The sequence below is a fragment of the Pipistrellus kuhlii genome, unplaced genomic scaffold (genome assembly GCF_014108245.1).
Source record: "Pipistrellus kuhlii isolate mPipKuh1 unplaced genomic scaffold, mPipKuh1.p scaffold_m20_p_56, whole genome shotgun sequence".
Lineage (NCBI taxonomy): Eukaryota > Metazoa > Chordata > Mammalia > Chiroptera > Vespertilionidae > Pipistrellus > Pipistrellus kuhlii.
Window position 1 is genome coordinate 690,412 of NW_023425558.1, and position 133,667 is coordinate 824,078.

A 133,667-nucleotide genomic window follows, 5' to 3' on the forward strand; every position below is an offset into this window, starting at 1 on the left:
AATAATGAACATATATAAATAACAGGAAAATGGAAGCACAATGACACAGGTGACCACCAGAATAAGCACAGGAGGGGTAATACCCATAGACCAGTCTTCTTTGTGTGAAAGAGAAAGGGTTACCTACCCTTCACTGAAATCTGTATGTCATGCCCAAATCCATTCCTGCGGAATTAGAGAAAAGAAGTTACGATATTTTTGTAAATGACCTGAGCTTTATTTATGTCTTCTGTCACAGTCATTCCTGATGCAATGACGTGGGATTGTGCCACTGTTTTGAAATCTCACTTCCTGTGAAGGCGTAGAGAGAGTCCATACTAATGTGGCCCCCATATTCTTATGGGATATTAATATCTTTTGGTAGAATAATAGCATATAGAGTGGATTACAAAGAATAAGCAGTAATATGAGATTGTGGTTGGTTGGGTATGTTTCTCGAAAAGTATATGAGTAAGATTTTTTTTTTTAAATCTAGGTAATGCAAAATAAGTCAATAATTACAATATGCAGTTTTCATATTGTAGATTTCTTATGGAATTCGAAGTATGAATTTTTTCTTATGAAATGTAAATGTGGCTTTATTATACAAAGTTGTTTTAAAACAACCTTTATTAATTAAATGCACTGAGATCCTGCATTTCACTTATTCCCACGAATTAATAATATTTTGTCCTAAGTCTGTTCAAAGGAGTCCTCCTTGGAGTTCTTAATACATATTTACAACTGGTTTTGTTGTTTCTGCAGTATCCTTGCTGGTGCAGTGAGGGTCTTTGGAATAAATACATTGTTGGAAATGCTACCATATGCTATTTAGTTCTTTCCAAAGAAGTGGAGGTGAGAGTCATAATTGGATCCAAAACTGTTCATAAGTAGATTGGCTAAATCATGTCTGAGGCTCAGACAGAGTTTTAAATCCAAACAACTCTCCCTGTCAGTGTTGGCGAGCACTCTTCATCAGCTTCAGGTGGATTTAATACCCACCCTAAACTGTCAGAGCAAATATATTGTATCCTTAAATCTGGCCGTTGTGTCTTTGTCACTTAAAATGGTACCCAAAGAGAGACTCTTAAGGCCTGGTCATATCAAATTGCTACAAAAATGGGAGCTGGGAAGTTCCTATAAGAAGGGTTATTTTTATTTATTTATTTATTTATTTATTATTATATATTTTTAAAAATATATTTTATTGATTTTTTACAGAGAGGAAGGGAGAGAGATAGAGAGTTAGAAACACTGATGAGAGAGTCATCGATCAGCCGCCTCCTGCACACCTCCCACTGGGGATGTGCCCACAACCCAGGTACATGCCCTTGACCAGAATCGAACCCGGGACCTTTTAGTCCGCAGGCTGATGCTCTATCCATTGAGCCAAACCGGTTTCAGCTATTTTTATTTTTAACTTACTTTTATTTTGCCGAAACCAGTTTGGCTCAGTGGATAGAGTGTCGGCCTGTGGACTGAAGGGTCCCGGGTTCGATTCCGGGCATGTACCTTGGTTGCAGGCACATCCCCGGTAGGGGGTGTGCAGGAGGCAGCTGATTGATGATTCTATCTCATCGATGTTTCTAACTCTCTATCCCTCTCCCTTCCTCTCTGTAAAAAATCAATGAAAATATATATTTTTAGCCGAAGCCGGTTTAGCTCAGTGGTAGAGCGTCAGTCTGCGGACTGAAGGGTCCCGGGTTCGATTCCAGTCAAGGGCATGTACATTGGTTGCGGGCACATCCCCGGTGGGGGGTGTGCAAGAGGCAGCTGGTCGATGTTTCTCTCTCGTCGACGTTTCTAGCTCTCTATCTCTCTCCCTTCCTCTCTGTAAAAAATCAATAAAATATATTTAAAAAAAAGAAAATATATATTTTTAAAGAAAATGTGAATTAAAAATTTTTTAAATTTTATTTTTCAATTACAGTTGGCATTCAATATTATCTTGTATTAGTTCTGTGTGTACAGCATGCTGGCTAAGCCATTACATAATTTACAAAGCGGCCCCTGTCCTCCGGGGTAAGTCTGGCACCCGCCTGGCACCACACCCAGTGATTAGTGTTACTGAGCTGCGCTCTAATCCCGGGACTATGCTGTGATTACCAGTTTGTATTTCTTAATCCAAGAAGCATCGCTTTTAAATGTCATGCTAATTCCCTTCATTTTAGTGGGGGTTTTTCCCCTCCTTTTCCAGCAGATCGACTTTTCAAATGGATCTAAAGCTCTATGGCATCATTTTTGCAATACCTCAACTATGATGTGGAATCATTTCCTTGGTTCAGTTGAATAATTCCCCAATAATACCAGATAGTTAAGAAAATATTTTTAAAAGAATTTCTTTGCAGAGCCATTTTACTTCTAAGGATGAGGTTTTTTTTTTTTGTTTGTTTGTTTTTTAAAGACGGGTACTTTTAAACAGCCTTGGTCAGGAATTTTGTGGCTTTGTGTTTTGACTGTGACTGGCCTGGTCTTAGGGGGGGAAATACCACAGAAGTGCCCTTCTGATCACGGGTCCGAGAGAACCGACATTGACCCCGTGGGCAAGGTTAACGTCGTGGTTAAGGTCTTGTTGCAGGTTTATCCGCTGTAAAGCTCCCATTCCCCCTTTCATGCTCCGTTCTCTGGAAGTCAGCCGCCCAGTCCAGTCCCCAGTCAAAGGGGTGTGGCTAAGCACTGGGGGGGGGGGGGTACACAGATATTTGGATTTCTTTTGTGACGCAGTTTGTCCCTTCTCCCTCGTTTATCTCATCAGCACGGCCGCAGTGTATGTATGGATTTGGAGTCCTGATCCAGCACCGAGCTGTTTGCCCTGCTGCTCAGATGGCTCCAGCGGCGGCCCCTGGAGTTCTGCCAAGTGGCCAGTCCCCCTCCGTCCGTGCTGAGCGCTGCCTCGCGCTCAGAGAGAGAGGCCCTCAGTCCAGCTCAGGCAGAAGCAGTCCCCCTTCTGACAGCAAACGTTTCATTGCTGCCCTGCAATGAAGGTAATTGCCGGCCAGCAATGAAGTCAGCGGCCGGGGCTCCGCGGTGTTTCCCCGGCAGCCGCCCCAGGAGCGCGTGGCTTCCACGGGAGGACGGTGGTTACCACCCAGGACGGGGCCTGGGAGCCACGGGGCCTTTCAGAATGGAAACCAGGTGAACTCAGCCTGCTGCTCGTGTGTCTGAGTGGTTTCCGCGGGCTCGGACGGCTCCTCCTGTGCTGGAGGCAGGGCTCCAGATGGCCAGCAGCACCCTGTCGAGGCAGGACTCCAGGCCAGGGAAGGGACGAGCATCCAGACCCACAACAAAGAATGTAGCGTGACTGTTGGTCGTAAGACAGTTCTGCACGTCCTGTTTCCAGTCGCCGCAGGCAGGACAAACAGACCAAACCAGGTCACACAGAGACTGCTTACCTGAAAATAACCCCCACCCCAGGCGTTGTATAAACTTTAAATGTTACTGAACTAGTGGAGTTTTTCTATAACTTATAACTGACGTTTCTTTGTTGAAACTTTAGCCAATCGTGATCTGCCAGGCGTCCCTGAGACGGGGTAAAAGGAGCGGGCTTAGAGTGGGTTGGGGCTCTCGTTGCTCGCTGCTGTGTCAGTTGAGACGGGAGCCTGGACTCGAGTTCGTAATAAAGGCTTCCTACATTCCAACGTGGCTGACTGGTCGTCATTCGCGGCTCGCCCACAACACTGCCTCAGCTCACCGGGCCCTTCCCAGGACACGCCAAGCTTTCTGTATTCTTGAGGCCAGCATGCTTTGTTTTGCTCTTAATATTCACATTTTTATTGATTTCAGAGAGGAAGGCTCGGCTCCTAGGCCTGGACTGGGCCTTAGGGACCAAGCTGGGCTCTTCAGGGCGAGACTGGAAAAGTCCCAGCAGAGAACCGTCTGGCCCCAAATGTCAAAGTGCCAAGGCTGAGAGCTCCTCAGGGTGTCTTGGTGGTGGCTCATCCTTCAGTCCATACGTTACAGGATGTCAAGGTGGCCTTGGGACCAACCAGAGGAAGATGAACAACAGCCAGAGCCCTGACCGGTGTGGCTCAGTGGATAGAGCGTCGGCCTGCGGACTGAAGGGTCCCAGGTTCGATTCCGGTCAAGGCCATGTACCTTGGTTGTGGGCACATCCCTGGTAGGAGGTGTGCAGGAGGCAGCTAATGGATGTTTCTAACTCTTTCTCTCTCCCTTCCTCTCAAAAAAAAAAAAAAAAAAAAAAAAAAATATATATATATATATATATATATATATATATATATATATATATATCAATAAACTATATTAAAAACACACCCAGAAATGGGTGCGAATTCAGAATGAACACTGAGGTATCACTGTGCCCTTTTAAGAAGGGAGTGTGGCCGAAACCGGTGTGGCTCAATGGATAGAGCATCGGCTTGGGGACTGAAGGATCCTGGGTTCAATTCCGTTCAAGGGCATGTACCTTGGTTGCGGGCACATCCCCAGTAGGGGGTGTGCAAGAGGCAGCTGATCGATGACTCTCTCTCATCGATGTTTCTAACTCTATCTCTCTCCCTTCCTCTCTGTACAAAATCAATAAAATATATAAAAAAATAAATAAAATAAAGAGGGGAGTGTGTGCTTCGCAGTCGTGTTCAGGAGAGTAAGTTACATATGGGGGAGGGGGATATGTTTCTGGGGTGCCTGAGGAGGAGGAGGAGATGTGGTCTATAAAGGAGATTATGTAATACTTTATTTTTTATTTTAATTTTTTTAATATATTTTATTGATTTTGTACAGAGAGGAAGGGAGAGAGAGAGTTAGAGACATCGATGAGAGAGAGTCATCGATCAGCTGCCTCTTGCACACCCCCTACTGGGGATGTGCCCGCAACCCAGGTACATGCCCCTGACCGGAATCGAACCCGGGATCCTTCAGTCCCCAAGCCGACGCTCTATCCACTGAGCCAAACCAGTCTCGGCTATATGTAATACTTTAAACAAAACAAAAAAATGTGGTCTAGAAACATGAGAAGTTGTTCGACCTCGTGAGCACTCAGGGAAGCAGCTGGGTACCCAGGAGAGATGCCCTCCCTCACCCACCGGACCCGCAGTCTCGACCACAACTGGCGGGTCCCAGAGCAGCTGCCCGCGCGCTGGGAGGAACGTGAACTCAGCCACGTAGGGAGCACGTGGGAGTTATCACTAAAATAGGATTCCCAGGCCTAGCTGGTGCGGCTCAGTGGTGGAGCGTCGGTCTGGGGACTGAAGGGTCCCGGGTTCGATTCCGGTTGAGAGCATGTGCCTTGGTTGCGGGCATATCCCCAGTAGGGGGTGTGCAAGAGGCAGCTGGTTGATGTTTCTCTCTCATCGACGCTTCTAACTCTCTATCCCTCTCCCTTCCTCTCTGTAAAAAAAATCAACAAAATATATCATTTTTAAAAGAAGAAGAAAAGACAGTTCTTGGCCCCGCCTGGAGGACATCAGAGCTGAATAGCCATGGGAACCACTGCCATCTCCCCTCCCACTGCCAGGCGCTGACTCCGAGGGGTGGCGCCAGCCCTGGGGCCGTGGTGCTGCACTTGGCGATCAGCACCCAGCGGCGCGGTGGTGCTGGGGCGGGAATTAACCACAGATCCCACAGCTGCACGGGGAGCCACTGGCTGGTCCGCAGGACGTTTGTCGGGAGACGGGCGAGTCCGTGCGGAGGACTGACGGTGAGCTCAACCCTGTGAGAGGGACCTCGGGTCAGAAGGAGGGGGCACCCCACCCAGGCAGCAGCCGGAGGAAGCAGCAGGAATGCAGGGAGGAGAAGCGGCGTGGGGACACATCTGGGGAAATCTGGATAAAGGTGACCCTGGATGGGTCTCTGCAGCCCTCTAGGGCCGCTGGGCCGGCAGCAGATCCTGTGAACGAGCCCGTGGGGAAGCAGCAGAGCCGTCCCGGAAGGAGAGATGTGGATTGACCGGGTGCGCCTCAAATGGGACAAAATGGCCATTGCAGGTCATCAAGTGGAGTTACTGCCACCCTCATGGGGACAAATGCCTGTAGCTGACGGGTTGCAATAAATTCCCGATAAATCTAAGTCACACTGGCAGCTTTCGACATTGCAGACACTGGTTCCTTGCATTCCCTTTACGGTAGGGGTGTCGAACTCACTCAGAGAAGGGGCCAAACTCTAAAATCCAGCCTAAATCGCGGGCCGAATGGTTTACTGAACAGTCATAAACTGTCATTGTGATGGAAACGCAGCGGAGTGCAGTGATGACAGCGCGGTGCGGGCCACATTGCAAGGCCTGGCGGGACGGATTTGGCCCGCGGGCCTTGTGTTTGACACATGTGCTCTAAGATGAATCAAAGGCAGCACCTTTGCAGGAATACAGGGAGGCGATGGGCCTGAGGACAGTTATCCACTGCAAAGCAGGCAGCAAGCTGAGACCAGGGACTGTTTTTCTCACCCCAGCGGTCGGTACACGCGAGGGTCCAGCATAAGCAGGAAGGCGACATTAGAAAACAGCACCGAACGGGGTGCACAGCATGTAGTCATGGCCCCGAATGCGGGAGGAAACGGGGCCTGCAGCTGCAGGGACGCTCAGAGCCCGGGGGGCGGGAGGCTCCCTGCCCGCACTGGCCTTGGGAATGGAGGAGGGCCTCTGGGTGAGCTGGCTCCTCCATCTGTCCTGCGAGGAGGAAGGTCCCTCAGGGGGTGCTGTGCGCCCCGGTATCTGCCACCTCATCTTAGAATCCCCAGGCCCCCTAGACACCTGCACTCCACCCGTGGCTGCGGAAACTTCCAGCTAAACATTTCACCTCCTTATCTGTAAAGTGGGGATAAGTTTAATACGTGCTGTCCTGCTTATCTCGAGAGACTCTGAAGAGAATCCAAGGAGACCAGAGGTTTGGGAGGGAGGGGTCAAGCATTGCGCACACAATCGTGAGTTCAGGTGGCAATTCTGCCCCTTACGGTTGTGGGATCGTAGGCAGCCACAGCTTCTCTCAGCTCGCTTTTCTCATCTGTAAAATGGCAGCCATCATAGTAGTAATCCTCCTCCCCTCCTCCTCTTTCTCCTCTTCCTCCTCCTCTTCCTCCTTCTCCTCCTCCTCCTAATCCTTTCTCCTCCTCCTCTCCCTCCTCCTCCTCCTCCTCCTCCTCCTCCTCCTCCTCTTCCTCCTCCTTTTCCTCCTCCTCCTCTTCCTCCTCCTCTCCCTCCTCCTCTCCCTCCTCCTCCTCCTCTTCCTCCATCTCCTCCTCCTCCTAATCCTTTCTCCTCCTCCTCCTCCTCTCCCTCCTCCTCCTCCTCCTCCTCCTCCTCCTCCTCCTCCTCCTCCCCCCCCTCCTCCCCCTCCTCCTCCCCCTCCTCCTCTACTTCCTCCTGCTCCTCCTCTTCCTCCTTCTTTTCCTCCTCCTCCTCTTCCTCCTCCTTTTCCTCCTCCTCCTCTTCCTCCTCCTTTTCCTCCTCCTCCTCTCTTCCTCCTTCCTCCTCCTCTTCCTCCTCCTTTTCCTCCTCCTCCTCCTCCTTTTCCTCCTCCTCCTTTTCCTCTTCCTCCTCCTTTTCCTCCTCCTCTCCCTCCTCCTCTACTTCCTCCTGCTCCTCCTTTTTCTCCTCCTGCTCCTCCTTTTCCTCCTCCTCCTCCTCCTCCTCCTCTTCCTCCTCCTTTTCCTCCTCCTCCTCCTCCTTTTCCTCCTCCTCCTCTTCCTCTTCCTCCTCCTCCTCCTCCTCCTCATCATCATCATCTCCATTGCAGGGTTGAACGGAAAGAAGTGACACCAGAAAGCCCTCAGCAGTGCCCGGCACCTCCGGAGCACTCACTACCCGTTAAGGAAGCCGAAGATGTCTGTTAATCAGGGTCCTAACGCGAAGACGGAGACAGTGTGTGCTCTTCCCTCTCGCAAACACCAGAGGGCGACACAGACGAAGGGACCCGGCCTCAGGCGTCCCTGACGCGGCGCCAGCAGCGGCCACGCGGTGGCGCCCTGAGCCCGCGCTGGCCGCTTCTCCGGAGCCGGGGGCCCGGGGGCTAACGGGGTGGCAGGGAGATGGGGAAAGGGACCCGGAGCCCGGCGCCTGCAGCAGCGGCTCGGGCCCCGGCCGAGCAGCTCCGGGTCCCGGGATACAGGAACCGGGCTCTTTCCTAACAGGAGGGCGCCCCTCCCGGCGCCGGGCCGGGCCCCTGCCCCGCGCAGCTGGCCCCGCGCCGCTCCTTCGCCGCCGGCGCCGTCGCCATGGAGACCCGATGCGGCGGCGGGAGGGAGCCCCGGTGACGTCGGCGCCCCGCGGCCGGTTTTGCCTATTTTGGAAGGAGCCGGCTCCGCGCCGGGCTGGCGCCTTTAAAGGCCGCGGCGGCGGCTCCGGAGCCCGGCGGCCCCTCCCGCCCCAGCGGAGAGCCCGGCGGGGCAGCCCCTGCACCGGCCCCGCTGCACCCCCAGCCCCCCACTCACTCAGGGAGGCAGCCGTGCAGAAAGGCTCCCGCCCTGCCCCTCGCCCCCCGCACCCCACCTCTCCGCGGGAAAGGCCTGGTCCAGGGGGTCCTGGGAGGAGAGACGGGCCGGGCCTAGGCCTCCGGGATCCTCTCTGGCCCAGGCCGCAGGGCGGCGGGGTGAGGACCCCCTGCCCGCGAGGCCGCCGTGGCCTCGGAGACCCGCCCCGCCAGCCTCCTGCCTCCCCTTCCTCCCTGGGCTCAGCCTGAGGGCGGGGAGGGCTCAGCTGAAAGGCCCTCAGCAGGTCCCCGGCCCTCTCACTCCACGGAAAGGGAAACTGAGGCCCAGAGGAACGCGGCCGCTTCACCAGGCCCCGGAGAGTACGGGCCGGAGCCCAGGGACTGACCCCCTGGACGGAGGTCCCTCTCCCGCTCCTGACGTTAAAAACAGCCGCACAGAATGCCGGGCGCCAGCCCGACCTGCCCTGCACGCGGGAGGCTCCCTGCCCGCCGCCCCAGCTGCTGCTCCGGCCCCAGCAGGGTCCGGCCCCAGGGGCTCTCGGGGCCACCCCGGCCGGGAGGAGCTGCTGGGCCACCACGGACTCTGTGGCCTACCAGCCAGGCGGCCGCTGTGAGCATCCGCTGCCGTCAGAGGCGTCCTGCAGCCCACCGGCTCTGGAACTTTCCTGGCCAGCCCTGTTCCAGGCTGCTGACGGCGCCAGCGGCCTCTGGATGGAGGTGCGGCCTGCGGCTCTGGCAGGGCTCCCAGGGCCATGCGGCCTCGACCCTCCGGACGCCCCTGCCGCCCCGATCCTGCCCGAGCTCTCCCTGCCGGACCCGATCCTGCCCGAGCTCTCCCTGCCGGACCCGATCCTGCCCGAGCTCTCCCTGCCGCCCCGCAGGGCGCTGGCCGGCTCTGGAGGACGGCTGTGACCTGCGGGACCAGGCCCAGGGGCTGCGTGGGCTCAGAACCTCTGGCCCTTCCTCGGGGCCAGGGCTGGGACCGGAGGCGGATCGGATCCAGCCCAGCTCCGGGGACCAAGTCTGGCTCAGGAGAGAGACGCGCGCTCCGGAGCAGTGAGCCCTGAGCCTGGACTGGCTTTTCCCCAGGGCTTCCGTGTGCAGAAGAGGAAACTGAGGCAGCCTTGCAAGAGATGTTGTTTACGAAGGTCACGGGGGGGGGGGGGGGGGTCAGCGCACTGTTGAGACCAGGACCCGGTCCTCCTCTTCACCTGGACCCCAGAGCCGGCCTTTGGGGGTGCACAGAGGCCCCGCCGGGCGGGGTCCAGGTCAGGGCCCACCGTCCGAAGTGTTGGCGGTGTGGCGTGAGCCGCTCCATTCTCTGCGCGAGGCGGTCACTCCACGTGGACGATCCCCCGGGGCCCCCGCTCCAACTGCGAGTCTGGGGTTCTCGGACGTGGGGTGTCCTGCCCGGCTGCGGAGTCTCGGTGACGGTCTGTGACGGCGCTTCTGGGCTGCGTGCTGCTCCCCCCAGACTGAAGCCGATTCGCAGGCTGAGCTCCTTCAGCCGCAGCTGCGCAGGCCTCCGAGGACGGCCTGTTTCACTCCCGTAGAACCCATCGCCTCTCTCCACTGGTGAGTCCCTGGGGCACCGCACAGACCGGTGAGAACAGCCCCGAGAGGTTGGGTTTGAAGAAGGAAAGCCACAGGGTCAGCGCCAACACCTGCTCTCCCGCCCTCTGCCCAGGGAGGGCCCCGCGGCCCTGCTCCCCTGGGGCCTAGACGCCAGGCCCCGCAGACCCCGCCCTGGGTGCGCGGGCTCGTCCCCCCCCGAAACGTGGTCCAAAGGCCGAGAGGCCCTGGCCAGGTGGACCTGGGCCCCAGAGACGCTCAGACGGCCACAGATGGGAGGGCCTTCCAGGCCGAGTGGTCCAGCCCACTGTCCTTTTGCAAAGAAGGAAACTGAGGCCCAGAGAGGGGAAGGCACTTGCCTCACACACCAGGAGGCTGATGGCAGGGCGAGGACCAGAATCCCCGTCTCCTGATCCTCCTGCCCAGACACCATCCACCAGCGTCTAGACAGGGCCTCCCTCCGGCTCTGCCTGTCTCCTCCAGCCCACTCCTTGGTGCTGGGGGACCCAGCAGTTCTCCCTTCAGCCGGGGGTCTCTCCTCTTAGAGCTTCCTGGCAGCTGAGCTTGGCAGGGGCGTGTTGGCGTCCGTGCCTGGACTTGCTGAGCGTGCGTGAGCCGGTGCCGCCCACGGAAGGAGCGCCCGGGGGAGGCTGGACCCCCCGATGGTGCTGTGTGACCCCATGCAGGACTAGAAGCACCAGGGACCGTGGGGGGCAGGCATTGAGGAGGAGCCCCAGACACAAATGGAGGACAAGCAGGGGAGTAGGAACACACCAACTGGAGCGCGGTGGTGGGAGCACCGGGCGGGACTAAGAGGTGGTGGTAGAAGGTCTGCCTCCTCCTCCCGCCCTCCCGCTCTCTGGTCACGGCCAGGGCCCTGCCCTCTGTCTCTCCCTCGGTGCTGAGGATGCTGGGCTCTGCTCTGCCTCCGGAGTCCTCAGCTGGTCGCTGTTTCTCTCCCACCGGGAACATGGCTGGTTGACTGGCGTTCCTTGTGCCCTCGTCTCTCAGCCCTGCCTTCAGGTCCTCGCCCAGGAAAGCTTTGTCTGCTCCCCCTCCCCCATCCCCTCCACGGCTCCATGCCCCTCACCTTCTCAGCTCAGCCCATCCACCGGCTCTGACGGCCTCACACGTGGGTGCCAACGTGTACCCTCTTCACATGAGATTTGTTGATTTCATAACCATAAATAGATAAAATGTTCTGAAGACTTCTCTGTGCAAGTAGGACTGGGGGAGTGATAACATAATGAAAGGGCCTGAGGAGAAAGGAAAACCGGCTGCTAAGATGCAGATGAAGACAAGACAGCCTTTGCACAACCAGCTCTCTGAGAGTATGAACTGCTGAGCCCCAGGCTCTGAACCGTGTGTGTGTGTGTGTGTGTGTGTGTGTAAATGCTCGGGAATCTGTTAGAAAACCTTTACGCCCATGAATTCAAAAGAACAATCTAGTAAAAAATAGAAGTAGATACCAGGAAACCTGAATTCTAATTCCTCTCATTCTAGCCACGTGACCCTGGGCAAGTTACTATACCTCTCTGAGGTGCATAGAGATTCTCCCACTGAGTTAAACTGGGGGCTCCCGGAGGCCTGAGGCCCCTCGCTGCTGTCATTTTCCTCCCACTGGGACATTTCCCCCCCTGATAGGGCCTTTATCACTAACTATGGGACACACACACACACACACACACACACTTCCTGAGATGCAGTCCTGAGGCTGGGGTTGGGATAGGGATGGAATGGAGTACCCTGGCTCTTCATTGCCAACTCCAACTTATGTTGCCATGGAAACAGGATGTGGAGCATCACTCCGTATGGCGAGGCTGCAGTTACAAAAGGCTAGAAGCCAGTGAGGAGCCCATTCCACAGGGCCCCCGATCTCTCCACTCTTTGGAGAGCAGGACACTATTGCTCCATGGCGCTGGAAGATTAAAGAGATTAAATGATAGCTTAGGATGCCTGGGGGCCCAGAGAGCTTCTGGGGAGAAAAGTAGAGACATGCAGAGAACTCATTCTTGACTCTAAAAGATGGAAGACTTTTTCTGTAAAGGGCCCTTTAGTAAATAATTTAGGCTTTCCAGGGCATATGGGTCTCAGCTGCTCAGCTCTGCCATTGTGGAGTGAGAACAGCCATAGATGGTAGGGTTGCAGCTGTGTGTCAATAAAACTTTATTTACAAAACCACTCAGTGGGCCATATTTGGCATGCAGGCCAGCATGTGTACACCACAACTGTACCCCATAATGCAAGAAAAAAAAAGAGTCGGGCTGGGGGCCTAAGGCCAGCATCACCAATGACTTGCTGTGTAACACTGAATAAATAATTGCCTGTTTCTTTTTTTTTAATGTTTTTTTTAATTTAATTAACTTCAGAGAGAGGAAGGGAGAGGGAGAGAGAGATAGAAACATCAATAAAGAGAGAGAATCATTGATCAGCTGCCTCCTGCACACTCCACACTGGAGATCAAGCCTGAAAGCTGAGCATGTGTCCTGACCGGGAATCAAATCGGTGACCTCTTGGTTCCTGGCACGATGTTCAACCACTGAGCCACACTTGACAAGGCAGTAGTTTCCTGTTTATGAGCCTCAGTTTCACCAAATAGGCATAATAATATGAGTCACGTTTGTCATGAAAATAGGCTAACAGGTCAGAGTAAATCTGAAGTCCTTTCATGCCTCTGTCCATCACTTCAGCGCTAACCCCCTCCCCAGGCCATGCCGTTGACCGCTGAGGATAGCAGCAGCCCGTTGGAAGGGGGGATGCTTCTCTCTAGAGTCAGATTCTTGGTCTGGCTGTCGAGCCTGCAGCCCCATTTCTGCGGCCAGCCAAGCACAGGTGAAATCGTGGAATCCTTCCTTCCCACCATCCTCTCCTTCGGCAACAGGCTACGGTTCGTTGGAGAGAGTCATGTGGCTGCAGGGGCTGGTGGCCAGGGTTTAGAGGGGGCCTCTGAGAGTCAGGATAGGACTAGAGTGAAGAAAGGTAAGCTTCAACGCTCCCCAAATTCTTCACCCGGGGCCCCAGTTCCCAGGGCTGCAAGTCAAGCAGCCACACCTGTGGCCTCGTCACCGCAGCACCACCAGCTGCGTTAGTGGGTCTTTCTTGAGTCATCTTGTCCAACTGTCTGACCACCACTAAGAGTTTGGTATCTTGTCATGTTCTCTGAAGATCCAGACAGTGTACTCATGTGATAGTCACTCACTGTGTGTGTGTGTGTGTGTGTGATTCCCTTCCTCCTTCTTTCTCCTTCTCATAGATAGATATCATATATCTGTCCAGGCCAAGACAGGATACACTTCAACAGCCCTTTGTCCAAATCCTTGCTCCAAGTCTCCAGAAAAGCAGCTCTAACCGGGGCTTTTTCTACAGGAGCAGACTCCCTACCTACCCTCCAGCTCTCTCCCAGGAGATCACTGTCCCCCAAATCTGTGGAAAAGATACACCCCCTCTTCTGATAGGTGTTGAGGGGTGATGTCCCTCTATATCCCAATAAAGCTATGGGGAGATATGGGCAAGGGTTCTCATGGCCTGTTCTTGCTATAAAAAGTCCTTTTTCGGAAAAAAAATAATAAAGAAAGAAATCAGCCAATCCCTCCTCAATGCCATCACCTCTTCTTGGTGATTTTTCGGGGAAGGAGTGGGTGGGTTGCCATGGCAACAGATGCGAGCTCCTCTCAGTAAAGAAGGGACCTTGATATTTTTTTTCTCCCATTCTCTCTCTTGGCTGTGTGTGTGTGTGTGTGTGTGTGCACGCATATGCCATACATGCCTGTGCCCACACCAGGAAATTTTTTTAGAACTAAAGAAAATCCTCTTCCCTCAGCTCCCCAAATATGGAGTGATGAAAAACCACTTCTCCTGCAGGCCAGGGAAGATTCGGGACTATTCAAGGGAAAAGGAAGCGGTCATACGGGGTTCCTTTCTTCCATCATTTTACTAGAGATTGCACGCAGCTGAGAGGAGTTCACAAATGGTGGGGGTCCAAGGGCTGGAAAGAAGAGAAGATGCTGGGTGGAGAGAGGACAGGTGATGCAAGAGCCCAACAGTGACATCAGAGAGGACGGCGACCGAAGGTGCATTGAGGCTGGGGACACATGCAAATCCCTACGGCATGGGATGCTGCGAGAGGAAGGCCCGGGGCAGACTCAGACGTGGACACAAGCACACATACACGGACAAGGTGGCACACAGAAAGCTGCAAAATAATAAAAATACATACAGGCAGGCACAAACATAGACTTACATACAACACAAGAAGTCCTAGACATTCTTAATAGAGACAGGCATAAATACATAGGGATACAGACACACCACTACAAAGACGTGCAGACAGACAAAAAACATACAAATGCAGTCACGGTGAAATGGACAGCCACACACGCACACATGCACACTCTCCCTCCCTTTAATGGCCAGAGCATTAGCCAAGTGGCAGTGCATGGCTGGGAGTGCTGCAGGCTCACCCAGAGGGTTTGGCTGGAGTGCTCCCGCTCTCTATTGCTTCTACATACTCACTCCCAAGCCCCTCTCTCAGCTCACTCCCTTGCCCACTTCCCTAAAGCCTATGGGCTGCCACCACCCCCACCTCGGGCTTCCAAAGCTTAGCCTGTTCTGCTGCTGCTGCTGCTGCTGCTGCTGCTGCTGCTGCTGGGCTGTGGGGGGGAGGAGTGGGGTGACTCAGCCAGGCCGGGATGACTCACACTGCCAGTATTTTTAGCAGCAGCCAGGAGCTCTCTAGTGTGCCAGCCGCCCCCCTTCTCCTGCTTGCTATTTTGGAACTGTCACTGGTGATATAAATAGCTCCTCTCCCACGGCCTGCAGCTTCTGCCAGGCTATTTTTGGTTCTTCTCTGTTAAAAATAGCTCCGTGGAGGTGGGAGGAAAAAGGAGTGGGAGCTAGCCTAGGGAGAGGAGACATTGGGGCATTCAGAGCGCCCCGACTTGAATCAGAGTGGGCGAACTAGGATGAACCTTTTTCTGCTCCCTCTTTTGTCCGTTTCTAGACCATTCTTCCCTTCCCGAGCAGCTCTCTTTTCCCCAGTCTAAGCTCTTGGAAAAATCCAAGAGCTCTTCCCTTGCAGCCCATTCTCCCCTCATGCTTCCTTCACTCCCAGAGCTCAGAAATCTTGGCCCCTGGTACCCTCTCCCATATTCATCCTCAGAGGAAGAGGGGGCATTCCCCTGGGACCTCATTCTGAGGCCTGTGTGGTCTGAAGCTCTTACTTGGATGTCCCAGGCAGATGTCCCTGGTGAGTTTTCAGGACCACGGACAGCGACCAGAGCCCGTTCTGTTTACTGCGGACGCGCTGGGCCCAACCAAGAGACACTGACCATGGAGAGGGACACTAAGAATGTCTCCCCGCCAGGGCTAGAGCAGCGCGTGAAGAAAACAGGAATACTGCCCTGGATCTTCATACAAGAAGGACATCCAACGATCAAGGGCTTGTCCACAGGAAGCCTAAGGGAGGGGTGGGTGAGCACGTCAGAGTCAGATAGGATGACAGTGGACCCACTGCTCTGTCACCCAGATACATAGGGTTGGGGAGTGTGCAGTCACACCCATCCTTCCCCTCCACTTCAGATGGCTGGTGGGAATGTCCCCAACATCTGCCAAAATGGCCCGAGCGGTCGGCCACCCTTCTCCTTGGCTGTCTCCTCCTCCCAGTCTGCCCCTCTTGCCACTGCCCTTTCCCACAAGGAGTGAGGAGTCCCTTGACCCCAAACTTCACTTCTTGCTGTCAAAGTGTATCTCTACCCTCCCTATGGGACTGTCTGTGATCAGGCCGGCCCCTCTCTCCCAATTCCAAAGTGACCTCATTCCCAGCCCCTCCAGTGATTTCACACAAGCCCCCAACCCCCGTCTTCCAAGTGAGACTTCGCATAAACTGTCCCCTCGCCCACCCCTTCTTCTTCTATAGGATTCTGGGGGGAAAGAAAGGAACCCCTCGGCCCCCGTAGAGAGCAATCATCGGTGCTGAAAAGAGAAAAAAGGAAGAGGGAGATGGGGCCAAGGAAACAAAACCGACAAAGGACATTCGGGAGAGCAGGAGGGGCCTGAAGGTGTGGGGAGTGGAGGGTGCAGGAAGCTGGGACGAGGCGAGGAGATACAGAAAGTAGTTCGGTGGTGGGGGGGGGGTGTGGAGAGGGGAAGGTAGAGAGGCTGAGAGAGGAGTCCTAGCACCGAAGGTGGAGAGGGGTCTGCAGGGGTGTGGAGGGCAGCCTGGCGAGCCAGGGGGTCCGCGGGGTGGGGGTGGGGGGGACAAGGATCTCTCCTGGAAGGTCCAGCTCAGCCCCCTCGCTCCTCTGCTGCTTCCCCATCCTCCCGGCCGGCGGAGGCGGAGGGGGGGCCTCGGAGCGCTGCGGAGGCAGCGAGGCTCCGCCCGCCGCTGCGCCGCGGCTCACGCCGGAGGATTCCTCTCCATATAAGGAGCTGGGATTCCCCGGGCCCGCCCCGCGCCCGCCCCCGGCCCGCGGGAGACACCGGCCTGCAGTCGGGCGGGGGCGGAGGCTGGAAGCGGGGGGGCGCTCACTTTGGGGCGCACAGGGACGCATGGGGAGGGGAAGGGATGCCTAGGGGCAGACTCAGACCCTCACCATGCCCGGGGCCCTGCCTCAGTTTCCCCCGCCACAGGCTGAGGTTAATTCGTTGACAGGAAAACGCGGAATCCCTGCAGCCTGCAGCGCAGGTGCTGCTGTTTCTGTTCGTGGCGGAGGGAAGACAGGACCAAGGCCAAAGTCAGCCGTCCCCTCTTCCTCAGACCCCCTTTCCCTCCACCCGGGGCTCAGACCCCACCCGAGTGGCTCTCCTGATAAAGCCCAGGGCCTGGCTCTGGGTGGTGGGTAGTGGGGGGGTGATGGAGGCTCGTTCTTTGAAAGTGACTAAGGGAATCCCAGCCTCAGGAATCCCTAGAGAGAAACCCTCGCTGTGACCTGTCCCTCGCGTGAAGGTGACGCCTGGCCAGCAGCTAGGATGGTGGCGGCGGTGGGGGGGGGGGGGTTGTGATAGCCATGCCTTCCCTCCATTTTCTTATCTCCTTTAACAATCTAGTCGGAACCAGCCCCTCCTGGCCCTCCCTCTGCAGCCTCTCCCGCCAGGGGCTTCTGGCCGACTCAGCCCTCGCCTTGGCGCTTCCCTGGGCAGAACACACTCGGACTCCCTCGCACCCCCTTCCCAACGCAGCACCTGCCCCTCAGCTCGGCTGCCGCCAGCCCCAGCCCCCTCCGCAGCCTCCTTCCCCCCTCCCGCCGGCACCCCTCCTGCTCTCGCTCTACGTCACGGGATGACGTAGGAAGCCGGGGAGGGTGGAGGAGCGCCTGCCAGTGGCTCCTGCTGCAGTTGGCTAAGCCCAGCCTCCCGCCCTCCCGCCCCCCCTTCTCTAAAGCGTGCCCCCCACGCCCGGCAGGAGCTATATAAGGCGGGACGAGGCAGCCGCCGGGGGCAGCGCAGCGGAGCGGAGCCCAGGAGAGGAGAGGAGAGAGCCAGCCGGAGCGAGAGACGGGCAGCGAGGAGGAAGGAGCCGCCGGCTTCGGGACAGGACCGGACCGCAGGTGCTTGGAGCGCCGGGGCCGGAGCTCCGCGGCCGCCAGGCATGTACCGCTCCACCAAGGGCGCCTCCAAGGCGCGCCGCGACCAGATCAACGCCGAGATCCGGAACCTCAAGGAGCTGCTGCCGCTGGCCGAGGCGGACAAGGTCCGGCTGTCCTACCTGCACATCATGAGTCTCGCCTGCATCTACACTCGCAAGGGCGTCTTCTTCGCCGGAGGTGAGCAACGCGGGGCTCTTCAGAGACCCGAGCTGGCGGGCCCCGGGGACAGCGGCGCTCAGGGATCCCTCCGGGGATGTCTGGGGTTGGTGAGCTGGGAGAGAAGGGATCAGGGACTAAGCTTTTCCTTCCGAGCTCTGTCCAGACTTCAGCTTAGTTCTGGGTGGGGATGGAGAAGCTGTGTCCCTGGTGCCGGACTCAGGAAAGGGAGAGAGCCGGGACAGAATGGCCCGGGTTCCCAGCCGCGCAGAGGCGCGCCCGGAGCCCGGAGAGGAAAGCCTGGGAAGTTGCAGGGACAGAGTCGCCAAAGCCGGGGGAGCGCAGCCCCCCGGGGCGATGCTGAAAGGGCTTCTGCCGCTCTTGAAGCGCTGTCCGCGGTGCTGCTGACAGCACCGCCCGGCTGCGAGGCGCTGTCCGCGGTGCTGAACGCCGCGGCGCCTCTGTAGCGCTGTCCGTGGTGCGGACACTCAAAACGGCAGAGGGCTCGGCCTGACTTAGAAGTCCAGCAACAGGTGCCCTAGGCAAGAGGCACGGGCAGACCCAATGAGCCACAGGTGTGTGCAGAGGCAGGCCCGTGAGAGATTCCTCTGGATTTTCTAACGTTCACCCCATGCTTTCCTCACTTCTGCTTTGCCTCCCAGTCTTGCTCCTGACTCACCGTGTCTTCTCATCCCACAGGTGCTCCTCTGGAGGGCCCCACAGGCCTTCTCTCAACTCAAGAGCTTGAAGACATAGTGGCCGCGCTACCTGGCTTTCTGCTCGTGTTCACAGCCGAGGGGAAGCTGCTGTATCTGTCTGAGAGTGTGAGCGAGCACCTGGGCCACTCCATGGTGAGTGCTGAGGGGACCCTACGAGCTTTCTACTTCTGAGAATCTGAGGTTACTTGGAAGCAAGGTTTACGCACCGAAGATGCGTTTTGTGAAGGATTGGCTCTTGATGCTTTCACTAATGATCATCTCTTCATCTTTCTCCAGGTGGACCTGGTTGCCCAGGGTGACAGCATCTACGACATCATCGACCCAGCTGACCACCTAACTGTGCGCCAGCAACTCGCCCTGCCCTCTGCCCTAGACACTGGTGAGCTCTCCTTTCTCTCTTCCTCAATTCAATCTCCCATCTGCTGCCTTGCTCCTCCCCATCTGCCATCTCTCTCAGCCACTTGCCTTCTTATCAGTGTTTCTCTTCACTCACCTAGATCGCCTCTTCCGCTGTCGCTTCAACACCTCCAAGTCCCTGAGGCGCCAGAGTGCAGGCAACAAACTGGTGCTTATTCGAGGCCGATTCCATGCTCACCCACCTGGAGCCTACTGGGCGGGAAACCCTGTGTTCACAGCCTTCTGCGCGCCCCTGGAGCCAAGGCCCCGCCTCGGCCCTGGTGCGGGCCCCGCCTCACTCTTCTTAGCCATGTTCCAGAGCCGTCATGCAAAGGACCTGACCCTACTGGACATCTCTGAGAGGTGAGCTCAGAGTGTGTAGACCCCAGGAGGAAAGTGGGCCAGAGATGAGGGGACCCTAGATTCCGGAGTCAGGGGACCTAAGGGAGCAGAGGACCTGGGGGCGGGGGGAGTGAGATGCCTTGACAAGCAGGGAAAACAGAAAGCTGACCTCACCCTTTCCGCTTTCCCAGTGTCCTAATCTACCTGGGCTTTGAGCGCAGCGAGCTGCTCTGTAAATCATGGTATGGACTGCTGCACCCCGAGGACCTGGGCCACGCTTCTGTTCAACACTACCGCCTATGTGAGTGTCCAGGAAAGCTGGGACAAGGCAGGGAGCTGGGAAAGGGCATGGGAGAGCCTACCAGGAAGGTCTGGTCAAGGCTGATACTGGGGAGGCACCAGAGGCCAGCAGTGTTGGATGCTATAAGGGTGCACAGTAGGGTGAGGAGTGAAGGTGAAAATAGCATCAGAATTGGGGGACTCCAAATAGTGAGGCCAAGGTGGGGAGCTGAGGGGTACAGGGTAGGGTAGTCAGAAGAGCATGCTATTGATCCCCAAACTCAGTGGAGAGGTCAGTGGGGTGATAGTTTAGGGGATGTTATGTGACATGTGTCCTAACTCTGCATCTTTTTTCTTTCCCTTCAGTGGCTGGGAGTGGAGATATTCAGGCAGAGATGGTAGTGAGACTGCAGGCCAAGCCTGGAGGCTGGGCATGGGTTTATTGCCTGTTATACTCAGAAGGTCCAGACGGCCCCATTACTGCCAATAACTACCCAATCAGGTGAGCTGTGAGGCAGGAGCCGGGAGTGTTTGAGGGCAGCGGAGGTGGGCATGGAGGAGACACAAATCTGGGACCTGCTCTGGGAGTGGACACCAAATCCTTACTGGCTATCTCTCCTCTCCTCTCCAGTTACCCAGAGGCCTGGAGCCTCCGCCAGCAGCTGAACTCTGAAGACACTCAGGCAACCTATGTCCTGGGGACCCCAACCCTCCTGCCCTCATTCTCTGAGAACATCCGTTCCCGGGAGCAGGGCTCCAGCCGTAACCCACTCTTTACCCCGGCCCTGGGGGCCCCTCGGAGCACCCGTCTCCCCACTGCTCCTGAGATGGGTGCTGTCTCCACATCAGAAGAGCTTCCCCGACCTCCCAAAGGGAGGGGCTTCCGCTACCTGACATTTCCACCTCGCCCGGAGCCTTCTCTCCAAGCCGACCTGAGCAAGGATCTCGTGTGCACCCCGCCCTACACACCACACCAGCCAGGAGGCTGTGCCTTCCTCTTCAGCCTCCACGAGCCCTTCCAGGCCCATCTGTCCACTCCATCCGGCTCTCTCCCAGGACAGCTGACCCCAAGCGCCGTGACCTTCTCGGATCAATTGACGCCCAGTAGCGCGACCTTCTCAGACCCACTGACTAGCCCACTACAAGGCCAGCTGACCGAAACTTCGGCCAGGAGCTATGAAGAGCAGTTGACTCCCTGCACTTCCAACTTCCCAGACCAGCTGCTTCCCGGCACTGCTGCCTTCCCCGAGCCTCTGGGCAGCCCTGCCTGTGAGCAGCTGACTCCTCCCAGCACAGCATTCCAAGCACATCTGAACAGCCCCAGCCCAACTTTCCCAGAGCAACTGAGTCCCAGTCCCACCAAGACTTACTTTGCCCAGGAGGGATGCAGTTTTCTCTATGAGAAGTTGCCTCCGAGTCCCAGTAGCCCTGGTAATGGGGACTGCACACTCCTGGCCCTCGCCCAGCTCCGGGGCTCCCTCTCTGTGGACCTCCCCCTGGTGCCCGAAGGCCTGCTTACCCCTGAGGCCTCTCCAGTCAAACAGAGTTTCTTCCACTACTCCGAGAAGGAGCAGAATGAGATAGACCGTCTCATCCAGCAGATCAGCCAGTTGGCTCAGGGCATGGACAGGCCCTTCTCGGCCGATGCCTGCGCAGGTGGGCTGGAGCCACTTGGGGGGCTGGAGCCCCTGGACTCCAACCTGTCTCTGTCTGGCCCTCCTGTGCTCAGCCTGGACCTGAAACCCTGGAAATGCCAGGAGCTGGACTTCCTGGCTGACCCTGACAACATCTTCCTGGAAGAGGTGCCTGTGGAAGACATCTTCATGGATCTCTCTACCCCAGACCCCAGTGGGGAATGGGGCTCAGAGGATCCTGGGGCAGCGGTCCCAGGAGGGGCCCTGTCGCCTTGCAACAACCTGTCCCCAGAAGACCACAGCTTCCTGGAGGACCTGGCCACATATGAAACCGCCTTTGAGACAGGTGTCTCAGCATTCCCCTACGATGGGTTTACTGATGAGTTGCATCAACTCCAGAGCCAAGTTCAAGACAGCTTCCATGAAGGTGAGTCCAGCCTGAAAGCTCAAGACCTCAAGTCCCTGTCCTGCCAGCGAGATTCTGGGTGGAATCAGAGGAGTCAAGTCCCCTCTCTGTACCTCCACTTTACTAGTGGGATAATATTGTCTGCTGCCCAGGGTAGCAGTGAGGATCAGGACTAATGAAAAGTAATCTGGAAACTCCCAACAAGTAGGCCCGAAGGGCAGAGGTTAGGGGTGTGGGATAAATGCAAGAGGATCCTTCACTCATGGTCTCTCCTTAACTCTGTGAAGGACCTAGATCAGCCATTATCACCCCATTTTACAGATGAAGACAATCAAGGTCCCAGGGTTAAAGACACTTGATGGGAGAGGCATTAGAGCCCCATCTCAGTATTCTCCCCCCTAGAGAGGATACAGACTGAGCATTTATAGGCATTAGGAAAAGTAAGAGGCTGTCTTGCTATAGCTCCATCCCTTGCAAAATTATAGCCAAGGTTTCACTCCATCTGTCCAAGTTGCTCCCCTTTCTGCTGAACCTCTGGTGATCATTCAGTCACTGGGCCAACATATTTGAAGCCCCTACTATGTGCCACATCCTCAGCCTGTGTTTCCTAACAGCCTGATTGTTCTCTCTCTCTCTGCAGATGGAAGTGGAGGGGAACCAACGTTTTGAATAAGTCTGTGACTTAACGTCGTCAAGTATGGCATATTGTCATCAAGACGTGGAGCTGCTCTCCACCCCCCCGGGACTGTTGGGGGGACTCTAGGGGCTGGAGGGGGATATATCTGATTCCCCAGGCCCTACAGGATTGGGTAGGGGGGAGGAGGGAGGGCGAGGGAGGGGAGCTTCTTTTTCAACTCTAGAGACTTCCAGCGATCCCAGTTTCCATTTCAATCTGTATTCACTCGTAGTGAGTTTCCTTGAATGGGATTTCAAGTGGAGAATGGGGGAGTCTCGCTTTTCCCCAGTGCTGCCCCATGGGCTGGGGCCAGTTCTCCGCTCCCAGGGGCCAAGCCACCCCTGGGCCTGGGTGGGGGAAAGGCACCACCCATGCGGGCCGGCCTGTGCCCCGAGGGGCCCTTGACACCACGTAGAATTCTCTACACACCAGTAACGGGATTTCAATTCCGACAGACTGCCGCCCCGGCGGCGCTTGTGACTTTTGCGCCCCGCACCTGGGGTGGGGGGCGTGAAGAGACGCTACGTTCCTTTCCGATGGAGGAAGGCAGACCTGCCGTTGTCACACGTGTGCTTGCACGAGAGCGTGTACCCGGTGCAGGACTCACCCGGCTGCCAGACTGCCTGGGCCTGCCCAGGTGGCCACCTCGTGGTGCTGTGGTGACTTTGTAGCCAACTTTATAATAAAGTCCAGTTCGCCTTTTTGGTACGCCCGCGTCATGCTGTGAAGAGGGGAGGGTGGGGGCCCGAGAGGGTTGGGAGGCCCAGGTGGGGGAGTGGGGGTCTGGGCCTGCAGAGGGCTCGGCGTTTCTTGGTTCACTCGTTCGCTCAGGCGACACCTGAGTGAGCAGTGTGCCGTCCACCCTGTGCTGGAAGCCGGAGAGCTTGGAACTGGAACAACAGGTGCCACAACTTGCCTTCACAACGCCGGAGGGTCTGTACCTCCCCCGCGTCCGGGCTGGAAGTGTCCTCCGTGGCGGGAGCAGCAGGGCCTGGGGTGGGTAGTGGGCTCCGTTGGCATTTCCCGGGGGATGGGTTTGAAGTCTCAGGACATGAGTTTCTTTCTTCGGCCGGTCCTGCAGGGAAACAGCTTCCCTCTGTGGCTGTGGGAAATGACCACCCTTCAGCTGACACACACCTTTACATCCCTCCCTCACTGCAGTGAGGCCTCTGAACAGGCTGTGACCGGATCCCCCAGCTGGTGAGAGCCATCAGTGGTCAACGCGGCACCTGCAGCGTTGGGCTGAGTCCTCCGCCCCTAAACCCGTGAGCCACCATCTCAAATCATCCCATCCCAGAGGTGGCGGCTTGACCTGGAGCGGGGAGCCTCTTCCCTCCAGGGCTGCATATTAAAGTTTTCAAAAATACTGCTTTCCTCTGAGCCTGAGGGCCCAACAGCATGGTAGGGGTGGGAATGAAAATTAGGAGACAAAAAAGGCCTGGATTTAAATTCACCAACTTTTTGCTGAGTGGAACCTGAGCCTCAGTTACTTCTCAGGTAAATTGGGGCTGGAGTCCAGCCAGTGTGGCTCAGTGGTTGTCTGTCTACTTATGGACCAGGAGGCTCAGGTTGTGGGGTGTGCAAGAGGCAGCTGATCCATGAGTCTATCTTTCTCTCCCTCTCCCTCCCTCTCTGAAATAAATATATAAATTCATATATATATATGAAAAAAGGATTTCGCTGGTGATTGGTGGAGGTGGTGGGTGATAGGAGAGAATGCGCGTTATTGCTGAGAAGGCAGGTGACTTCAGAAAGAGACCCTGGCCACCAAGTTGGTTGGAGAGGAAAAAATTAGAAGAGCCAATAGCTCCATCTGCTGGACAGGGAAGTAACTGCTTCTGTCCCTCTCAGAGCTTCAGAGCTTAGAACAGAAAGAACTTGCCTAGTGGCACCCTCACACCTGACTCTCAGCCGGTTCTCTTCCTACCGATACCAGACCCTGCCCTGGGAGCAGAATGCAGGAAAAAGAGCTCGGGTTTGGGGGTCATGAAGACTGAGTTCAAGCGCTGGCTCTGCAGCCTCACTCTTCGTGTGATAAATAGTATTCCCAGGATCTACATGCAGCAGTGTTCCGGGTGCCGGCGTTGCAACAGTGAACAAGACACAAGGTCGCTGGGCTCACAGAGCCCGCATCCTAGCTGAGGGAGACATAACAGAAATTAAATAGTCTGCAAAAAGCGCACAGTATGTTTTCAGTAAGGGAAAGAACCATTCTCTGAAAGCAGGAACTGTGTCTTACATTTATCCTGTGTCCTCAGTAGTAGGAGCACTGAGCACAGTACCTGACAATAAGCCGCTCAAAACTGTTTGCAAGTGATGTGCATCCTAAGTTTGTGTATGTGTGATATATATTAAATGTTATATATTTATATTTGATTTATATTTTTAATATATAATCATATATTAAGTTAAATGATTTTTAGAGAAGGGAGAGGGATAGACAGAAACATCAGTGAGAAGCATCATCAATTGACCGCCTCCTGCACACCCCCCACTGGGGATCGAGCCTGCAACCTGGACATGTGCCCTGACTGGGAATTGAACCTTGAGCTCTTGAGTCATGCTCAACTACTAAACCATCCCAGCGAGGCTGTATGTGTGTGTGTGTGTATATAAATACCCAACAGGTATTTTATTGCTGCTTCTGAGGACTTGGTTAAATAACCATGGTCCACTCACAAGACAAAACACTAAGCAGTCATCAAAAATTGCTTAAAGAAGGTAATGAAAAACGTTCTAAATAATTGCCAAGTTAAAGGTGAAATACAACAGCCCTACCTGGTTTAGCTCAGTGGATAGCGCATCAGCCTACAGACTGGAGTCCCAGGTTTGATTCCAGCCAAGGGCACAGGCCTGGGTTACTGGCTTCATCCACAGTGGGGACGTGCAGGAGGCAGCCAATCAGTGATTCTCTCGCATCATTGATGTTTCTCTCTCTCCCTCTTTTTTCCTCTCTGAAATCAATAAAAAAAAAATATATTTTTAGAAAAGTAAAATACAACAGTATCTAGAGTATGACACCGCTTTATTTAAAAACACACACACACACATATAAATACACGCACAAAGAAACAAAGAGTAGAAAAGATATATACCTAAATACTGGTAAGAGTCTCATCTGGGTGGTGGGATTCGCCAAACTGGAGTTATTTTTTGTGTGTGTTTTCCAAATCTCGGTGCAAAACAAAAAGACTAGCACGGTAACGGGTGTTCGGTAAACGTGAATCCATTTCTGCCCCGACTCCTCCTCCCTTCTCCGCTGGGACAGTCCTTGAGGCTCTGGGGAATGGGAAACAAAGGCCAGGCTCCCTAAGGTCTTCCCCACCTCGGGCAGGGACCTGCTGAAGCTGTGTTCTTCCGTGGGCCTGTAGCCACGAGCCCAGTTCACATTCAGCTGGCACCTGACCGAGAGCGAGGACCAGCTCAGCGGAGGGGCCTGAAATAGCCCTTGGGATCTGGGGCACTTGTGCAGTAACACTGTTGGGGCTGTGACCCGAAGTCACCACAGGGGTCTGTTTCTGTTGAACTGGCAAGTCCCCAAGAGTTAAGAAATGTTTCTGGCCCTAACCAGTATGGCTCAGTGGATAGAGCATCGGCCTGTGGATTGAGGGGCCCCAGGTTCGATTTCGGTCAAAGGCATGTACCTTGGTTGTGGGCAGATCCCCGGTGGAGGGTATGCAGGAGGCAGCTGATTGCTGTTTCTCTCATCGATGTCTCTCTCTATCCCTCTCCCTTCCTCTCTGTTAAAAAATCAATGAAATATATTAAAATAGGTTTCTGATTACAGCACAAGCAACATCTGCTGCTTCTGTAAAACAGTCCCAGCGCTCCCAGCCCCCACCTGCCCTGCTCGTTTTGTCATCAGTGGGGAGGAGGGCTACTCCTCCGACCTCTGCCACTAATTCACCTGGACAAGTTGCTCTGCTTGGCTGAGCCTCGGATCATGTATCAGAAGCAGCATCAAGAGCCCTGCTGCCTGAGCTGCCGCCATCAGTACTGGTCCTTTCCCCCAGGGTCCTAAGACAGAACTCAGAGTGGGTGACAACGACGTTTATTTAGGCTGAATCCCCTGATACACCCACAGGTGTAAAAATACATAATCGAAAGTCGGGGCCATAACGATCAGGTTGGTGTCATCTCCCCTCTCCCCTTCGGCACAGCCTTTCCAGCGGCTCTCTTCACGTTTCTGGAGTGTGCAGGCCAGGGGTCACTTCTTGGCAGCTTCGGCCTGAGCTGCCAAATCGGCCTCTTTCTGAGCCGCCAGGAATGCGGCTCGCTCCTTCTGGAAGGCGGCCAGCTCTTCCGCACTGAGGCTGCAGGTACGGAAACAGACGGTGCGTGAGCGGTGACGTCGTCGCCTCAGAATCCTTTCTCCCCTCCTGGACTTCGCATCCTCTGCTCATCTGTTTCCTCCCCATCCTCCCCACCTCTGCCTTTTGTTCCCTTCTTTAAGCCCTACGGTCCTTTGAGGCCCCGGTGACATCTCAACCTAGATCAACGGGCTCTTCCTCTGAGCCCACAACACTGTGCAGTGAAGCCTCCGGGTGCGCGTGTCTCCCCCTGAACAGGGATAGATGTTCGCATTTCCGTGCTCTGGGCAAAAGTAAAGATTTGAGAAAAGTGACGCCCATTCTTGTTCCCTGCTGAACCCCACTTCTCCTGGGAAACAACCGGCAGCAGAAGACAAGTAAAGGGTTGAGTACAGGCCCTGCTGTTGTCCGGGCCAGACGCCCTCTCACCTAACATCTCCCTTCAAAGATACCATTCCTGAGGTCACCTGAAGCCCCAAGGCGGGCCCCCTGCTGGCCGGCCTCTCTCAGCTACTTCCTATTCTGCCTGCAACGCCCGGAGTGTACACCAGATGACACGGCCGTCTTTGCTGCACTCTTTCACCTTCCATCCTTCACAGGAATCCCCGCTTTTCGGAATGCTTGCCCCCAGTCCTTGACTTCCTCTTCCAGTTCTCTGTCACTGCTCCTACAAAGTTCCCATCGGCACCCCAGGCAAATCGGGGGTCCTACACTTTGTTCTCAAGACAGCTGTCCTTCAGCACTGCCTGTCTGAGTCTCATGCTCCATGTGTGCATCTGCCTCCGGCGCTGGGCTGTGACTGCCTTAACAGCGGGGCCAAGCATGGCTATCTTGTTCCCAGCCTCATCAAATGCCCAGACAACATCTAACATGCACAAGGTCCTTCACAAACGTATTCCAAACGAATGAATGCGGCTCCCAAGACTCTAAGGTCCTCTGACTCAGAAGCTGACCCTCCCACTAATGTGCACACGGTCTCGCCCCCCCAAAGTCAGGAGCTGTCCAGGTCCTCCCCTTACAGCGCTTCCCCAGAACACTCACTCCTTCACCACGCGAATGCCCAGGGAGCGGGCCGAGCCGATGAGGGAGCAGACGACGGCGGCCAGCGGCATGTCCCGCAGGGTGAAGGCGTCGTCCTGGGCTTTAACACAAGCGATCTCGTACACGTGCTTCAAGGACAGCAGGCCTGCCACCTCCTTCCCTGGAAGGAACACGCAGCCCTTCAGCGGTCACTGCCTGCTCCCAGAGCCCCCCACCCCCCAAAACCCAGGGGCCTACCCGACCGACCCCCACCTGTCTGCCGGGCCCCCTTTTCGATCCCGGCAGCTGCCTTCAGGAAGTAGGTCGCAGTGGGTTGTCCTATCTTGATTTCAAACGTCCTGTCAGGCTTAATGAAAAATAAATAAGTACGAGAATATCTCTTCCTGCCTCTCTCAACCCCTGCTGCCCCAACCGAGGGTCCTTCTAACTTCCTGTCGCCCTCTCCCTTGAGCCCCTTTCTGATGGTGTCCCTCCAAAGGACCACGAAAATAAACCTGTAGCCAACAGCCCTGTCGGCTCTATGCCAGGCCCAGCTGCGCTCAGGAAGTCCCGGAGGAGTGAAAGGACCAAGGAAGGCCTGCCCCAGGGCAGGCCAGGCTCAGAAAAGGCACTGGTGTCCCCGGCCCAGATGGGGAACGTGGGGCCCAGTGACAGGAAGAGACTTGCCCCGGGTTAGGGGCGGGTGGCAGCCCCAGGCGACCAGCCCCAGCCCGAGGGAGCGCGGGGGGGTGAGAAGACGCTAGGCACCTTCACAAAGATCTTGGTGGGCAGAGGGACGCCTTCTTTGATGTCCTTCGTCTTCTCGTTGAACTCCTTGCAGAACTGGTTGATGGAAACGCCTCGCTGTGCGGAAGCACGGGGGCTGTCACAGGGAGGGAGGAGCGCTCCCTACCCCTCGGGAGCCTCCCTCAACCCTCCCTCCCCATCTCCAAGCCTCCACGTCCCCGGCCTCTGTCCTCCCCCCGAATTCGACGGCCACTCAGGAGCCAGGAGGTCTGCAGGCGGCACCCCTCTGTCCGCACCCAGTCCGCTGGGGAGGGCAGAGGCGGCGGCGCCCCGGGAGGCGCAGGGAGCGAGTGGGTAGCGGAGCCGCGCCTGGAGCCGAGGCCTCCCGGCTCCCGAGCCCGCCCTCCACCCGAGCACCGGCTCCCACCCGGCGGCGCCCCCGCGCCGAGGCCCGCGCCGCACCTGACCCAGCACCGGGCCCAGCGGGGGCCCCGGCATGGCCTGGCCCGCTCGCACGATGGTCCGGATCACGCCGCCGACCTCGGGCTTCTTGGCCGCCCGAGTGGCCCGGATTAGCTTCGACATGACGCGGGGTTCACTGCCTCGGTTCGTTCACCTCGGGTCGACGGCAGCGAGACGGACCGCCCTGGGCGCCGCCATCTTGTGTCAGAGGTCACGGGTCCTCTCTTTAGGTTAGGGCTGGTGAGGCCAACGAAGAGCAGAATTGTTTCTGTCCTCCAATGAGTAAGACAGAGAGGGTGATATACAGAAAAAAACGTTAATCTTGCCATCTGAAGATACAAGAAGGACCCGAATGGTTCGGATACACATATTTCTCCCGAAGAGCATACAGGCAGTGCCTCGGACAGCTAAACTAGAGAAGGCCCTTAATACCGCACAGCATTGTGGGTATGGTAGTTTTGGCCGCCTTGCAAATCCCTCAGATCGCTGTGCGCTGGGGCGCTATCTGCTGGACATGGCGATTGTCCTTTGAAACGAATTCACCTGTTGTTCAAAGGCGGTATGGTTAAGAGTACAGCATGTTCCTCTTGCTGCCTGTGAACTTTATGGGGTTTGGACCTCCAGTGTACACAGGATAAAAAGATTCGCTGGGCTACAAGGAGAAAGGAGAAAGAGGGAAGTGGGGTGATGAGAGATGTAGGAGGTCCCAGCTAGAGAGGCCAGTAGCCTGCTTCCCAGGTGGGTTAATGGAGCCCTGTAAAGTGGTTCAGGCCAGAGGTCTGTGGGTGGCTAATTCCATTCGCCAAGGAGGCAGCAAGACCCTGGTGAGGGCCCCAGCTGGTTTGGCTCAGTGGATAGAGCATAGTCCTGCGGACTGAAGGGTCCCGGGTTCGATTCCCAGTCAAGGGCACATGCCCAGGTTGCGCGCTCCATCCCCAGGATGATTCTCTCTCATCCTTGATGTTTCTATCTCTCTCTCTCCCTTCCTCTCTGAAATATATATATATATTTTTAAAGACCCTGGGGAGGGAACAGCTGTGTAGTGACCACTGAAGGCTGGGCAGAAATGAGTGTGCTTTGTAGGGTGACATGGAGAGAAAAAGAAGCTGCCAGCCCTGAAGGGCATGGCTGACCAGCTGGAGGATTTCTCTGGGTGAAGGTCCAGTCAGGCCATGGGGACCTGTGTGAACAGATGCCATTGGGTGCCAGATACACCCCACAGTGTGCACTTTCCTGCCACCCTTCGCTCTCCTGTGCCTCCATATGTGCCAATGCAGACCTGACACTCTTTCTCACCTTTTCTTCCCGGCTCCCTCTGCCTCCATACCCTTCAGGAAGGTTCCTCATAGGCTGAGTTTTCTCCACCTGAAAGTAATATATTAAAGCCCTAACTTATAGTGCCTCAAAAGTGATAGGGCCTTTACAGAAAGGTAATTAGTTAAAATGAGGCCATTAGGTTGGGCCTTCATCCAATCTGACAGGTGCGCTTATAAGAGCAGGTCAGGACACAGGCATGCACAGAGGAAAGACCATGTGAGAACACAGAGAGAAGGTGGTCGCCTGCAAGCCAAGGAGAGAGGCCTCCGAAGAAAACACACTCGCCTACACATTGATTGACGTTAGGGATTTTTTTCAAATTAGAATTGTGACCTATCAATGGGTTATAAAATTGATTTCATGAATTCAACCAGCATTTTTAATGAAATAGAATAGAAAATGGAGTATATCGCATGGAGTAAAGATAAGTGTTTTTGCCCTGGCTGGATTGGCTCAGTTGCAACAAAAGGTTTTGGGTTTCATTCCCGGTCAGGGCACATACCTAAGTTCCGGGTTTGATCCCTGGTCAGGGCACACACAGGAGGCAACCAATCTATGTGTCTCCCTCACATCAATGTTTCTCTCCCTTCCTCTCTAGATTAATAAAAACATATACTCACGTGAGGATTTAAAAAAATATGTAAGTATTCTCATGAAACCTGTGTTTCCCGTGTGTGTGTGTGAGTGTGTGTGTGTATTGGATCACAATAAAAATGTGCCCAGCCTCCCTCCAAATAGAAAGCACTGCAGTGGCCTGTGTGACCCTAAAAAATGATGTTGCATCTTGCTCATTCCTGTATGTCCACGGCCTCCCCTTGGGCCTGGCAGGCAGGAGGCCCGTGGGAAATATTTGGGGACAAATGTAGTGACTCCTGCGTGTATTAGCGCCTGTGCTCCCACTGCTGTGGCCTCGGATCAGCGCCAGCGTCTTTCACCGGTGACAGCAGTATCCTAACAGCACCCCGCACTGGCTCAGAGCCGGAGGCTGAGGGGGCTCCTGACTTGAGGGAAAGGTGGCTGTGCAGCTCACTCCCATGCACAGCCGGCTCCCCGGGTCCTGCTGGGAGGGCAGGTGTTGCTTGTGGGTGCCGGTCGGGCGGTTCTGAAAAAATGGTCTAGGTTCTCAGTTCGAGATGGCAAGAGGTGGACCTCTTCTGAGGAGGAGCAAGACGTGGGAGACAGATGCAGAATAAAACACAAACTGGTCCCACAGTGGAGACTGGAGGGCACAGGGAAGGCCTCTAACCCGACGGCAGGTGGACGTAGACGATGGCCGCCCACAAAGGGAAGGCAGAGCTCTGTGGTGAGGCTGCCCCCCGCAGCATGCCATCTGCCCCGGGCGTTCAGAAGCGAGGCTCCCGGAAGGCCTGACCGCAGCCGTGAGCACTGGTGTAGACGTGGCTGTTGGAGCTCCTGAGGCAGAAAAATGGTCTTCCTGTGGCCACCCTGCCAGGGCATCCCCCCTTCCCTGAGGCCCAGGCTTCCTTCTGTCAGGCAGTGGCACCCAATGACCTTCCTGGTTATTGGTTACTGGACTGTGGGCCTGGCAGGTTTTCTGTGTTTTAAAAAAATATATATTTTATTGATTTTTTACAGAGAGGAAGAGAGAGGGAATAGAGAGTTAGAAACATTGATCAGCTGCTTCTTGCACACTCCCTACTGGGGATGTGCCCGCAACCAAGGTACATGCCCTTGACCGGAATCGAACCTGGGAACCTTTCAGTCCGCAGGCTGATGCTCTATCCACTGAGCTAAACCGGTTTCGGCGGCCTGGCAGGTTCTGATCCCCAGATAGCATGTGACCTGGGAGGGGGGCCTGCATTGCAATCCCAGCTCTGGCTGTGGCTCAGGTTCGTCCCTGCCTGGACCTCAGTCTCCCAGTGGTTGAGAGCAGGGGTGGAGACAGGTCACCGGCCCACCGCATCCCGCCGGAACATTACGGGGTTCTAAGCTTGCTTCTTGCTCCTAGGCCGTTCCCACTGTCACGGTTTCTTGTGGCTTCCTGATTCCAAACCTGTGTTGCTCGTGCCTGAAGCGGGGGCTGGGGTCCAGATGACAGCTGCCAGCACACAGGGGGCAGTAGCGCCTCACAGAAGGTGGCATGCCCACACAAAAGACCTCAGATGCCCTGTGTCCAGCCCCGGCTTTGTGCTTGTGTGTTTCCTCTGCCAGGTCAGACACAGAGAAGATCTCCTCTCCCCGATCCACCTGCCGTCTCTGACCCTCACTGTCCAGTGGGAATCCGTTCGTCTGAGTCACTAAGTCGGGGACTCCTATGCAGTCTGTGCAGCCTCCCCCCACCTTCCTAACGAACGGCTAATTGGCTTGGAAAAGACGGTCTTTAGTAAAGAGACCGCTCCAACGTTCTTAAACAGCCGTGCGAGACTATAACGGGGATTAAAAATCCTAGATCAGAGAGAGGTTAGCAAGATGTTTTCTGTAACAGCCAGAGAGCAAATGGCTTACGATCTCTATTGGGATTCCACGTCTCTCTGTATAGTTTGAAAGGAGCGCTCCACGCTGCTCAGACTCTGAGAGAGGCCCACGGGCCTGGCTGGCCCACAGGGCTCTGCACAAACTCAGCTCTGCGAGCGATGCCCAGCCTGCCAGAGCCTGGCCTAGCCTCAGTGTCTCTCTGTTTCTCTCTGTGTTCTTCTCTCCTTTCCTCTCTCTCTCTAAAAACCAACCAATAAATAAACAATCTTAGTTTAAAAAGGTAAACTTGTATCTTGTTCTTCTCTTTGTCTCCGCCCCCCCCCCCCCCCTTTTCTGAAGCAGTTTAAGGTTAAAATCTAGATTGAAGGGAGAGAAGGGAGGGGCTGAACAAAGGGATTTCAGAATAATACTGCATTTAGAATTACATACACACACACACACACACACACATATATATATAAAATTTTATATATATATATATATATATAATTTTCTCTCTCCCTTCCTCTCTGAAATATATATATATATTTCAGAGAGGAAGGGAGAGAGAGAGAAAAACACCAACAATGAGAGAGAATCATTGATCAGACACCCCCCACTGGGGATCAAGCCCGTAACCAGGGCACGTGCCCTTGATCGGAATTGAACCTGGGACCTTTCAGTCTGCAGGCTGACGCTCTATTCACTGAGCCAAACTGGCCAGGGCTCCTGCACTTTTTAAAAATTGTTGACAGTATTGTTGACGCTCCCCAGCCCTCCCCCTTTGTATCCTGCAAGTTTTTATCCCACTACAGGTAGGTATTAATATTATTTCCATTTTATAAATAAGGATACTGAGGACAGAGATTAAGAAACTGGAGTTCTTGGCATAGAGCATGGGACTCAGAGCCAGAAACCAAGGCTGAAGCTTGGGCATGTGTGTCTGTTGGTGGTACCCAGCTGTCCCCTCTCCTCCCCTGTCTGGACAGTGCTGGGATCAGTCCCAGCTCAGGCTTCTGGAGGCCCCTGAAGGTCTGGCTGTGCCCACCATGCAGCTCTGATCCGAGTTGATCCCAGCACTCCACGGCAGGAGAAATCACGGTCTTTCTGGTAGCACACGGGCTCTGGACAAACCTCGGCTCTGTACTTACCTTGCTATGGGATTCAGGACAAGTATCTCCCCCCTGCCAAAAAGGAAAGAAAAAACTTTTAAAAGAGAGTCCCCTTTGTCTCATTTGTGAACTGAGGTATCCATAGTAACCGCACATGGTCACTGGGCCTGCTCTGGCAGACAGCGCGCTAGCAGCTGGGAGGCAGAGGGCAGTGAGGCTGGCCCAGTGTCCCTATGTCCTACTGGAGCTGTGCATACCTGGCATGGGAGAGGGCACACTGTAGGCATTCAGGGGTGGAGCTGCGTTGTGGTGCAGGATTTGCATGGCCTGCTGCTGGCAGCCCAGCAGCCCAGCTTGCTCAGTGGTGTTTCCTTCTGATCAGGAGCCTCTGCCCCTGAAGGACTTGCTGTCCGCGGCTTTCTCGTTTCATCTGACAGAGGGCCCCAGAACAGTTGGCAAAGCAGTTGGTAGCCGAGACTATTTTTGGTGGGGGCGTTATGGGATGTGTGACTGTGGTGGGCCCAGGTGGTCTCAGAGACCGGAGCTTCTCAGGCAGCAGTCGGGGTGGGGGAGGACGCTCCCTCTCAGGATGTTTGTGGGCAAATTCACGTCCCTCTCAGGACAGGGCCAAGGCCATTTCCTCTGGGCAGCCTCGTCTGATTTCCTCCATGGAACACACGCTCACTCCAAAGATGCAGGTTAAGAATCCATCCTCTAAGCTTCCCTCGTTTGTCGATTATAGCTCCAAACAGACCAAGAGATAATGTCCTAAAGGGATCTCATCGGATGCATCTCGGCCTCTCCTGCTCTGAGCCCGTCCTGCCACTCCTAGTTATCACCGGTTAGGAAGTTAGGAGTCCAGACTTTGGAATCGCACAGCTGAAATCCGCTCCTGACTCCTTGCTAGCAGAATAACCACGACCAAGTTTGTAAGTCTATTTTCTCATCTGTAAAATGGGTATTACCGTGCCTGCCTCCCAGCCATGACAGGGCTTGTTTTGCTCAAAGTACAGTGGGTAGCACCTTGACCAGACCAAGAGATGAGATATCTTTCAGGCCAAGGCCCGCACGGGGCTGTGGGCCCTCCGTCCCTTTTGTGGCATTTCGCGTGGTGTGTGTGTGTGTGTCTGTGTGTGCGTGTGTGCCCAGCCGGCGGGAGGGAGGTGTTCTTGGGCTCCAAGGGTCCAGAATGGGCCAGAAGGCAACAAGGAAGCCAAGTGGCCTGGAAGAAAAGGTCTGACTCAGCGGCTCTCGGCGGGCCCCCTGCAGACGACAACCCTCTCTCCCCCGTGGGCCTCCTCTGGTATTTCCTTCTCCCTCTCCTTCCCGCCCAGCTCTCTCCTCTCATCATGAGGCTTCCCCAAGTAGAAGGCGGGGGTGGAGCGACCCTGGACTAATGTGGGGAGAGGGGCCTCCTGCCCAGCGCGAAGGCCCTAGACTGCGGTGGAGGATGGGCGCCCAGGTCTTTGGGGGGACCCAGGAAATCCCCAGAAATAAGGGCGGGGTCTGGGTAGCCCGAACTAGGCTACGGGGAGTCCCCGAACCCGCGATGGTAGTCCACCGAGTTCCTGAGCCGCGGCGACCTGGGACGTCCAGCGCCGGGGGCGGGGCCGGAGGGGCGTGGTCTTTCAAGAAGGGGCGGGGCCAGGTCTCCAGGCCTGAACTTCGCCGCAGGGGGCGGAGTCCTAGTGGGCGGGGCTCTCCTGGGGCGGGGCCAGGGGCGGGGCCAGGGCGGGAGGCGGAGCGTGGAGGTTCGCGCTGGTCCCCTCCCTCGGCCCCGGTGTCCCTGTGACGAGGCCGCGGAGCCGCGGGCCGGGCCCATCCCGCCGCAGCGGCCCGGGCGGCGCAGAGCGAGGCGCGGAGGGGCGGCGCGGGGCGATCCCGGGCGCGGCGGGTGAGGACCGGGCGGAGGGGGAGGCGGGGGCTGGCCGGGCGGGCCGGGCGGGCGCGGGGGGCGTGTTTGCGTGTCTGGGGGCGGCCGGGGGAGCGGGTCCGAGGGCGGGCGCCGGGGGCTGTTGGGGCGCTCGCGCCCGCGGCCGCGGGACCGGGGCTGGCCGTGCGCCCCCCGGCTCTGCCTGCGGGGCTGGGTGTGCGGAGGGCCCGGTGTATCTGCGTATGCGCTGGGCCGTCACCGTGCCGGTGCGGGGTGCCCGGTGCGGGGTGCGGGGCGCGGGGCGCGGGCCTGCCCGGCGCTGCCCCTCCCGCGCGGGTCTGTTTTCCAAACAGGCTTCCTGCGGAGATGGCTCCGCTGCAGCCTGGCTGGAGGGGGCGCCGCCCCCGCAGGCCCCGGGGACCAGACCGCCCAGGACTGCAGACAGACACCTGCGGGAGGCGGGAGGCAGGGGGCGCACCGCCCTGGGGCCGGAGGCCTGGCCGGAGGGCGAGGCCCAGGGGACAGACTGAGGCAGCGGGATAGGGAGGTGGAGGAGGACACACAGGCGGAGAAGGGGGAGAAGGTGGGAAGGCAGGTGGGAAAAGGACAGAGGCGGGAGGACGAAGAGTCATTGAGGAAGCAGACAGACAGAGGCCAGACCTGCAAAGAGGCGGAAAGATGAAAACGGACATTCCAGGAACCTGACAGAAGGAAGGTCCTGGGGCTGAGAGCTAAACCAGGAACTGAGTCTAAGAAGATGAGGAGTTAAGGACCCCCAACTCCTGGGGTACCCATCTCCCAAAAACATCCCAGACTGGGGTCCTGGCCGGAAAGAAGCCTCTGGCCACCCCGAGTTAGTTCATCCTCTGACCCACCACATTTTCTGATCCTCCGTGGGGCTTCCCCCTCCTGGTTCCGTTCCACCTATCAACTCCCTTCCCCGGTATCCCAGCAACCCAGGGCGGTTCAGCAGAGGCAGAGGTGAAGCGGTTGCCATAGTAACAGCGGGGTGAAAGGTCATTCTGGCGTTAGCCTAAGTGGCCCCGCAGCAGGCCGGAGCTGGCACTGAGCGGGGATGGGAGGGACTCTCTTTCTCCTCTCCCGTTCTGCCCAGAATGGTGCTGGAAGGAAACCCCGACGTGGGGTCCCCTCGAACCTCAGACCTCCAGCGCCCTGGGAGCCAGGGCTCTTGCATCCTCTCTTCCGGGGAAGACGTGCAGCCAGGCGAGGAGCCCATCAAGTATGGCGAACTCATCGTGCTGGGGTGAGCGTCCCGGTCCAGGTGGGGCGGGGCCCCAGGCTCCCCCCCCCCCCCCCCCCGCAGGGCAACCGAACCGAGGGCCCCAGTGCTCCCCTTCCCCGCCTTCTGCTCTTTGTCCCTCCTCCTCTTCCCTGCCGAGGGACAGAGCTGACCAAACCCACGGAGTTCATAACCGTTGTTTTATCTTCCCGTTTCTCGTTAATTACGAAGACAACTCTGAGCGACCCACCTGTTTCTGATCAGCTGCCTTTCCTAAAAGCACCTTGTGAGTGTGTCGGCCGAGGTGGGGAACTCTGGTTCTCTATCAAAATCGCTCGGTTCAGATCCTGCCTCTGCAAGTGAACCTCCCTCCGCCTCCGTTTCCGCCCCTGGCAGACAGGGATGGAGACAGCACCTCAGAGGCGCTGGAAGGAAGGGCCAGGGCGATTTCTGTAAAGCGCAGAGACCAGGGCCTGGCCCGGAGCGAGTGTTCTGGGAGGCAGGCCTGTGCCAAGCCCTTTCATGGACGTTGTTTCATTTTAATCTTCACAAGATGCTGTGAGGAAGGAGGTGAGGAAACCGAGGCTCAGAGAGGGGAAGTGACTGGTCTGAGGGCACACAGCTGGTAAGTGGCAGGGCTGGGATTTGGATCCAGGTCTTTCTTACTCTCTGTCTAGTGTGCGTTCACTAAAAGCCACAGCTGGTTTTCATGCCACAGATGAGAAAACAGGCCGGAAGAGAGGAAGTGATGTGAGTTGGTGGCTGGGTGACTTCCTGGCTCTGTCTGACCAGGATCCCTGCCGCAACCACTTTGCATTTCTCCAGACACAGGTCCCTCTTCCTCCCCCTTTCTCTCCCCCATCTGCCCTGGAGAAAATACTCAAGAAGCCATGTCATCATTATGATGATTTTGTAGAAATAATACTGGCTACTGTTTGTTAAACTATACATGCCATGTGCTTTAAAAAAAAAATTATTTGATTTTAGAGAGGAAGGGAGAGGGAGAGAGATAGAAACATCAATGATGAGAGAGAATCACTGATCGGCTGTCTCCTGCATGCCCCGTCCTGAGGTTGGGGCCCGAAACCTGGGCATGCGCCCTGACCAGAAATCAAACCGTGACCTCCTGGTTCATAGGTCAACACTCAACCACTGAGCCACACTGGCCAGGCCCATGTGCTTTTAAAAATAATAATAGCTGACATGTATGAAGGGTCTGCTGTATATATGCCAAACTCTGCCTAGCATTTTTAAAAGCTTTATCTCGTTTAGTTCTCACAATGGACCCACAGGTAGGTCCTGAGAAATTAGCCCCATTTTACAGAGGCCATGTGATAAATGGACAAGCCAGGATGTCAGCTAGGCCCTCCTGAGCCCCAGCCTGGGTCCTGAGCTGCCCCATCCCCCATGGGGAAGGAGCTTCAGGGGTAAGAGTGATGGCCACTCAGGGGGGTTTGCCTTAGAACAGCAGCTGCTGGGTGTTCCAGAGGCAGGGCTGTCTGTGTAGATGAAGGGGGAGAGCACAGACGTAGGGCCGGATCCTCTTGACGGCTGGTGGGCCAGTGCCAAGCACTGAAGCCCACACTGGTGGTACCTCTGAGCCAGCCTGAGAGCACATGGAAAGTGGCCAGTGACAGGCCCACCCGAGCCTCCAGAATCCCCGTCTCCATGGGTGCGGCCAGGGATTCTGTATCGTAACAAGCTCCTGGCAGATTCGGATCAAGTGGTCCTTGGCTGTATGTGGCCTCTCTTCATCCTGTCAAACCACCCTGCGCTCCCCACTGCTTACAGAATAAAGCGCAGACTCCTCCGCCTGGTGTTCTGGGCCCTTCCGCAATCCTCATCTGCTCCCGTTGCACTGCGCCACCCGGGTCACCATGCCCTGACCTCATCAAGCTCTGCCAGCCGCGGGGCTGTTGCTGACGGCGAGCCTCCCCTCTCAAAGGGCTTCTGCAGGAAAGGCTGGAGTCAGACAGACTTTCTCTTATTAGCCTGGGACCTCAGGCAAGTCATTTTCCCTCCCTGAGCCTCAGTTTTCCTCATCTGTAAAATGGGAAGAAGATCCTGGCTTGGCAGGACATTGCACAGGTTCCATTAGGTAATTAACGAAGCACCAGGAACACGGGAGGCTCCAGTACATGGCAGCAATCAGGTCTCACCCCATCCTTGCTTTCCACCTCCTTCCCTCCGGACAGGAGCTGGACAGGAAGGTAGACTTTTGAAGTGAATGGATATATGGAGGCCGTGGCATTGCGGGTCTAGTTTTTTCTTTCATTCTGGTTCCCAGCAGTACCATGGTGCGATAAATGGCAGTTTGCTGAAGGTGCCTCCTTTCCAGTTCTTCAGGGCCCGGGAGAGGTGTTCCCTCTCCCAGAAATGTGATCCTGGGCCAGGACACCCTTCTTCTGCCTCTGGGCTTGTGGTGCACTTGACTTGTGACTGGGTCATGGCAGGTGGCACCCAGGGTCCTTGAAAAGCTAAGGATCCCCCTCCCCCACCGCTAGGGCATAGAACTGACCTGTGGTTCGTCACCTCTGCCATCCCAGCGCCCAGCGCCTGGCCGGGCACGGCTGAGGGGCAGGAATCACCCGTTAATTTAACGAAAAGTCCTGTGAAGACGTTCTGACCCGGTCCGCTCCCGAGAGGCACCCCTCGGATAAGCCGGGCCTTGAGGTGTCAGGTGGTTCCGGGGCTTGTTAAGGTGGCATCTGCCCAGACGTTGGCAGTTCCTACTGGTCTCTCAAAGGCTCACCTGTGTCTCTCTCTCCCTGCCACCTCTTCTCCACTCCCGTGTCCACAGCTACAACGGGTGTCTGTCGAGCGGGGACAAGGGCCGCCGGCGAAGCCGCCTGGCGCTGAACCGCAGGCCGCACGCCAACGGGGTGAAGCCGGACGTCATGCACCACATCTCCACGCCGCTCATCTCCAAGGCAAGCCGCTTGGCCCAGCAGCCCGGCTGGGAAGGTCCTGCCCTCTCCGCCCGCAGGAGCGGGAGCCGGGAGCCGCCGTGTCTGCACTCCCTGCCCCCGGGGCCGCCAGAGAGATGGGGGAGGCATAGTCCTGTCCAGTTTGCAGAGCGTTTCGCCACCCACAGAACAGCTATTATTTATTTATTCAATGTTTGCATTGAATTCAGAGAGGAAGAGAGGGAGAGAGAGAGAGAAACACCAATGACGAGAGAGAATCTTTGATCGGGTGCCTCCGGCTTGCCCCACACTGGGGATCTGCCCCACAACCTGGGCAGGTACCCTGACTGGGAATCAAAGTGTGACTTCCTACGTCAACGCTCAACCACAGAGCCACGCCAACTGGGTAGCACCATTTTATTTTATTTTTAATATATGTTTATTGATTTCAGAGAGGAAGGGAGAGAGTTAGAAGCATCGATGGGAGTCAACGATCAGCTGCCTCTTGCACGCCCCCTACTGGGGATGTGCCCGCAACCAAGGTACATTCCCTTGACCAGAATCAAACCCGGGACCCTTCAGGTCACAGGCCAACACTCCATCCACTGAGCCAAACCAGCTAGGGCTAATTTTAGAGGCAGCCCGGGGTCAGAGGAGCCATGCGAGTCACACAGAAGTGACAAAGGAAAAGCTTTTGGGTTAGGATTGCTGTTTCCGGTTTCCTCGGCGGTCCGATGGAGCGGTAACCTGGCTCCCTGGGGGCAGAGGACCTCTGCACAGGGCAGAACCGCCCTCCCCGGAGTGGCCGCCGGCCTCGGGCTCCAGCCCCAGCTCAGAGGCTCCCCTCTCCTGGCTGCGTGCCTGAGGGCTAACTTCCTTCTCCCCACAGGCGCTGAGCAACCGGGGCCAGCACAGCATCTCCTACACCCTGTCCCGGAGCCATTCGGTCATAGTCGAGTACACACACGACAGCGACACAGACATGTTCCAGGTATGCTCGGGCCCCTCCTCACGCCTCAGTGCGCGGCTCTGCCGACATTCCGGGCGAGGCCGGAGGCCGGAGGCCCTGGGGGAGGCGCTCTGGGGGCCTCAGTGCAGTCACCACCCTTCAGATGAGGAAGCGGGGCATCCCAGCGAGGGCCCACAGCAGGCCGCAGCCGCGTCAAGACTCAGACCCAAGGCACTCCCCGGCTGTGGGGGGACACACGGTGGAGGGGTTCAGGGTGGGGGGACACACCGTGGAGGGGTTCAGGGGGCCGTGTGAGAGTCACACCGCCCGGTTCAGATCCCAGCTCCGTTGCTTATTGGCTTGGTGGCGTTGAGCAAGAGCCACCTAACCTCTCCGGGCCTTGCTTACCTCACGGCTCAGGGGGCCCATGGAGTTACTGGTTAGACGAACGAACGGAGATATCGCACAGAACATGCTTAGCAAGGAGCCTGGCATACAATAAACACTAACAGTTCACCAGTTGCTGCTGACATGCGAGCACTCCCAGACCGTGGGCGTCCCCCTTTCACTGTTCAGTCGGCAAATGGACTAGTTTCTACTGAGTGGGGTGCTCCCCAGAACCTCGGGGGAGGCGAGGGAGAAGTGCTAGACCTTGGCAACTGGACTTCAGCTCCCAGGGGACTTGGGACGGTGCTGCCCCTCGTTATCTGGTGACTGTACGTGCAGAGCAGCTACCAGGAAGCCCGGGGGATGGACCTGTCCACACAGCGTCCCCGGGCTGGCCTCCCCCCCCCCCCCAGATCGGCCGCTCCACGGAGAACATGATTGACTTCGTGGTGACAGACACGTCTCCCGGAGGCGGGGTGGCCGAGGGCCCCTCTCCCCAGAGCACCATCTCGCGCTACGCCTGCCGCATCCTGTGTGACCGCCGGCCGCCCTACACCGCCCGCCTCTACGCCGCCGGCTTCGATGCCTCCAGCAACATCTTCCTCGGAGTGAGTGAGTCCCCGGCGTCTGAGAGTGAGCGGCGGGGTAGGCTGGGGAGGGGCAGCATTCTGGGGTGACGGACCAGCCCTCCGTAGTCCTAGCTGTGACCTGCGCAGGGATTAGCACCCCACTTAGCAAATGAGCAAAGTGAGGTTCGGAGAGGTCAGATGACGTCCAAGGCCAGGCAGCGACCGCTTTAGTCCCCTCTGGGCTACCTGCGACCTTGAGGGTAGAGGGACAGCCCCCCCGGCCCCCCACCCCGGCTCATGCCCTGCTGGGGGCCACTTGGGGGAGGTGTGGTCTGATCCCACGTGTGGTCCCAGGAGCGGGCAGCCAAATGGCGGACCCCCGATGGCCTGATGGACGGCTTAACCACCAATGGGGTCCTGGTGATGCACCCAGCGGGCGGCTTCTCTGAGGACTCGGCCCCAGGTGTCTGGCGGGAGATCTCAGTCTGTGGGAACGTCTATTCTCTGAGGGACAGCCGCTCGGCGCAGCAGCGGGGGAAGCTGGTAGGTGGCCTGCCCCCCCCCCCCCCCGCGCAGTCATCCTTCCTGGGATCTCCAAACCCCCCGCCCCCCTGCCCAGGCCAGGAGGTGGGCTCCAGTCCTCCCGCACAGGGAGCCCCGCAGGCTCCGTGTGCCGCGGCTGCACAGAGGGGACCAGACCCACGTCCCCGAGTGCCACCCTCGTGGGCGGTCCCAGGGCGATAGGAAGTGGCGCACGCACAGACACACCATGCAGACACACCCTGAGAGGGTGGCAGCAGCCGAGAAAGATCACACGCTCCCCAGAGACGGACACCTGGCCCACGGGTGAGCAGTTGACAGCCTACAGCGTCGGTGGCAGTTGTAACGTGTCTGTCACATTCAGACGGGCTTAGCTTTGCTCTCCTCTCCCAGCGGGAGAGCCTGCGGAGCGGTCCCGACGCAGGTGACGGTGACTGTGACCGCTCCCTGCAGTCCGGGTGGAAAACGAACGCCGGGAGCTGGGAGAGGGTCTGAGACGAGGCAGGCGCCTGCCCAGGGCCATGTGGCCTCGTCCCTCCCGGGGGCCGGGCTGAGCTCTTTCCCGGTAGCCGTGCGTCTGGCCAGGAGCCGCCAAACCCCAGGGAACCACGTGGCTTACCTTCCCAGAGCACGGATTCTGCCGGGAGGGTGGGGAAGACTTGATTTTTTAAAATTATTTCACTAGCGTGCACTAAGTTCCGGGCACGTTCCAGTTTACGTTGATTGACTCACGAGAACCACTTGACATACAGGAGCCGTGGTCGGCAAACGGTGGCTCTTTGGCCCCTTGAGGGCGGCTCTTCCACAAAACACCACGGCCTGGGCGAGTCTATGTTGAAGAAGTGGCGTTAGGAGAAGTTTAAGTTTAAAAAAATGTGGCTCTCCAAAGGAATTTCAGTCGTTGTGCTGTTGGTATTTGGCTCTGGTGAGTTTGCCCACCACTGGTCTGGAGGGTAAAGAAATGAAGACATAGAAAGGTCGAGTGACTCGCCCAGGGACACAGATTTAGAAACTGGGGAGGCCAGAACTCACTCCCAGGCAGGCTAGCTCAGAGTCCGCGCTTTAAGCACAGCCTCCAGGACCCCTGATTCCGATACAAGAGTGTCCTGCCTCTGCCACTAGGGGGCGGCCTGGGACAACTCTGTGTGGGCCCAGACCCCTCCTGGTTTGAGGGATGAGGTAGCCAAGGCCCACGCTTTGCTGTGAGGGACCCTGTGTGCCCGGGGGCACCTGCCAGCCCTCCTGTGGCTCCTTGCATCCCCCCCTCCTGTGCCCCAGCCCCCCCCTTCTCTGTCTCAGCCCCACCCCCCCGCGCCCCCCCAGCCGGCTCCGACCGTCCAGGGAGGGGCCCTCCCAGGGAGACTCCGTGGGATGGATGGGTGGCTGGTCCCCGATGGCAGGGGTTTGGGGCCTCCTGGGCCATCAGGCCCCTCTGCTCCCGGCAGGTGGAGAACGAGTCCAACGAGCTGCAGGACGGCTCGCTCATCGACCTGTGCGGGGCCACACTGCTCTGGCGCACGCCGGCCGGGCTGCTGCGGGCGCCCACGCCGAAGCAGCTGGAGGCACAGCGGCAGGAGGCCAACGCGGCCCGGCCGCAGTGCCCCGTGGGCCTCAGCACGCTGGCCTTCCCCAGCCCGGCCCGCGGCCGCTCGGCCCCCGACAAGCAGCAGCCCTGGGTGTACGTGCGCTGCGGCCACGTGCACGGCTACCACGGCTGGGGCTGCCGGCGGGAGCGGGGCCCGCAGGAGCGCGAGTGCCCGCTCTGCCGCCTCGTGGGGCCCTACGTGCCCCTGTGGCTGGGCCAGGAGGCCGGCCTCTGCCTGGACCCCGGGCCGCCCAGCCACGCCTTCGCGCCCTGCGGCCACGTCTGCTCCGAGAAGACTGCCCGCTACTGGGCCCAGACGCCGCTGCCCCACGGCACGCACGCCTTCCACGCCGCCTGCCCCTTCTGCGGGGCCTGGCTCACCGGCGAGCTCGGCTGTGTCCGCCTCATCTTCCAGGGGCCGCTGGACTAGGCCCCCGGACCCCGCCGCCTCGCCCACCTGCCCGCCCGGCTCCCCGCCTCCTCCCGCGGCCTGCAGGGAGCTCTGCATGTGGGACTCCGCCTGTGGGCACCGGGCCGCCCCCCGCGCGGGCGCCCTGGACGGCTGTGCCCATCCCCCGGGAGCCCTGAGGCGTCCTGCGGCCCACGCTCCAGCCGGAAGGATGGGCCTTGGCACCAGCGTGCCCCGCCTGAGGGAAGGAAGCCCATCCGTCGGGTCTGATCCTGATGGGGGTCAGGGCCCTGGCCCTCCCCGGTGTCTCACGTGCTGCCGCCGACACTGTGCCCCGGGGGAGTGAAAGGGCCCCGGGCCCCTGACCCCCGGTTGGGGCTGCTGTGCCCGGAGCCTGCTGACCAGCTTCCGATACCCACCTGCTGCCGCCCCGGGTCCCGTAAACCTCGCTGCTCAGCTGCCTCACCAGCCCCCCGTGTCCCGCATGTGCCCAGCGCCTCTGCCCCCGGTGGCGGGGCAGGCTGGGGCCAGCTGATACCCCGTGGGCCGGACTCCAGCCGGGGGCCCTGGGGACACGAGGACGATGAGACCTGGCTGCCCGCCCGGTGGAGTTCACAGCCTGGTGGATGCCGGAGCGCACGGCCGAGTGACAGCGTGGCCTCCTGCCTGCCCGGGTCCGAGTTCCCGGGGCTGCGGCGCGGGGCTGGCTGGCGGGTGGGAAAGCGAGGGAGGGCCGCGGAGGAGGTGGCACAGGAGCTCAGGGAACCCCCGCAGGAAGGGGAGGGCGCCCTCGGCGGGCGGGAGAGGCGGACACAGGCTCCGAGTGAGGAAGCGGGAACCGAGTGGGGTGCAGCGTGGCTGGGGCCCTGGTGGCTGGAGCCGGGCCTCCGGGCGGGCGGGAGGTTGGGGCCTGCCGAGAGGGAAGGTGCCGGACGGAGGACTCGGAACCTCGAGTGCGGACACTCAGGAGCCGAGAGAGGAGAGAGGACTCGCCGATCCAGAGCTTTGGCTGTGACATAAGGGCTACCGTTCCCGAATGCCCACCTGTGCCCCGCACTGTGCTGATGAGAATAATAACTCTGGTCACTGAGCACTCACCGGGCATCGGCTCTGCTTCCGGAGGTTTGGGTGTTTATCCTCACAGGAACCGGAGGGAGGTGCTGCCGGCTCTGTTCACGGGCAGATTGAGGTGCGTGCTCCAAGCCCCACGGCGAGGAAGTGGCCACGCCAGATCCCCGTCCTTGGCCGCCCGCCTGGACGCAGGCCTGCCCGCTTTTCCATTACACCCAGCTGCTTTCCTCGGACTGGGCGGGTGGGGGAAGGGGGAAGGAGGAAGGCCTGGGGAGGGCAGCCCAGGTAAGGGGAAGAGCGGGGGCAGAGGAGCTGGCAGGACAAACGGGCCGGGCGTGGAGGGGGCAGAAAAGAGGAATGAGGGGTGGGACGTTGGACTGGGGCCTGGTGGGCTGGGGTTGCCATGGAGGCCAAGTCTGAATCGGATCCCTGAGAGCCAAGACAAGCTTGGGGTGCTGCGCAGGTCGCCCCAGACTATTTCTAGGTAGCGGTCGCCAACCGGTGGCCCGCAGACCCCTGGAGGTCCGTGAGGTCCCAAAGGTTGGCGACCACTATTCGGGGGAGTGAGCTAGGAAGACAGTTTCTGGAGATAAAAAGAATAACCTGTAGAGGAGGCTCTGAATACAAGCCTGACCTGGACATCAGCCCCAGTGGGAGATGGCTGCCGAGGGAGTGCCATTCCTAGGGGAGGCCACACAGCCAGTTGGGGCCACAGAGCCCAGACCCAGGGCTGTTGAGGGGACAGAGGATGAGTGGTGAGAGGGGAGGTGCTCAGTCTTGCTTCTTGCTTCCAGAGCATCACATCACCCTGCCAGGGGAGGGGAGCCCTGCTGGGGAGGCTGGGGGCGGGGTATGGAAGCATGGAGACTGCTACACACACACACACACACACACACACACACACACACACGACTCCTACACACACACACACACACACACACACACGACTCCTACACACACACACACACACGACTCCTACACACACACACACACACAGCACTAGGAATCCAACTCTTCCCAGTGCTTTTCTCTCTCACCCCGCCTGGGAACCGGACGGGAACATTCTGACCCCAGGTCTAGCAAGGAATCTCAGACTCTGGGAGAGAGATGAGCACCGGGCACAGGCACAGCCCCAAGGAGAACTCACAAGTGGTGGCGGAGGGGGTCAGACAGCCCTGGTCTTGGCCCAGCTCTGCCCTTGCCCACTCCTGGAGTCTCCGTTTCCTCGGCTGTTAAATGGAATAAAAGCCCCATCACCGGGTGGTTGTGAATGATGGAGGGTGCCTGTACTACAGTAGGTCCTTCATGTTACTTTCCCCACCCATCTCTTCTTCATTCCCATGAGAAGAGACAAGGCTGGGACAGTCAGGGCGCCAGGGAGTGGACTGCTGTGTGCGTGCGTGTGCGTGTGCATGCGCGCTGAGGCAGGTGGAGTCTGAGGAAGGCTGAATCCCAGTGCAGGGACACCTCAGGACATGCTGGGTGGTCTTAGGGAAATAAACGAACCTATTAGCCTGTTTCCCCACCCGTACAACAGGTAAAATGATGATATCCTATTTCAAGGTTTTTGCGCAAATCAAATGAGATCCTCCATGTCCGGCTGCTAGTACGGGACCCAGTTAGGCTCAGAGTAGCCAGGATCAGAAAAATGCAGCTTGCTGAGGCTCCCAGGAGCACCGGGGTCTTTTGTTGGCCCGAATTACCCACTGGTGGCAGTGGACAGCCTACTGCCCCCTTTCCCGGGGTACATTTCAACCCCACCACGTCAGGAAGGAAGATGTGTACTCATAGACCATGGAAATGCACCAGGAAGAAGGATGGCTTGCTAAGGACATGGGCCCATTTATTGTGCTCCTCCCAGGATGCTCACCCTTGGGGCGAACAGCTGAGCTTTGTGAACAAGCAGTCAGGCAGATATTGCTTTGGGGCAAGACAAGGGTGGCAAAGCCCAAACTGGCAAGGAGCGGATGTGGATTTCCGGTCTCCTCTCCTCCCCGCATCCTCTCTGCACAACACTAGGGGGCAGCACTGACCAGTCAACCCTCCACTGAAGCTGACATCCATCCCTCAGAGAGGAAACAATTATTAGCCCCGTTTTTTTTCTGCTAAGAAAGCCAAGACTCAGAGAGGTCAAGGGACCCAACCAAGGACACAGCCGGTAGGCGGTGGAGGCCAAGTTCGACTTCAGATGGCCTGACTCCGCCTCCACTCTGATCGGGGACCCTCCCAATACTCCCACTAGGTCCCAGCTGGGGCCCGGCCCTCCTCCAGGGAGGCCGTCCAGACACACAAGGGTGGCTCTCAGGCCCGCTCTGCCCTGGTCCGCCTTTCTAGGTCGCAGGCGGCTTTCTCATCCATCAGGCGCCCCACAAGCTGCAAGAAATCGCTGTGCGTTCCGCCCGGAGAGCTCGGCGGACTCCAAAGAGCCTCCACCCCCCGGCCATCGAACCCAGCGAGGGCGGCGCGCCACATCCTCCCCTTGGTGCAGGCTTCCACCTGCCAGACTCGGAGGCCAGGGACCCGGAAAACCCCAAAGGAGATCGGGGTCCAGGCTGTGTGTGTGGGGGGCAGGGAGTGGAAGTCCCGGGGACTCCGTCAGGGACACCCATGCCGCCCCGCCCGGATCGGGGGCCTGGTCAGCCCGGTCTGCCGGCGCCGGGCCGCGGCCAGGCCCGCCACGCGGTCCCCGCCCCGCGCGAGCACCGCCCCCGAACAAAAGGCCGAGGCCGCGGGGTCCCCACCCCCCAACCCCCGCGCGACCCCGAAGCCCCGGGAAGCGGGGAGCGAGCGGGCCGGCGGAGCACGCTTCCGCGCTCCTATTGGCTGGAGGGGACGCCCATCTGGAGCCCGAGGCCCGGCGATTGGCCGGAGGGGGCGGGGCTCGCGGAGCCCCGATGAATGGGGGAGCCGGAAGCAGGAAGTGAGTGTGCGATCGGAGCCGCTGCTGCAGGTGAGGCGCGGCGCCTGGGTTTCGGGTCACGAGGTGTCATCCTCCGGGGACAGGGCGAATCCGGACCGGGTGCAAGGCCATTCCCTTCCGAACCCCCACCCAGCTCCCCTTCGGAGGCCCCCGGGGCCCCGAGGCCGAGGCATGCCCCTGGCAGCAAAGGGTTAACGCCCCTCTCAGAACCTGGGCGACCGCGCTTTGGGGCGGAGCATGGGGGGCGGCGGGGGGTGCTGAGACCCTGTCCGTGAGGGAGGGAGGACGGGGCGGAGCATGTCCTGGGTCGGGGCACCCCTGGGTCCCCACAGGCTGTGAGAGCTTCGTCAGCTACTTGGTCTCGCCCAGCCCCAGCCTCCCTCGCTGTAGAAAGTGAGTTTTCTCCCAGCCCCGAACTTCATGGCTCTGAGCCCGGGGAGAGAGCAGCAGGATGCAGGGCACGGATCCGGGGAGCACGGAGAGGGGGAAAGGAAAAGCATGAGCTGCTGTGGGTGCATTCCGTCCGGGTGACCTTATCTGATTTGCACACCCACCGGGTGAGGGTGGGGTTGCTATCGCAGGGGCGGAGGCCCAGAAAAGCGAAACAGTGGACTTGATTTTAGGAGTCTGGGACTGAGCCCGGATTGGAACCGGGTCTTCCAGCTGGTAGCCCGGGACTCTGTCGGTGTGAACAAGGGGTGAGTGGAGCTGAAGAGCCTGCAGGAGAATTTTGAGGGCCAGGAGGTCAGAAGGAGGGGTAGCCAAGAGAAGGAGGAGGGCTGGGAGTCTAGAAATGCAGGTCTCGGCTTCTGACCCTTCCCCTGTGTTACTCGGCACAGCTCCTAACCTCCCTGGGCCTCAGTTTCCCTATCTGTAAGACTAGGTAGTTGGGTTCAATATTCAAGGTTGAGGGGCCACAGGCCAAATACGGCCCACCCGTGTATTTTGTCATTTCCTTGGGTGAGCCACCTGACCTTCTCAGGAGCCTCGGTTGGCATATCTGGTGAATGGGTGCGATGGCGTTTTCTTCCTCGTGGGCTTTTGGGAGGATCAGATGAAGTCATGAGAGGGCAGCGCCAGGGGTGTGACGATGGCAATGGTTCCCAGCAGGACCCATGGCGGACACCCAGTACATCCTGCCCAATGACATCGGCGTGTCCAGCCTGGACTGCCGCGAGGCCTTCCGCCTGCTGTCGCCCACAGAACGCCTCTACGCCCACCACCTGTCGCGCGCGGCCTGGTACGGAGGCCTGGCCGTGCTGCTGCAGACCTCGCCAGAGGCCCCCTACATCTATGCCCTGCTCAGCCGGCTCTTCCGCGCCCAGGACCCCGATGAGCTGCGCCAGCACGCGCTGGCCGAGGGCCTCACCGAGGACGAGTACCAGGTCAGTTCTTTCAGGCCAACCTGCATGTCTTTTTAAAAAATATGTTTTATTGATTTTTTACAGAGAGGAAGGGGGTGGGACAGAGAGCTAGAAACATTGATGAGAGAGAAACTTCCATCAGCCGCCTCCTGCACTCCCCCTACCTGCACTCCCCCTACCGGGGATGTGCCCGCAACCAAGGTACATGCCTTTGACCTGAATCGAACCTGGGACCTTTCAGTCCGCAGGCTGATGCTCTATCCACTGAGCCACACTGGTTTCGGCCCAACCTGCATTTCTTAAATGGTCTGTGGGTGTGAGAGACCAGGAAGGAGGGGTATAAAGGTCTTTCTCGCTCTTTGGATTAAGACCCAAATTTACAAATGCTGGAGCCTCTGGCCTTCTCATTTGCAAAATACGCCTGAGGGCAGTCTGTGCCTCTCAGTGTTGTGGTGGCCTGTCTCCAAAACAAAGTTTGGCTGCAGTGATTGTAGCAGGACTGTGGGAAAAGAAAACGGCTGGAGATGCAGAGATGGTCGAGCCGTGGTCGGCAAACTGCGGCTCGAGAGCCACAGGCGGCTCTTTGGCCCCTTGAGAGCGGCTCTTCCACAATATACCACGGCCTGGGCGAGTCTATTTTGAAGAAGTGGCGTTAGAAGAAGTTTAAGTTTAAAAAATGTGGCTCTCCAAAGGAATTTCAGTCGTCGTCCTGTTGACATGTGGCTCTGTGGACTGAGGAGTTTGCCGGCCGCTGTGGTAGAGGAATGAGGCCAGGGTAGCACATCCGGTCTGTGTCTGGACCAGGTCCTGTACCGTGTGTGTGCCCCTGGGCAAAATATTCCTCCTGCCCCTGGTGTTTGTTTGTTTGTGGGTCGGTTGGCCAAGTAGCACCCGGATGCTTTGTTCATGTACTGCGAAGATCACTCCTTCTCAGTGCCTTTCCCAGAGGCGGCCCCTGAGGACAGCAGGGAGACTCCCACACGTGCATGTGTGCATGGCTCAGTTCCTTCTTTTCTCTTTTACATCCATGAGATCATGTTCTCCGTGTTCTTCTGAGCCCTGCTTTTTTCATGAAACACCACCTCTTGGAAATTTTTCATGGGATACATATAAATTCACCTCATTCCTTTTTATTGGCTGCGAGGCATTCCCCAGCAGTGTGCACTGTCATCAGTACCATCTTTTCTTTATTGCTGGGCACTCATTGTTCCCGGTTCTGTAAACAGAACCACAAACAGCACATCTGGGCCTGGGTGAGGAGGGTCTGTTTCGAGGAGAATCGCTGGGTCTGAGACTCCGCACAAACGCCTATCTTCTTCCCAGCGCGAGGCCTTGGTTTCCTCAGCGAAAGAGCTAAAAGCAGGGGAAGAGCTTACACATGGAAAGCGCTGCTCACGTACCTGTTTCCAGTGGGATTCCTTTGCTTGTGAGAAGCAGGGACTCACCCCAGACTGACTTACACGAATGAGGAAATCACGTCTTCTAGTTTCTGGCCCAGCATGTAAAGAACTCCGAAGTCCCCAGTCTGTCCTGACGACAAGTTAAAAAGCTGGACAGACTGGAAATCTGCAGCTCTTCTTAGATCGCTGGGAGAAGTGCGGTCACAGGACAGACTCTCTTTTAAAATATATTTTTATTAAAAACATTCCTCTCTGAAATCAATAAAAACATTTCTTCAACAAAGCAGAAGCAAAACAAGAAAAACAAGTCAGACCTTTAAAACAAACAAATAAAAAGGAAAAGGAACAGACGGAGACCTTATCGCGGGATCACAGAATGCTGTTCCTGCTTCCAGACCTGCTGCCCCCTCCTGGAAGCCTCTTTACAGCAGGCGCTGCTTTCAGCCAGGACACCGTGCCTGGCTATCGGAATGCTCTGACAGAGCATACCAAAGGCAGGAAGCACGGTGGGGAAAGACAGAGCGAACATCAGAACCGCACTCAGATCCCCCAGGCATGCTGGGCTCCTCAGACCAGGATTTCACCGGGCTCTGATCGGCATGTTCAGGGCTCCGGTGGGTGAGGATGGGCCACATGACAGGAAGACGAGCAGTGCACACAGGCGGGATTGCTGAGGAAGAGCCCTGGGCAGACTGCCGAAGGCCGGAGACACTGTGACTGAAGTGAGGGATGCCTTTGAGGGGTTCATTAGGAGCTGGGCCCTCAGAGGAGAGAATCTCCGAGTTTGGGGATATCTCAAGGGGAACCTCCAAAACGGAAAAGCAAAGAGGAACAGAGATGGGCGTGAGGGTGGGTGGTCAGAAACACCCAGAAGAGGCATACATGTGTGTAATGGGGACATCAGAAGGAGGAACAGAAGAAAATCTGAAGCAGTGATGACTGAGAAATGTGTTGCCAGTGGGCCTGTTTTACAGGAAATGTTAGAAGTTCTTTAGAGAGAAGGAAAGGCTATAGGCCAGAAACTCATATCTACATGGGCGATGTAGGGAGAGCACTGGAGAGGGAATAAGTGAAGGTAAAATAAAAGCTTGTGTTTTTTCTGATTCTTAATTGATCCGAGAGAGAGCAACTTGTTCAAAATCATGGCAACGGGGTATTCAATCACACGTGTCTGTCTGCCTGTAAATCAAACATACGCATGTTACCTGTCAGTGAGATGAATGACAGCAATGATACGAGGGAGGGAAGGCGGGAATTAGGATAAGAATTTCTATGATAAGGGACTGCCACCGCCAGGAGAGCCACAGTGTTCTTTGAAAGCGGACTTGGGGTCGTTGTAAATGTGTTTGGGGGGAAGGGAGATGAGGTTCAGTGGCCGGAGGAAGGGGAGACTAGATTTGGGGCTGGCAGAAGCCACAGAGCAGCTGGCCCTACGGTGAATGCTTCCGGTGCCCGCTCGCTGCCGGCCAGGTGGGGGCCGAGGACAGCGGGTCTCCTGCACCAGGGGGCGGTGTTTCCAGGGGCCTGGAGGGCGCGTGGGGTGGCCGCGGTGGCTGAGCGGGCGCTGGGCAGGCGGGGACAAAGGTGGAGGAGCTGAGACCGGTGTGGAGGGACAGGGGCCGTGGGAAGATGGTCTGTGGTATGTGGGGCTTCTCGGGATCTGGGTCCTGCCCCCAGATTTCCCAGCCTCACCCGCGCTGGTTCCTCTGGGCGCTGCCATCTGGGGAGCGCACTGGCCTGGGCCGGAGGCCCCTCCCGGTGTCTGACGCCCCCTCCCCCCAGGCGTTCCTGGTCTACGCCGCGGGCGTCTACTCCAACATGGGCAACTACAAGTCCTTTGGCGACACCAAGTTTGTTCCCAACCTGCCCAAGGTGAGCCGGGGGGGCCGGGGTTTCGGGGCCACTGACCCTGTCACTGCCATCTGCATGACCGCCCCCTGGCCGTGCTGACCCAGGGGTGGGCTCTGGAAACCCTGGGGCGCTGGCAGAAATGAAGCTGTTGGCACGGCGAGTCCCTCCCTGGGGCTGGGGCTCGGGCCCGCCTGGCTCCCGCCCCTCCTGTGCACACGCGCTGCCTGGTGATCGTGTGGATGCAGCTTCTGACGGAAATGTCTGGGGCAGGACCCGAGGTTCCACACGCCTCGGGCACGGCCGGTGCTGCCGGGCCCTCGGCCGCTGGCGGTCTCACGCGGTGGGATCAGAGCTTGGGCGGGGCGGGGCGGGGCGGGGGCTCCGGGGCAGGTGTGGGCGGGGTGGCCAGGCCAGTGGCTCCTTCCCCGCAGGACAAGCTGGAGCCTGTGATCCTGGGGAGTCAGGCCGCCCAGCAGCACCCAGAGGCAGTGCGGGGCCTCTGGCAGACCTGCGGGGAGCTCATGTTCTCTCTGGAGCCCAGGCTGCGGCACCTCGGGCTGGGGAAGGAGGTAAGGTCCCTCCCGGGGCCACCGGTGTGGTGTGCAGAGAGGCGGTGGGCTCTGCCTGGCACTCAGGAGGCAACGCGCTCCCACCTCGGGCCTCAGTTTTGCCATCTGCAAAATGGATAGAATGCGTCCTGGCACCCCGGGATGCTGAGTGCAGACGGAGGGAAGGAGAGAGGAGCTGAGTGAGCTGGGGCGGAAGGAGAGGAGGGGGTCAGGCTTCCCGGCTCTTGGGAGCTGCGAGGGGTGAGCATCCTGGTGCTGGGAGTTGGGCCGGCCTGCGAGAGGCTGGGGCCGAGCTGCGGGAGCCGGAGATGGGCCTGCTTCCTCCGTTGCTGGATTCACAGTTTTTTTCCTGGGAAGAGATGGAGGGGGCAGGGTGGAGGCTGCTGGGGAGAGGCAGGAGGCTGGGCTGGAGAGGGTGCCCTGGGAGCTTGGCCAGCCGCCCCTGCCGCCCCGCCCTCCGCACTCTCCCGTCGGCCCCTCCCCACAGGGCATCACCACCTATTTCTCCGGGGATTGCACCATGGAAGATGCCAAGCTGGCCCAGGACTTTCTGGACTCACAGGTCTGGGGAACTTGGGGTCGTGGTTTGATGGGGCCCCTTCGCCACTGGCACTTACTCCTGGGTCTCGGCTTGGGTTCTGGACGCCCCCACCCCACCCCAGGCTGAAGGGCCTATGACAGCCTCCAGAACATCAGAGCTGCTGGGGGGTCACGGGTGGGGCTCACCCCCCAGCTCAGCAGCTCTGGGACCAGTTTCTTGGTCTGTGAAATGGGCCTGCCTTGCGAGGCCCTGGGCTGGCTGCCATGCGGTGCTGGGCACCGCTGAGTCAGCGCTTAGGAACGTTAGTGCTCCGTCTCCTGAGCAGAGAGCTTTCCGGCTCTCCCTGCTCCCGGCCAGGGCTCCACATCTCCTCTCCTCGGTGTGACCCCCACACCCCCCTCTGGACTTCCTCTCCCTCACCCCCCGCCCTGGTCTCTTCCAGAACCTCAGTGCCTACAACACCCGGCTCTTCAAGGGCGCTGACCAGGACGGGAAGCCCTGCTACGAGGTGCGTCTGGCTTCCGTGCTCGGCACAGGTGAGCTCCCCTCTCTGGCCCGTACGCGGGGGTGACGTGCTTCTGAATTCCCCGCAGGGTCCCTCAGGAAAAGTCAGGTCCCTCCACTTTGTTATTCAGAGCTCTGATTACAAGGGAGGAAATCTTCCAGATTTATCTAAACCCAAAGGGGAGCCTTACTGGTCTGGCTCAGGGGATAGAGCGACAGCCTGCAGACCTGCAGACTGAGGGGTCCTGGGTTCGATTCCGGTCAAGGGCATGTGCCTTGGTTGCGGGCACATCCCCAGTAGAGTGTGTGCAGGAGACAGCTGATCAATGTGTTCTCTCTCATCGATGTTTCTAACTCTCTATCCTTCTCCCTTCCTCTCTGTAAAAAAATCAATAAAACATTTTTTAAAAAAAATAAATTAACCAAAAGGGGACTTTACAGACAGGGGTAATTAGGAAGCCCAGAGTATGAAGGCTTCAGGCACAGCTGGCTCCAGCTGCTCAGATATATGTATATATGTTTTGTATAATCTGTAAGTATATTTTATTGATCATAGGCAACAAGTAACATACAACAGAGAATCAGTTGCTTCTGTAATGAATCACAAATTTAGTGGCATAAAACAACGTACATTTATTCTGTTGCAGTTCTGGAGGTCCGAGTCTAAAATAAGACTCCAGCTCCTTCCAGAGCTTTCTGGGTGGGGTAGATGTGTTTCCTTACCTCTTTCAGCTTCCGGCGGCGGCGGCCTGCACTCCTTGGCTCATGGCCCTTCCTCACCCTCTCCAACTTCTTTCTTTGCTTCTCGTGTCTACCACCCTTTTGTCTCCTTATAAGTTCCAATGTCATTACAGTTAGGCTGTGTTTTCAAAATACAATCTGCCACACTGGGTTTGAACCCTCCTTGGCCACTAGCTGGCCTGCGTGACCTTAGAAAACTTAATTAGCCTAAGGGTGCCTTAGTTTCCCCATCTGAAAAATGGAGATAATGATCACCCCTTCCCCCGAATGGCTATGGGGCTTAAATGAGTAGCCACATGTAAAGCACTTAGAATATTTCATGTTACCTAATATGTCTCTCTCTGTTTTTTTAATCCTCACCCGAGGATATTTTTCCATTGATTTTTTTTTTTTTTTTTTTTTTTTTGAGAGAGTGGAAAAGAGAGGGAAAGACAGAGAGAAATATCGATGCAGGAGAAACACATTGATTGGTTGCCCCCTGCACTAGCTCTGACCAGAGAGGAGCCTGCAACCGAGGTACATGCCCTTGACGAATTGAACCTGGGACCCTTCAGTCCACAAGCCGACCTAGCCACTGAGCCACACTGGCTTGGGCCCTAGCGTGTCTGTTTTGGAAGATGGAAGTTGATTTCTGTAGGCCGTGAGCAGCCGCGGGAAAGCTTAGAGTCCGTGTCTCGGAAAGAGGCCTGCGGGGTGCTCTGCACTCGCCTTTTCCCTGAGCGACGCCCCCTTCCCTCAGAGCCCGCTCTAGACCCCGAAATGACTTCCAAGTTGAAGAGCCACGAGTTCCGGGGGCGCCGTTTCCAGGTGACCCGGGGGGACTACGCGCCCATCCTGCACAAGGTGGTGGAGCAGCTGGAGAAAGCCAAGGTGGGCCTGGCGGGTGGAGGCAGCTCTGGGCGGTGGGGGGCGGGGGGCCCGAGGCTGATCGGCCTCTTCGCGCCCCAGACGTACGCGGCCAACAGCCACCAGGAGCAGATGCTGGCCCAGTACGTGGAGAGCTTCACCCAGGGCTCCATCGAGGCCCACAAGCGTGGCTCCCGCTTCTGGATCCAGGACAAAGGCCCCATCGTGGAGAGGTGAGGGCCCAGCCGTCCCCCCGCCCCGCCCTCCCTCCTGCCCCCCTTCCCCCCTCCTGTCTACCCCTTCTACCCCCCTCCTGCCCCCCCTCCTCAGCTCTCCCTTCTCTCCCCCAGCTACATCGGGTTCATCGAGAGCTACCGAGACCCCTTCGGCTCCCGTGGAGAGTTCGAAGGTAACGTCTGGGGCGGGAGGCCAGCTGGAGACCCTCCCCTGTGTCCTCTGAGGGGTCTCACCGCCCCTTGGCAGTAACGGTAACACTGACCCCTGCCGGCCGTGACGAGGCCCCATGTGCAGGCCCCTTGCCTGTGTGGCTCATGGGGACACCTGTCCTCACCGCACAGAGGTGGGAGCTGGAGCACGGTAGGCGGGTGGCCGAACCCAGGTGCCTTGGCTACAAGCCACGTTGGTGCTGCCTGTGGTGTCTGGGCTGGACACAGGCTCTGTCTGCTCCATGCCTGGCTTTGCTTACTTGTCAGTTACCCCACCTCTGAGCACCAGTCACCCCCTCTGGGTGTCGGGGGGCGGGCGGTGTGTGCTCAGCACATGCCAGGCACATGGAAGTGCTGGGTGACTGAGCATAATGGAACCCAGGGCAGGCGGCAGGCCGCCTCGGCCCCGGTGCCCGCACGCCCCACAGGACCCACCTCTGCAAGGCAGGGCAGCCCGTCTCTGCCAGGCCCCTGGACGTAGAGTCCGGAGCATCCAACTGCCAAAAAGCCAGAGAGGGAACTTGGGGGGAGAGAGGAAAGCCCCAGGAGCCAACAGGGGGCTTGGACCTGAGCCCATAGACCAGGCCCGGGGACAAGGCGGCGGGAGCAGGCAGCCGGGGCCCGAGCGGGGACAGACGTGCACGGCCACAGCTTCCTGCCCGGGCCTGGTCCGCCAGGGCTGTCTGAGGGCTGGACCCCACAGCCGCCTCCACAGCCCCGAGCTCAGAGGCCTCCCCATGTTTTACGGAACTCACTGTGTGATTAGGAAGGTCGCCCATGTTCATGGTCAGCAATTTTGAAACTACAGGAAAAAAGCTGTGATTGCACCCACGCCAAGGTTAGCATTGGAATACACTTTTTTAAAAATATATATTTTATTGATATTTTACAGAGAGGAATAGAGAGGGACAGAGAGTTAGAAACATCGATGAGAGAGAATCATTGATCAGCTGCCTCCTGCACACTCCCCCCCACACCCTCTACTGGGGAATGTGCCTGCAACCAAGGTACATGCCCTTGACCGGAATCGAACCTGGGACCCCTGAGTCCGCAGGCCGATGCTCTATCCACTGAGCCAAACCGGTCAGGGCAAAAGCGCCTTTTTTTGCTCCTCAGTCCTTCCACGGGGAATCCGATCTCCCCACCTCCCCCCGTGCACTCCCACAAACACCTTTAGGATTCGGCTCTGCTGTTCCCCAGGGAAGCCCTTCTCCCCGTTCCAGCCGCCCCAGGCAGGTCCTGCCTCCCAGTGGCCAGCACAGGGTTGGGGCACGTAGCGGACGGCACTCAGTGCTGAAGACCAGCGGGGGGAGGGAGGACGGGGGAAGGGGAGGGGAGGGCCCCCCCCAACCCTGCCCACCCTCGCCCCCTCCCGCAGGCTTCGTGGCCATGGTGAACAAGGCCATGAGCGCCAAGTTCGAGCGGCTGGTGGCCAGTGCGGAGCAGCTGCTGAAGGAGCTGCCCTGGCCCCCCGCCTTCGAGAAGGACAAGTTCCTGACCCCGGACTTCACCTCCCTGGACGTTCTCACCTTCGCCGGCTCCGGCATTCCCGCCGGCATCAACATCCCCAACTGTGAGCCACCGCTTGAGCCTCCCCCTTCTCCCCCTCCTCCCTCCCCTCCCCCCCTCCACACGCGCCCGGCACTGCTGCCCCCTCGTTCACACCCCAGCCTGCTGCCCTCGTCCGATTCCCCGCCTGTGACCCTCCCCTGTGCCCTCCCCCCGGCCCCCCGCCCCTGCAGACGACGACCTGCGGCAGACGGAAGGCTTTAAGAACGTGTCGCTGGGGAACGTGCTGGCCGTGGCCTACGCCACGCAGCGGGAGAAGCTCACCTTCCTGGAGGAGGAGGACAAGGTGGGCCCGGGAGGCAGGCCCTGGCGCAGGGTCCGGGGAAGAGCCGCCTCGCAGTTGGTGCCCCGGGACTTCAGGTCAAAGGGAGCAGCCCTTCCCCCTGGGCCGCGGCGGAGGAGCTGGGCCGTGGTGTCCGCCGTGGAGCCCGAGGTGGCGTGGCCGTCACCACGCGTGCACCGCGCCGGCCCTCGGCGTGGCAGGTGGCGCGGCCGTGGCGGGCGGCGTGGCCGTCACCATGCATGCACCGCGCCGGCCCTCGGCGCGGCAGGCGGCGTGGCCGTGGCGGGCGGCGTGGCCGTGGCGGGATGTGCGTGTCCGCCGTGGAGCCTGAGGCGTCGCAGGCCGTCACCACGCGTGCACCGCGCCGGCCCTCGGCGTGGCAGGCAGCGTGGCCGTGGCGGGCTGCGTGGCCGTGGCAGCACGTGGACGGTGTGGCCTCTGTTGTCTCGCAGGACCTGTACATCCGCTGGAAGGGGCCCTCCTTCGACGTGCAGGTGGGTCTGCACGAGCTGCTGGGCCACGGCAGCGGCAAGCTCTTCGTGCAGGTAAGGACGCGCCGACGGCCCCGGGCACGGCCTGCAGCCCCCGCCCTCATCGGCCCTTCTCAGGGGCGAGGCTGCCCCAGGATTGGCCTCCAGGGGCTTTGGGGCGGGTGGCGAACAGGACCCCCTAAACAGCCAAGTCCCTATGTCACCCTCCCCCGAGATGGCCCAGAAGCTCCAAGGACTGAATGGGACCCGCAGGACAGTCCAGCTGGGGTCCCCCCAGGCTCTCCCCCAAGGAGGAATGGCCGGGCTCCTGCCAGGGAAGCCGGCCCTGAGGGTGGGACTCGGCCACCGCGGGGACAGTCTGACGCTCTGGTCCTGAGGCTGTGGCGCCGTCTAACTGTAGGGCCATTCCTGGAGCTTGCATCCTCCGGGTATGGCAGCGAGCCTCTCCCACAGCAGCCCTTCCTGCCAGCTGCGCAGAGTGGCTGCAGCCCTGAGACACCCACTCGGGGAATGTGAAAAAGACGGAGGCTTTCTCGCAAGCTGAGAGACGGCATTGTGGCTGCCCAGCACAGAGCTGCAGGGATGAGAGTGGAGGGGGTGGGGAGAGCATTGAGTGTGGCCTTGCTCCCTGTGGGTGGAGCTGCCCGCCGAGTGGGGAAGGAAGGACCAGAGCTGGGGCTTGGGATCTGGGCCTGGACGTCAGGAGGATTCGAGCAGCCGCTGGTGGGAACAGCCGTCTGGCGTCAGACCTCGTCTGGGCTTTGAAGTCACAGGGAAGCCGGGACGAGCGCGGAAAAGTGTGTTCGTGTCACTGAGCCTCAGCTGACATGTCTGTAAAATGGGCTTCCCCACCCCTACACTGGGGGCTGTTGTGAGGGATCACAGCAAAGCCCTGGGCTTTCCTGGCACATGAAGGCCCTTAGCAAATGTGTTCCTAGTAAGAACAGGTTATTATTATTTAATATATTTTATTGATTTTTTTACAGAGAGGAAGGGAGAGGGATAGAGAGCTAGAAACATCGATGAGAGAGAAACACCCATCAGCTGCCTCCTGCACACCCCCACTGGTACGTGCCCTTGACAGGAATCGAACCTGGGACCCTTGAGTCCGCAGGCCGATGCATTATTAAGGGGCAGTGAGCACAGGGCTGTGTGCTCTGATTGTTCGGGGGTCTTGGTTTCTGAGCCTCAGTGTCCCCCTCTGTGCAGGGGGTGACAGTGGACCCCCCGGAGGGTAGTTGTGAGGGCTGAGGGAAGCTGCGCGAAAGGTGCTGAGCACACAGACAGGACGGTGAGGGCGATGCTTGTTCGAGATCGCAGAGCAGGAACGGGGCTCTGCCAGCCCGGGGAGCCGGCGGGAGCCGGAGGGAGGAGCCGCGGGCCCACCCACTGGGACCGCTCTGGTGGGGTCCGGAGAACTGAGGCCCGCAGCTCGCCCTCCCCGCCTGGGGGCAGGGGCTGTGTTCTCCCACCTCCCGGGGCTCAGGTTTGGAGGCAGCAGTGTCGATGGGCCTGCTGCTCCTGCGGTCCGCCCCCGGTCCCCCCCCCCCGGTCCCCTGCTGTCCTCCCCGGTCCCCCGCTGTCCGCCCCCGGTCCCCCGCTGTCCGCCCCGGTCCCCCGCTGTCCGCCCCCGGTCCCCCGCTGTCCGCCCCCAGTCCCCCGCTGTCCGCCCCTGGTCCCCTGCTGTCCGCCCCCGGTCCCCCGCTGTCCGCCCCGGTCCCCCGCTGTCCGCCCCGGTCCCCTGCTGTCCGCCCCGGTCCCCCGCTGTCCGCCCCCCGGTCCCCCGCTGTCCGCCCCGGTCCCCCGCTGTCCGCCCCGGTCCCCCGCTGTCCGCCCCGGTCCCCCGCTGTCCGCCCCGGTCCCCGCTGTCCGCCCCGGTCCCCTGCTGTCCGCCCCGGTCCCCGCTGTCCCCCGCTGTCCGCCCCGGTCCCCCACTGTCCGCCCCGGTCCCCCGCTGTCCGCCCCCCGGTCCCCCGCTGTCCGCCCCGGTCCCCTCCCGGTCCCCTGCTGTCCACCCCGGTCCCCCGCTGTCCGCCCCCGGTCCCCCGCTGTCCGCCCCGGTCCCCCGCTGTCCGCCCCCGGTCCCCCGCTGTCCGCCCCGGTCCCCCGCTGTCCGCCCCGGTCCCCTGCTGTCCGCCCCGGTCCCCCGCTGTTCGCCCCGGTCCCCTCCCGGTCCCCTGCTGTCTGCCCCGGTCCCCTGCTGTCCACCCCGGTCCCCCGCTGTCCGCCCCCGGTCCCCCGCTGTCGGCCCCGGTCCCCCGCTGTCCGCCCCGGTCCCCTGCTGTCCGCCCCGGTCCCCCGCGTCTTTCTGGGCCGCTTGTCAGGCTCTCGGAGTCGAGGCCCGAAGGCCCGGACCCGGGCACGGGCACCTTTTCCCGCCTGCCCCCTGCCAGTGACCCTTCTCCCGCAGGACGAGAAAGGAGCATTCAACTTCGACCAGAAGACGGTGATCAACCCGGAGACCGGGGAGCAGGTGAGGGTGGCCCCGGCGGAGCCCCGGGGTGCTGGGAGGGCGGGAGGGTGGCCCAGGTGGGGTGGCGGCCGTCCTTACACCTGCTCCCCGGGTCCCCCCTCCCAGATCCAGAGCTGGTACCGCAGCGGGGAGACCTGGGACAGCAAGTTCAGCACCATCGCCTCCAGCTACGAGGAGTGCCGGGCGGAGAGCGTGGGCCTCTACCTCTGCCTCCACCCCCAAGTGCTGGAGTAGGTGGGGGTGGAGGCAGGGAGGGCAGGGCCCGGGCAGCCTCGCACCCCCTGACACCTCCCTCCCGTCCCCAGGATCTTCGGCTTCGAGGGGGCGGACGCGGAGGACGTGATCTACGTGAACTGGCTCAACATGGTGCGGGCGGGGCTGCTGGCACTGGAGTTCTACACCCCAGAGGCCTCCAGCTGGCGGCAGGTGGGCCCGGGCCCTCAGGAGGGGGCGCCTGGCCTGGGTGCAGCGATGGGGCCATCTCAGACTCCGCTGCCTGTGGGGACAGGCCCCGTCGGTGCCGTGGGAAATGGGAGTAATGAGCTCCCTGCCCGCCTTCGAGGGAAATGGAATGAGATGGTTTTACTGCGACCCCCCCAACAGGCAGCTTGCTCAGGGCTTACTCTGTGCCAGGCCCCGCGCTGAGCACTTCACAGGAATCCACTCATTTGTCCCCGGTGCCAGCCCTGGGAGGGGGGGGCGGGGGGGCTGCTATTACTGACGATTTAGAGATGAGGCAATCGAGGCCCAAAGAGAATCAGTGACTTGCTGCTGAGTAGCAGAGCCAGGACTCATACCCAAACATCTGCCTCCAGAGCCGTCAGGCTGGGCTGCTCGGTCACGAGATGTCCTTTGGAGACAGGGGAAGCAGTAGAATGTTTTAAAACACATGTGTCAAACACAAGGCCCGCGGGCCAAATCCGTCCCGCCAGGCCTTGCAATGTGGCCCGCACCGCGCTGTCATCACTGCACTCCGCTGCGTTTCCATCACAATGACAGTTTATGACTGTTAAGTAAACCATTCGGCCCGCGATTTAGGCTGGATTTTAGATTTTGGCCCCTTCTCTGATTGAGTTCGACACCCCTATTTTAAAAAGTCAAATAAGTATGCTTTCAGGAGGCACTATCATATCAGCAGGATACACATGGTAGAGTTCGGGAAACAGGTCTGAGTGCGTCCTGGCTCTCCCTTAGCAGCCGTGTGACCCTAAGCCTCTGTTTTGTCACCTGTAAACTGGGAATAATGATGCCCTCTCTGTCTCTCTGTTGAGTGCAAACAAGGTTGTGAAGGGGAAAGTGCTTGGGGTCCGAGGGGAGGCTGCCTGAGGATAACGGCTCTCCCAGGGGCCAGTGTGGAGCGGCAGAGGGCATGCTGGTGGCCAGGGTTGCCCAGGTCCTGCCTGCAAATGGCCTCCGTGTCCCCCAGGGCAGCCTGCCCTCCCTTATGAGCCAGGGAAGGAGGGGGCACCTGAGGGAAGAGGAATGGGCAGAAAAGGAGAGAATACAGTAAGGATAACTGACAGTGGGCAAGGACTATATATCCGGTCTTGGATCAAACACTTCGTAGATCTTACCTCAGGGCTACGATGACCCCTTTTTTCCCCCTGGCCCTGCAGGCCCACATGCAGGCCCGGTTTGTGATCCTGAGGGTCTTGCTGGAGGCCGGCGAGGGACTCGTCACCATCACTCCCACCACAGGCTCCGATGGGCGCCCGGACGCCCGGGTCCGCCTCGACCGCGGCAAGATCCGGTCGGTGGGCAAGCCCGCCCTGGAGCGGTTCCTGCGGAGACTGCAGGTGAGCCGCCTCTGGCCTCGGAAGCCCCTCCAGGCTCACCCTCCCTCCCCACCATGACTGCCATCCGCCTCCCCGACTGATTAGTGCGACGCTGGAGAACGGCCTGCGGGTTGCCTGTGTGGAGGCACGGTCACCCGGCCTGCAGACCATCGCGTCTCCTGGATGTTCATCAGACAAGGCTGCCCAGCAGTCCTGGGCGGCAAAAGCACAGGTTACCCATCAGCAAAGAGGTTACCTTGTGTGTGTTTGCTGGGATGAGTGGATGCCCTACAGCGGTGTGAGCTAGGGCTGCACGCATGAACACAGTGAATCTCAGGCGTAGCTTGAGCAGAAAAAGCAAATCACGGTAAAATGTACACACTGTATGGTTGAGCGGAAAGCAAGGGAATAAAAGCCCAGAACTGAGGGCTGTTCCTTCAGCCCAGAGGCCACAGGGTCAGTCACAGAAAGGCAGTCGGACTCACTCTTGAGCTGGTGGCGGTTGTATGGTGTCGTGTTCTTTCTAACGTGTGTGTTAGGTATTTGAAGAGGCGCTCACTGTGTGCTAAGCACTTAGTCTGCCTTCCTGTCCCCTTCAGCGGGCAGCACTCGGAGCATATGTGGTGCAGGGCTGGGCACCATCAGCTGCGGCCCCAGCAGATCCCTGTGGGTGCGGGGCGGGCGCCCATCCGGGCACTGACGCCTTCCGCCTCCCCACAGGTTCTGAAGTCCACGGGGGACGTGTCCGGAGGCCGGGCCCTGTATGAGGGGTACGCGGCGGTCACCGACGCCCCCCCCGAGTGCTTCCTCACCCTCAGGGACACGGTGCTGCTCCGCAAGGAATCCCGGAAGCTCATCGTCCAGCCCAACACCCGCCTCGAAGGTAACGCCTCCTGGGCCTCCTCTGGTGGGGGCCACGCGGCCCTAGGGGAGCACAGAGGGGGCCTGTGAGAGGCCAGGGGCTCAGGGAGGGCTCTCTGGGGTCGCTTCTGCCTGGCTCCCTGCCACAATCCTCATGCCAGAACTCAGGCCAAAACCTCCCAAAACCTCGGCGTCTACCATCACCCCCATCACTACCACTGTCCGTGGCCCTGCTGATTATAAGATGGCCGCAGAAGGTTTGAGAAAGGCCAGCAGAGCCAGGGCTAGTGGGACATACAGAGCCCAGGGGGGCCTGGCATGGTACCAGAGAGTCAGACCTCGCCCTGACCTGAGTCACATCGGGCGGTGAGTGGGGACCCCGCGGGCCGAGTGGAACCCGGGGGGGCGGTGGGACCCAGCGGAGCCAGGACAGAGATCCCTTTACCTTCTCAAGTGATGACCCCTTCCCAGGAGCCTGGCCCTGTGTGCATCCACTTGGATCTTTTGAATTCAAAGCCCTTGGGGATCCCAGCACCTGCTGGTTCACCTTCCCTCAGCCCTTGATGCGTCTACCCTGACATCTGGCTCCCAAGGCACCGATGAGGTCACGGCAGGAGCTTCGGAACTGCTCCGTGACCTTGTCTCAGCACCTGGCAGCTCTGCGCTTGGGTGTCTTTGTTCAGAAAGCCAGGCTTGATGTGTGCTTACGTTAGAGTGAGCCTGAATTAAGTACTTCCTTCAAGTTCTAAGTGCTCTCTGTGGACCAACCCTTTAAATCCTCATAATAATCCAATGAGGTAGATATTTTTATTACCCCATTTTACAGATAAGGCAATTGAGGCACAGAGAGTAAATTACTCAAGGGCTCATAGCTCTCTATTGGAAGAGCCAGGAGTGAATATAGACGCGTTTCCTCTTCACATCCTGGGTGGGCGTGAGGATTGAAGTCAGTAATTCCCTCCGCCTGCTGAGGAAGAAGCATTTAAGAGGCTTATCCTAAACTCTTTCCACTCCAGAGGCTCCATGGCCCTTTGCTGACCTCAGCGACCCTCTTGCCTGGTTCACTGCCCTCCGGGCACATGGGCCTCCAACCCCCTGAGCTTGCTCTGTTCCTCTCTTTTTTTTTTTTTTTTTTTAATAAATTTTATTGATTTTGTACAGAGAGGAAGAGAGAGAGATAGAGAGTTAGAAACATCGATGAGAGAGAGTCATTGATCAGCTGCCTCTTGCACACCCCCCCACCAGGGATATGCCCGCAACCAAGGTACATGCCCTTGACCAGAATCGAACCCAGGTCCCCCCTTCAGTCCCCAAGCCAACGCTCTATCCATTGAGCCAAACCGGTCTCAGCTGCTCCTCTAACTCTTGCACTCGCTGTTCCTTCTGCGTGGCCAGTCCTCTCCCAGGCCTCTGGCTGGCTGGCTCTTGTCATCTGGGGCTCAGTCTAATGGCATCTCCTGGGAGAGGCTGTCTCTGACCCCTCCGTCTAAAGCAACCCCTTTCGTCCCTCTTGGCTTTCTCTTCTTCATGCTCCCGTCACTCTGCCATCTTCCTGTCTGCCTCATCTCTATGACGCAGAAGCAGCGTGTTCCCTGCACCCAGCATGGGACCTGGCACACTGAAGCTGCTCAGTGCCTGTCAAATAAGCGAATGAATGAATGAATGAATAACGAATATGAATCATACGAGGCCTACATTAAGTGCTCGTTACATGGACAATATCGTCATCACTTTGATTGTTCCGCCCTGCAAGGGCCATTGGGGATCAAGAGGTGAATGGGACCCAGGACCTCGCCTTAAGTAGCTCACAGCCCATTAGGGAAGCCTGCGTGAGTGCCCAGGAGACGCAGACAGTGGTTTGAACAGGTGAAGAAAAGATCAAGTTCACTTTCAGGGGAGTCAGGGAAGGTTCTGGGGAGGAAGTGGTGATTACAGGAGGCCGAAGGCCAGGTTGGATTTTCTTTTTGTTTATTTTTTATTTTTTTGTTTGGATTTTCAAAGTTAGTGTTGGTAGTGATGATGCTAGCTAACTTCCTAGGACTTTTATTTATTTATTATTATTTTTTAAAAAATATATCTTATTGATTTTTTACAGAGAGGAAGGGAGAGAGATAGAGAGCTAGAAACGTCGATGAGAGAGAAACATCAACCAGCTGCCTCTTGCATACCCCCTACCGGGGATGTGCCCGCAACCAATGTACATGCCCTTGACCGGAATCGAACCTGGGACCTTTCAGTCCGCAGACCGACGCTTTATCACTGAGCCAAACCAGTTTCGGCCTTCCTAGGACTTTTATATGCCAGGCCCTGGGTAAAAACTTCCCATGGATTAAGTCCCCACTTTTCAGCTGCAAACTGAGACACAGAGGGACTGTATGTGCCTGAGGTCACACAACTAGTGGTGGCAGAACCAGAATTTGAACTTGGGCCATTTGAACCCAGAGCCTGTGCTCTTAGCTCTGTGCAGGGCACATTGCCACAGAGCACAACAAGGCACGGTGGGGGGAAGTGTGTTAGGGGGAACTGCCTCCCTTAACATGAGTAAGTAGGTCAGAGATAACGCTGCTGGTGGTAGCTAGCACTTGTGGACCACTCACTTGATGCATTATTATATGTAATCACTACAGCTCCTTGAGGGACAAGGTACTGTGCTCACCCCCACTTCACAGATGAGGAAACTGGGGCTTAGAGGTTGAGAAGCTTGTCTGAGGTCCCACAGTGGGCAGAGGTTAAGCAGTTGCTGGACTGTAAGCTCCTGGAGGCCAAGGACAGTATCTGTGTATCCTGGTACGGCACCTGGCATCCATCTTTTATTAATCGAATGGATGAATACAGCAGTTCATTAAGTCCTCGCCCTCTAATATTTCCTTCCTCGTAGGATTATTGTAAGGATGAATAGATAAACCTAAAACACTGGGCACAGTTTTTGGCACACGGCAGGAGCTCAGGAAGAACTAGCCACTGATGATGATGGTGATGATGATGATGATGATGACGATGGTGGCGATGACAATTCTGCTTCCCTATTAAGACTTTCTCTGCTGCTGTTTTCTCTCCGTCTCCTCCCCAGGCTCAGAAGTGCAGCTTCTTGAGTACGAGGCCTCGGCTGCTGGTCTCATCCGGTCCTTCTCCGAGCGCTTCCCCGAGGATGGGCCCGAGTTGGAGGAGGTCCTCACGCAGCTGGCCACCGCTGATGCCCGCTTCTGGAAGGCTCCATCTGGCCAGGCGTAACGCAGATTATTTGTACGGCCCCTCCCCCGCGCCATCCAACCAAGGTTGCAGGTGGCCCCTTTTTTAGGTGCACATCCAGGGGGCCAAGGGGGGGCCGGAGCTCAGGCCGTGGTGCTACCTCAGCTGAGGGTGGTGACATTAACCCCTTCCGTGCATCAGCACTTTCCACTTTACCAACTACTTCCCTGTGGTAATCTCATTTGATCTGTGCTGCCCTCTGTGGGCCAGGCGAGGCCGGGCAGGGCGCCTTATCCTGTTTCCCACACGAGGAAACGGAAGTTTTGAGAAGTGACCCAGCTAGAGCCTGCAGGACTCAAAACCTCTCCCTGTCCAGTGCTCTTCATGTATTACTTTTATAACCAGAAAAATAAATATTAGAAATAAATAAACATTGTGGTCTGAGCCAATTGCTCCTTGTCTCTGCTTCACTTTTCTTCTGCTCCTCGCAGGGTAGTGGGTCCAGGGCTGGGGAGGGGGCAGGAGGGTCATGTTCAGGCTTCCATCCCCTGAGGATATATGCACGCAGTGACAGCATTGTGCATAGCACCATTTCTGCAGTCCTCCTGTGGCATTTCTTATATTTTGAAATATTCTGGGAGTCTAAGCCGGGACTGGTTTGGCTCAGTGGATAGAGCATCGGCTTGGTGACTGAAGGGCCCCGGCTTCGATTCCGGTCAAGGGCATGTACCTTGGTTGCGGGCATATCCCCAGTAGGGGGCTTGCAAGAGGCAGCTGATCTATGACTCTCTCATTGATGTTTCTAACTTTCTATCTCCCTTCCTCTCTGTATAAAAGTCAGTAAAATATATTTAAAAAAAATATTCTGGGAGTCTAAAAACTAGAAACCTGCAACTTCAGTCAGAATCCCAGGGTTTAATCTCTTGAGCCTTGTGTTTTGTTTTCTGAGCCTTGATCTTGAGAAGAAAGGACGTGGCCCTTTTCAGCTTGAAGGGACCGGTTACTTTTGCTCAGAATCACTGGAAGGACTTCTCTCCAGGCTGGAAGCCATAGCGCCTGCCGCTCACCCAGCGGTGACAGGGCCCAGATGCCGCGGCCGGGAAGGAGCAGAGGGAGAGAAACCCTATGAGCCGGGAAGGAGCAGAAGTAGGTAGATCCTATGAGCCGGGGTGAGGGCTTGCGCTTTGGCCGCCAGCAGCCCCGCCAGGCAGCCAGCACGCCCCGCGGGGCCGCTCAGGCTCGGGCGGAACGTTGCGCGGCCGGAACGTTTGTGCGCGAGCTTCCCGGAGCGCCGGGCTGTGGCACGCGGAGGCTTCCGGAGCCGGTTGCCAGGGCGACGCCTGCGAAGATGGCCGCTGCGCCTCCGTCGGATTTCAATGGCGGTAAAGTGGAGAGGTGAGGGCCCCAGTCCTTTCGGCCTCTTTTCCTACAGACGTGAAGAGGGGGCGCCGGGACCTGGCTCCCGAGGTTCTGGGACAGCTAGGGAAACTGAGGCCCAAATGGGGTCTCCCTCTCTCTCTCTCAGGGGCGGAGCCTGGGCTGGGACCCCCAGTTCCGGGCTCCCCCACACCTCGCTCCCAGAGACCAGCTCCCGCCCTGGGCACTCCCCCCTCCCTCTCCCAGCAGTGAGGCCGGCTCCAAATGGCTGGACGCGCACTACGACCCCCTGGCCAGCATCCACACCTTCTCCGCCTGCCTGGGTGAGTCTGGGCCCCGGGCCCCGGGCCCCGGGCCCCGGGAGGTGAGCTGTCAGCACCGGTTCTGCAGCGAAGCCTCCGGGCGGACACCGGCTGATGGCTCCCCTGTGTTTTCCAGCGCTGGCAGACCTGCACGGGGACGGCGAGTACAAGGTAAGGCACCCCCCAGCAGGAGAACTGTGTGTGTGTGTGTGTGTGTGTGTGTGAGCGTGTGTGTGAGCGTGTGTGTGTGAGCGTGTGTGTGTGTGTGAGTGTGTGTTTGAGTGTGTGTGTGTGTGTGTGTGAGTGTGTGTGTGTGTGTGTGTGAGTGTGTGAGCGTGTGTGTGTGAGCGTGTGTGTGTGTGAGTGTGTGTGTGTGTGTGTGAGTGTGAGTGTGTGTGTGTGTGTGTGTGTGTGTGTGTGTGTGTTTGCGTGAGATACCAGAATTGACATGTCCCCTTGGCTCCAAAGCAGCTCAGCACAGTGTGGGCGGAATTCGTGAGTACTCTGAAACAGCACATTTAGTGTTAAATTTTATCTCTATGTGGAAGGTGAAGAGACTCCATGGTTTCCTAATACAGAATGCTGCTGGGATTTTACTAAGACAAAGCCTCTTAATTGTGTTAATTCTTTGCTGGAAGGGCAGGCGCCTCCCTTGGCTGGATGCGAGGGGGTAGGATCTGGAGGGGAGTAGAAGGGAATTGAAGTGACTTTTGTGATTATCAAAAGGACATACCCTGTTTCCCCGAAAATAAGACATTGTCTTATATTAATTTTTGCTCCCAAAGATGTGCTAGATCTTATTTTCAGGGGATGTCTTATTTTTCCATGAAGAAGAATATGGTACACATTTATTGTTAAATGAAAATAAAGGAGATTTATTACCTGTATACGGTACGGTAGTACAGTAGTTGTCAACACAAACCAGACAAACTGAGAATCCTACAGTATCAAGAATTTACTCATTTATTCAATGACAATCATGTCATCATCTCCTGGAAAATCATCATAACAATCCAATTCCTGAATTTCCTGGTGAATTTCTTGTGACTCCATTTCTTTCAGAATCAGTGGACCAAATCTCTCATGTTTAGCCTAGGGGGGGGCCTTAATTTCGGAGGATGCCTTATATTTCACTCAGAAGGAAACCTGATTAGCCATGAGCTGATAATTGTTGAAGCTGGATGATGGGTTCATTATATGAATCTGTCTACTTTTATCTATGACTGAAATTTTTCCATAATACAAAGGTTGAGATTTAATTTTAAACATAAAGAGAGCCCATTGGTCCATGAACCAAGACACCTGGGTTATGGGCTTGATGCTCAGTAGGGAGCGTGCGGTAGGCAGCCAATCAATGATTCCTTAGCTCTGTTCCCATTTGGAAGTCAGAAGCCCAGACAAGAGTTTCCAGTGCCTCACTGACCTCGGCCACTGTGCCAGGGTCTAGAATGCTGCCTGGCAGGGAGCAGGCCCTGAAATATTTGCTGAATGAATAATGAAAACATCAGCTGCCACCTACTCCTCACTAGGACTCACCGCGTTCTGTGATTCATGATCTCATTGGATTTTCACTGCAGGTGTCATGAAATTGATATTCCTATTTTGCTGGTGGGGAAACAGGCACAGGAAGTTTAGGCTCAGCTGGTCTCTGAGAGTGAGGTCCCAAGGTCACAGACCTTGCAAGCCCTATCGCAAAGCATTTGCTGTTGGGAGGGAGTGAATGAATACGCACCAGCAAAAAGACTGAGCCCAAGAAGAGGGTTAGCGGCAAGGTCTGTAGACTCTGAGCCTGGGGTAAGCCAGCCTCTCTTCACAGCTGGTGGTGGGGGACCTCGGCCCGGGTGGGCAGCAGCCCCGCCTGAAGGTGCTCAAAGGACCCAGAGTGCTGACTGAAAGCCCTCTCTCCGAGCTGCCGGCCGCTGCTGTCACCTTCCTCAAGGACCACCACGAGCCCCGAACGCCAGCACTGGCGCTCGCTTCGGGCCCCTGTGTGTATGTGTACAAGAACCTGAGGCCCTACTTCAAGTTCAGCCTGCCCCCGCTGCCTGTGAACCCCCTGGAAGAAGATCTTTGGGACCAAGCCAAAGAGGTAAGGTGTGTGGGTGGGAACAAGAAGGCAAAGATGGCCGCCACTGGGGCCTCCTCCTTCTCTGCGGCTCTGGAGTGCACAGGCCTTACCTTCTGCCTGTGCTGTTACAGGACCGGATCGACCCCTTGACCCTGAAGGAGATGCTGGAAGGCATCCGGTGAGGGCCCCCTCCCCTTCACTCGCCTCCCACCCTGCCCTCCGACTCTTTCACCCAGAGCTCTCGGTCTGACCCAGGGCTCTGCTCCTCAGCTAACCCGCCCCGACTGCCCTTCTCTTCCAGGGAGAAGGCAGAGGTGCCTCTGTCTGTGCAGTCGCTCAGGTGAGGGCCTCGGAGGGCCTGGGCTCTGGGAGCTCCCAGGGGAAGGGAGTGGCTGAGGGGCCTTGGAGGACAGCCAGGCCCAGGGCTGCGTGCTCTCCAGGTTTCTGCAGCTGGAGCTGAGTGAAATGGAGGCATTTGTGAACCAGCACAAGTCCAAGGCCATCAAACGCCAGGTAATGCCCCTTGTCCTCATTTCCCCATTAAAAATACGGATAATTTTTTAAAAAACCACCTAACATCAGAGCTAAATCCTACATCCAGACCTGACTAGTTTCACTTAGCGGTTTCCCTTCCAATCCTGCCCCATAGGTATGGCCATGCAGCTGCAGGGCCTTCCCCATTTCCGGTTAAGTGACAGCTGTGGCTTGATCTGTAGCTCTGTAACTTTATAGAGCTTTCATTGTCTGGAGGGTAAAGGTACTATATTCTCAGAGGAAATTTGGAAAATAAAAGTATAAAGGAGAAATAGAAATGACAACAATCTCACTACCTGAGGTACTGGCTCTTCTTGTGAATTTGGTACATTTCCTTCACAAATACACTTTTACATCCTGCTTCCCTTGAGTAACAACATATTTGGGGCATTAAAGAATTTAAAAATGGTTTTAGCGGCCCCTGGAATATTTAATTGATTTCTCATTATGTCCTTCTTTGTTTATATAACTAGTCACATGCAAGTCATCTGACAAAACAATGTGTCCCTTTTATTCACTTCATAGGTAGTTTTTTTGTTAGTTACACTTCTAATTGCTTTATTGATGAACCTATTCTCTGATGAACTCTATTGGTTCCTGACCTCGGGGCTGACCCTTAGTCTGGGGACAGACTCCCGGAGCTGTGCTTCGTGTTTTAGAAAGCCTCCTGGGAGCCATGGGGTCCCTTGAGCCAAGCATGTTGATGAACACAGTTTTCAGCCGTTGGCTGGTCTTAGACCAGCTCTGTGAGAAGCATGTTCTCCCTGCTGACCAGCAGCTAGATCCACAGTTGTCACCATCTTTGAGTATTTCTAAAATCAGGAGGTGGATTGTTGCTCAAAGATGCAGTTTGGGGGCAGAGGGAAATCTTTCTAAGTGTGTCATGGTTACCTGATTGGGACACTGAGTTCCATACTTCTGTAACCTGTCTCCTTCCCTCAGCTTTTAATCTTAAAGATGATCACTCAATGAGCAGCTTTATTCAGGGAAACATTTGGTTCTGCTAAAGTATCTCCACAGGAGAAACCCCTAAAGGGGGTCATCCCCTTCTCTCTTGTTTTCTCTCCGATCACAATTACAAAAGGAACAGGTGCCCACTGCAGAGATTACAGAAAAGCCCGCTGCAGAGGTTAAATGGCAGCGGGAGCTTGTTGTCCAGAGACAACCAGTGTTCGTATTTAAGGGTTTAGCCTTTCAGCGTGTTTTTCTATTCAGACATTTTTAAAAACTGAGATTATGTAACTTTTTACCTATTTTTTTTCCTCTTAATACATTAGAAGTGCTCTTCCTATCTTTGAATCGTCTTTTAAAATGTGATTTCTTAAATGTCTGCATGGCTTAGGATCATAGGGATAGTTCATAATAGACAATCTTTTGTTAGAAAGTTAGGTTTGTTGCAGCAAACACATTTGTACATAAATCTTTAGCCTCTCTGATCCTCTTCCTCCTGTTTTACCCTCTTTCTTCCCTCCTGTGGTGTCTTGGGGGTGTGGGGGGATGGTGTGTGGGGACCCCGGGTGACCCCTGTGTCCTCCTGCAGACAGTCATCACCACCATGACCACCTTAAAGAAGAACCTGGCTGACGAGGATGCTGTGTCGTGCTTGGTGCTGGGCACCGAGAACAGGGAACTGCTGGTGCTGGACCCCGAGGCCTTCACCACTCTGGCCACGGTCAGTGTGGCCCGACCGGCTCCCTGCAGCCCAGGCCCAGGCTGCGTGCCCTCCCTCTGTCCCCGCCTCTCCTGCTCCCCGGGCCCTCCCTCTGTCCCCGCCTCTCCTGCTCCCCAGGCCCTCCCTCTGTCCCCGCCTCTCCCGCTCCCAGCTCCCTGCGGCCTAGGCTGTGTGCCCTCCCTCTGTCCCCGCCTCTCCTGCTCCCAGTTCCTGTAATGCATGCTCCTTTTAGGAAAATTATAAAATATAGATAAGCATAAAGAAAAATATATAAGGAAATCCCACCACTCGCAGACATTTACTATTAAAATTTCAACAAATGTCTTTCCTGACATTTCATATTTAGACATAGATATATAACTATATACATAACTATATGTAAATATATATATTTTTTGTAAAAAAATATATACATATATATAATTATGTACATAATTATATATATATGTGTATATATATATATTATTTTTTACAAAAACGGCCTGTGGTACAGGATCCCATAACTTGCTCTTTTCCCATAGCAGTGGCTCATCAGTGTCTTTCCACATCTATATAAAACCACATTCTCCTTTTCAAAGGCCTCCCAGTATCCGTTTTATAGCTTTACAACATTTATTTAAAGTTTTCACTATTAACAGCACTGCAGCAGGCATTCTGCCCAAATGTCTCTGCATGCCTGTCTACATGTCCCCTTAGGATGCACTCCTAGAAGCGGCATAGTTTAGTCGAAGGCTTGTGCTGCATGTTGCTCAGTTTGCCTCCAGAAAAATTGTACAAGTTAGAACTGACCAGTGGGGAAGCTGGGACTTCAGATACAGGGCAGCGGGTCCTTCAGGTCGGGAAGGACGGGGCTCGGAGAAACGGGACGTTTGAGCCTCCTGTCCGCAGATGAAGCTGCCCAGCGTGCCCGCCTTCCTGGAGGTGTCCGGCCAGTTCGACGTGGAGTTCCGGCTTGCGGCGGCCTGCCGCAACGGGAACGTCTACATCCTGAGAAGGTACCACTCAGGTCTCTGGGCCGGAAAGAACAGCTCAGGTACCGGGCGGTGTCAGCTTTGCAGGACGAGCAGGGACTTGGGCTTGAGTTTGGGAATGGAAGGAGCTGAGCTGAGCCCAGGAGCACGGGCGTATCCGGAGGCTCGTGGGATGGGGGCTGGCGAAGGGGGAGACCGGCTGGGTGGCTGAGGCACGCACACAATGCAGTCAGAAATTGGAAGAAATAAAAATGGTCCCTCATATTTGTTAGGTTGTTTTATAGGTATGTGACACTTCAGTGTGGTAGTTTGATATTCCTACAGCATTCGTTTTTTTAATTGAGAGATGTTTTTGAGCACCTACTTAAGCATTATATAAGGCACATGTGTCAAACACAAGGCCCGCGGGCCAAATCTGTCCTGCCAGGCCTTGCAATGTGGCCCGCACCGCGCTGTCATCACTGCACTCCGCTGCGTTTCCATCACAATGACAGTTTATGACGGTTCAGTAAACCATTCGGCCCGTGATTTAGGCTGGATTTTAGATTTTGGCCCCTTCTCTGATTGAGTTCGACACCCCTAATATAAGGTATTGATGAACAAAATGAACATATTTTCTGCCCTTATGGGAAGACAGATATTAAAGTCAACAAACCACGGGATAAACAATGGGGTCAAGGTGATCAGCAAACGCCTGTCCGTGGGAATGACTTAAAGGGGTAGAAGGGGCCAGTTTTCCCCAAGTTCAGAAAGAGTGTGTGGGCGGAGAGCCTGAGCAAACTGAGGTGGGGAAGACGGGCATGTGCTGCCCAGCGTGGCGGGCACGGAGGCGGTGGGTGAAACGACACGAAGGCCAGGTTGGCTCATGCCGGACCCTTAGGATGTGGTCACAATTTTGGATTTTACCTGAGTCTAGTGGGAAGCTGCTACTGGATTTTACAGAATGGCACGACCCATTCACATATTTGAAAGATTACTGGGTGGAAGGTAGGTTGGCAGGAGGCCCAGGGACCGGTGGGAGAGCCTCAGCTGGGACATGACGTTGGCCCAGACTCGGTGATGACGGACATGGGCCATAGCCCGTGATTGGGAGGCAGGAACTACCCCTACTTTCTGGGAAGAGAAACAGCCCTAGCTGGGTTGGCTCAGTGGATAGTGTCAGCTTGTGGACTAAGAGTCTCAGGTTCAATTCCAGTCAAGGGCACATACCCAGGGTTCTGGGCTTGATCCCCGGTAGGGGGCGTGGGGAAGGCAGCTGATCAGTGATTCTCTCTCATCGTTGATGTTTCTATCTCTTCCTCTCTGGAATCAATGACAATATATTTTAAAGAGAGAGAGAGAAACAGACTCAGAGGCCAGGACATGGAAGCTGTGCAATTACACACTAACTCCGTGCTGTTCCGATAAATTATTAAAGTGCTGAAGTCCACTCGCATACACCTGGCTCCACTCACTGTAAACAGTCAGCAGCCAGGTTATCACAGGTCACTGCAGTGAAGGTAGGAGGGAGGCCAAGGAGGAGGACACGCATCATGCTCCTCAGGGTCACACAGCTGTTAGGAGGTGCAGGTGGAAGGAATACCATGGCCTCTGCTGTGGGCCGAGGTTCCTTCCAGGACAGTCTGTGGGGCTCAGAAGGGAGGGAGAGAGGGTGTCTCTGGCTGGGAGAGTCTCTTCACTCCACAGGGACTCCAAGTGCCCCAAGTACTGCATCGAGCTGAGTGCCCAGCCTGTGGGGCTTGTCCGGGTCCACAAGGTCCTGGTGGTGGGCAGCAACCAAGACAGCCTGCATGGCTTCACCCACAAGGTATGGCCCTGGGCGAGCACCCGCCCCACCCCATCTCTCCACACATGTCTCCCAGATCCCCCTTCCCGGCACTTTCAGCCATCCCCCTCTCCATCCCAACCCTAAGCCCCGCAACCCCCTGGCTGTCCCTCCAGGGTAAGAGGCTGTGGACGGTGCAGATGCCTGCGGCCATCCTGACCATGAACCTCCTGGAGCAGCATTCCCGGGGCCTGCAGGCCGTCATGGCTGGGCTAGCCAATGGCGAGGTCCGCATTTACCAGGACAAGACCCTGCTCAACGTCATCCGCACCCCGGTGAGCCCTGCTCCTGGCCTCACTCTCACCTGGAGGGCAGATTCCGCTCCACCCACCACCCTGGGCTTCTAATGCATTGCAAACATTTGTCCAGAAACCTTTGTTGAGCACTTCATAACACAACTCGTTGTACTGAGGGGCATAAAGCAAGGCTAAACCCTTGCCTTCAGGGAGCTTAATGTCCAAGGTGACAGCCAGCCGAGACACAGCTGATTCGAATAGAAGGCAGACAGAAGCCAAGTGCTGAAAAGCAGAGCGGGCTGAGTGTCGGTGTAGGTAAATGGGGATGGAACTCAGGGACACTTGGTACTGCAAGTGACAGTTCTACTGGGCTTCAAAGCAGCTTGCCAAGAGGGTAAACGGAGGAACATTCCAGACAGAACAGCATGAAAAAAGGATGAGACGCACGAGTGCTCTTGATTAGGGAATCCAGGTAGTTTGGACCAGAGTTTTTCAATCATTAAGTTGTGAATCATTAAATCAAGTTAATGGGTCACCACCTGCAACAGAAAATTCAGTGTGAATCACAAGTGAAACGTATGTGTGTATGGATGTGTCAGGGGTCCTATGCCACAAAATAAAATTTGAGGGCAGGTGCTGTGTGGGATGGGAGAAGGGAGAGTAAAGAATTGACAGGAGAGGTGGGCTAGAGGCACATGGGAAGGGGGGCAGGGAGAACAGAGCCATCGGAGGTTTTTTGGAAGAATCCACGTGATCGTGTTGGTGTTGAGAGGCAGCTGTGAGGACAGAGGGAGGAAGACCGGTCTCGGAAGCTTCTTAGGAAGCCGCCCCCACAAGCCCAGGATGCTGAGTCTGGAACTGTGGCCGTGCAGAGGCAGCACTGCCCAGGCCTCGCCTCACATCTCCCCTGGGGTGCCCGACCTGCCCCCTCTGCCGCAGCCTGCTCTCCTCCCCAGTGTTTTCCCAAGTAAACTCGTGTCTGCCCGCAGGATGCAGTGACCAGCCTGTGCTTCGGCCGCTTCGGGCGGGAAGACAACACCCTCATCATGACCACGCGAGGTGAGGGGCGTGGACCGGGCACGGGAGTTGGAGCTGGGAGTGAAGGGGCAGGCCAGATCCTGGGGGAGAGGTGGGCGTGAGGCACGGGAGGACGGGGGTGTGGAAAGCAGGGCTGGCAGACACAGGGGACAGCTCATCAGCGTTTGACATGGCGACCTCAGGGCCAAGCCCGTGGCTGGGTTGTGTCTCCGGTTCACCCAGCATCCTCAGCGCCTACCCACCAGGATCGTCAAAGTGCTCCCCATATAACTGAAACGAATGAAATATCTGATGGTAGGGGGGTGTTTGGACAGACTTCATTCCGTGCAGAGATTCGGGGTCTGGGCAGCAGGGCAGAAATGAGGAGGATTGTCAGGGAAAGAGATTGGAAGGTAGTGACGGGGAGCACACAGCTGTTTCTGGCTCCGCTTCCCCAGGTGGTGGCCTGATCATCAAGATCCTGAAGCGCACGGCAGTGTTCGTGGAGGGGGGCGGGGAGCTGGGCCCCCCGCCAGCCCAGGCCACGAAACTCAGCGTGCCCCGGAAGACTCGGCTCTACGTGGACCAGACGCTGCGCGAGCGGGAGGCCGGCACCGGTGAGACTGGGCCCCGCGCTCGAAGGAAGCCTCTCCGAAGGGGAAGAATGTAAGAGGAAGCCTCCTTCTTAAGACTAATCTTCCTCCTATCCGACTGCATGCTGCTCCCTAGTCTTTCCTCCGACTCCTCCTCTCCGCCTCCTCTTCCCCCTCCGCCTCTCACTAAACTCCTCCTCCTTTCCGAATCCTCCTCCTCCGCCTCCTCTCCTCCTTTCCTCCCCTCTTTCCCTCCTACTCCTCCTCCTCCTCCTCCTCTTTCCTCCTCCTCCTTTCCTCTCCTCCTCCTCCTCCTCCTCTCCTCCTCCTCTTCCTCCTCCTCCTCCTCTTCCTCCTCCTCCTCCTCCTCCTTTCCTCCTCTTCCTCCTCCTCCTCCTCTCCTCTCTCCTCCTCTTCCTCCTCCTCCTCCTCCTCCTCCTCCTCCTCCTTCTTCCTCCTCTTTCTCCTCCTCCTCCTCTTCCTCCTCCTCCTCCTCTTCCTCCTCCTTCTCCTCCTTCTCCTTCTCCTCTCCTGCCCTGAGGCAGTGAGTGGGGCGCATGCGGCCTGGGCCCCGAGCAGTGGGAGGAGAGCTGGTGGCTGTGCAAGCTGTGCCTCCGGTAGTCCAGCCTCAGAGGCCACGGGCCCACAAATAACTTCCTCAGGCGGAAGGAGCTGTGGGTGAGGGCGGGAGCCCTTGGCATTCAGCGGAGGAAGCAGGGAGTGGTCCAGCACCAGTGTCATCAGAAGGCCTCCTTCTCCCCACATGCCCACCCTCTGCAGACCCTGCCAATGTACCTCCGTCCTGTACTGTCCCCGCCCCCTCCCCACCCGCCTCCCCTCCCGCCTCCAGCGTCAGCCCTGTGTCTCCTCAGCCATGCACCGGACCTTCCAGACCGACCTGTACCTGCTGCGCCTCCGGGCCGCCCGTGCCTACGTGCAGGCCCTCGAGTCCAGCCTGAGCCCCGTGTCCGCGACCGCCCGGGAGCCCCTCAAGCTGCACGCCGTGGTGAGCGCAGCCGCGGGGCAGCCGCAGCTTCAGAGCAGAGGGCAGAGCAGGGAGCCCTGCAGCCCAGAGCCAATTCCAAGTCAGCTCGGCCCCGTGCCCCTTCTCACCTCCCACAGGCCCGCTTTGTGAGAGCGTCTCGTCTCTCCCTGTGCCGCCTCTGCCCGCGGCTGGCCGCTCAGGGACACACTGCAGCTCCCTCGTCCCGGCCGTGCTCAGACAAGCCGGGCGTGGGGCAGGGCACACGGGTCCTCGCCGCGGGGTGTTCCGTCCCAGGGGCCCGGAGGACCCTCCCGCTGTGCGCGGGAGGACAGCTGTTCGGTTCAGCAGCTGCGGAGCCCCCGGAGCCAGGATCCCTGAGGCTGGCCCGGGCCCGGAGGAGCCCACACACCCAGGCACAGTGGCCTCAGGGTCCTCAGGGCTCCAGCCAGCTCCCACAGGTCCCTGAGGTGTGCCACTTGGCCCAGCTGGGTTTCTGACTCCTCTTTCCCTAAAGAAAGGCGGGGGGGGGGAGAGAGGAAGAGGCTACAGGGCAGCGGGGGTAAGAGGGAGGAAAATGAAATCACTTCGGCCACTGCAGGACGGGAGGGGAGGCGGGCCAAGCTCTAGGAGAGGGGCAGGGGCAGTGGTGAGGACACGGGGACCTGTATCCCCAGGCCAGCTCTGCCTCTGACCCCCCATCTGCCTCTTCCCGGCCTGGGCCTTGGCTGATTCCGTACCCACAGGGGCCAGCCTTCTGGGCCTTTTGGGAGGCAGAGGGACAGCGAGCTATCGCTAGAACAGGTGGAGGAGGTGACTGGGGACCCTGATGAGGACGCAGGGCCAGGGCACACTGTGTTCCCGCCCGAGGCCACCAGGTCTGCCCGCCCCTCCCTCCACAGGTGCAAGGCCTGGGCCCCACCTTCAAGCTCACGCTCCACCTGCAGAACACCTCGGCGGCCCGGCCCCTTCTGGGGCTGCTCGTCTGCTTCCTGCACAACGAGGCGCTCTACGCCCTGCCCAGGGCCTTCTTCAAGGTGCGGGACAGCCTCCGGGGACGCGGAAAGGTGGGGTGGGGGCTGGTTAATGCCCACAGAGCTTCCACCCGGCCGGAGGTGAGGGCTGGAGCGGCTGCAGCCGCAGGTTAGGCGAGGGCACGGCAGGGCCTCCGGGGAGAGCACCCAAGACCCGCCTCGCTGCCCTCCTCCCAGCCTGCGCGGTCTCAGCCGCAGCCGGCGCTGGGGGAGCCGCCATGCGGGCCCCCTGTGCCTCCCCCAGAGCCTGTGGCCCTGCGGCAGCGATTGGCCTGTCTGCCTCAGGGGGCACGTCCCGGTTTTCCCGGGCCCGAGGGCGGATTTCCCACCGTCTTTGTCCCCAAACGCAGGTCCCCTTGTTGGTGCCAGGGCTCAGCTACCCCCTGGAGACCTTTGTGGAGAGTCTCAGTGACAAGGGCATCTCAGACGTCATCAAGGTAGGTTGCCATTGGTACCGCTCGGGGGGGACAGGGGGAGCGTGTGGACAGGTCCCCGTGGCTGCCTGTGGGGTGGGCGTCTGCACAGGAGTGGCCTGTCTCAGGGCCAGTGCGGACTGAGCAGGGGGCCGGGCCCCGGGGGCCTGTCTCAGGGCCAGTGCGAACTGAGCAGGGGACCGGGCCCCGGGGGCCTGTCTCAGGGCCAGTGCGGACTGAGCAGGGGGCCGGGCCCCGGGGGCCTGTCTCAGGGCCAGTGCGGACTGAGCAGGGGGCCGGGCCCCGGGGGCCTGTCTCAGGGCCAGTGCGGACTGAGCAGGGGGCCGGGCCCCGGGGGCCTGTCTCAGGGCCAATGCGGACTGAGCAGGGGGCCGGGCCCCGGGGGCCTGTCTCAGGGTCAGTGCGGACTGAGCAGGGGGCCGGGCCCCGGGGGCCATGACGCTGCTCCACAGGTGAAACCTCCTCCACAGGTGCTAGTGCTTCGAGAAGGCCAGAGCGCACCCCTGCTGAGTGCCCACATCAACATGCCCGTGAGCGAGGGGCTGGCGGCTGCCTGAGCCGGGCTGGCGGTAAAGCGCCTGCGGAGTTGGGACCAGGAAGACCCAGCCCTTCACTGAGCTGATGGAGGCAGTGGCGCCTGCTCCCCGCGCAGCAGGTGCTGGGCCACAGCTCCCTCCCCCTCCTGAGCCCCCGTGCTCACCGTCCGTCCCGGGCCACCTCCAGCAGCGGTCAGCGAGTGCCAGGAGGTCCAGGCCCTGCTCCCCAGGGCGGTGCAGGCCCCGCTCGCTGGGCTCCTGCTGCTTCTCCGTCCTCCCGTTTCCTCCAGAAACCGCACGGAGCCCAGAGGCGGCTCTGAGGCATCGAGGTGAAACGGGGGCCCGGCCGCTTGTCCTGGCAGCTCCCCAGGCACAGCTCACTGCTGCCGCCGGCCCACAGAGTCGGCTGCGGCCTGGCCGGGGGCAGTCAGGCGTTACTGGGGGAGACTGAGCCCCCGTTGCTCCCGGGGGTCCCAGGAGCTTGGCTGCTGCCAGTTCAGCCCCTCATCGCTGAGCAGGGCCCCTCCTGTTCAGGGGCCCAGAGTGTAGCTGCCCCCCCACAGGGGCTTTCTGAAATCTCGGCCTCAGTCAGGGTCTCAGGCCTGTGATGCGCCATGCAGAGGGCAGAGGGCAGAGGGCAGAGGGCACTCATGCAGGGAGCTCGTGGCCCAGCCCGGACCACGTTCCTGAGACCACACAGGCGCTGCCCCTGACAGGATGCTTGTGTCCAGAACGTACGCCCAGAAGAGGCAGGCTCAGTGGGCAGAGCAGAGGGGCAGCTTGGCTCGGGGGAGTGGCATGGGGAGGAAGCCCAGAGCTGCCAATCAAGATGTGCTTCTGTGCCCAGGAGCCAGAGCAGCCGTGTAGGTGGGAGTTCACCTGGCAGCGGCCGGTGTGAGGGGATTCGCTGGAAAGGCACGGACAAGAGGCTTGAGTGGTCAGAGGCTGAGCAATGGCACACGTTTAGCCACAAGAACCAGAGACCACAGTCCCGGCCTCGGTGCTTCATACCCTGGCTGTCTGCCTGGCCACCTCCCAGCATTCTGGGGCCACTCCTGAGCTAGGAGCCCCACTCCCGGAGGACCTGCACCTCCCCGCTCTGAGCAGGAGCAGCCCGATGTGTGGTGACAGCTCAGGGTTGTAAGCCAACTCCTGGGGACCTCAGTTTCCCTTGTGTAAACTGAGGCAGTGTGACCAGTTCTGCTCTGAAATCCTATGGGCCTGGCAGCCCCTCAGAGGGAGGGAGGTGTCGGCGCCAGCAAAAACTTGGCAGGAATAACAACAGCCTTTGCCCCGAGGCCCAGGGCCCCGAGCTGACTGCCACTGCCAGGCAGCCTGTGCCCAAGACACAGCGAGGGACAGCCACCCCCTCGCCCCCTGAGGAATGCATTCTGGGGCCAGATTAATCAGTTAACTGCCACGATATTTTGAATTTAATTTATAAAGGTCTGCTGCTTGCGTCTATAGATGCTTATGGCGTACAAATGGTTAAGAGAAGCAAGGGGTCTAGACAGAGAAGAGCCCCCCCCCCCTTCTCTGTACAGTCCGGCCTCTTCCAGACACGGACCAACTGGGAGAGGGTGGTGGAGGGTTCTCGATCAAAGCAACTGATGCGCAGGGAGAACAAGTTGGAGGTTTCACCTGGAAATGGACAGACAGGGAGAGGGCATGGGGGCACAGCAGGTCACTGTCAGCCAGACTCAGCTTCACCCGAAGAGCTTTCAGGAAGCTTGTCCCACGAGGGCCTGCCCTACAAGGTGCAGCCCTCGTCACCGGTGCTGTGTGCTCGGGGCTGGGCCATCACTGCTCCCGTGGCTGTGATGACCCAGATGACCTCACAGTCCCCTTCACCCCAGTCCGGTGACGAACTGTGTGAACTCCTCTGGGTTCTTCTCATGGCTGTTCACGGCGACAGCGGAGAAACTGCTCCTGTGCCCAGCAACTAAGGTGCGCTTACATGATGGACTCCCATGTGCTGTCACTAAAATACATGAACTGTGGTGATGTGGTCAGTGTAAATGAAGCAAGAAGCAGTGCACGGGACCCAGGGCCTCACTGGTCAGGACTCCAGGAAATTGTGTACATTGAGGAGGAGTTGATGCCTGTAAAAAAAATATTTGTCTAAAACGGCCTGCTAAGTACCATGGATTAGACCCTAAGCAGAGAGCGTCTCCCCACCCTGGTGCTGCTCCCCTGCACTCATCTGCAGTTACCTCGGCTATTGATGGTGTATCATGCTTGCACTGGTCTTGCTCCATTTGTCAACCTCAGACACTGTCTGTTGGCTCCCTGTCCCTAACAGATGAGGGACACCTCCCTTGTCTTTTCAGTTTGTAGGTAAATTGACATTCAGTTTGGATTACAATTTATATTTACTGTGAACCAAGAATCGGACTGTAATTAAATAATTTGAGTCCCTTTTTGTTCTTCATGGAATTAATGAGCCTGTTTTTTTCATTTGCTTAGTTTTCTGTGCTGGGTCTGACCGGTCCTCCTTTACTGGACACTGGCCTCCGTCAGGGGGCACGTCTGCTGGCTCCCTTTGCCAGCACCCAATCCTGGCCCTGTCTTCCTCCAGCGTCTGCACCCCTCCTCTGGTGAAGCACATCCACAGGTCCTTTCTCTAAAAAGCCACCAGAGTTCACATCATAAGGCACTGTTTGTCTGAAATTTTTTCTTAAAAATATTTTTTTTTATTGATTTGAGGGAGAAATAGAAGTATCGATGAGAGTCACTGGTCAGCTGCCTCCTGCACCTTCCCTCCCCACACTGGGGACTGAGCCGCCAACCAGGCCTGTGCCCTGACTGGGAATCGAACTGTGACCTCCTGGTTCATAGGTCAATGCTCACCCACTGAGCCACACCAGCCAGGCTGAAATTCTCTTTATTCAATTCATACATATATGTGATAGTTCAGGTCATAAAACTTGAAGTTGAGAATCATTTTCATGCATAAAAATCATTTTCAGGCAGTACTCCTATTCATTTTTATTTTTGTAATGCTATTGAGAAGTCCCTAACCTCCTCTCTTTGAGGCTCTGAAATGTCAGGACACACCTTATTCTGTGTCTTATTCTGCTGTGGGTAGAGATGTGCATCCTTCCGTTCTGGAAAATCTCCCATTTTCTCTCGAATTCTGATTAGGCCAGCATCTGTTAAATCCAGAGAGAACAGGACCGATCCTCTGATTTTCTTCTCTCATCTCTTATTGTCCTTTTATTCTGTTTTTGAGAGATTTGTATCTTCCAGCTCTTCTCTGAAATTGTTTTTAAAGTGCTATTATTTTCTCAGCTCTTTTTGTTCTCTGTTCAGTCTTCGATTGTGGTGTCCTTTCAAGGAGCTCAACAACACCATCAATCAGCTGGATATAACTGACACCCCCAGACTGCTTCCCCAGAGAACACACATTTCCTGAGTCCACAGGGACGTTTACCGGAGACCACATTCTGAGCACAGAAAACACATTCACAGACTTAGAAAAGAATAGGAATCGCAGTGTCTGCTATCAGACCGAATGGCATTGACTGGAAAATTCAATTTCATGTAGATGTTGATTCCCCAAAACTGACCTGTAGATTCAGTTCCATTCACAGTCTCAAAGAGGTTTTTACTGTTGGAACGTCACAAGCTGATTCTAAATTCTACACGGAAGCACAGGATCAAGAACAGATCACAGGGGATCATACACAGAGGGGCAGAATAGAAAAACAGATTGTGGTACAGTCAAAGGGTCACCATTCAGCAAAGGAGGAGTGCCCTACAGCTGCGCATTTAGACAAATCTCAGACACTGAGTGAAAGAGCAAGTCATAGAACAAACATGCAAATAAACATTTACATAAAATTCAAAACATGCAGAACCAATACAAATGTAATGAAACTACAGAACAGAGCCAGAGAGCGATTGAGACTAGTGTGTCCTCTACCAGGCAGGGCACGGGAGGGACTGCAAAGGGAATGGTATCCATTTCTTAGTTGGGTGGGAGCATGTTCCTCTTTATAAATATTTTCTCACATCTCCTTTTTATCTTAAAACCCCCTCAGAAACAAAAACACACAAAAAGATTCTGGAGGAGGGGTAAATGGGACAGGTGGTTTGCCATGCCCATGTCTCAGAGCAGCCTCCCAGGCAGCGTCTGGAGGCTTTCACTTAATCCCATGTTGGTCCTGCCTCTCATTCTATCCGCTCCAGTGCCCCGAGACGTAAAGCTTCCTCAAACAGCCTCCTCGCCCCCCCAGAGGGTGGCTGCTTGGCTGTCGGGGGTGGGGTGGGCACTGGGGGGAAAGCCATCCTAGCTGCTCCTCAGACTGGGCCAGCCCCTCGTCAGCCCCAGACCTTGCCTTCCACGTTGCTCATGGAATTCCTGAGCATCTGCAGGTCCTGGGAGGCAGCCTGGCTGCCTGTAGGCCCCTCCGTCTGGGAACACAATCGCAATCTCGACTCCTCCGCTGAGAGAGCAAGTGACCTCCATTTGCTTTCCGTCGTCTAAAACTCGGGGCTCTCTGCTCTGCTGCTGTCTTCTTCCTATTCTTTTATTCCTTTTTAAAAAATTTGTATTTTATTGATTTTTCACAGAGAGGAATAGAGAGTGAGAAATATCAATGAGAAAGAAACATCAGCTGCCTCCTGCACACTCCCTACTGGGGATGTGCCTGCAACCAACTGCCCTTGACTGGATTCGAACCCGGGTCCCTTCAGTCTGCAGGCCAGCACTCTATCCGCTGAGCCAAACCAGTTAGGGCTATTTTTTATTTCTTTACTATCATTTCAGATTTTAAGAGGAAACAGGTACATTTATGTGCTGAAAACCTGCCACATTTAACTAGTTACTAGATGCAAACAAAAAGATTAAGTAGCCCCCAACCAGGCCCAAGAAGAGCACAGCCCTGTCAGCACCACCTGCCACAGATGCTTGAAGGAGAAAGCTGGGTTCAAATCCCGACTCCCATTTACTACCCCATGGACTTATCCTATCCCATCAGTTCTGAGCCTTAGGTTTCCTACCTACATAACTGCCGCTCAGAGTACCAGGTGAGCTAGAGGTTCCGTGAAATGTGAATGTGGGAATGCTTCTAACTCTAAGCAATGAACCTGGGAAAGAATTTTAGATGGACCCTAACCGGTTTGGCTCAGTGGATAGAGCATCAGTCTGTGTACGGACTGAAGGGTCCTAGGTCTGATCCTGGCCAAGGGCAAGAACCTCAGTTGCAGGCTCCTAGGCAACCAATCGATGTGTCTCACATCAGTGTTTGTCTGTCTCCCACTGTCTCTAAAAATCAATAGGAAAATATTCTTGGTTGAGGGAAAAACACAATAGAATCGTAGATGCTGATCATGCCCTGGCTCAATACCTGCCAGCTGGTGCTCCCACCCCATCCCACCCGGCCAGAGGCAGCGCCCGGCTCCCAGGTGTTCCATGCTCCCAGCCGTGACCAGCAAAGGAACCTGAAACAGCAGCCGGGCCGCAGGGAGGGACCAGAAACCCACAGCGGAGGGAATCCGGGAGTCAAGTGGGTGCTTTATTCATCTGGCAAAGGGGCAGAGGTTGGCCAAGAGCCCCTTGCCAGACCCTCCACTGCACTCGGGGCCACTGATAGAGGCAGATGCACAGGGCCCAAGCCCTGGATACTGAGTCCACGCTGGGCAGGGGCAAGGCCAAGGATGGGGCTGGAGCTGCTGGAAGCAGACATGAAGTCCCAGCCCGCCCCTCGACCTGAGCCGGGCGTGGGCCTGAAATGGCTTATGAGTCCCTTCTCCCCTCCTCCCTCCCTCCCTCCCTCCCCGCACGGCTCTGGCTCTCCCTGGAGTCAGGAAGCCACGACCCCCACGTCAGCTGTGGTCTGGAAGGTGATCCCGTCCCCTGGCAGCGGGGAGGCCAGGAAGGGCCAGAGCCAGACCAGGACCCAGCGGGGCCCCAGGGCCGCCTGCAGGTTGTGGCAGGGGCCCAGGTCGTAAGCGTGCTGGCCCCGCGCCCACTCCCAGGTGGTCTGGCCCCGGAGCAGCAGCATGCCGTGGAAGAGCAGCCCCGCCCCGCAGAACAGGGCGCCCGCCACACACGTGTCGGTCACGAAGGCCAGCGCGAACTGCGCCAGGGACACTCTGCCTGCAAGAGAGAGCGGACAGGATCAGGGGCGGCAGCGGGCCCGGTCCCCCCGGCCCAGCTCCTGCCCTCCAGCCGCCTCCCAAATGCTCTGAACGGCAGACGGAACCTCTGGCCTCGGGGAGCTCACAGACATGAGATCCCTGCTCAGTTAATGACAGCGGTGCTGTGTGCCACGCCGGAAAAGCAGAGCGTCTCTCTGAGGCCTCCCAGGCCTCATCCGGCCCACGTGGGTAACAAGTATCTGCTGGACAAGAACCACAGGACCAGGGTTCGGAGTGGACCGTGGGTGTAGGGGCCAGGAGGCAGGGGGGAGAAGGCCCAGAGCACTGGGGGGGGGGGGGGGGGGGCGCAGGGACAAAGAGTATAAAAGACCCGTGGCTTTTATCTTGGGTAGGCAGGGACATTGAGTCCTGCCTGCCTCCCAAGAGGAGGGCCGCTGGGTCCCCAGGGTCCTGCCCAGTGTCCCTCCTCCCACCAGCCTGGCCCCTGCCAGGGCCTCTGCCTCTGGGCGGCCTCCCTGGTCCCACCTGTGAGCAGCATGAGCCAGGGCAGCAGGAGGAGGGCCGCGGTGTGGAGGGGCGGGTGGGCGCGCAGCAGGGCGGCCAGGGCGGGGCCCAGCAGCACGGAGACGTGCAGCAGGGCGCCGGCGCCGTGGAGCAGCAGGCACAGGAAGGGCCGGTAGTTGTGGAAGCCCACACAGCGGCCCAGCAGGCGGCAGTGGTGGTCCCGGCGCAGGATGCAGACGCGGCAGGCGGAGCAGTGCCCGCTGCGGGGCGGCACCTGGCTCTGGCACTGGTAACAGTAACTGCAAGGAAGGGGCCCAGGGTCAGTGCCCCCAGCAGCTCCGAGTGCCCGGCTCCTGCCTGCGAGCCCGTCCTGGGAAAGCGGAGGCTGCCCTTGCTGAGCCTCAGGTTATTCACAGGCAAATGCAGGCTGGACCCCGCTTCCCGGCCCTCCCGGCCCAGCACTGCGGCCCGAGGGCACTTCGGCTCTGACATCCTTAGTCCTGAGGCCTTTCTCCGGCTCTCACCAGGAGCAAACTTCTGCCTTCCTCCGCCGTCACCGCTTGGCCCAAGTCACCATGAACTCTCACCTGGATATGGCAACCTCCTCCTGACTAGTCTTCCCGACTCCACCTTGGTCCCCTCCTAGTGTAGTCTCACCCCAGCAGCTAGACCAGCGGTCAGCAAACCAGGGTTCGAGAGCCACACGCGGCTCGTCGGCCCCGTGGGTGTGGCTCGGCATTTGAACCACTTCTTCAAAATAGACTCCCCCAGGCCGAAACCGGCTTCTGCGCATGGGCCACGGAGTTTCCGTCGCACGGTACATGCACGCCCACACGTGGTATTTTGTGGAAGAGCCACACTCAAGGGGCCAAAGAGTCGCATTTTGCTCAGGAGCCGTGGTTTGCTGACCACTGAGCTAGACTGATCCTTAAAAGTCTAAGTCATGCCCTAGCCGCTTTTGCTCAAGTGGTCAGAGCATCAGCCTGCAGGAGTTCCATTCCCATCAAGGGCACGTACCTTTGTTGCAGGCACGGTCCCCAATCCCTATCAGGGAATGTGCGGGAGGCATCCAATTGATGTGTCTCTCTCACATTGATGTTTCTCTCCCGGTCTCTCCCTCTCCCTTCCACTCTCTCTAAAAAAATCAATGGGGAAAAAATATCCTTGGATGAAGATGAACAACAACAAAATCTAAGTCATGTCCCTCCTCTGCTCAAAATCTTCCAATAGCAACCTGGCGAGTGTGGCTCAGCTGGTTGGAGCGTCGCCCCATGGACGGAAGGTCTTGAGATCCATTCCCAGTCAGGGCACATAACCAGGTTATATTTTTTATCCCCAGTCGGGCATATATGGTAGGCAACCGATGGATGTTTCTCTCTCACGTCAATGTTTCTCTCTCTCTCTTGTCCTCTCTCAGCTTGTCTCTTTATTTTTATTTATTTATTTTTTAAATATATTTTATTGATTTTTCACAGAGAGTAAGAGAGAGGGATAGAGAGCTAGAAACATCGATGAGAGAGAATCATCGATCAGCTGCCTCTTGCACACCCCCTACTGGGGATGTGCCCGCAACCAAGGTACATGCCCTTGACCAGAATTGAACCCGGGACCTTTTAGTCCGCAGACCGACACTCTATGCACTGAGCCAAACCGGTCCCAGCTCAGCTTGTCTCTTTAAAATCAATAAACACACACACACACACATCCTCAGGTGAGAATTAAAATTAAATGTTAAAAAACATCAACCAGCCGAAACCGGTTTGGCTCAGTGGATAGAGCATCGGCCTGCGGACTGAAAGGTCCCAGGTTTGATTCAGGTCAAGGGCATGTACGTTGGTTGCGGGCACATCCCCAGTAGGGGGTGTGCAAGAGGCAGCTGATCGATGATTCTCTCTCATCGATGTTTCTAACTCTATTCCTCTCTTCCTCTCTGTACAAAATCAATAAAAAAAATATTTTTAAAAAACAACCACCCTCCAATGGCTCCCCATGCCCTTCTAGTAAAAAGCAAAACCTTCAATGTCCTACTAGGTCTTCGCATGTCTAAGCTCTGTCCTCCCCTTCTCTCACTCCACGTTGGCCACACTGGCCTTCTTGCTGTTCCTGGAACATGCTAAGCACATAACTGCCTCAGAGCCCTTATGGTGTCTCTTCCCTCTGCCTGGAACACTCTTCCCCCAGATTCCCAAGTGGCTAACTCCCCCACCTTCTTCAAACCTTGCTTAAACGCCACCTCTTCAATGAGGCCTACCTTGTCCACCCTATTTAAAACTGCTCTACATTTTGTTTCCTTACCACCATCTCCTAACATTCTATATAATTTATTTATTATGCCTGTAGTTTACCTTGCACATAGCAGGCGCTCAGGAACATGTCTAAGTGAATAAGTGATCCTCCTAGCTCTCCCATCCGGGTTCTACATGGGTTCTCTGGTTCTAACAAGCGAATCCCATCGAATCTGGTTCTAACATCCTCAGGTCCCGAGGCCCCGCCCCTTGCCCAAGGCTCCCGCTACCCCCCCGAACCCCGAGCCCCACTCACGCCCAGCCCCGGCCTAGCCCGCGGCCGGCCAGCATCACGCCCCGGATGCTGGGGTCCGAACACAGGAAGAGCCCCACGTTGCCCAGCAGGTTAAGCAGCTGGAAGGCGGCCAGCGCCAGCTGGAAGGCCCGGGCCAGGGGTCCCAGCGGGGGCGGCCCGGGGCCCAGCACCAGCACGTAGGCCAGCTCCAGGCCCACCGCCGTCGCCCACAGCGCGGTGAGCACGAGGGGCAGCCGCGTGGGCGGCCCGTCCGCGCTCCCCACCGCCCGGGGCTGCCCCATGGCCCGGACCCACCCGCCGCTTCCGCATTGGGGCGGGGAGAGTGTCAGACGGAAGTCCGCCCCGACCAATGGCAGCTCTGGGGGCGTTGCTGTGAGGTGAGAGTCACGTGGAGCAGCTCGTGGATGCGAAGATGTGATTGGACGGCCCATGAGCCAATAGACGCTTGGAATCCCGTTGGCGCTGGAACTGGGGCGGGGCAGCGCAGCTGGAGCCCCGCCCACCAGGAGGCCCCGCCCCGCCCGCTGCAGCGCCGCTCGCTCGTCCGGCTCCCAGTGAGCCCGCGGGATTGAGTTGCACCCTCGGTGGCGTCGGGGTTTCCCGGCTCAGCACATTCCCCGTGACCCCCAGCCTCCCCGGTATTAATAGCCCTGCGCCGGCCCATCCAGCTGGCCCGGAGCCCCTCCCCATGCTCGAGTGTCTCCCTGAGTCACCCCAGAAAACGTTCAAAACCTCTCTGCGCCTCGGTGTTCCTGCCTGTGGAATGGGGCCAGGGCTCCCGGTGTCCCACCGGCGCCTCCAGGAGAGGGTCAGGAGCGGTCTGCAGCCGCTGTGACTGTTGTCATCTCCGATGGAAGGAAACCGAGAGGGGCCCCGGCTTTCCCGAGCTCAGACGGCGCCCTAGCGGCGGAGCTGGACCTCGAACCCCGATCTCCGTCACGGGATCCAACCAACGCCCCCAAAGTCTGCAGGCCCCAGGCCCAGTGCAGCCTCAGACCGATCCCGACCTGAGCGCCCTCGCCCCATTCGGCCCCTCCCCCCCACCCCCATATTTAGCGTGAATCCGATCCGGGGCCGGGCCCGGCGCTACTTAACGGGCCCGGTGTCCTGGAGAGCCCCGGGCAGAGCGAGGCCAGGACTCCGGGGCGATGATGATGGTTCTGCAGCCCGAGGGCCTGGGGGCCGGGGAGGGGCCCTTCGCGGGCGGCGGCGGCGGCGAGTACATGGAACAGGAGGAGGACTGGGATCGCGACCTGCTGCTGGACCCGGCCTGGGAGAAGCAGCAGCGGAAAGTGAGTACCAGCCCATTTCCTGATGGCATCACTGAGGCCCGAGAAGCCCGTCAGTGCTGGGCGGTAGAGCCTGCAGAGTGCCACTCCCTCGCTCAGGCTCTGCCCACCAGCCCTCTGTGGTCCCCCCGGGCTGGAAGAGAGGGCGGGGAGCCCTCAGGAGGGGGTTAGGATGACAAGGAGAGTGTCTGGGGAACCCCCAGGATGGTTTCCCTGGGTCCACTGCCTACTTCTCCTGAGTTGGCCTTAGCTCAGGAGATCCAAGCTTGAGGGTTTCTGGAAGAATCATCTCTTTCTCCCTACACCTACCCCACCTCTCCAGCTAGATGTTCCCAGGCCCCGCCCTGGCAGCCAGGCAGCCGGTAAAGGGATTGGGAATGTCCGGGTGGGACAACCGCCGGAGATCCCTTCCCGTCCGCTCGCTCCTCCGTATCTCTCCAGCATGGTGTCCGGAGTCACTTTATTCCAATGGTCAAGTGAGGAAACTGAGGACTAGAAAGAGGCAGAAATAGGACCCAAATCATATGCTGTCAGAAAACAGGACCCCCTCCCACCCCCCCCCTGAGGGTCTTTCCCCTCGCTGGCCGCATTCCCCCTCTTTCCCTGCCCCAGCACGGAGCCTGCTGGAAAGGCCACGGGCCTGGGGAGGCGGGAGCCTGGGTCCCCTTACGCAGAAACCTGACTCTCCGGCCAGATGGCCGCTGGGTGCTGAGGCAGCAGCTTGCGGGGGAGCTGGCGAGGGGCACACGGCAGCTGCTGCTGTGGCCCAGCCTCGCAGGGTGCTGGGGCCCGCTCTCCGGAGCTGTTTTCACTCCCAGACTTTCCCCATGGCGGGGGAGGGCACCTGGTTCCCTAAAGAGAAGTGATCCAGGCCTGGGGGCTGCAGCCAGGCTACTGGGCCCTGCTCGGCATTCGCCGACAGCACGGCTCCAGGCCCGGCAGGGAGCAGGGTGCTCGGTGAAACCTGCAGGACCTGAGAATCCCAGGGTTTAGCATCAGAGCAGCTCTGCCGGGCTCGGTGACAGAAGACGGCTCCAGGGGCCAGGAGGCTCAGCTGACAAGTCTCCCCAGGTGACATGCTTCCCCTGGCTCCTCTCGCACCTGTCTCCGAGCCCTGCAGTGGTCCTTGGGTCCAGCAATCTCCTGGTGATGTCACCCTGCCCTGGCTCCAGCTGCCGTCTGCTGTGCAACAACTCTCTCTCTCTCTCTCTCTCTCTCTCTCTCTCTCTCTCTCTCTCTCTCTCTCTATACACACACACACACACACACACACACACACACACACCGTATTTTCCGGCGTATAAGACGACCCCCTAATTTTACAGTTAAAACATAACTTAAGGCCTATATTTGCTGTATAAGACTACCCCCCACTTCAAAGAAAAGACTTACTTTGCCATCAAGATCTGCAGGTAATTTTTGTGAAATTTTGGTCTTTTGCCCCCGATTTTCGGTTGACTTTTTTTCGTTTCAAAAGTCGTCTTATACGCTGGAAAATACGGGCTGGCGCTCTCTCTCTCTCTCTCTCTCTCTCTCTCTCTCTCTCTCTCTATATATATATATATATATATATATATATATATATATATAATAATTGATTTTTCACAGAGAGGAAGAGAGAGGGATAGAGAGTTAGAAACATCGATGAGAGAGAATCATCGATCAGCTGCCTCCTGCACACCCCCACCGGGGATGTGCCCGCAACCAATGTACATGCCCTTGCCTGGAATCGAACCCGGGACCCTTCAGTCCGCAGGCCAACGCTCTATCCACTGAGCCAAACCGGTCCCGGCTGTGCAACAACTCTTACCCTTACCCCCGCCCCGGCCTGGCCTCTCCCACATCCGGGTCCACGTGCCCTTCTTAAGACTCAGGCCTCTCTGTAACGCGCCTTTGTCACTTAACGGGAATATCCTTTCCGTCCAACTTCCAGCCGCCCCCCTCATCCATGCACTCGGAGGCTGAGGAGCATGGCTGCTCTGCACTAATCAGCTTCTCCGGAGGCTGGACATTCCGGTCCGTTCTTTCTCACCCAGCGCTGTTTGTTACAGTGCAGCGAACTCTCTGTGCTCAGCATCAGCCCTGCCTCCTCCCTGCTACCCTTCTGCATCTGGGAACACTCCCAGCTCCTCCCACCCGATGCCCGAGCCCTCCTCTTCATTCACCCCCACTCAGAAATATCCACGCACTGTTTCCTGAGAACGTCCTGCTATGTGCCAGGCACGGTTTGGGGCGCCAGGAACTGGGCAGGGGACCAGCTCAGGGAGCTAGGACTCCAGCAAGGACAAACGTTTCTGTCTCCCCACCTTCCCTTCCATGGACACCCTTTTCTCTCACTCTGGTCCTGGTCACCATCTCCTCACTTTTCCCTTCTGCTCTGCCACGTCTTCTGTCTCCACTCTGCAACCAGAATGAGTTTTTTAAAAATACCGTTCTGCCGGGACCGGTTTGGCTCAGTGGATAGAGCGTCGGCCTGCGGACTGAAAGGTCCCGGGTTCGATTCCGGGCAAGGGCATGTGCCTTGGTTGTGGGCACATCCCCGGTGAAGAAGATGATTCTCTCTCATCGATGTTTCCAACTCTCTATCCTTCTCTCTTCCTCTCTGTGAAAAATCAATAAAATATATTAAAATACCGTTCTGCACACACACACACACACACACACACACCCGCCGCCGCCTCCTCTGCCTGAAAGCTTCCCTGACTCCCTGTTGCTCTCAGGGTCAAGTTCAAACTCCCTGACTTAGCACCCAAGATCGTGCATGACCTGGCCACCGCTGGTGCTCCGGCCTGCCTCTGCCTCTGCCTCACCAGGCGTAGCCCAGCGCCCCAGCTCCCTCCGGCCGTGCCCGCAGACCTAGCAGCTGTCTCCTCCTGCCAAGCACTTGCCCATGTGGCTGGCCCTGCCCAGAACGCCCTGGCCTGCCCTTTGCTGCCTGGACAGTTTCTGCTCCTCCATCCCAGCTCTCACCCAATTCTAGCTTCCCCAGGAGGCGCCCCAGAGACCCCCCTGGAGTCTCTCCCGGCTCTTCTCGGGCCGACGCGGCTCTTCTCGGGCCGACGTGGCCCTTGGATTGACTGTGAATTCCTTTAGGGCAGGGACCACATCTCATTAAGGATCATGTTCGGACCCAGCCAGTTTGGCTCAGTGGATAGAGCATCCATCCCGGGTTTGACTCTGGCCAAGGGCGTGTTGTACCTGGGGGTTCCAGGTTCCTCCCCAGCCGGGGCCCTGATCAGGGCTCGTGCAGGGGCCACCAACCGATGTGTTTCTCTCTGTCTCTCCCTCTCTCTTTGACTTTCCCTAAAAATCAATGGAAAAATACCCTCGGGAGAGGATTAACAACAAAATTTTTTTAAAATCATGTTTGTCGAATGAAAGAATGCCTCCTTCTTTTCCATGGAGGCCCCACCCAGACCTGCCTGCTCCCTGCCCCTGCCCCCTGCCCCCTGCCCCATCCATTTCCAGGGCATCCCAGACGCCAGGGTGGAAGGCACTACAGAGTCAGCTGCCCTTCCTGTGCTCAGCGCTCAGACCCCTCCAGGGCAGGACGCTCCCCCCCTCCCTTAGCAACGACACCCCCTCAAGAACCTGAAGCATCGCCTCCCGGTCCCGCTCGCTCCCAGGTCACCTGGAAAGCTGTCTGTGAGGAAGGGAACTGGCCGAGGGAAAGGATTCCCAATAGCTTCCAGGGCACCTAACGGGAGAACCGGCTTTGTGGGAGGCCCATGCTCTGAATTCTAGAATCCTGCCAGGTCGGGGAAGGGGGACCTGAAACAACATGGAGTCTGATCCCTTAACTGTACAGATGGGGAGACTGGAGGGCCTACGAGAGGGCACACGAGAGGATTGGAGCCCAAATATGGATTCGACCAAGGACATGATAGCTGACAGACCCAGGAGCATCCGGGCCTGAAGGCTGGTAGTTTGGCAGAAACTTGTGCTCCAGGCTCCAGGTCACCCCCTCCCCAGCAGGCACACAGCCATACACCAGACCAGCTTTTCTAACTGGGGGCCAGGGGAGGAGAGCCACCTCCTCCAACTAGATCAGGCTGGGCCCGCGTGCCCAGCCGACCCTCCTCAGGCTGCAAAGCTCTTGCTCACTCAGTGCACCTGGAGGCCAATTCACAGCCTGCAGAGGTCGGCGGGACTCATATAAAGATACACAGGGGCACAGACCCTCGGCCAAAACCCTCAGACCAGATGTGCTTTGACCCAGAATTCTTCCGATTTTAAAACGGCTTTATCATCCTGCATTGGCCCTTGTACGGGCCCCACACTTTGGGGTGTCTGCTTTATGGTTTTCTAAATCCCCCTCCAGTGCTGGAGACTGCTCAGAGTCCAGACTGAGACCTGCCTGGGACCCTCTGCCAGGGGAATGAAAGCTCAGAGCGGGAAAGGGACCGGCCCAGATACACAGCAAATCGGTGGCTGAGCCAAGACTTGAATCCAGGGCCTTGGGCTCTGAGATCCCCGACAGGGGCCCTGAGCACTGTCTCAGCACAGGGGTCTGAGCGCCGCTCTCCCCCCAGACCTTCACTGCCTGGTGCAACTCCCACCTGCGCAAGGCAGGCACCCAGATCGAGGACATCGAGGAGGACTTCCGCAACGGCCTCAAGCTCATGCTGCTCCTCGAGGTCATTTCAGGTGAGGCGTGCAGACCCGTGCACGGGCCCCGGGGAGCTGGGGCGGGGGGGCCCCGGGAGCTGGGGGGATAGGGCAGCGGGGACTGCAGGGGGTTGGCGGCGGAGGGGAAAGTTTGAGGACAAGGTCTCCGACTTCCTCTCGTGACCTTTGACCCTTTCCCTCCTCTTTTGCGCCCAGGAGAGAGGCTGCCCCGGCCAGACAAAGGCAAGATGCGCTTCCACAGAATCGCCAACGTCAACAAGGCCCTGGACTTCATCGCCGGCAAGGGGGTTAGGCTGGTGTCCATCGGGGCTGAAGGTGAGGAGGGGGCAGGAGGGGGCCTAGGCCGGGTTTGGGGGTTCCTGACACCAGCAAGTCACCTCTGTGCGCTTCGGCTTCCTCATCTCAACGATGGGGCCGAAACCAGTGTGGCTCAGTGGATAGAGCGTCGGCCTGCGGACTGAAAGGTCCCGGGTTTGATTCCGGTTAAGAGCATGTACCTGGGTTGCGGGCACATCCCCAGTGGGGGGGGGGGGGGTGTAAGAGGCAGCTGATTGATGTTTCTCTCTCATCGATGTTTCTGGCTCTTTATCCCTCTCTCTTCCTCTCTGTGAAAAATCAATAAAATATATATTTAAAAAACAAACAGTGGGGACAGCCATCCGTGCCTCATGGGAGGGACTGTAAGGAGCAAATGTGCCCCAAACGCCAGCCCGTACCCTGCTACCTAGACTGTGCTAGAGTCAATGTTAGTAACACAGCTGAGTGCCCACCAGCCCTGGGATGAGGGGCCAGGCCCAGAGAGCAGAGCAGGGGGGTTGGGGGAGTAGCTGAGGCTGGTAGCCCGGGCCTTGAACCCCAGGAGGGACGTGCCCCATCCCTGCCCTGCAGAGATCGTGGATGGGAACCTGAAGATGACGCTGGGCATGATCTGGACCATCATCCTGCGCTTTGCCATCCAGGACATCTCCGTGGAGGGTGAGCCGGGGCTGGTGGGGAGGAGGAGCAGGTGAGGGCAGGGGGCCTGGCCCGGACCCCTCCCCAGCGAACACACCCCCGTCCTCACCCAGAAACCTCGGCCAAGGAAGGCCTGCTGCTGTGGTGCCAGCGGAAGACAGCGCCGTACCGCAACGTCAACGTGCAGAACTTCCACACCAGGTCTGTCCGCGGGTCAGTGCGGGCGCGGGGCCTCTGCCAGGCCTGGGCCCGGAGCTGGCCCCTGTTCCAGCGTGGGGCGGAGAGGTCACAGCCGAGTTCCTGGAACTGTGTCTGAAAGTAGGAGGGCTCGGGCAATGCTGATCGACTCCAGGAGGCTGAGGGAGCCCTCCTGGGAGAGGGAGCACTGGAGATGTTCCCGGGAGGGCTTCGGCCAGAGAGGACCTTGTGGGCAGGAGGCCAGAAACATCTAGAAATTGGTGGGGCCTGAGCCTGCGTGTGTGAAGGAGTCATGGTGAGCTTGCGGGAGGTGGTCCACGTCTGGTAATAAAGGGCCTCCAGTGCCAGGCCGAGGAGTCAGGACTTTCCCCACTGGACAGAGGAGCTGCCCTGATGGGAATGCTTCCGGGCAAGGGTAGGACAGGGCCTCTGCTTGACCTCGGGCCTGACCCAGCCCCTTCTCTGTCCAGCTGGAAGGATGGCCTGGCCCTCTGTGCGCTCATCCACCGGCACCGCCCCGACCTCATCGACTACGCCAAACTGCGCAAGGTTGGCCTCCGACACCCCCAGCCCCCTCCCCCAAACCTCTGCCCTCCGCTGACCTTTGATCTCTCCCCGCTCCTCCCCACCTCCATGTAGGATGACCCCATTGGGAACCTGAACACGGCCTTCGAGGTGGCAGAGAAGTACCTGGACATCCCTAAGATGCTGGACGCGGAAGGTTAGAGTAAGACCGTCTCATGGTCTAACCTCCACATCTGCTCCTCCTCCTCCTCCTCCTCCTCCTCGGAGGCCCTGCCCTCCGCCCGGCTCCTGGTCAGAATCCTCCGGAGCCACTGGCCCTCTTCTCGGGCGTCTCGCCCACCTCCCTGTCCTCTCCACCCAAGGAGCCAGCCTCCCCGCCCCTTCTGGAATGGCCCCCTCTGCCTCGTATCCCAGCTCCCTAGGCTCTTGGAACATATTGGCCCCTCAAGACTGAGAGCTCCTCTGGGTTGGTGCCCAAGAAAGGCTTTAGTTAACTGAAACAGCAGCCCCGGCCGGTTTGGCTCAGTGGATAGAGCATAGGCCTGCGGGCTGAAGGGTCCCAGGTTCAATTCTAGTCAAGGACACATGCCCAGGTTGCAGGCTGGATCCCTCGGAGGGGGTGTGCAGGAGGCAGCCAATCAATGATTCTCTCATCATTGATGTTTCTGTCTCTCTCCCTCCCCCTTCCTCTCTGAAATCAATAACAAAATACATATTTTTAAATTGAAACAGCAAACACTTTCTGAGCATCGGCTGTTCCTGGTACCCTGAATGTGTGGGCATTGGCGGATGAGCACTTGGGGGACAGACAGACGGACAGAGTGTGGGATGGCTGGAAACACCAGGCAGGGTGGTCTGCGGCCCGGTTCCCTCACCCCACAGCGGGGGTGGGGAGACTGCTGGAGCCTGGGGTGATCAGACAGGGACTCAGAGAAGAGGAAGGTGTTTTGGGTAGCTGGCAGCTGGCGGCCATGACTAGATGTCACTGTCTCCACCCATTCCTTTTTAAAATTTTTTAATATTTTTTTTATTTTAAAAAATATATATTTTATTGATTTTTTTCAGAGATGAAGGGAGAGAGATAGAGAGCTAGAAATGTCAATGAGAAACATCGACCAGCTGCCTCCTGCACACCCCCTACCGGAGATGTGCCCACAACCAAAGTACATGCCCCCGACTGGAATCGAACCTGGGACCCTTCAGTCCGCAGGCCGACGCTCTAACCACTGAGCCAAACCAGTTTCGGCATGTCCCCTCCCATTCTAAGGGAGAGCCCTGCCTGGGGGGGACATGAGCCCATTCCCCACGCCTGGTCTGGCCAATAAGCCCCTCGCTGCCATCCCCAGACATCGTGAACACCCCAAAGCCGGATGAGAAGGCCGTCATGACCTACGTGTCCTGCTTCTACCACGCCTTCGCCGGCGCCGAGCAGGTGAGGGGCTGTGGACGCAGGGCCCGATCTTGGAAGCATCTCAGCATGTGGAGCCGCCAGGCCGGTGGCGGGAGTGCCACATCCCACCAACCCGGCTGCGCACACACGGCCTGGGGAGCTCAGGCGTAGAGGCGTCCGGCCTGGAAGCTGCCTCTCCGCCTGAGAGATGTGCCCCCTCCTCCCTTTTCCTGTTCCTACGGCCCGGCCCGGGGCTCACAGGCTTACAGGGGGAGGCCGGGCTGGGGGGGTCTGCGGCAGGCAGCCACTCTACCCCCCCTCCCCCCCCACCCACAGGCAGAGACAGCCGCCAACCGGATCTGCAAGGTGCTGGCTGTGAACCAGGAGAATGAGAAGCTCATGGAGGAGTACGAGAAGCTGGCCAGCGAGGTGAGCCAGGGGTCTCCCATCCCCGCCTGTGCTCTCCCGCCTGCTCCTCAGGTCTGTGCTGGCCAGGCCTCCCGCTCCTCCCAGTAGCCTTGGTCTCCCCCAGCCTCCTCATGATATCTCCACCCAGCTCCCACCACCTTCTGCCTTTCCAGGCTCCTGGTCATCCACTCATCACTCATTCATTTCCTCATTCATTTATCCATTCGCTCATCCCTCATTCATTTCCTCATTCATTTATCCATTCGCTCATCCCTCATTCATTTCCTCATTCATTTATCCATTCACTCATCACTCATTCATTTCCTCATTCATTTATCCATTCGCTCATCCTTCATTCATTTATCCGTTCGCTCATGTGTAGGTAGTCTCGTGGTTTTTGCTCTGTGCCAACTTATACTGGTCCTTGGTCTCAGAAACTAACCACCCTACTCCTTCCCAGAGGAGTGGGGATCCCCCATTCTTCCCTTCAGAGCCCGACTCTGCTCGTTTGGGCACAGCCTAGGTGTGGGTGTAGGGGGCGGGTGAGGGGGACACACCAGCCCAGAGCTCTCCGCTCTGCCCCGGCCCGGCCCGGACAGCTGCTGGAATGGATCCGCCGCACCATCCCCTGGCTGGAGAACCGTGTGGGCGAGACCAGCATGGGCGCCATGCAGCGCAAGCTGGAGGACTTCCGGGACTACCGGCGCCTGCACAAGCCGCCCCGCGTGCAGGAGAAGTGCCAGCTGGAGATCAACTTCAACACGCTGCAGACCAAGCTGCGGCTGAGCCACCGGCCCGCCTTCATGCCCTCCGAGGGCAAGCTGGTCTCGGTGAGCCGGCCGGGGACGGGTGGCCCTGGGATCCGTGGCCCCTTCCGGACAACGGGAGAGCCGTGACGGAGGGCACCTCCGCCTGCCCCGCAGGACATCGCCCACGCCTGGCGGGGGCTGGAGCAGGCGGAGAGCGGCTACGAGGACTGGCTGCTCGCGGAGATCCGGCGTCTGCAGCGGCTGCAGCACCTGGCCGAGAAGTTCCAGCAGAAGGCCTCCCTGCACGAAGCCTGGACTCGGGGTAGGACACGTCACGGGGCGTGATTCCGTCCTGGGGTGGAGACTGGAGACAGTGGGGCTGGGAGCCGGCCAGGGCTAGGGTTCGGCCAGAAAGATGGAGACTGTTTCCTAGTCCCACCCTTGCTATGCGACCAAGTCCCTGCCCTCTTTGGGCCACGTTTTCTTTCTGTGTAAAGTCGGCCCTCCACTCTCTTCTGGGTCTGGCCTTCTGCAGGTCTGCTCTAATGTATGTGTCATTTAGCATTGTATTTGTGTGTGTGGCATGAATCCAAGGGAGCCCTAATGTCCCTTACTCAGAGTGTACTGATGCCAAAATATTGCACAAGCCGCATATCTTACTCTGTATGAACAGTCATTCTGCATTCCGTCAGGATTTTAGTCCCACAAATGAATGACTCCTGCCTAAAAATAATGAACGAACACTAACCATGTATTATGGGTATAATAAATAATGATGGTTTGATAAAAGAAGATGTCCTTCAAAATAAGGCCACTTATGTAACCCTGAGATCTCCAGACCTCTAAATTTCAATGGCCTTCTCTGCAAAATGCAGAGGCACTCAGTAAATGGCTGCTGCTGCCATTATAAATGTTTTTATTTGCGTAATTATGGCAATTGTCATTCTCCGAGCACTTTTAGGTTCATTATTCACTCATCCAACAGATATGCATAGAGGGTCTACCAAATGCCACACACTTCAGGAGCTCACCGGGCTGAGTCCTTGGGAGGTAGTTCTCCATCAAATGATACCAAAACAGCACCCAGGGCCATCCCGCACCATGCAGGGCCGGGGGCCCCAGACGTCATTTAGGGGCCACAGCCTGGAACAGGAGCTTCTAAACCTGTTAACTGGGGAGTTCCCTTTTTAATGACGCAACCTGTAACGGGCACGTACTCTTTCACTAGGACGTGTCAGTACGTCACGCCCGGAGGATGTAATTTCATATCATTATTTTTTTTATTTATACTTAATTAAAATAAATGATATATATATTTTTTCACTTATTTATATATAAAGCACAAAGGAAAATACAAAATTACAAAAAAAATAGAAAAGAATACCAACAAAAAAATGGCAACATCGAATTAAAAAATTATAAATTTTACAAACAATTATAAAGATTACAAAAAATATATACCGTCCCTCTCAGGGCGCAACATATATTTCCAGGACGTATTCATACGTCCTACCCGTTCCCGATATTGTTTACATTTGACGTATTTATAGGTCCCGCTCGGTTAAGAGGTTAACGCTATGAGGCCTGGAAGCAAACCGCTGGGGCAGGTTAGGCAGGTGTGATCATCCGCAGTTCCCAGCTGAAGGACGTGGCTGTCACACAGCCCTGCCCGGGCCCTGCTCCTCTCTCTGCGCAGGAAAGGAGGACATGCTGAGCCAGCGCGACTATGAGTCGGCGTCGCTACAGGAGGTGCGGGCGTTAATCTGGCGCCACGAGGCCTTCGAAAGCGACCTGGCGGCGCACCAGGACCGCGTGGAGCACATCGCTGCGCTGGCCCAGGAGCTCAAGTAGGCGTGGCCCGGAGCTCGAGTGGGCGTGGCCCGTGACAGCTTGTGGGCGTGGCCCAGGAGTTCTAGTGGGCGTGGTCAAGGAGCTCTGGTGGGCGTGGCCCAGGGCCCGGGCCGCCCCCGGAGACAACGCCCCTCCCTGCCCGGCCCCGCCCTGATCCTCATTGCCTTCAAGACCCTTATACCTTGTACTTTGGCAAGCCAGCCTTGGTCCCTTAGTCCTTCCCCATCACCACTTGCTCCTCCCCTCCTCCCTTATCCCCATCCTCATCCCGACCCAGCTCTGCCGCCCACACTCCTCCTACCGCCACTCACACCACCTCCCGGTCCCCACTCATGGCTGTCCGCTCCCTTCTTCGGCTTCGCACCGGGTTTGCTATCCCCTTGGCACCTCCTCCGGTAAACCCGCCCCTTCTCACGTAACCCAGGCCCTTCACTCAAAATTAAGGTGACCAGACGTCCCGATTTTTAACAATTCGTCCCGATTTTTGGACTTTTTTAAAACGCCGCGGGACACGGGACAAATTGTTAGAAATCGGGACGTCTGGCACCTTACAATCCTAGAGGGCCAAGCTGAAACCATTGGGCACCCCTCTTCCCCTAGGGCCACGCTGGGAACGCCCTGCCCTGCCCTGGCTTTCTTACACCTTCTCCACAACCCGGGGTGTGATCAGGAGGAAATCTGGGCTGCAGGCTGGCCCCCCAGCCCTCCCCTCTTCTCGCCCCCAGTGAGCTGGACTACCACGAGGCGGCCTCGGTGAACAGCCGCTGCCAGGCCATCTGCGACCAGTGGGACAGCCTGGGCACGCTGACCCAGAAGAGGCGGGATGTGCTGGAGGTGAGGGGGGGCTGGACCCTGGAGACAGGTGAGGGGCCTGTTGGGCCAGCTGCTGACTCCCCGCCATTCCTGTGGCTTCAGAGGATGGAGAAGCTGCTGGAGACCATCGACCAGCTGCAGCTGGAGTTCGCACGGCGGGCAGCGCCGTTCAACAACTGGCTGGACGGTGCCGTGGAGGACCTGCAGGATGTCTGGCTGGTGCACTCCATGGAGGAGGCCCAGGTGGGCGTGGTGTTCGGAGGTGGGGCGGGGACTGAGGCTGCATGGATGACAGGGAAGCTGGCCTACATACTGCCGGCCACTGCCTTAGGCTCTTGAGGAAGCGGCGGGGGGGGAGGGGGGGGAGCTGTTTCTGAGAGCTGGACTGGGGGACAGGACTGGGTTCTTGACCCACGGGATCGCCTGGAGCATGGTGCTGCCCTTTGTCGCTTACAGGAAGTGGGGGTCCTGGCTGATCCTTCCTGCCTGTTGCCCTCAGAGCCTGCTGACAGCACATGAGCAGTTCAAGGCGACGCTGCCCGAGGCTGACCGAGAGCGGGGTGCCATCCTGGGCATCCAGGGTGAGATCCAGAAGATCTGCCAAACGTACGGACTGCAGCCCATCTTGGCCAACCCCTACATCACCCTCAGCGCGCAGGACATCAACACCAAGTGGGACACGGTCAGTGCTGCCTGTGGCCACCCCCTGCTTCCCACCTGCTCCTGAGAGCTCTGACCACCCTGAAACCTCAGGTGTCCCAAAATAAGGGTCCAGGGTCTGCCACAGACTCTCTGTGGTCCTGGACAAGTCACCTTGCCTGTCGGCCTTATCTGTAAAGAGGCCCTAACAGCAGCATTTTCCTGTCAGGCCTGATGTGAAGTCTAATGAAATCTGGCGTGTGGGCACCCTTTACAAAACAGTTAGTTATAAACGAAGTCGATGCCCCATTTACAGATGAGGAAACAAGCCTAGAGAGGTTGAGTGATTTGCCCAAGAGCCTGCCCGTCAAGCCCTGGCACCTTGGTTCAGAGCAGCAGGGGTTGTCTGAGGGGCAGGGCTCCTCCAGAGCTGCCTGGCACAGCCACTCCCCTTTCAGGTCCGAAAGCTGGTGCCCCGCCGTGACCAGATGCTGCAGGAGGAGCTGGCACGGCAGCAGGCCAACGAGAGGCTCCGGCGACAGTTTGCAGCCCAGGCCAATGCGATCGGGCCCTGGATCCAGGGGAAGATGGAGGTAAGGCTTGGACGGTGGGGCAGGAGCTGGGCCAGCCAAGAGCTGGGCGTTCTTGCTGAAACCGGTTTGGCTCAGTGGATAGAGCGTCGGCCTGGGGACTGAAAGGTCTCAGGTTTGATTCCAGTCAAGGGCATGTACCTTGGTTGTGGGCACATCCCCAGTAGGGGGTATGCAAGAGACAGCTGATCAATGATTCTCTCTCATCGATGTTTCTAACTCTCTATCCCTCTCCTTTCCTCTCTGTAAAAAATCAATAAAATATATTAAAAAAAAAAAAAAAAAGAGCTGGGCGTTCTCATCCTGCAGGAGGTGGGGCGCCTGGCAGTGGGCATGGCTGGCTCTCTGGAGGAGCAGATGGCTGCACTGAGGCAGCAGGAGCAGGTCATCATCAACTACAAGAACAACACTGACCGGCTGGAGGGCGACCACCAGCTGCTGCAGGAGAGCCTGGTGTTCGACAACAAGCACACCGTCTACAGCATGGAGGTGGGAGGGGCAGGCCGGAAACAGCACGTCTGCTCCAGGAGGGCTCCCAGTTCAGCGTGGCCAGACCCCCACAGACTTTCCACCTGTGGGGGAGGAGACCCACGAGTGGAAAGTGACCTGTCCAGACCATACAGCAGTCTAAAGCCAGGCCAGATCGGCCACAGATGGTTGATCAGTACTTAATACATAATAAATCATCCAACTTTAAGGCAGAAAGGGCCACTGGAGGTCACACAGTGGAACCTCCAGATGGGGACAGAGGCCCAGAGAGGACTTGCGCAGGGTCTCACAGTGGGTTGGGGGTGGAGCTAGATCTTGTGGCCGGGCACTGGCTGCCCACTCAGCCCACCTCCTGCTCCCCCAGCACGTCCGTGTGGGCTGGGAGCAGCTGCTCACCTCCATCGCCCGCACCATCAACGAGGTGGAAAACCAGGTGCTGACCCGAGACGCCAAGGGCCTGAGCCAGGATCAGCTCAATGAGTTCCGGGCCTCCTTCAACCACTTTGACCGGGTCAGCAAGGGCCCCGCCTAGTGGGGTGGTGGACCTGGGGGCTGGTGGGTTTGAGGACCAGGCCTGACGCCCACTTACCCACCACAGAAGCGGAATGGGATGATGGAGCCTGATGACTTCCGGGCTTGCCTCATCTCCATGGGCTACGACCTGGTGAGTGCCCCGCACCTCCTCCCATCGGTTCCCTGTCCTACATGTGTCCTGGATGTGCCTCCCACCGTAACACCATGGTCTCACTTTCTCCTCACCTCACCGTGAGACCAGGCAGAATCAGACCGTTTCACACAGGGGCTACCAAAGGCTCCCAGAGGCAGATTAACTTGCTCAAAGATACAAGGCTGGAAATTTGGACGTAGTTCTGTCTCTCCAAAGCTTGAGTTTGCAACATTTTACTCCCTGGAGTGCAAGAGCCCCAGGAAAAAGACCAGGCCCGATGGGCAGAAGGGGAGCAGACACAGCTCGTAGCAAGGCCTTTCTGAAGGCAGAGCTGCCAGAGCTGCAGTCTATGGGGAAGGGAGCCCCGTGACAGGGGCTGTGCAGCCGGAGCCGGACAGTCCTCAGGAGGGACACGCAGAGCCCGCCCGGCTTCAGCACCCATGGGCATGGCGCCGGCCTCTGTCCCTACAGGGGGAAGTGGAGTTTGCGCGCATCATGACCATAGTGGACCCCAATGCAGCTGGGGTCGTGACCTTCCAGGCTTTCATCGACTTCATGACCCGAGAAACAGCCGAGACGGATACAGCTGAGCAGGTCGTGGCCTCCTTCAAGATCCTGGCGGGAGACAAGGTGGGGCCCTGGCCCGGAGGGGCAGGCGGGCTGGGCAGGGAACAGGACCTGTGGGCCCTCAACACCTCTTCTCCCCAGAACTACATCACCCCCGAGGAGCTGCGGAGGGAGCTCCCAGCCGAGCAGGCGGAGTACTGCGTCCGACGAATGACACCCTACAGGGGGCCTGGGGCGCCCGCTGGCGCCCTGGACTACATGGCCTTCTCCAGCGCCCTCTACGGCGAGAGTGACCTCTGACTTCAGACCCGGACGAGGTTTCCGTGCAAGTAGGAAAGAGGGCGCTCCCTCTGGCTGTCCCGTCCATCTCTCAGAGCACGGACCCTCAGAACGAGCAGCAAACTTTCAGAATAAAGATCCATCGTGGGTTTCACTCCATCTCCTTTTGGTTCCTGGAGCAGAAGCTGGGCCCTGGGCTCCTGGGCAGGACTAAATGCCTGACCTTAACCCTCCAAGGGTCCCCACCCCCCCTCCTGACCGCAGAGACTGAGCATTCACACCACACTGGAGTGAGGACACCTTTATTGCTGTTAGAAAAGGGTGGTTACAACAGTCTGTCTAGACATGAAAGGGGACACTGTCCCCGCCTCCAGGGGACCAGAATTTGCAACGTCAGAGAAAAGCCAGGCCAGGAAGCCAGGACAAGCTGAATTCAACACCAAAATATCTGCTTCCCACCTGTTCCTTGCCTGAGCCCAGGGTTCTTGGCCCAACTCAGCTGCCAAGACATCCTCCTTCACCCAGACCCTCCCAGCTACCACAGCGTAACCAAGGTGCAGCCTGGGAACTTCAGAGCAGGAGCTGGGGGAAGGGGGGAGGGGCTGTACCCCTCGCCCAGTGCCCTTGGCTCACCCTGAGGCACCCGGCACCCATCCCTGAGCCAGCTGGGGAGGGGCCTGGAAGTGCTGGTCAGGCTGGGGAGAGACTGCCCTGGTCAGCACCAGGTCCTGAGCTGGTGCTCCTCAGTTCACTACTGCTGAGCTGGCCATGGCATTCACACCACAGGCCCCAGACCCACGATGCAAGTAGTAGTAGCCCTGGAAGAGAGGGGAAGGGGGTGGTGGTGAGGGCACTAGGGCAGGGTGGCGGCTGGAGGGCCAAGGGCTGAGCAGGCAACACTCACCTCCTCACCCCAGTCAGTGCCCCAGCTGTTCTTGATGGCCCAGAAGGGAACGTCAGAGCCTGGGAAGTAGGGGGAGTGCAGGAGTCAGGGCCCCAGGTACTCTGCACTCTGCACATATCTGCTGTGGGCCTACTGTGTGACAGGTGCTAGGAAAAGAGCAAAAAAAGGCCCCCCTGCCACCCTCCTGGAGACCTGAGGCTCGGGTTCAGGAAGGAACCTGCCTACTCCCCTCATGCTGGCTAGTCATCCGTCCAGTTTAACCTCCTCCTGCCTCAGCCTTCCCATCCACCTGGCCCACAGCTGGGGACAAGGTTCCTAGCTCCCCCCAGATTTCCCCCAGGGCCCTGAGACGCTGTGGTTCCGCCCTGCCCGTGGCTGGGTTTGTGGGCAGAGGGGTCACAGAACTCACGGTTGCCGTAGCCCACAAGCAGCACAGCGTGGTCAATGAACCAGGGGCTGCAGAGAAGCCTCAGGGGGTGGGAGATTCCGTGGCGGTAGAACTGAGGAGGGGGAATAAGCAATAGTGGGCCAACTCCAAGGAGAGGAAGGGGAGGAGCCAGCGAGAAACGGAGCAGGGCAGTGGGGCTAGAGCCTTACCTGCATGCCGAAGGCGTTGATGGCAATGGAGACGGGGCCGTTCGTGGCCAGCCAGGCTGCCAGCTCTGAGACGGGGGAGGGGCATATCAGGGGCACCCAGGTCCCAGCCTCACGTGGCCTGTCCCCATCCCATCCCTCACTCACCTTGCTCATCATGGCTTAGCTCTACCGAATCATTGATGTAAACCTTGACCTTGTCTGCAGAGAAGCTGCAGGTCTGCAGGTGGCCACTGTAGCTGTAGTCATCCTCCGTCTCCAGCCCTCCTGGGCAACGGTGGGGAGCAGATGGGGAAGCAGAGAAAGGCGGGCTCTGTTTAGCATACACTCCTCTTCTCCTAGCCAGAGGCTATGCTAAGCCCCTATCCATAAGGCTTCACATTCCTCGTCTGCCCCAGAACACAGGCCATCCCCTCCAGGAAGAGCCTCAATCCAGTGTCCATCAGAGGGCGGAGGGAACAACCAGAGAAATGTGGCAGAGATGAGCTCAGGCCCCCACTGCGGACTCCCCGCTTGTCCCTGCTTTCCTAGGACTCTTGACTTGGCTTGCTTATCCTGCTGAGAGGACTCAGCCTGACTCTGCCCAGCTCTTGCAGGGCACGGGTGGGTCCCCATTTGGCCCGATCCCCAGGCTTCCAGACCAGTTTCTATATGGCCACTGAGGCCTTTATCCTCCTCTCTGCAGCCCACTGCTTGACTGACTTGCCTATTTAATTCAATACCTCTCCTCAAGAGTGAGGTGTGTTACTACCTGGTTTAGCAGCAGCTATAAACACAGACCTCCAAGCAACAAAAATATCAAGACCCTGTTATGTGCCAGGAACTTGACACGTTTCCTCACTTGATTCTCAAGGCAATCCTATGAGGTGGGCATGAGCCCCATTTCACAGATAAGACAACTGAGGCTCTGAAAGAGCTGACTTGCCCAAGGACTTCAACCAGAAGGGTCAGCACGAAGACTTAAACCCAGTTCACATGATTCCCATGCTTATGTCTCTCCCCACACAAAACATGACTTCAGGTGGAGGGTGAGTGGCTCCCACTGACCCCATTAATGCATACCCAAAGTCTTTATGGCCGACTGTCCCTCCTGACCCCATTAATGCATACCCAAAGTCTTTATGGCCGACTGTCCCTCCTGACCCCATCAGTGCATACCCAAAGTCTTTATGGCCGACTGTCCCTCCTGACCCCATTAATGCATACCCAAAGTCTTTATGGCCGAATAGGCGTTGGAGGGCAAGCCGCCCATGCAGGCCTTGTCCACTCTGTCGCAGTCCACGAGCTCTAGGAGACAAGGCCAGTCCCGAGGAGCCCTCGGGAGGAGCTGGGCTGGGCACAGGGGGGCACAGGAGGATGCTCACCCTGCTCCGAGAGGGAGAGTAGGTCCCCCCGTTTCAGGAACCACTGGCCCTCCACGTTGCCTGTAACTGAGAAGGCCCAGCAAGAACCACACATGCCCTGCAAGAGATGGGCGGAGTCAGGGCTGGGTCTCTTCCCACCCCTAGGACAATCCTCATGTCCCACCCTCGCTTCGGAGGGGTCCAACCTGGTTCTTGACTTTGGTGACAGCCCCCTTTCTCCTCCAGTCCCACTCAGGTGGGGCAGGGTCGCCGACGGACTTGACTAGGCGCATCTTCTTGCCAGGCCCCCCTTTGAGGAGGGGATTCAGGTAGAAGGTGCGGAACTCCTCCTCTGTGGGCAGAGGTGAGCAGAGGATGGGGGGGGGGTGCCCCTACGTCAGCCCTGATCAGGGCCTTAGAAACAGGTCCTGTCTCTTCTAGGCTCCATTATGGCTCTGGCCACCAGCCCTACCTGTGAGGTCACTGAACTTGGTGACTCCATACTGAGCTGTGCCACGGTCCAGGGCCTGGATCTTCTGTGCTCGTATCATGTTGTTGATAAAGACGGACATGCGCCACTGGGCTTCTGAGGACCGAGGAGCAGGGGAGGAGGGCTCAGACTCCAGGCAGATCATAAAGGAGCGTTAGCTGGCAGAGGGTTCCCTGGGGAGGAGGTGGGCTCTGCAAGCTCAGGAAGGACAGAGCCTGGAGCAGGGAAGGGTGGGGGGCAGACCTGCAAGTGATAAGACTGGAAGGTTGGTAAATTTTTGGGGCCAAACTGGGGTGATGACGTCCCAGGTGTGAAGGCAGAACCCGAATGGGCCCCAAAGAGCACCCAGACAGGGGGTCACGGGAAAGGCTATCATGCCAGGGGCCTCCAGCGGAGAAAATCTGTCCTTTGTCCCATCCCACTCTCCCCAGAATTGATGGAGGCCCATGGTTTCTGACCAGGAAGATCAGGTGGGAGTGAGTCAGATCCCTGAGGTAGCCGCCCAGTCCTGGGCAACTGGGCAGGAACTCAGGGACTTAGGAGTCCCTGAAGGGATGCACGCCCTCTCCTGTCCTTCCCCTCCCAACACCAAGGTGCCAAAGGGGGGGGAAGGCCTGATCTGATTGGGACGGTGCACCCCAGGCTGGGTCCTCACCCTCCTCGGTCTCGTATGTCCGGTTATAGGTGGTGATGAAGTCCTTGAAGAGTGAAGCCATTTTCACATAAAAGTCCTGGAAAGGCAGAGGGGTCTTTACGAGGAGTCCTTCTCAGACTGACCAGGGCGCCCCCGCCAGGGAGAGGGGAAGAGAGGGCATACGAGGCAGCAGCCAGCTCCCCAGAGAGACAGGGGCTCCTCACCTGGGGTAGAGGGTCCCTGTCCAACAGGGGGAGGAATGGGCTGAGCGTCTCATTGTTGTCCTCTGGAAAGGATTGGAACAAAGAGATCAAGGCTGAACCCCGAGTGAAGTCTGCTCCGGGCTGTCCCAGCAACCTTGGGCTCTCCCAGCACCTTTCATCTCGGTGTCCACTGGGCCACAGTGCTGCTTCAGCAACGCGTGCTTCCCTAGCTCGGAGAGGACTTCAAAGCTGCAGAGCTGGGGGGAGAGGAGGAAGCCAGCCTGGGCCCTCGGCTAGATGGCGCTGGAGGCCCCCAGATGAGGGTCATCCCCAAGGCGATCACCCCCACCGCGGAGAGAGACATCTTATCTTCGTAAAGCCTGGTCTCCGCCCGGGGCCAGGGAAGTGACCTGGGTGCCTGCTGCCTCAGATCCCTTCCTCTTGGCCGGACCCGCCGTCCCAGCTGCTGCCAGAGCGAGCCTGGGGCAGGGGACGGAGGGAGCCCGTCACTCACCAGGGTTCTCCTGGGCACAGGGAGCTGGCACTCCGCGGGGTCCTTGCAGGGCAGCTCCTCCAGCGTCACCTCCAGAGCGTACAGCGCCCCCCGGCCCGCCTGGGTGGAGGGGCGGAGGGGCGGGTGAGCGGGCACAGCCGCTCCCACCTCAGCCCCGTCTTCCCGGTCCCCCCCCCGCCCCCCCCCCATCCCAACCAAAGGGGTCCCGCCGTCCACGCCCCACCCCGAGCTTGGGCCCAGGTTCCTCGCTCCCGGACCCGGACCAGGGCCCGCGCCCCCGCCCCGCCCGTCCTCACCCGGCGGACGCGGCCGCTCACGGCGCCCGGCACGGCGCGCGCCCCGGCCGCCAGGCCGCGGCTGTAGGTGTCCAGCGCGAAGCGGACGGGCCGCCGCAGCAGCTCCGGGGCCGCGGGCGCCCAGGCCTGCGCGCCGGCGTCCCGGCGGGGCGGGGCGGGGGCCGCGCCCGGGAGCAGCCCCAGCAGCCACACCAGCGGCAGCCAGGACGCCATCGCGGGGCGAAGCCGGCGGCGGGACCACGGGCTGCGCGGGTCAACCGCCCCGACCCGACCGCGTCGTCTGAGACCTCGGGACCCGGAGCCCCGCCCCGCTCCGGGCGCCGGCCAATGGACGTCCGCCTGGGGCGCCTGCGCACTCATTTATTTACGCGAGGCACGTGGGGCGCGCTGACTGCGCAGGTGGGTGGGGTCCAGCCCGGCGGGGGCCTGCAGGAGCCCCAGCCTGGGAATAATCATTTTAGGTCTCTGGAGCTAGCCTAAGAATAAAAGTAACTAACGTTTATTGCATTTTTATTATATGTTAACATATAATCGTTGTAGCAATCCTGAGAAGTAGATGTAATCCCAATTTAATAATGAATAGAGGCTTGGAGAGATTAAGCTGTTTACCAAACATCGGACTAGTGATGGAGCAGGACTTGAACCCAGGGAGTTGGCCTCAGAGCCTGGATTCACAGTTCGACTCTTCTTTGAGGCCTCTCTTCTCATCAGCAAAATGGCAGCTAATATTCCCTGGATTGGCAGTTAGTTCCTCAGACTATTGTGAGGGTCAAACAAAACCATGCAGCCATTTGGGTCTTAGGGCCTAGCAAGAGGAGATGTTAGGACAAGGGTCTCAAGGTCTGGGCAATTCCTACTAAATACTATTCCTGCTAAATATTAAAATGTGGCACAGTATTTTACAGGCCAGCTGTAAATAGAATGAGCTTGACAGTAAGCCAACTGAAATCAATGAATCAATGAGTACTTGACCAAATAGGGTATGTAAGCAATGGTAAGCTTCTGGGAGATGGAGCTTTGGGTATGAATCCCCTCTTCTTTACCTTACAACAACCACATCTCCTTCAGTCCAAAGGCCGGCGCTCTATCCACTGAGCCAAACCAGCTAGGGCAGACACATCTCCTTCTTGAATCTAGAGCACCCCAAGGGCAAACCATTTGTTTGGGTAACAGTGGCATGAACAGTTACATTAGGTTAGTGCTGCCCACGGGAACTCACAGTCAGGTGCAGAGACAGATGAGAAAAAGAAATGTTCCGGCATGACATGCCAAGCTGAGGGCGAAGGAAAGGGAAGAGAGCATTTGAAGGGGTTGGAGAAGTCGCAGAGTGGGTGGAGGGTTACCTTATACGTGGAGAGTGAGAGAAACCGATGCTAAAGATCACCTAGTCTAGCCCTGGCAGGCGTGACTCAGAGGCACACATTTTAAAGGGCCTGATGCTGTTGCACTTTGGTTAGCAAACTACAGCCTGAGGGCCATGTCTGACAAACTGCCTGTTTTGGAAAGAAAGTTTTTTTGTTTTGTTTGTTTTTTTTTACTTTTTACAGAGAGGAAGGGAGAGGGAGAGAGAAACATCGATGAAAGAAACATCAATCAGCTGCCTCCTGCACACCCTCTACTGGGGATGTGCCTGCAACCTAATTTCTATAGTTTCAGGAATTTAAACTATAGAAATAGTAGTAACCCTAAATAGATAAATGAGGATTTCTAGAGCATTTTTGTTTGTTTGTAAATGTCAAATAATAAATACATAAAAATACACACAGTGGAATACTATATAGCTATCAACAAGAAAGCAGCTCAATGTACATTGATATGGAATGAGCTTGAGGCATGTTACATGAAAAAAGAAAGGAGCAAAACAGAGGTACAGCCCTGGCCGAGTAGCTCAGTTGGTTAGAGCATTGACCTGATACACCAAATTGAAGGTTCGATCCCTAGTTAGGGCACATACAAGAATCAACTAATGAATGCATAAATAAGTGGAATAAGAAGTGAATATCTCTCAAAAAATAAAATAAAAATAGTTTAAAAACCAGAGGTACAGCATGCTAGTGATAAACATATGCATGGATAATAAATACACAGGCTCATATGTGTGCAGGCTATAGTTTATACAACGGCCTAGGAGGCCTTACCTGGCCTGACTTGCCCCTTGGCACCTTGTCATGACCCCTCTGACTCATCTCTCCCCCAGCTCTGCTCCTCCTACACTGGCCACCTTGCTTTCTTTTTTTCCCTTTTTTAAAAAAATATATTTTATTGATTTTTTACAGAGAGAAAGGGAGAGGGATAGAGAGCTAGAAATGTCGATGAGAGAGAAACGTCAACCAGCTGCCTCCTGCACCCCCTGTCCCCCCACCAGGGATGTGCCCGCAACCACAGTACATGCCCTTGATCAGAATTGAACCCTGGATCTTCCAGTCCACAGGCCGACGCTCTATCCATTGAGCCAAACCGGTTTCGGCTGGCCACCTTGCTTCTGAGACACCTCACTTAGCTGCCTGCCTTAGCGTTTTGCAATGTTGTCCTAAACGGGGCTCACTTCTTCCCCTCCTTCAATCCTTGGCTCAAATCTCCCCTTCCCAGGGAGACCTGTACTGACTACCCTAATTAGAACGACACCCCTCACCCTTTATTTCCTCCTACCCTACTCTTTTTCTTTTTTTCACGGTTCTTATCAACTGCTAACATTTTACTATTCAGCATGTTTAGGTGCTATGTTTATGGCTTATTGTCTATTTTCCTCCAGTAGAATGTAAACCGCAAAGGGTAAGGATCTTTGTTTTGTTCAGTGTTAAAACCAAGCATAAAATACCTACTAGGTGCTCAATAATTATTTGCTGAAAAAGGGAATGAAAAAGATACACAAGCCGAGACCGGTTTGGCTCAATGGATAGAGCGTCGGCTTGGGGACTGAAGGGACCCGGGTTCGATTCTGGTCAAGGGCATGTACCTTGGTTGCAGGCATACCCCCAGTAGGGGTGTGCAAGAGGCAGCTGATCGATGACTCTCTCTCATTGATGTTTCTAGCTCTCTATCTCTCTCCCTTCCTCTCTGTACAAAATCAATAAAACATATTTTAAAAAAAAAAGATACACAAGAAACTGGTTAACAGCTGTAACCCTCAGGGAGGGGAACTCAGTTATTAAGAGGTAAAAATGGGAAGGAGCCTTACTTTTCAGTACATACCCTTGTATACTTTGTACCATATGCTTGTATTAATTGATTGAAATTTTAATAAAAAATTTTATGCTAAAACTGGAAGAAGTGACAACCTGGACTCAACCCTTCATCTGACATACGGTGGTCCAGGTGCAGAGCAGTTAAGTAGTTTGTACACAGCCAGAATTTAAACCCACATCTGCTAACTCTAGCTCTTAACCATCATGCCACAGAGCCTGCTGATTTGGGGCTCTGCCAGCCCATTTAATGTAGCATCATAGAAATGCCCAGCTATTCCAAAGTTGATGGTGTTCCATTACAACGAACTCCAAGCGACGGTCTCAGTTCTTTTGACACATGAGATGTTGGCTGTACTGTGCTTAGCTTGACATAAATGGGAATACTGGCCTTGGGGATTCTTTTAGAAGAATTTCACTGTCAAAATAAAGTGTTGATCTCAGTCCCTTGGTAGTTAGAAACGCTATGTTCTTGAACCCTGCACTCCCAGATATTTCTTCTTTCCAAGCAGTCAAGAGGTCTGGATGAGCTGCTGGGGTGGGGGGCTGAGGGAGGGGTTAGAGGGTACTTGGCCTAGGAGTACTCCTGCGGGCTGTTACAGGCTGCCTGCTGAGCCTGCAGAATATGGCGGACCGGTGGGAGGCTTTCTGGGCCCCGGCCAGCTGGTGCATCCGCCGCCGCTGCTGCAGCCAGTAGAGCATCTCCACCCTGTCAAGCTTCATCTTGTCCAGGTAGCGCTGCCCCCTGAACGTCACCGGCTCACCAAAGACGGCCTCCACCTCCTCTAGGAGGGAAGCCAGCGGGGCCTCCATCTGACTGAGCTTCTTGTGCAGGCAGATTCGGACTTGATTCTCCTCCAATAAGCGAGTCAGATCCATCTCAGCCTTTTGGAAGAAGCGGTTGGGGTCAGAGGCGAGTCGCTCAAACCTCTCCAGTTTCCCCATCACTATCTCCCGCAGCTGAATGGGCTGCAGGGTCTGCTCCCAGGCGCTCACCAATAAAGGCAGCTGCATCAGACGGGCGTTGGAGCTGTACTTGATAGCCATGTCCAGCCGGTCCTTGTCAGGAACCTCCAGAGTGGACCACAACCGCTCCAGACGCTTCTGCAGATGCAGGAGTTTGCGAGGTTCTCCCAGGAGGCTGGTCCTCCCAGTTTCTAGACTGTGCCCCAGCACCGTGTTCCAATCCCACTCTCCCGGCACAAAATCTGGCTCTTCGTCCTCTAGCAATGGAGGTGGGGGCTGAATCTTTAGCGACTCTGTGACAGGGGCCTCCATCTCTTTAGGAACATCCTCTTCGTACATCTGGAAGATGACGTGGAGGAAGTCTGTCTCCTGGTTGGTGAGGTATTTGAAATAGTCATTCAACGACAAGGCGTTTCTCGACCAGTTCGTCCCCAAGGCCTTGTATGTCTGTCCCTCCAGGTCTCTGTTTCCTTGGGATGATGAAATAGAGGATTGCACAGTTGATAATCTCTTGGGAGAAAGACCGGCCAGCTTGGGGTTGATGGCACGATGCTGCTTCTCTAGATGCAGAAGAGCTGAGAACAGGAACATGGACCAGTCTTTATTGGTTGCAGGCTCAACCAAGGGTCCCTGGTTGAACGAGAAGTGGTCGATAGAGACACGGCTCATCAGCTCTTTGTAGACCTCCCGGATGCTGTTCCCAACGAAGCGATCAATATCCATGTCCTCGATGAGTTTGGGGTCCAGCTCACCAGCTAGGTGGTTGTATAGGGCTCCGGCCCCTTCAATGTGGAAGGAATCCAAAAACTTTCTCTCAGAGACCTGTACGCCAGCTGCCAGGACCACCATCTGATTTCTTAGCTTCAAAGTAATTGTCACCGGCTGTGGGTGAAGTGGAGGGGGTGTGGGGAGCTGGGGCCCCCCCTGCGCAGACGTTTCTTCTTCCTCACTCAGCATCCTCTGCATCTCTGCTATGCGCTGCGCCGTGGCTGGGTCGTGGGTCAGGGCCCCCAGGAGCGGGGACACGTCTGAGTCCATCGGTGAGTAGGGAGCCCGCTCCAGTTTCATGTTCTTCATTATCTGCTTCAGGTCCTCGGCCACCATGTCCTCTACCAGCTCGGGTTTGCTCTCTGCGAACAGGACCAGTGGGGTCAAGGGACGAGGGAGGAGCGGAGGGAGGCCCAATTCATCTGCCAGCTTCCAGCCCTCACGCAGAGAGGGCATGGACTGGCCCTTCTGGAGCCGGGCGTGGAGAGGCGGGTAGGAGACGGCGGGAGACAGGCTGGTGAGAGTCACCGAGTACCTGGGCAGCGACCCCACCTGTGACGGAGTGAAGCTTTCTACCTTCTTCCGCAAGCCAGGCAGCCAGCGGAGAGTCCTCCTCCTCTTCAGCAGAGGGATGGACTTCAGTTCCTTCACAGGATCGGGTCTGGTCTCGCTGAGAAACTCTCGCGAGCGGCTGAGTTGGATGAGGTAGTTCAGGCTGAGGTTGCAGTCAGGTATTTCGGCAAAGCTGGAGCCGCGGGGCCCGTGAGCCCTGGAAGTCGACATGCGCCCGGAGGAGCGCAGCTTGCAGATGCCGCCCCGGGCCTGCTCCAGCTTCAGCAGGGAGCGGAAGTCGGCGAGCAGGCTGCGGTAGACCTCGGGGCTGGTGAGGAAGATGGTGCAGTCCCTGGCGAGGTGGGCGGCCAGCCGGGTGACCGTGGCGGCTTCCGTGAAGACGTGCGTGGCGGTCGGCATGGTCTTCAGCCGGCGCAGGTAGCGCAGGTAGAGCTGCTCGCAGCTGAGCAGCACGTACATCAGCACCCGCTTCCGCAGCCTCTGGTTGTCGATGTGGCTCAGGCTGGGCTCGGCGGGAGGCTCCTGCCAGCTGCACTTCAGCTCGTTCAGGATGACCTCCAGGAAACGCTGCGGGCCGCCGGCGGGCACCCGCTCCGCCAGCTCGCACCGGGCCAGCCGCTTGGTCACCCGGCGGCACAGCGACGCCACGGTCAGCCGGGACACCGGCAGGAACGGGAGCGCGGGGAGCTCCAGCGCGGGGCGCTGCGGGCTCGCCGCCTCCGGGCTCGCCGTGCTGCTGCTGGGGAAGAGCGACAGCGGCAGCAGCAGCCGGTGATAGAACTGCTGGAGCTCGGCTTCGGGTTTGAAGGGCTTCATTTTGGCGCCGGCGCAGAAAGCTGTCGAGGTCGGGGCTGCCAAACGGTTACTAAGGCAACCAGGGAGCTAGGAGCCAGAGTGCGCCTGCGCGGCCAGTGCTCGCCGCGCAAGGATCGCTGGGGGTGGGCGGGGCTTTGCGTGCGCATGCGCGCGCGCTCCGGGAGGCGGGGCAAAGTCTGGCTCCCGAGGCTCCGCCTCCTCGTGCTGCCGCCGGGTTTGCCGCGGTGGGGACTCTGGCAGTTCGGATCCTGTCAGTGACCGGGTCCGAGATGGCGGCGGACTCCGGGGACCGGGAGACCGCCTGCACGGTGAGGGCGGACGCCTTAGGTGGCGGAAGGGAGGAGCGGGCACCGGGAGTGGGGACCTGGGGACCCGGCGAGGAAAGTGCGATAGTGGGAGAGTCCTCGGCTTTCCTGTGGGAGGGCGGCGTCCTGAAATGACTGAGTGATAGATAATGAAGAAGGCGCTCGAGGAGGGGTCGGGCGTTCGCCCCGGCCTCTGGGGTGGTGGTAGGGGAGGTAGTGAAACGGGGTCACGCCAGAGGGGTTCTCCGCTCTCATCGGCCGGTCCCTGCCGTCTTTGCAGCTGGAGTTCGCCGTGCAGATGACCTGTCAGAGCTGTGTGGACGCAGTGCGCGCGTCCCTGCAAGGGGTGGCAGGTAAGAGCCAGGACATTTTCTGAGAACCGTGCAGAGAGGCCTCTGGGAGAGGCAGACAGATCTCTTAGACCCTACTTCCGGAGGCCAGGGAAGGAACCAAGCGTCAGCTTTGGGTCTGGACAGGCTAGGCTGCCTTCCAAGCTTTGTGACCTCAGGTCAGTTGTGTAACCTTCTGGCCTCGTCGTCTCACCTGCCAGATGAGGACAGTGTCACCCTCCTGATGTGTGCAAAGCAGGGCGCACAGTCCTTGGCATACCTTGCAGGCCAGGGCCACAAAACTGCCCCGCCATCCTCCCCACAGCCTCTTCATGTCAAGAGGCACCTCTAGGTGGATCTGGAACCCCCAGGCATCGCAGGCTGCCCAGGATGAGATGTTGTGCGGAGGGAGGGACAGTTTGGTTATCTGTAGGGTTTCCTTTTCACAGAATAGCCCTGTTTCTTTTTTAGAGAAATTTTTTATGAGTTTAGTTGAGCCAAACTAATGATATGTGCCGGGGAACAAGATCTCCAATGCTACCAGCATTGCCTTGTTCTCCATCTCTCAGCCCAAATATCCCCGCCTCTCACGTGCTGCCTCCTCCCAGTTGCATTTCTCAGTTCTGCCTCCTTTGAGCGGGCAGCTTGTCTGACCCACAGCTGTCATTCCCCTCTCTGCCTGCCGATTAACCCGGGCATAGCCTGAGTTCCCGCACAGCCCGTGAGCTCCCTGAGGATGAGGATCAGTACTTTCCCTGATGCTGGCCTCCTCCATGCCAAGTACACATTTGTTGGAAGAATACGGAGGAGAGAAACCGAAGATAGAGGGAAGGCCAATGGTCAGTAGCATTCAGTTCCCAGGGCGCCAGCTGAACATGACATGAAGTGCCTCATTTAACCCACCTGCTGGCCAAAACCGGTTTGGCTCAGTGGATAGAGCGTTGGCCTGCGGACTGAGAGGTCCCTGGTTCGATTCCGGTCAAGGGTATATACCTTGGTTGCGGGCACATCCCTCATAGTGGGTGTGCAAGAAGCAGCTGATCGATGATTCTCTCTCATCGATGTTTCTAACCCTCTATCCCTCTCTCTTCCTATCTGTGAAAAATCAATAAAATCAATAAAATAGATTAAAAAAATAAATAAAAGATAACCCACCTTCTGGCCTGCCCAGGCTCTCCCGGGTTTTCCCCTCTAGCGCAGCAGCAGACACACTCACGGTCAGAGCAGAATGGTTGTCTTTGCTTTGGCAGCACGTATACTGAAAGCGGAGTAATACAGGGAAGATTTGCATGGCCCTTAAAAAAGAAAGAAAAGAAAAGAAAAGAAAAGAAAAGAAAAGAAAAGAAAAAAAGAACAAGAGAATGATTGTAAGCCCTAAGGTGAGAGCAGCATTAGAGGATTCAAGTCTCTTAAAAGGCTTGGGAGCCCTGGATATCTGAATGAAAGAGATATTTCTTCCTTTTTTGGGTTGGCCTGATGCTCTGCAAATCTCAGCACGTGTCAGAATTACCCCACGGGCTGCGTGCACACGGGGGACTCCGGGGACTTGGGGGGCCATGGAGACATACTGGCTCTTGAACCTGACCCTCGCGAACACAGAGCTCCCGCCCTCACAGGACTGAAATCAGTGCAGCCTGAGTTACAGGGAAGTGGCAGCTGCCACAGGAGGGCCGGGGAGGCTCCCAGCCCAGCGGAAGGCTGGGAGCTGCTTGTCAGGGGAGCAGTGCCCAGGGGAAATGCTTGGGCTCTGGAGGTAAGCTGCCTGGGATGCATTCCAGTTCCACGGTTTACCACAATGTGACTTTGAGCAAGTTTCTTAATTTCTCCGTGCCTCCATTTCCTCATCTGTAACGTGAGGATAATAGTACTCAACTCACAGGGTTACTTGTGTGTGGAAGGAGTTACTTTTTGGTAAAGTATGAAAAACTCCACAGTGCATGCTCCGTACATGTTAGCTCTCATGATGATGGTGCTAGAACCCTTTCTTACGTATGTATGAGCTTTATTGAGATGTACTTCACATATCACAGAATCACCGTTTAAAGTATACAGTCCAGGAGTGTTTAGTATACTCACAGAGGTGTGTAGCCATCAATTAAATTTCATCACCTCATGAAGAAACTGAACCCGTTAGTTACCACCTTCCTACTCTCCTACCCCCTAATCTCCCTCTGCCCTTACAGATTTACCTATTCTGGACATTTCCTCCAGAATGGCATCATCTAATACGTGGCCTTTTATGACTGGCTTTTTCATAACAATATTTCTGAGGTTCATCCATGTTGTAGTACATAGAGCTTCATTCCTTTTTATGGCTGAATAGTATTCCACTGTGTAGAAACACCACCTTTTTTATCCATCGGTGGATGGGCATTTGGATTGTCTTCACCTTTGGCTATTACGAATAATGCTTTTCTGATAGCCCTCTTTTATAAAAACATTTTTAAAAAATTATGTATGGCTCTGACCGGTTTGACTCAGTGGATAGAGTGTTGGCCTGCGGACTCAGGGGTCCCAGGTTCGATTTCAGACAAGGGCATGTACCTTGGTTGCGGGCACATCCCCAGTAGGAGGTGTGCAGGAGGCAGCTGATTGGTGTTTCTCTCTCATCGATGTTTCTATCCCTCTCCCTTCCTCTCTGTAAAAAATTGATAAAATGTATTTGTTTTTTAATTATGTGTGTTTCAAAAGTGATAGATAATGCCGGGCATGTAATAAGGACTCACTACAGTCCCGGGAGTGGTGCCATTATCCTCACTTTCTTTATAAAGAAACAGCCTCAGAGAGGTTAAGGTCCTTACACGGCTAGGAGGCCACCTCCGAGCCGACCTCCAGCCATGGGAGGTTGGTGAAGATGGGCACGGGAGTCACCCTCTGCTTCTCTCCTCCCTGTGCCCAGCACCCGGTCCGCCCTCTGCTGCCCTCGGCCCCTTCTTTCCCCCCAGGCGTCCAGAGTGTAGAGGTGCAGTTGGAGAACCAGATGGTCCTGGTGCAGACCACCCTGCCCAGCCAGGAGGTGCAGGCCCTCTTAGAAGGAACGGGGCGGCAGGCGGTACTCAAGGGCATGGGCACTGGCCTATTGCGTGAGTAACTACTGTGACCTTGGCCTTGCCTCTCCGGGAGGGAGGCGGCCAGGGGCTGGTATAAATCTAACCGCAGGGTGTTGTGGCTGTGGGTCGGAGAGACTTTGGAGAAGGTGTGAGAGTTATGTGGGGCTCTCTCCGTGCCCTTCCCCAGCTGATGAAGAGGTGGGTCTGGGTGAGGTGGCAAACCAACCAGGTGTCTAATACCTTGCAGAGAATCTGGGGGCAGCAGTGGCCATTCTAGGGGGCCCTGGCCCTGTGCAGGGGGTGGTGCGCTTCCTACAGCTGACCCCTGAGCGCTGCCTCATTGAGGGAACCATTGATGGCCTAGAGCCTGGGCCACACGGACTCCATGTGCATCAGTTCGGAGACCTCACAAGGCACTGCCACAGGTAAGTTGTCCGTAACCTCCCTTGCAGCATCCTTATCCCCCCAGTTGTGTACTCACTATGTGCAGGGGGCTATATCCAGCCCTTTACACACACTTTCACACTTGGTCCTCAGAAGTACTCTGTGAGGTATATGCACACAGGCCCATTCTACAGATGAGGAAACTGAGGCTCAAAGAGGTTAAATGCTTTGTCAAAGGCCCCAGAGCATGTAAATAGCAGAGTGGGGATTTAAACCAAAATCTGACCCTGGTGGTCCTGCTCATAGCTGCCTTACTGTCGCTAAGACGGAAGGGGATTCCTGGACACGAATCATGTGTCATGGTGTTTGTCATACTATTAGTTGTTTACTCATTTGTGTCTCCCTTAGGGGCTTATTGAGGGCAGGACCAATGTTCGATTCTTCTTTGTACCCTTAACCCAAAGCCTGGCATAGAGTGAGCCTGTTTGTTGAATGAATGCATGCATGCATAAATGGATGAATGAATGAAGGAACGAACGATAGAAAGAAACAAATGCAGTTAAAATAAGAGGATGGATCATCTGGCCTGTGAGCCGCTGTCTCACTGCCTACCTGCTACCTTTTCTTTTAGCTGTGGGGACCACTTTAACCCTGACGGAACATCTCACGGGGGCCCTCAGGACGCTGAACGGGTGAGTGTCCAGCTCCGTGAGGCTTAGACTGAGACAGCCCACGGTCTGCAGAGACGGCCAAGCAGCCCTTGGGGCCTCTGAGTGAGGTTCCTTGTTGGTGGGGGTCTTTTCCCTTACTTTGTTCCCGTTAGGAGCTTTTATTGCCCTTTCTGTCAATGGCGGGGCGACCACTGAGCTGCTCTGGTCGCAGCCCGGTGAGAATCCAATCTGGAGGCCCCCAGGAGCCCAGAGCCAGCCCCTGGCACAGCCCTAGGGGGTGTGAGTAGTGGGAAAGCTTCCTGGGGAGGTGACCGCGTAGAAGTTGAAGGTTTTACCTAAACTGAGCAGCCATTCCCCAATGCTGTGTCCGTGTTTCCCCGCCTTCTTTCTACCGTAAAAGCCCCAAGACGGATGTAGCCAAAGAGCCAGGTGTCGTCTGTCTGGGAAACAAGATAAGGAGAAATGGCTCTCCCCGCTGCTTGTCAAACCCGTCTTATGGTGACATGCTTTGCCTCCCACAGAGGCATAGGCACTTGCTTCTGCCCAGGTGTCAGGCTGGGGACGGTTTATTTGCACAGATGTGAGTCCCTGCGGCTCATCAGCAGGTCATGTCACCAGAACACACACTGTTGCCCTAGCCCTGTGTGTGTGTCACAGTCACTCGTCTGTTCCACATCGGGCTCCCACTGAGCTGCGAACCCTTGAGGGTGGTGCCTGCCTGTGCACCCCCATGCCTGGCAGCGGGTGTCTGGTTTAGGAGATGCCCGTAGATGTGTTACATCTCCGTTACCTTCCTGGGGAGAGCCTGGACAGGCCTTTGCCCTGGGTTCCTTCCCGCTGCTCCCGGAGGCTGGACGTCAGAGAAAGGATGCTGGCTGCCCCTAAGGGCCAAGGAGCCAAGCATGGCCAGCTTAAGCCCAGAGGAGCTGCGGGCTGCCAAGGGCTCAGAGTCATCGGGAGGCTGGAGGACTGGGCTTGGAAAGAAGCAGGAAGGGGGTTAGCTTCCGAGGCCAGGAGGCAAGGCTGGCAGCGGCCTCGTAGGTCCAGGGGTCATGGCTTCCTAGGAAGGGGTCCCCGGCCGTTCTCAGGGTGCCCTCACCCTGCCCAGGATTTCGGTCCCAGGGGAGGAAGCCTCCGGTTGGCTTCCTTGTGTCCTGGGCCATCACTTCATCCTCCCCGACCGTACTCCAGGGGGACTCTGGTCCTTTGGGGAGTCAGATCCCGGGAAGCCGGAGCCTCGCAGCTGGGCTCCATGTGCGCTTCCCCCCGGACTCATTGCAGCATCGGGGGGACCTGGGGAACGTCCACGCTGACGCTGATGGCCAAGCCGTCTTCAGGATGGAGGATGGGCAGCTGAAGGTGAGCTGGAGGCAAAGGGGGGGCCTTTCCTCACAGGTGGGTGCACTGTCTGACACCATTTGTTGTCCCCCTCAAAGGTATGGGATGTGATTGGCCGAAGCCTGGTCATCGATGAGGGAGAAGACGACCTGGGCCGGGGCGGCCATCCCTTATCGAAGATCACAGGGAACTCGGGGGAGAGGTGGGTCATGCCGCCGGGCAGGAGGCTGAGCTCTGCCAGCCATGCACTCGGACCCCGCAAGCGGCCCGGACAGTGCCCGCTCTGACCACACCTTCTCCTGCAGGTTAGCCTGTGGCATCATCGCTCGCTCCGCCGGCCTCTTCCAGAACCCCAAGCAGATCTGCGCCTGCGACGGCCTCACCATCTGGGAGGAGCGCGGCCGGCCCATTGCTGGCAAGGGACGGAAGGAACCGCCCCAGCCCCCTGCCCACCTCTGAGCGGGGCCTCAGCCTCAGCCTCAGGTCCGCCGTCCTCCCAGCCGGTGCCCTCCTCCTCCTCCTCCAGTCCGAGAGTGAGGGCGCGGGGTGTGCAGGGGTCGCTGTGACGTTCCCTCGGCGAAGTAAAGTCTTCCGGTTCCCATGGAGCTCTGTTTTGTCCGTGTCCCGTGTCCCATGGGCGTGGGGAACACAGCCCCTCTGGGCCTGCCCGCCCCTCCAAGGGCCAGCGCTGGGTTTTGGAGCCAAACAAAGCTGGATTTAAATCCACAGCCTCCTGAGGCCGCTGCCTCCTCAGGAGCACTGAAGGACCACAGCAGTCACATTGCTGCTTGTGCCTGTCTCCCTCCGCTCCCCGTGGCCGGTGGAACCCAGTGTGGACAGCTACCTCCGGACTTGGGGGTCAAGAGATACTCCTGCATCCTCCCAACGCATCCCCCCTTTTAAAAAAGTCATCTGTCTTGAATGATTTCTTTACTCACCAGAGGAAGACTCTAAATTAATCTAATCAGTGCTTGGTACAGGGCCTGGCACAGGGAAAGTTAAAGGAGCAGTGGCCGTGATTCTGAGACCAAATGGGGCCCTGGAGGCAGCCCCAGTCAAGCTCCTCTCACAGAGGTGGCCAAGGGTTAGTGTTGGGGCCAGGGATTCTGGTCCTCCCACTCATCTGCTTTGCTGCCCACTCCTACCCCCCACTGGGCTGTGTCAGGCTTGCTCATCCGTGACAACATGGCTTCTATGGCATGTGGGCTGTCAGAGTCACACTTTGCCCTTGCCCTGCCTGCATGGAACCAGGCGGGTGGTTTTGGGATTTAGCTGGCCTTGCCCTGGGTGTGCCTGGCTCCACTCCCATTCCAGGCCCTGGAGGCTGCTGCCGTGCCTCTGGCCCAGCCCGTACCCTGCTCCTCCTTGCCTCACCTCTCTGGTTGCTTTCCAGCTCCCCTTGTTTCTTGGGGAACCAAATCCTTTTAATCCTGGGCCCCGGCTGTCTCTCCACGTCCGCCTCATTGCAAGAACGCCTCTTGGACTCCGACCGCCATTCACTTCCTGCTGGAAGTCTGACTGGGCTTAACCCTTTTATGGCTAAACTGCTCACCATCCTCTGCTGTGTTTCCGCCCTGAAGAATCAACATCCCCACTGGCTTTTCTTTCTTCTAAACTCTCAGCTGTATAGTTTACAAACGCTGTTTTTAATCACAGCACACTGCCCACACATCTTGAAGGCCCATCTATAAAGCGGATGTGGACCATCCTGGGGTTCTGGAGAGCAGAGTTTGAAAATCTTTGCCAAATTCAGACATTTTTGTGTTAGCTCTCAACTTCTGCCATGTCCATAAACCATCTGTCCTTCCAAACACTAAACCTACTTAAAAAGGAAATTGTAATCCTGTTTACTAATAATACTGAACCTATATCGTGTTATTAAGTGCCAGTCTCTGTGTGAAGCACTTTATGTGCAGTAATTACTTTAATCCTCATGACAATACTACAAAGGAGGTTCTGTTATTATCCCGTGTGACAGATGAGGAGACTGAAGCACAGAGGTGGTTATGGGACTTGCCCTAAGACACACAGTCACATGGCCCTATGCTCTTACCCACTATATTAGTTCTCGTTGTCAAGTATGGAAAGCAAGGTTCATTAGTCATAAACAAGTTTGCTAGAAGAAGAGCACACATAGCCATTAAAATAAAAATCGTTTAGCCAGGAACTGCCACAAACTGTGTATAAACTGAGCAGTTTTGCCCTGCAATTTAGGGAACCCAGCCCATTTTTTTGCCCCCTGTTCTCTCAGCTGCCATGTATCACCTCTGCCTCAGCTGTGTTCTCAGGGGGCCCGCCTCCTCGTCCTCCGGTCTCCGGACCTACCGTCTCTTCTGCCCTCTTCTCCCTGAGCTCACCTCGGCGTTCCATTCTGAGTTCTGCCCAGGATTCCGCATTGTGGGCGTGCAGAGTTGTGGACACTAAAAGAACCTTCTGTTGTCTGCAGCTGAATTCTGGCAGAGGGGCCGACTGGCGTCCTCTTCAGAGCGATGGCAGAGCCTCTTCTCAGGATTCCCGGCTGGCTGTTTCCACTCCGAGTGCTCTCAGGTGGGCACCCTTGTGCTCCCTGGATCAGCAGCCTGCGTGTCACCTGGAAATGTTTGGGATGCAAATTCTGGGGCTTTCACTCCAGATTTACTGAATCAGAAACTATATTTTTAAAGAAATAGCCGAAACTGGTTTGGCTCAGTGGTAGAGCATCGGTCTGCGGACTGAAAGGTCCCAGGTTCGATTCTGGTCAGGGGCATGTACATTGGTTGCGGGCACATCCCCAGTAGGGGGTGTGCAGGAGGCAGCTGGTCGATGTTTCTCTCTCATTGACGTTTCTAGCTCTCTATCTCTCTCCCTTCCTCTCTGTAAAATAAAAAGAAAGAAAAAAAAAAGAAAGAAAAAAAAGAATTTAAAAAAGAAAAGGAAACTGTGTGCTCGCTGTCCAGTGTTCTCAGTGGTTAGAGCATTGGAACGGTCTCGGGTTTGAGTTCCAGCCAAGGGCATGTACCTGGGTTGCAGGTTCGATCCCCGTACCCATGCTCCTCCCCGCATTGGGGCACATTGGGGAGGCAACCAATCGATGTGTCTCTCTCATATCTATGTTTCTCTCACTCTCCCTCCCTCCTTCCCTTTCATTCTCTAAAAATCAATGGAAAAAAATATCCTCAGGTGAGGATTAACAAAATAAATAAATAAATTACACTTACAGTGTTGTTGTTGTTTTTTGTTAAATAGAAACTGTGTGGGTGAAGCCTAGAAATCTGTCTTAATAGGCTGCCAGGTGATTTTGAAGCACACTAAATATTGAGAACTAGTCTCCACTTTTTACTAAGCTGAGGGCTGCCCTGGCCAAGTGGCTCAGTTGGTTGAAATGTCTCCCAGTGCACCAAAAAAAAAAAAAGTAAGTAAAGGTGCAGGTTCTGTCCCGGGTCAGGGGGAGAGGGGAGGCAACTAATTGATGTTTCTATCTCATATTGGTGTTTATCTCTCTCTTCATCCCTTCCTCTCTCTCTAAAAATCAATAAAACACATCCTCAGATGAGGGTTAAAAATAAAAACACAATATTTTAAAAATAAAAATAAGTAAAACAAACAAATAAATAAAAGCCCAGGCCTCAGTATCCTCTCTGAGTTGTCATAGCGGCGTGTCTGACTGCTGCTCCTATCCTGGCGTCGGAGTAGAGATCTGGACCATCCTCCAGCTCCTAAGACTTACCCTGTAAGTTAAATACATGTGGGCGTACACTGACTTAGAGCATCTTAGTCAGGGATGGAGAGAAGATTAAACCTAGAAACCTAAGTAAGAGAAGCATCATAACAGAGAGCTCGCTTTCAGGCAAACAGAAAAATGCTCTGAATTCCTGGGGTCTGATTGTCTAATAATACCCCAATCAATTTCAGCAGGAAAGAATCCTGTCGCGCAGAAACCAGTTTGGCTCAATGGATAGAGCGTCGGCTTGGGGACTGAAAGGTCCTGGGTTCGATTCCGGTCAAGGGCATGTACCTTGGTTGCGGGCACATCCCCAGTAGGGGGTGTGCAAGAGGCAGCTGATCGATAACTCTCTCATCGATGTTTCTAACTCTATCTCTCTCCCTTCCTCTCTGTACAAAATCAATAAAAAAGAAAAAGAAAAAAAAGAATCCTGTCATCATGTTTATGGTGTACATTAGTGGTATCAGTGCACTGAAAAGACTATTAGCAATTGCTTTGTTTATTTAAAAAATATATGTTTATTGATTTCAGAGAGGAAGGGATAGGGAGACATAGAAACATCAATGATGAAAGAGAATAGTTGATCAGCTGCCTCCTGCACGCCCCCTACTGGGGATGGAGCCCACAACCTGGGCCTATGCCCTGACCAGGAATCGGACTTACTACAGTTTAAAGTTTCGATATTACCAGAATAGTTCCCAAGAATGATGTAGAGTTCACACTATCATTAGCAATGTGTGAATGTATTTTCCTCACACCTTACCAGCAATAGATTTAAATCTAATATTTTTGCAAATCTGAGGGCTGAAAAATGTCGCATTTTTTTTCAGGAAATTGCACTCCCCTGACTACCTATGGAGTTCCTTTTTTATCGGCCATTTGTACTTATTATTTTTTTAATTCAAGTATTGTATGCCTCATTTGCACTTCTTTTTCCAGTTCATATCCTTGGCTCATTTATTTCATCTTTTTTCCATATAAATTTGTGGTGTTTTTGTACAGTTGCCCTGAATTGTAGATACATATCTAATTGCCATTCGTATCTCCACTTGGATCTTAAACTTATCATGTCCCAAACGGAATTTCTGGTCTTCCACAGAAAATCTATTCCTTCTGTAAAATTACTCATCTTAGTTAATGCTTCCAGTGGCTCAGTGTCATCTTTGATTCCTCTTTCACAATTTACATCCAATCACAGCTCTACAGTCCAATCTGACCACTTCCCTTGAATTCTATTGGGCCACCTTGATCCATGTCACCATCATCTCTCTCCTGTATTTTTTATTTTTTGGAGAGAGTGGAAGAGAGGGAAACACAGACAGAAACATCGATGTGATAAAAACACATCAATTTGTTGACTTCTGCAGGCACCCTACTCAGGGCCCAGGCCTGGGAGGAGGCTGCAACTGAGGTTCATGCCCTTGAGCAGAATCGAACCTGGGACCCTTCAGTCCTCAGGCTGATGCTCTATCCACTGAGCCAAACTGTATTTTAGCAGTAGTGGTAATTTTTTTTCCCTGAGAAAACTGTTTTCTCTCTGTTTTTGTCCATTCCTATATCGCTTCTCGGCCTTTTGGCTAAGATCAAGTGTAGTAGATACTTATCAGTTTAATTATATGACAGATTCTTATCAGTTTAATTACATGACACATCCTCTGAGGACATGTTAAATGTATTTTTGGAATAGGAAGATGGCATAGGAGCTTGCTCTGTCCACTCCATGCATGGATCTAGTATTGCAGTACCTCTGGGAATGGTGCACAAAAAAAAAAAAAAAAGAAAAAAAAGTCAATGAAAGAAAAGTCTTATCAAATGAACCCCCTCTGTCCTATGTTCGCCATAGACCTCCAGCCTTACCAAGAGTGAAAGCCAGTGATTTCAATGGTCTACAAGGTGTTACACCTCCTGCCCCTCCTCCTATCCTTATGTCCTATTATTCACTCAACTTCTCACTCCCAGCCATACCAGTTTCCTGCAGTTCCTTTAACAGGCTTTGTGACTGGTACTTTCTGACCGGAATGGTTCCTCTTTTTGGCTTACCTGCTCCTTCAGTGGCTTTACAAATCTCTAGCACTATTCAACAAATTATATGTTTTATTGTTAATGTCTTCTCACTCTAATATAAGCACCAAGGTGGGCATTTTTGTTACTTTTTGTTCACTGCTCTATTCTTGGTGCTGCCCACGTGGTATATAATAAAACTTGTAGAATGAATATGTAGGCAAACATTTCCCTGAGTTTGTTACATGGATTTGTTTTATGTCTTCTGCCATGCAAAATCTTTATTTATATACATCCGTCAGTTTTGAAAAAATTCCTTTTATTTTTTTTTAAAGGCTCAACTTTTGCTGCCTCAAGGACCACGCTTTTGACCTAATTTTTTACTTTATTAAACATTTCAAACATCCCCAAGGCTACATCTCATTAACCCTCGCTCGCCAATTCCTTTAAGGCAGAGACGTGCTTTTATTTTCCCCGTCTCCAGAGTCTGCCAGTAACCTCAGAGGATGTGTTTCTAAAGAATGATCGCTTGGTACGAGGGCTCCTCCCCGGGCAGCGGCCCCTCAGATCCCCCCCAGATCGCCCTGCCCAGGCCCGGAGGCGGTGGTTCCGGAAGCCGAGAAGGCGTCGGTTTGTCCGGGCTTTTCCTGCCAGGCCAGGCCTTCCCGCGGACACGTTTTCCGCCACCTCAAGCGCGGGTCTGGCCTGAGCGGCCAGAACGGGAGACGCTCTGACTTCCGACTGGACCCAGTTTTCCCTCGGGGCCTGGGGATCCCGGCTCCACCCGGGGCGGGGGCGGCCGCCGGGACTAGGCCGCTCGGCTGCCGGCGCTCGCGTACCCACTCCTCCAGCCCGCCTCTCCCCCTCCCCTCGGCGGTGGCGGTTGGTCGCGCGCCGCCGTCCTGCTCCCGCCCCTCCGTTAACGAGCGGGCGCTAGGCCCTCTGGGATTGGCTGCGTCTGTGTACAATCTTCCTTCGGCCCTCTGATTGGCTGCAGGGCGCGAGGAATGCGAGCCCTGATTGGCTAAATCGGGGCGCCTGCGCGGCGGGGTTCTCAGTCGCCAGCCATTCCTGGGAGGACAGCCGGCCGGCCGGACGTCTCGCTAGTCGCTTGCGGAGAGGCCCCGGCTCTCCGGGAAGGCGGCTGCGGCGGCGCCATGAAGATATTCGTGGGGAACGTCGATGGAGCGGATACGACGCCGGAGGAGCTGGCAGCCCTCTTCGCGCCCTACGGCACCGTCATGAGCTGCGCCGTCATGAAGCAGTTCGCCTTCGTGCACATGCGCGAGAACGCGGGCGCGCTGCGCGCCATCGAGGCCCTGCATGGCCACGAGCTGCGGCCTGGGCGCGCGCTCTTGGTGGAGATGTCGCGCCCACGGCCCCTTAACACTTGGAAGATTTTCGTGGGCAATGTGTCGGCTGCGTGCACGAGCCAGGAGTTGCGTAGCCTTTTTGAGCGCCGCGGACGCGTCATCGAGTGTGACGTGGTGAAAGGTAACGCGGAGGCGCGCCTGGGGGCGGGCGCGCGCGGGGCACGCTGCTTGGTAGCCACGCCCCTCTCCCCGGGGTCGGTCACTGCGCGGCTTTTTTGGGGGCGGGGGGGTCCGGGGGGAAGAGTCCGCGGGAGCGAGGCCGGAGTTGTGGGGGCGCGATGGGTAGGATCACCCCCCTCCCCTGCGGCCCAGGCACCATTCACGGCCCGGGAGGAAGCGGCTCGGGGTGGGAGCCGCGGCCAGGGGCCGAGCTGCGGGGCCGGGGACGCGCCTGCGAGACTCGCTCGTGTACCGGGGGCGCGCCTTCCACCGTTCTTCTGGGCCTGGCACCGAGCGGACATTGGGCAGTGACGGGCGCAAGCCGGACCACGGATCGGGGAAGATCGCTCCGCTTCCCCAGACGTCGGTCAGAGCGTGGGAAGAGGGAAAAGGTGGGGGCTGACGCCCCGAGACTGCCCTCGTGTACCCTCCCGGTGAATGCTCGCGAGCGGAAGGTAACGGGGCCCTCTGACGTTCCTCGGGCTGGGGTCTTAGTGTGCTGTGGCCTGGGCACTTGCGGGCATAGTTACTCGTGGGTACGAGAGGGGGCCCTTCCTAACCACTCTGGCCTTTCAGCACTGTTAGGTGGGTTAGGCGTGGCAACTGCGCTGTCTAACACCCTCCAATTCTCCCCCTCCCCGCCCCTTTGGACTCGATTTCACATCTATATGCCGGAAATCCCGACTTTTCGAATGTGGAAGGAAGCTTATTTTATGAAGGCCCCTTCTCCGTAGACTTAATTTGCCAAACCTGTGCCCCCCCGGGCAGTGTCATTCTTTTACAAGCTTGGCGATTTTGCAAGGGGACATGCTCCATGGCTGAGGGGAGGGAAACATGGGGAGGCGCCTGTGAGAGGTCTTCCTTAAACATTGCCTAAACAGGTTACTTACTAGTTGACTTTGCTCCCTGAGTTTGCCTTTTAAACTTTGAGAAGAATGTATCACCATAGTTTAGGCCCGACCTCCATTTTGGAACCTCGTTGATTTTTTAGGGTTCTTGCTCCCTCAGCTCTTTTGTTTTATGTTGGCAGCGTTTGGGGGGGACAGCCCTTGCGCAGGTGGCTAGTCTGCTTCACTGGCGAACGGGTCAGAGTTAACCTTGCCCTGCCATCTCTGAGGATGCGACCTGGGAGTATCTGATGCCCGCTCCTGGCGTTGAATTCATACGTGCTCATAGCCCTGTGAGAGAGTTTGAGGATAGGGACCACCTGTGGGTGCAGGTGCTGATTTCCACTGAGATCCTTGATTTGCTGTCCTTCCTGTAACTGTGGGAAATGTGAAGGATTGGTCTCCACTCCTAGGATGGGTTATTTGTTCTGCATTAATGCTGCATTCTATTTTCCTCAACTCAGGTCATGCAAGTCCACGACTCTCCGGATTCAGGCTCCTGCTGGGTGCTCTGGGGCAGGCTGTACGGGCACGGGTTTTTGCTTTTGTGTGGAGGAAAGGAGTAGGAAGGGCCTCATAGTGGGCACCTGGCCAGGAATGGGTGGGGGTGTGTCTGGCTCATTATGGGAATTCTGTGTCTAATTGACCTATTTTATTTTATTTTTTTGTAGTTGTTAGGCAGGATGGTTACGAGATTGGAACCTAGAAAGTGGCATCTTCAGGGTCAGTTTCCGTGGGACTCATTGGTCAACGCTTGCTTTCAGGTGGTAGGGAAAGCAGAACATTGGCTTGGGACAGACACTTGTGGCAGTGGAGGGCAGGGCGAAGTGTAAACTGCACGCGGTTTTTAGAACTCCTGGCTGGAGAATGAAAGTTGTGTGCGCATTGTCCCTTTGTAAACATTTGATTAGCAGAAATGCCTTGATTTCCTCAGGGAGTGGTGGTCAGCTGGTATTCGTAGTTATGCAGATATGGAACACCTCCTGATAGATATTGCTATAAGGGACTGTGGGAAAGATTTTAGCATGATAGACTTCACTGATGCCTTTCCGCATCCTTGGGATGAAGGAAAGTGAAGTTTTAAGTTGGGAATGTAGAAGAAACTGGCTCTGGCTCTATAAATAGCTTATTTCTTGGGCTGGGAATGGGCATTTTATTGTATCTTATGTTGGCTGTCAGACCTTGGAAAAGCACAAGAAACTTGGCATAGCTCAGGAAAACCAGCTGTTTTATTTTACAGGGGGAAAAACAGTTGCTTGGTTACCCCAGGAGCTTAGAGATTTGATTTGTAGAGTAAAAATCTCTAGCAACGGCAGATTACAACCACTTTGCACAGCTATCTTCTATTGGGTGTAGAAAGATGAAGAAAGAGAATCAGTCCCTGCCAACTAGGAACCGTTTAGACTTCAGGGAGGTCTAAAAGGCAGGAGGAAACTCTTTCCTGTCCTTTTTGTGTGTGTGTGCATTCTTTTCTTCTATACATAGCTCTGTAGTTTCAAGTTAGAGATTTTTACTCTTAGGATAAGAGTGCTCATTTCTCTGGATTCTGTTAACGTGGTACTAGGAGAATTGTAATGCCACCAGGTAATCGGAGAGCCTGGGAAACATTGCTCGCTTTTCCCTTTAAACGCAGTGCGTTTCCATCGCAGGTCACTTCCGTGAACTAGCTCTCCAGGTGGATGGTCTTTGGAGTTCTCTAGGTCTGTGTTTTCTTTCTTATCCTAGGAGTAGTTGGGTTCCGGGAATCTGATAGGGTTAGGTCTGTGCTTGGCTGTTCACTGATAGGATTGGTTAGCCTGATATGATTGAGTCATTTGGATAACTTATTCCCTCCAATATCAGGCTTAGGAAATTTCTGGAATAAACTGGTTATAATTGTATCTGATGGCTTTAAAAAATGAGGTGTATAGCTCTGGTGGGCGGTCAGTGGAATTGTACATGTGAAAGCCCAATTTTCAAATTTCACAACTTGATCTCCTAAGAAAACCTGACTAAGGAGGGAGTAGACAGTCCTGTTCTTGTAAATCCATTGAAACTTGTTGTTGTGTGTTTATTTCCCAGCTCGTTCTGTCTCAGGAATGTAGTATGGTTCTGACTGTTCCCTCACAGTGCTGGGAGGTCCCCCACTTCTCCTTAATCTGCCCACAAGCTCCTGCTTTCTGCTTGCCGCTGTATTCTCTGGTTGGTATTGACCTTCTCATGAGGGTCAGCTCATTCTCTGCTTTTAACGAGATTTCCAACCACCAGCATCTATTTTTACCCAAAGTGGAGGTGAGAGATCAGAGGACAATTCTGTGGTGTCCTCTGGCTAGGCCAAGAGAAATACTTTTTAAAAATATATGTTTGTTGATGAGAGAGACAGACAGACAGACAGGCACAGGAAGAAAGAAGCATCTCGGCTACTTCCCCTTCGCGCAGTGGCTGGGGATCCAAATCACACCCTAGGTATGCTCTGCCGAATCAGTCCAGCAGCCTCCTTTTGGTGTATGGGATGATGCTTCAGCAAACTGAGCCACCAATCAGGTTTGGAAAGGAACATTTTTGCTTTTCACAATTGA

At 56.8% G+C, this 133,667-nt stretch overlaps 11 protein-coding genes, 1 long non-coding RNA gene and 1 pseudogene across 25 annotated transcripts in view; 8 read left to right on the forward strand and 5 right to left on the reverse strand.

Annotated features, from left to right (window-relative positions):
- Positions 1-17,339: 17,339 nt before the first annotated feature.
- Positions 17,340-22,831, forward strand: NPAS4 (neuronal PAS domain protein 4). Its single transcript, XM_036416696.1, has 8 exons — positions 17,340-17,692; positions 18,371-18,522; positions 18,667-18,769; positions 18,888-19,149; positions 19,320-19,429; positions 19,774-19,909; positions 20,039-21,468; positions 22,088-22,831. The coding sequence occupies exons 1-8, from the start codon at positions 17,518-17,520 to the stop codon at positions 22,114-22,116; spliced, it is 2,397 nt and encodes a 798-aa protein (XP_036272589.1). The 5' UTR covers positions 17,340-17,517; the 3' UTR covers positions 22,117-22,831.
- A 3,327-nt stretch (positions 22,832-26,158) lies between these two features.
- MRPL11 (mitochondrial ribosomal protein L11) lies at positions 26,159-28,886 on the reverse strand. The gene is made up of 5 exons (XM_036416693.2): positions 28,663-28,886; positions 28,222-28,317; positions 27,727-27,820; positions 27,475-27,634; positions 26,159-26,436 (listed from the first exon to the last, which is right to left on the reverse strand). Exons 1-5 carry the CDS (start codon positions 28,783-28,785, stop codon positions 26,331-26,333), a joined length of 579 nt encoding a protein of 192 aa, XP_036272586.1. The 5' UTR covers positions 28,786-28,886; the 3' UTR covers positions 26,159-26,330.
- A 6,366-nt stretch (positions 28,887-35,252) lies between these two features.
- PELI3 (pellino E3 ubiquitin protein ligase family member 3) lies at positions 35,253-45,061 on the forward strand. 7 transcript variants are annotated; one of them, XM_045573803.1, is made up of 8 exons: positions 35,257-35,400; positions 36,494-36,643; positions 37,173-37,244; positions 39,420-39,549; positions 40,415-40,516; positions 41,275-41,469; positions 41,785-41,973; positions 43,416-45,061. In XM_045573803.1, exons 2-8 carry the CDS (start codon positions 36,495-36,497, stop codon positions 43,983-43,985), a joined length of 1,407 nt encoding a protein of 468 aa, XP_045429759.1. In that variant the 5' UTR covers positions 35,257-35,400; position 36,494; the 3' UTR covers positions 43,986-45,061. The 7 variants fall into 7 exon arrangements, with proteins under 7 accessions (XP_045429762.1, XP_045429759.1, XP_036272628.1 ...); XM_036416735.2 differs by having other exon boundaries at positions 35,257-35,397; positions 36,490-36,643; XM_045573804.1 differs by lacking the exon at positions 35,257-35,400 and adding an exon at positions 35,970-36,232.
- A 2,773-nt stretch (positions 45,062-47,834) lies between these two features.
- On the forward strand, positions 47,835-67,289 carry DPP3 (dipeptidyl peptidase 3). 3 transcript variants are annotated; one of them, XM_036416732.2, is made up of 18 exons: positions 47,835-47,985; positions 49,066-49,340; positions 52,502-52,591; positions 53,002-53,139; positions 53,627-53,701; positions 54,123-54,216; positions 55,665-55,795; positions 55,874-56,004; positions 56,122-56,180; positions 57,596-57,790; positions 57,960-58,072; positions 58,522-58,614; positions 60,971-61,033; positions 61,139-61,263; positions 61,339-61,459; positions 62,650-62,829; positions 63,529-63,691; positions 66,740-67,289. In XM_036416732.2, the coding sequence occupies exons 1-18, from the start codon at positions 47,934-47,936 to the stop codon at positions 66,898-66,900; spliced, it is 2,259 nt and encodes a 752-aa protein (XP_036272625.1). In that variant the 5' UTR covers positions 47,835-47,933; the 3' UTR covers positions 66,901-67,289. The 3 variants fall into 3 exon arrangements, with proteins under 3 accessions (XP_036272625.1, XP_036272624.1, XP_036272626.1); XM_036416731.2 differs by having other exon boundaries at positions 47,836-47,985; positions 49,063-49,340; XM_036416733.2 differs by lacking the exon at positions 47,835-47,985 and adding an exon at positions 48,579-48,653.
- An 860-nt stretch (positions 67,290-68,149) lies between these two features.
- BBS1 (Bardet-Biedl syndrome 1) lies at positions 68,150-82,558 on the forward strand. Of its 2 annotated transcripts, none has more exons than XM_036416749.2 (17): positions 68,150-68,253; positions 68,482-68,558; positions 68,674-68,708; positions 70,354-70,626; positions 70,737-70,783; positions 70,907-70,945; positions 71,046-71,118; positions 72,680-72,811; positions 73,700-73,806; positions 75,469-75,589; positions 75,724-75,882; positions 76,833-76,902; positions 77,319-77,477; positions 78,326-78,459; positions 79,338-79,472; positions 79,820-79,906; positions 80,374-82,558. In XM_036416749.2, the coding sequence occupies exons 1-17, from the start codon at positions 68,207-68,209 to the stop codon at positions 80,458-80,460; spliced, it is 1,782 nt and encodes a 593-aa protein (XP_036272642.1). In that variant the 5' UTR covers positions 68,150-68,206; the 3' UTR covers positions 80,461-82,558. The 2 variants fall into 2 exon arrangements, with proteins under 2 accessions (XP_036272642.1, XP_045429758.1); XM_045573802.1 differs by having other exon boundaries at positions 68,171-68,253; positions 68,485-68,558.
- Positions 73,556-83,576, reverse strand: LOC118706989. The gene is made up of 3 exons (XR_004984165.2): positions 83,461-83,576; positions 81,493-81,499; positions 73,556-73,569 (listed from the first exon to the last, which is right to left on the reverse strand). It is a non-coding gene; the product is annotated as an uncharacterized LOC118706989 (long non-coding RNA).
- Positions 83,577-85,181: 1,605 nt separating this feature from the next.
- ZDHHC24 (zinc finger DHHC-type containing 24) lies at positions 85,182-89,914 on the reverse strand. Its single transcript, XM_036416763.2, has 3 exons — positions 89,590-89,914; positions 87,070-87,347; positions 85,182-86,542 (listed from the first exon to the last, which is right to left on the reverse strand). Exons 1-3 carry the CDS (start codon positions 89,868-89,870, stop codon positions 86,247-86,249), a joined length of 855 nt encoding a protein of 284 aa, XP_036272656.1. The 5' UTR covers positions 89,871-89,914; the 3' UTR covers positions 85,182-86,246.
- Positions 89,915-90,075: 161 nt separating this feature from the next.
- ACTN3 (actinin alpha 3) lies at positions 90,076-105,780 on the forward strand. Its single transcript, XM_036416738.2, has 21 exons — positions 90,076-90,881; positions 95,411-95,525; positions 95,703-95,822; positions 96,396-96,482; positions 96,575-96,662; positions 97,130-97,208; positions 97,299-97,380; positions 98,531-98,616; positions 98,911-99,003; positions 99,582-99,812; positions 99,906-100,053; positions 101,428-101,578; positions 102,308-102,416; positions 102,498-102,638; positions 102,895-103,077; positions 103,493-103,627; positions 103,934-104,113; positions 104,478-104,624; positions 104,712-104,777; positions 105,252-105,410; positions 105,489-105,780. Exons 1-21 carry the CDS (start codon positions 90,738-90,740, stop codon positions 105,645-105,647), a joined length of 2,703 nt encoding a protein of 900 aa, XP_036272631.1. The 5' UTR covers positions 90,076-90,737; the 3' UTR covers positions 105,648-105,780.
- Positions 105,781-105,912: 132 nt separating this feature from the next.
- CTSF (cathepsin F) lies at positions 105,913-110,908 on the reverse strand. Its single transcript, XM_036416751.2, is given in 14 exon segments — positions 105,913-106,444; positions 106,531-106,589; positions 106,940-107,030; positions 107,128-107,192; positions 107,272-107,391; positions 108,331-108,411; positions 108,489-108,585; positions 108,674-108,819; positions 108,940-109,053; positions 109,613-109,688; positions 109,816-109,941; positions 109,944-110,051; positions 110,309-110,407; positions 110,605-110,908. Coding segments are annotated over 14 exon segments (1,470 nt in total). The 5' UTR covers positions 110,818-110,908; the 3' UTR covers positions 105,913-106,369.
- A 2,738-nt stretch (positions 110,909-113,646) lies between these two features.
- CCDC87 (coiled-coil domain containing 87) lies at positions 113,647-117,033 on the reverse strand. The gene has a single exon (XM_036416739.2). The coding sequence runs from the start codon at positions 116,907-116,909 to the stop codon at positions 114,345-114,347; it is 2,565 nt and encodes an 854-aa protein (XP_036272632.1). The 5' UTR covers positions 116,910-117,033; the 3' UTR covers positions 113,647-114,344.
- Positions 117,034-117,062: 29 nt separating this feature from the next.
- On the forward strand, positions 117,063-125,108 carry CCS (copper chaperone for superoxide dismutase). The gene is made up of 8 exons (XM_036416764.2): positions 117,063-117,217; positions 117,495-117,567; positions 120,489-120,626; positions 120,841-121,018; positions 121,609-121,669; positions 122,930-123,007; positions 123,085-123,188; positions 123,292-125,108. The coding sequence occupies exons 1-8, from the start codon at positions 117,179-117,181 to the stop codon at positions 123,443-123,445; spliced, it is 825 nt and encodes a 274-aa protein (XP_036272657.1). The 5' UTR covers positions 117,063-117,178; the 3' UTR covers positions 123,446-125,108.
- Positions 125,109-128,246: 3,138 nt separating this feature from the next.
- On the forward strand, positions 128,247-128,456 carry LOC118706991 (annotated as a pseudogene).
- Positions 128,457-129,731: 1,275 nt separating this feature from the next.
- Positions 129,732-133,667, forward strand: part of LOC118706979 (RNA-binding protein 14) — a 23,147-nt gene continuing 19,211 nt past the window's right edge. For 3 of the 5 annotated variants that reach the window (XM_036416743.2, XM_036416740.2, XM_036416742.2), the window contains exon 1: positions 129,732-130,184. In XM_036416743.2, the coding sequence (XP_036272636.1) occupies positions 129,848-130,184 (337 nt within the window). In that variant the 5' untranslated portion in view covers positions 129,732-129,847. Of the gene's footprint in view, positions 130,185-130,293; positions 130,678-133,667 lie in introns of those variants that run through there. The other 2 variants (XM_036416744.2, XM_036416741.2) reach the window with 2 other exon arrangements.

What these genes read in the sequence shown, in the direction of transcription:
- MRPL11 (XM_036416693.2), bottom strand. Translation starts at nt 28,785, where the DNA reads ATGTCGAAGCTAATCCGGGCCACTCGGGCGGCCAAGAAGCCCGAGGTC. An exon ending in AAAGGGGGCCCGGCAGACAG is followed by an intron (nt 27,635 to 27,726) that starts GTGGGGGTCGGT and finishes TGTTCCTTCCAG; the next exon opens with GGAAGGAGGTGGCAGGCCTG. An exon ending in GGCATTCGCGTGGTGAAGGA is followed by an intron (nt 26,437 to 27,474) that starts GTGAGTGTTCTG and finishes CCGTACCTGCAG; the next exon opens with CCTCAGTGCGGAAGAGCTGG.
- NPAS4 (XM_036416696.1), top strand. Translation starts at nt 17,518, where the DNA reads ATGTACCGCTCCACCAAGGGCGCCTCCAAGGCGCGCCGCGACCAGATC. An exon ending in GGGCGTCTTCTTCGCCGGAG is followed by an intron (nt 17,693 to 18,370) that starts GTGAGCAACGCG and finishes CTCATCCCACAG; the next exon opens with GTGCTCCTCTGGAGGGCCCC. An exon ending in GCCCTCTGCCCTAGACACTG is followed by an intron (nt 18,770 to 18,887) that starts GTGAGCTCTCCT and finishes TCACTCACCTAG; the next exon opens with ATCGCCTCTTCCGCTGTCGC.
- ACTN3 (XM_036416738.2), top strand. Translation starts at nt 90,738, where the DNA reads ATGATGATGGTTCTGCAGCCCGAGGGCCTGGGGGCCGGGGAGGGGCCC. An exon ending in ACGAGAAGCTGGCCAGCGAG is followed by an intron (nt 99,004 to 99,581) that starts GTGAGCCAGGGG and finishes CGGCCCGGACAG; the next exon opens with CTGCTGGAATGGATCCGCCG. An exon ending in AGATCCTGGCGGGAGACAAG is followed by an intron (nt 105,411 to 105,488) that starts GTGGGGCCCTGG and finishes TCTTCTCCCCAG; the next exon opens with AACTACATCACCCCCGAGGA.
- CCDC87 (XM_036416739.2), bottom strand. Translation starts at nt 116,909, where the DNA reads ATGAAGCCCTTCAAACCCGAAGCCGAGCTCCAGCAGTTCTATCACCGG.
- PELI3 (XM_045573803.1), top strand. Translation starts at nt 36,495, where the DNA reads ATGGTGCTGGAAGGAAACCCCGACGTGGGGTCCCCTCGAACCTCAGAC. An exon ending in GGTCTGAGGGCACACAGCTG is followed by an intron (nt 37,245 to 39,419) that starts GTAAGTGGCAGG and finishes CCGTGTCCACAG; the next exon opens with CTACAACGGGTGTCTGTCGA. An exon ending in GCGACACAGACATGTTCCAG is followed by an intron (nt 40,517 to 41,274) that starts GTATGCTCGGGC and finishes CCCCCCCCCCAG; the next exon opens with ATCGGCCGCTCCACGGAGAA.
- ZDHHC24 (XM_036416763.2), bottom strand. Translation starts at nt 89,870, where the DNA reads ATGGGGCAGCCCCGGGCGGTGGGGAGCGCGGACGGGCCGCCCACGCGG. An exon ending in GGGCTAGGCCGGGGCTGGGC is followed by an intron (nt 87,348 to 89,589) that starts GTGAGTGGGGCT and finishes CCTTCCTTGCAG; the next exon opens with TTACTGTTACCAGTGCCAGA. An exon ending in CTGGCTCATGCTGCTCACAG is followed by an intron (nt 86,543 to 87,069) that starts GTGGGACCAGGG and finishes TCTCTCTTGCAG; the next exon opens with GCAGAGTGTCCCTGGCGCAG.
- CCS (XM_036416764.2), top strand. Translation starts at nt 117,179, where the DNA reads ATGGCGGCGGACTCCGGGGACCGGGAGACCGCCTGCACG. An exon ending in GTCCCTGCAAGGGGTGGCAG is followed by an intron (nt 117,568 to 120,488) that starts GTAAGAGCCAGG and finishes CTTTCCCCCCAG; the next exon opens with GCGTCCAGAGTGTAGAGGTG. An exon ending in TGGAGGATGGGCAGCTGAAG is followed by an intron (nt 123,008 to 123,084) that starts GTGAGCTGGAGG and finishes TCCCCCTCAAAG; the next exon opens with GTATGGGATGTGATTGGCCG.
- DPP3 (XM_036416731.2), top strand. Translation starts at nt 47,934, where the DNA reads ATGGGGGAGCCGGAAGCAGGAAGTGAGTGTGCGATCGGAGCCGCTGCT. An exon ending in TCCTGGAGGAGGAGGACAAG is followed by an intron (nt 58,073 to 58,521) that starts GTGGGCCCGGGA and finishes GTTGTCTCGCAG; the next exon opens with GACCTGTACATCCGCTGGAA. An exon ending in CTCCACCCCCAAGTGCTGGA is followed by an intron (nt 61,264 to 61,338) that starts GTAGGTGGGGGT and finishes TCCCGTCCCCAG; the next exon opens with GATCTTCGGCTTCGAGGGGG.
- BBS1 (XM_036416749.2), top strand. Translation starts at nt 68,207, where the DNA reads ATGGCCGCTGCGCCTCCGTCGGATTTCAATGGCGGTAAAGTGGAGAG. An exon ending in AACGTCTACATCCTGAGAAG is followed by an intron (nt 73,807 to 75,468) that starts GTACCACTCAGG and finishes TTCACTCCACAG; the next exon opens with GGACTCCAAGTGCCCCAAGT. An exon ending in CCTCATCATGACCACGCGAG is followed by an intron (nt 76,903 to 77,318) that starts GTGAGGGGCGTG and finishes CCGCTTCCCCAG; the next exon opens with GTGGTGGCCTGATCATCAAG.